We start from the raw sequence: 123594 nt of genomic DNA, 5'->3' as shown, positions 1-123594 counted from the left end.
GTCTTTTTGTAAATAAACCCACCTCCCATTATCCTGTTTCCTGCTGAGACTATAATAACTACCAATGAGCCTTTAGAAATCAGAAAACTTAATTAACCTCTTTCAATTTATTTCTTCATCCATAAAATAGTGTTGAATTAAATTAAATTGAAAATCCTTTAAAGCCTTAATGTGCTTCGTTTAAGAATTCAGTAGTGATACCTGTTCTTATGCTGAATTGAAATGTGTAAAGAATCAAAGTACTACTGGGTAACCAAACAGTGGATGAAGGTATGTTATCTTTATAGAAATATTTCAGCTAATACATATAAAGAGTCTGAGATAGTTAGAATGTCACCATTTTGCAACGCAGTGAATTTGGATCCAGGTGTGGATAATCAATAGTTACTAACGTCACTAAAGGAGAGACAACCGGATCTGTCATATGCCTCCTGATAGGAAAACAGACCACCACTTATGAGGTGGTCATACCAAAAACAGTAGGCGTGAATCTCATCAAAGCCCTGGAATCCAAAGCTGAGGTCCAACAACTAATTCCAGGAAATACAAAGAACAAAAAAACAGGTTAAAATACTCCGGAGATGCAATGAGTAAAATCTAGATGGGAAATTCTGCAAGCAAAGGACCCGTTTTAATTTTTGCACAAGTAAGTTACTACCACTGTAAATGATGCTAAGTTCATTTTCTAGTAATAACATGATCAAATGTGTCTGAGAGCCATTTCCATCTGAAAAAAATACAAGTGCCCATCACCATGCTAACTGCTTTCTATGCATATCTCACATCTCCCATCTTTATAATGAGAAATCCAGGAACCCAGGGGAAAAAGGTTACCCGATATCAGGCAAGGAGTTAGTAACAAGACCAGGGTTCCAATCCCGAGCTTGTGCTGCTTGTTATAATGGGAGGATAAGACCATTGCATCTGAAAATATCAAACAACCTGCTTTTTTCATTGTGGTGTGAGGACATACAACCAGTTCATTTAAAGCTGCATGAAGTTTAAAAGAAGGGTGATGAGAAGTTAAGACAGAGTCTATCTGCCAAATTTGGAATTGAAATATCATGTCCAAAGACTATTCTTTCTTCTTATCCTGGAAGCTGGGTACAGTAGCTGTGTTTCTAAAGTCCACAAGGGTGAATGTGGTTTGTGTTTGTTTGATGCTTCTGTTTTGTCTTGAAGTTTGCCATTTATTTCATAATTAATGCTAATTTGTTTTAATACAAAATCATGTTTTGGATTTCTTAATTCTCCGAGAAAAACCTGTGCTCGTGGAAGATGAACCAGGTTCCTTAGCTTCTAATTCTCCCTCCACCTGCTTCAGCAAACTCCTGGAGCAATGGTACTTAGCCATGGGCGCAGATCAGATTCACCTGAGGAATTTTACACACATAGAGACCCTCCCCCCAACTCCTAACCCCAGAGATATGATTTAAATAAGTTTAAGAACAAGAGGCTTTCAATATACCTATAGGATTTGATAAAGCAATTTTGTTATCTAGAGATCTTACTCTTGGGATTCTTTTCATCTTTTTTTTTTAGATCAGTAAAAATTTATTTATATCTTTTCATCTTTAAGTGACTCAATAAATGCTTAAAAATGGACAGAATTGTCACACAGAGTGAAGTAAGTCAGAAAGAGAAAAACAAATACCGTATGCTAACACATATATATGGAATCTTAAAAAAAAAAAATGGTCATGAAGAACCTAGGGGCAAGATGGGAATAAAGACTCAGACCTACTAGAGAATGGAGTCTAGGACACGGGGAGGGGGAAGGGTAAGCTGGGACAAAGTGAGAGAGTGGTATGGACATATATACACTACCAAATGTAAAACAGATAGCTAGTGGGAAGCAGCCGCATAGCACAGGGAGATCAGCTCGGTGCTTTGTGACCACCTAGAGGGGTGGGATAAGGAGGGTGGGAGGGAGGGAGACGTAAGAAGGAAGAGATATGGGGATATATGTACATGTATAACTGATTCACTTTGTTATACAGCAGAAACTAACACACCATTGTAAAGCAATTATACTCCAATAAAGATGTTAAAAAAAAAAGAAAGAAAGAGATTTGCCATAATACTTAAAAGGATTTGTACTCATTCATTTAGCACTACATTAAGCTTTAAGTATTAAACAATAAAGTATGATCTCAACTGAGTTCACTCCTATCTGGAGAGACAGATGTGTAAAGAGATTGAGCTGCGATAGAATAGGTACAGAAAGAGTAGGAGGAGGAGATATATCAGTCCAGCTGAATGGGAAGAAATTGTGGCCTATGCGAAAGCATGCAAAAATGTACTGACACGGGCTTCCCTGGTGGTGCAGTGGTTGAGAGTCCGCCTGACGATGCAGGCGACACGGGTTCGTGCCCCGGTCCGGGAAGATCCCACATGCCGCGGAGTGGATGGGCCCGTGAGCCATGGCCGCTGAGCCTGCGCGTCCGGAGCCTGTGGTCCGCAACGGGAGAGGCCGCAACACTGAGAGGCCCGCGTACCGCAAATAAAAAAAGTACAGACACGAATTGGTATGTTGAATTATAGAAAACTGCAAGCATTTCAAGTACTAATACGTGTAAAAGAGTCATAGTAGTAATAGCTTCATAGACATTATGGTCTTACCGTCCGCCACTACTAGCTATTGCTACTCATTTTCAGACAGGCTGGGACCTGGGACCTGAGACCCTTTGCTGCAGTGCTTGCACCTGGACAAACATCTCCTTGAGCAACAGAATACAAAGACACTGTAAGGGTCTAAAAATAATTGTATGCGCGTCCAGCATGCGCAGTTGGGGCATATTATGAACAACAGCATACAAAAAGACCAAACCCAGCTGACACTTCTGAGGTGCCGGAAGCAAAAGCAGTGTACTGCGTGTGATGCCTGCACACGGCCCCGCCAAGGGGGCGGGCAGCCCACCTAAGCCACCGCTCGGCCTAACCCGCCGCTCCTCCCCTCACCTGGCCTCTTATCAATTGCTAAAGAGTCCAAGAACCCAGGTCAGTCACAATTATTTCTACAAAACTACTACTACAACTGCTCTATTGTTGTGCTACTACTATTACTAGGATGCATGTCTGATACGGTAGTTGTTAAGAAAGTACGGAAACCAAGGCTGAGGCCGGATTTTGAAGCATCTTCATGAAAGTCAAGTTTAATTTCATCCTATAAGGAAAAGAGATATTCAAGGATTTTAAGGAGAGGAGTAATATGACCCCATCTATATTTTAGAAAGAAAACTATGGCTTGCTGTAGAAGTTTAGGCCTGTAGCTAAACCCAGAAGGAAGTTAAGATGCTTCTGTAAGATTCCAAGCCTGGCCTCGGGAAGGAGCAGTGATCTTGTTGCCTCTCAGGTCTCCTCAAGCTGGAATTATTTTTGATGTTTTTTTTTTTTTTTTTTTTTTTGCTGTACGCAGGCCTCTCGCTGTTGTGGCCTCTCCCACTGCGGAGCACAGGCTCCGGACATGCAGGCTCAGTGGCAATGGCTCACAGGCCCAGCCGCTCCACAGCATGTGGGATCCTCCCGGACCGGGGCACGAACCCGTGTCCCCTGCAACGGCAGGCGGACTCTCAACAACTGCGCCACCAGGGAAGCCCTGATGTAATCTTTGATATGCTTCTTTTAAAAGTATAGTTGCCAACATTTTCATTTCTATTTCTGTCCTAATAAGTTAAAGCAATTTTAATGCAGAGAAATGGTTCTCTTCACTTTTTGTGAAAGGAAGACCAAGGCCCTATCTATTTAGTATTGTTCTATGTCCCACGCACACTCACCATTTCCCAGACTGTCAACGTGTCCCCTTCTTCCTCCCTCACTTCGACTAACGTTCTTACTGTTAAAGGCATCCCTTTAATTTAGATAAACAAATCATGGCAAATACGTAGATAGAGCCACAGTAAGAGCTTCTGTGTAAGAAATGGAAACCAACTCTGACTACCAAAACCAAAACATGAATTTTTTATGAGGATATTGGGGCTCACGCATCAATGCAAGGTTGGCGTCCAGGCTCAGAAAAGGCAGAAACCAAAAGCCTTCAAAGGCCAGGAGCTATAGCTAAGGTCGCTCCACAGGAACAATATCTGTGACTTTTTCTTTGTCACAGAAAATAACTGTGAATTACAGTTGTTAAAGACATACGACTTCTAAAATTAATAGTGCTACTTCATGAATAAATAGACAAATCAATCAGACAGAATAGAAAATCCAGAAATACATCAAGTTACATAGGAAAATTTAGTATAAGATAAAAACAACCTTTTAGAGTATTGGAAAAAAAGGACTTTCAAAAAAGTGGTGTTGGAATAACTGCAAAGCCATATAGAAAAGTTAAAATTGGATTCATTTCCCACACCATACACCAAGAAAAATTCCATATGGATATGAGATCTAATTATAAAAAATGAAACAATATGAGTACTCAATAAATATATGGGTATATTCTTTTCAGCTTAGGAGCGAGAAAAACTTTCAGGACTATGACTCAAAATTCAAAAACAAAAGGAAAAATAGATAAACCTGATAGCATAAAAATAAAAAGTCTTTATATGGCAAAAGATGTCACAAACTAGAAAGACAAATAGCAAACTGGGAATAAATATCTGCAGCTGATAGCACAGCTCATAAAATGAGTTTCTAAAAATAGAGACTAAAAATCCTATAGAAAAATGAGCTATAGAAAGCTACAGGCAATTCATAAACATGGAAAAACAGGTGTCCTTTACCCATATAAAAAATGCTCAACCTCATTCATAATGAGATAAATGCAACTTCGCATTCCATCTTTCAGTTACTAAGTTGCCAAAAATCCAAAACTTCGACAACACGCTCTATTGGTGAGACTGTAAGAAAGTAGGCACTCATTCATATCTGGTGGAATAAAACAATGATAAAATACCTGCAGAGGGAAATTTGGCAATATCTAACAAAAGTATGTACTCACTGATCCCTGGCCAATCAATCCTACTTCTAAAAATGTATCCTGAGGTTACACTGGTGAAATTATGAAAGACATTTTTAAAGACTGTTCATTTTAGTACTATTTACAATAGCAAAAGATTGAAAATCACCCAAGTGTTCATAAGTCAGGAACTGGTTTAATAAACTATGATATAGTCACTCAATGGAGTACTATGCAGCTATAAAAAGGAATGTTGACTATCTTTACCATAACCATTTTTTCTAGTTTTCTGGTTATTTTCACTAGGATGATAATCCCAGGTGAATTCAAGAAATAATTTTTTTAAGTAATGTGTTATATTGCTACTGAATTTTGTAATATAAACTCATACATACATGTATTTGTCTCATTTTCTTAATAAAATGGTAACACATGATATACAATTGCCTACTGCTTATGGTTTCAGGTATTAGACAACAGGCAGTACAGGACTGGGAACCCTGAAATAAGGGAAATGAATGAGGTGACTTCTGTCAGAAGGCATTTTCTGTACAGTGCTGTAAGGAAGGAGAACTCATACATACACGTATATCTCTCATTTCCATTAGGATGATCAAAGATTATCTTGATATCTTGGAATACTATATGAATAGCAAAGATGGATACATGTAAATATAGGCTGCCCTTGAGATAATCTGAAATCCTCTTTCAATGTATGGGCCAAAATATCATATATATTTCTACTATGTTTATCTTAATTACAGATCTCTAGTATAGAGTTCCAATTTATGAGATCTTTGAATAAATACAAATATTTATTGTCTTAATGATTTGTGAACTAAAACTTACAAAAGCCAACCAAGAAAAATTTGTTTAAATAACATTTTATTTAGATAATAACATTTAATTAAATTGATCATTGTGATGATTAATTTTATGTTTCAACTTGACTAGGCTATAGTGCCCAGTTGTTTGAGCAAACCCTAGCCTAGACGTTGCTATGACAGTATTGTGTAGAATGGTTAAAACATACAACAGCTGACTTTAAGTGGATTACCATCTGTAACTCATCCAATCAGTTGAAGACCTTTAGAGCAAAGATTGAGGTTTCCTGGAAAAAGAATTCTGCCCCAAGACAGAAACATAGAAATCCTGCCCTAATTTCTAACCTGCACTATGTATATTAAAAAAATATGTCAAATGCTAAACATTTAAACTTTACCCACAATTTCAAAACAGAAAATTTTCTGTAGATTCAAGAAGTTATCAATTTTCCTAACTTGTGTTAGAACTAATTCACAAAATGTACAAGTGTTTATATACTTCAAGCACAATACATTTCATTTGAAGCCTCATGTTTTTCATTACATAAATTTAACTATTTAATTTTAGTACATGATTCTGAATTTGTGCATGCCATCAAACATATCATATCCCAATTCCCAATTTGGTATTTTTTAGTAACTGTGCTTGTCATTACTGAGAAAACCAATAAAACTATATTTCTTTAAAAATTAAGGTAAAAATTTAAATCTTCCAGACTCATTGTAGAATATTTTGTATCTTTAGGTATTTAAAATATGTTTAATATAAAATACCCAAATTTGGAGTGTTAAAAAAAAATCCTGAAATTCATAAATCATTTTTCTACCCAAAGGGATGGGAGGGTTGGTTTAATCCCTATCTTTGTAAAACCAGAGATTTTATTTAAAACTAGATAAAATTTAAAACTGTCATTTTTTTCTCCTTTATTTCTTTGAAGTTCTTTGTCTATTTCCTATCTTTGAAGTCCCTTTGAAGTTCCTATTCTTCTCCTGTGGCCTATGACATTTCTTTTTTACTTTTTTGAGCTTACCTCTGATTTCAGAAAAAAAATATTATTTTTAAAAGTTTATTTCACACCACTTTTAGCTTCATACAAATACATTCACAGTCCTACCCCCTTTCTGGATAAAAGCAATTTCAAGTACAATACTCAACCTCCAGTTCATTTTATTTCATATATTTTACCAATTAAAGCTTCCTAATTTCAATTAAATCATGTTTGGAATACACAAGTCTTAGATAATCATTCTTGAGCCCTGAGATCTCTGAATGCCATTTCCAGTTCAACAGACTTCTACTATGTTTGTATGATTCACAGCACTCCAAGCTCTTTTTGGATAGAATAGAAAATTTTGTCTGTATAACAGATTACCCCACACTGTAAAACAGAGTCTTAACATTTAGAAATATTTAAAATTCATCAACAGGGGACTTCCCTGGTGGCGCAGTGGTTAAGAATCTGCATTCCAATGCAGGGTACGTGCGTTCAATCCCTGGTCAGGGAAAAGATCCCACATGCATGCCTCGACTAAGAGTTTGCATGCCACAACTAAGGAGCGCACTGGACGCAACTAAGACCCAGTGCAACCAAAATTTTTTTTTTAAATAAAAAAATAAAGTTCATCAACAGCTCACTTACTGCCTCTGTTTCACTGGGATTCTTTATTTCAAACATGGACAGTTCTTTACTCTTTGTAGTCTAGGCTTATTCTGATTTTTAGTTTCTGAAATACTAAGCTTTAGACTATGAGGAAGTTAATTTCAGTACATCTGACCTCTTCTGGGGAGATGTCTTTAGTCCATTTAAGGTAGTTGGGGCAAACTCCACTGGAGCACAGCACTTTAATAAGGCCCATACCCTGGTAATTCTATTTCCATTATTTATAGGATATTCACTAGGATATTGCCTTTCTCAAATTGGAAGGCTGTTAGAAAAAAAGCGTCAGGGAATAACTAGTATGGCTAGGGTCATGTGTAGCTCCAGAATGAGACTATATCTAGATCAGAGGACTAGGAAAGGCTTGGCCTTGGTTTTAAACCTAGGCCTGTGGAGTGAGGGGTAGAGAGAGCAGACATCAGCTATTACAAGAGAGGGAGCAAGGAGTGTGTTGAGTAGATAGGATTAATAGCCATGGCAGAGACTTTAAAGTCTCTACCTGTAGACTGAAAGGAATTACCCAGTCTAACCTGTTTTTGTGTGAATTCCATCACATTATTCCCATCAGCATTTCCTGGGACCTGAGCTCTGTAACACTGATACTTTGTTCAGTACTCAAGTGTCATAGTCACACAAGGGAGACTTTTTACCAATAGTCCTGCCACCCAGCATGAAAGGGATTAGATAAGAGATAGTTGGTCGCAATAATTGGAAAATGAAAGCATTCCATGTTTATTCCCAAATAAGCCGAGATATCTTTATCACACCACTAATGGTCCTTTATAACCAAATGCAGAAATGATAGTTTTGTCAAACGTGTGTGTGAACCTGATGCTGACTGCCTCACTTCCGAGTATAGGGGTTGCTCTGTTGAACAGAGTCCATATTGAGTCAAAGCATGCAGTTTCAGTGGAGAAGAGCCCTGAAAGTAACATACTTTGTATCATGTTGCTCACTTCTAGTCCTTCTGGTTACTACAAATTTCTAGGGGAAAAAAGAGAAACTCTGAAATGTGGTTTTCCTCTCTTACAAATGTTCTCTTCTGTGCCCTCTGCAAATCCACCTTTGCTGTGCTGCTAGTGTAAAGGGAAGGGTTTCAGATTTTTTTTTTTTTTTGCCTTTTTAGGAAGAAGTTGGTGTTTTCTTTTTACATGAACATTTAGTCAAACTTGCAGAGGAAACGTTTTTATTAACTGTCCCCAAAAGTTTGTTGGATACTCTAAATCCCTATTAATTTTACTTGGGCTGTCTATCATTCATCAATCATTTCTCTGCTCATTTATTATCCTTCCTATGTACCTTTAAATTTAGATTGGTTTAATGGGAATATGATATGAATTTCCCTAAAAAGAAGGCACTTACTATCATCAATGAACATTACTAGCTCCTCATTTACTAGTGGCCCTGACTCATTCTAAGCTTATGTCATACTCAAGAAAGGGGAAATGAACAAACGAAAAAAAACCCCAAAAAACCCCATTGTATTAAGCAATGCATTTCCAATGGCATTTTACTTTTTGTATTCAATAGTTATTTATCAAATTTAATTACAAGTTCATATAGCTTTGATCAACAATACTAGTCATCATACTAGTACTGACAATAAATGAATGATAACTAGTCTTAGAAAAAGACAATCCCCCAAACCATATGGTTATAGGATATTTTTTTAATTAAAAATTTAATTTACATGCATATTTTTCTTATGGTGATATATGATAAGGAAATCAATAAAATAATTCCAAGCATAAAAATATATTACATTAGAATAAGATTCAGAGGAGAATAATAGAATGGAATTATGAGTTCAAGGAGAAAAAGAAATGATAAAATTTCTAACAATTAAAGATGAATCTTCAAGCATTTTTAAAAATTGATAATAGTGATAGGCAGGCTCTATAAAATGGCCCCCAGTGATCCCTGCCTGCTGGGGTTTTTTTTTTTTTTTTTTGGCTGTACTACTCGTGGGATGTTAGTTCCCCGACCAGAGATTGAACCTGGGCCCTCAGCAGTGAGATCACAGAGTCCTAACCACTGGGCCACCAGGGAATTCCCTGCCTGCTAGTATTTATACCCTTGTGTAATCCCATCCCTTTGAGAATGAATTGACCTAATGACTTACTTCTAACAAAGAGAATATACAGCAAAAGTGATGGGATGCAGCTTCCAACATTAGAAAAAGACTGTGGTGACCAAAAGACTGTGATTTCTCTTCCAAAAGAGGATCTTGCTCATCCTCTTTTGTTCCCTCTCTCCCTCTCTCACCTGTTCTGAGGGAAGCCAGTTGTCATGTTGTGAACTGCCTTATGGAGAGCCCCATGTGGCAAGGAACTGAGGGAGGATTCCAGCCACTGGCCAACAAGGAACCAGGTCCTTAGTCCAACAGCCCACAGGGAACTGAATCCTGCCAACAATTATGTGAGTGAACTTGGAAGCAGATCCTCCTTAGTCAAGTCTTTAGATGAGACTGGAGCCCTGGCTGACCCCTTGATTGCAGTCCTATGAGAGATCTTGAGTGATCTGACCCAGAGAATCTGTGAGAAAATAAATGGTTTCTTTAAACTGCTTAGTTTAGGGACAATTTGTTACATAGCACTAGGTAACTAATATAATAATTGTGAATCAAATGGATATTGTTTTTAGAATCTGTTGGACACATTTAGGAATGAGAAAATATTTTGAATTTTAAAATGACATTTTTCAATAAGCTTGAAATGATATCATTTGCAGCTATTTAAACTTATGAGAAAACATTTTAGAAGGCAACTTAAAACCTGTGTGGGGTTCATAATTTTTCTAAATTCTTTTAGGGAGTAGAGAAGTGAAAAATTAGCCAAGACCTAACAGCATTGGGAAACCCCATTCCTTGGTGATAGTGAAAAAGGTTAAGGGAGAGAATTAAATCTTAAATGGAATTAAAGAGTTCAGTTATCTGCCTTGAGAAAGTAACGTTAGTAATTGAGCCAAGCTAGATGGTGCACAACTAAAATAATAACCTCTACCAAATGAGGACTTAACAGTTACACATTTTACCTCATTTAATCATTACAACAACGCTTTGAGGGAGATTTTATCTTTATGGAGATTTGAGGAGGCCAGTTTTTCACACCCAAATTATTATGTTGAGTTGAGCCTACAGAAGGGGTACTCATTTATCCAGCCATTTCTCCATGTGATCCAATATCCGTTTTGGGGATAAATCCACCCATTTATCCCATTTATCCTATGACTAATCAAGGGACTGTCATTACATGTGCAGCTCACCTAAAGTGTTATACTGCCCCAGAGCTGAAAGTGGATAAAAAGATGTCAGACTCTCCTCGTTATACAAGTTAAAAAACACAAGGCCTGGGTTCAGTCCTAAGTCCCTGATTCTGAAGGCCTGTGCTCTTAACAGCTCTGTCTTTCCAGTAGATATGAAAAATGGTTAAATGCATTTTCTACTGTGTTCAGATTATGTCAATCATACAGATTTTTGCCTCTCTTTCTACATAAAGGTTCAGTAAATACTAACACTCTGGTTAAGATGCTAAAACTTTTTTATTGTAGTAAAATATACATATCATAAAACTCACCATTGTAACCATTTTAAGTGTACAGTTCAGTGGCATTAAGTACATTCATATCGTTGGGCAACCACCGCTGCCACCCATATCCCAAACTTTTTCATCTTCCCAAATGGAAACTGCATTCCCATTAAGCAATAACTCCCTATTGCCCCCTCCTCTTACCCCTGGCAACCACCATTCTATTTTCTGTCCCTATGAATTTGACTGCTCGATGTACCTCATATAAATGAAATCATATAGTATTTGTTCTTTTGGGGCTGGCTTATTTCACTTAGCATAATGTTCTCAAGGTTCATCTATGTTGTAACATGTGTCAGAAGTCCCTTCCTTTTTTTAAATTTTATTTTCTTTCTTTTAATTTTTTTTGGCTGCGTTGGGTCTTAGTTGCAGCACATGGGATCTTCACTGAGGTATGCGGGATCTTTCGTTGGGGCGAGTGGGCTCTTCCTTGTGGTGCGCGGGCTTCTCTCTAGTTGTGGCGGGTGGGTTTTCTCTTCTCTAGTTGTGGCATACAGGCTTCAGGGCGCGTGGGCTCTGTAGTTGTGGTGCGCGGATTCCACAGTGCATGGGCTCTGTGGTTCTGCTGCACGCAGGCTCTAGTTGAGGCGCGAGAACTCAGTAGTTGTGGCTCACAGGCTAAGTTGCCCTGCGGCATGTGGGATCTTAGTTCCTGACCAGGGATCGAACCCATGTCCCCTGCATTGGAAGGCGGATTCTTTACCACTGGGCCACCAGGGAAGTCCCAAGAAGTCCCTTCCTTTTTAAGGCTGAATTGTATGTATGTATATACCGCCTTTTGTTTATTCATTCTTCTGTCTGTGAACACTTGAGTTGCTTCCACCTTTTGGCTATTGTGAATAATGCTGCTATGAACATGGGTGTATGAATACTTGTTTGTCAGTTCTTTTGAGTATATATCCAGGATTGGAATTGCTGGATTATATGGTAATTCTATGTTTAATTTTTTGAGGAACTGCTATACTGTTATGCACATTGACTGTATCATATTGCATTCCTACAAGATTTCAAGTCGTTAGTGATGAACAATGAGTAATAAAGACGATTAGCCCAAAATTATGGACTCTCGGAGCTCGAAGACGCTTTACAGTACATTAGTCCAAATATCCTTCATATTCGAAGATAATGCTTAAAGTGTTTGGATGATGATTATGTTACCCTCTAGCAAACATTGATTAAAGGCTTCCTACGTGCCCAGCACAATGCTGCACAGAACTAAAAGGGAAAAAGAAATTACCCATCCTTTTCTGGAATTCTTTCCTATAACTACCATATGCAGCCTTAAACATAGCAACCTGTTCATTTACCTTGGATAATCGGATTCACCTGGGTGGAAAGACCATGCATTTCAATTATTTTACTTCCTGTCTATCTCCATGGGAAAGATAAACGAGTTTCAATAAAGATGTGGGTTGGTAAATATTTGCAACTAGAGTCTTTATGAGGTCACCATAGCAGTTATAAAAGCAAAACAATTTAAATATAATTGTAGATCCTTACATAAACCTGACATCTAGCCATGTCTACCTACATTATTTTACTCTTCCACAGCATTGGCCAAGTTTAGAAGTTACACAATTCTGATGTTTAATGAATGTTTAGATGAAAACAGTTTCTATCTCAGTTGTGAAAAACCAAATACCCTGAAATGATAATGAGGATAGGTAGTAGACAAGCATATTATAATAATAAAGGGAGCTCTGTATAAGTGCTGCTAATGCTCTAAGTGTTCTAAGTGCTGGAAATGGTCTCTCTGCTGGACCTTGAATGACCTGGTATCTTACCTCCTCTTCAAGACTTCTGTTAAATGTCACAATAAGTGAATACTATTCAGTTTTGAAGAAGAAAGCAAGCCTGTGATTTGGGACACTATGCTAAGTGAAATAAACCAGACTCAGAAGGACAAATACTACATAATCCTGCTTATATGTGGAATCTAAAATAGTTGAATACATAGAAGCACAGAGTATAATGGTGGTCGCCAGGGGCTGGGGTGGGGGAAATGAGAAAATGTTGGTCAAAGGACACAAAGTTTCAGTTATGCAAGATGAATAGTTCTGGAGATCTCATGTACAGCATGGTGACTATAGTTAACAATACTGGATCATATACTTGAAATTTGCTAAGAGGGTAGATCTTAAGTATTCTCAACACACACACACACGCACACACACACACGACTATGTGAGGTGATGGATATGTTAACTAGTTTGATTGTGGAGATCATTTCAAAATGATAGCGAAACATGTATAAATATATACAATTTCTATTTACACCTCAATAAAGCTTAAAGAAGAGTACCAATTACACCTCAATAAAGCTTAAAGAAGAGTACCAATAAGGTGTGCATGGCAGACAGCAAGTCTATGCCTTAGTTTTCTTGGCTGTGCAGAATCTTAGAAATCAACCTGTTTAATACCTATAAACCTTTTCAAAGTTTTTTCCTCCATGAGCTCCAGAAATGTCATGGTTTCATAAGCGGTTAATCAGAAGTTAATATCAACATCAGAGGATGAATGTAACCACCCTGCATTCATATAACCTCAGTCTAAAAACAAAGAAAATTAGAATTTTGTCTGGCCTTTGCTGCAGAACTATAAACGTGCAATTCCTATTTAACTTTTGAAATATTTAGATTAGTTTAATCTTGTTGTAGTCTTTGAAGACCTCCTAGCTAGAAATTATTGATCCAGTTGAAACTTTTCCATTTTACAGAGGAAGAAATAAAAATCTAGGGAAAGTATGGAATTGAGAATTAAAGGGCAAATTGAGATTAAAACGCAGTATTCTTTGTCCCATAGCTTACTTGCATTTAAAAGAGGAATCTTTAATTAATTTAAAAAGTCACAGGGAATAAATTCCTTTTTTAAAAAATAAATAAATACATAAATTTATTTATTTATTTTTGGCTGCGTTGGGTCTTCGTTGCTGCATGCAGGCTTTCTCTAGTTGCGGCGAGCGGGGGCTATGCTTTGTTGCAGTGCGCGGGCTTCTCATTGTGGCGGCTTCTCTTGTTGCAGAGTACAGGCTCTAGGTGCGCAGGCTTCAGTAGTTGTGGCGCACAGGCTTAGTTGCTCTGCAGCATGTGGGATCTTCCCGGACCAGGGGTCGAACCCGTGTCCCCTGCATTGGTAGGCAGATTCTCAACCACTGCGCCACCAGGGAAGCCCGGGAATATGTTTCTAGTACTGGAGTTTCAGGCAGTCTTTGACTCTACTTCCATCCATATGCCTAGCAAAGCTGGACTCCAGTTGGAGAGTACAGGTGCGGGGAGAGGTGTGAAGAGAGGGAAAGGGAGAGATAGGAGAAGATAACAAATATTTCATGTCTCTCTTATTCCTTAATTTTCCAATTCAACTCAAGTTGTCAAACATTTATGGAAGGCTTACTGTACATTGAGCATTCTTTAAGATTCTGGAGATTCAAACAAATTAGACCTGGACTTGACTTCAAGTGCCTAAAATCCAGTATAGGAGTGGGTTTATTTATGTATATGTTTGTTTTTATTCTAGAAAACCTAGCCTGTGGGATGAACTACAGTATTCTACAATGCTGTAGTCACGTATTACTAGGGAAGGAGTGGCTAATATCTCAGAGTCCCTCAGAATTTTTTCCATGGTCAGGATTATCATAAACAATTTATCCCAGTTGGAACCAGCCTTTGTCCTTTCCAGAGAGACCACACTATTTTTAGCTTAGACTGGAAATTTTCCTGTACCACTCTTGGCCAAGGTTCCAGCTGTTTTGTGTTTGCTCACTTCAATATTTTCTTAACTTCTCTTTAGCATTGCGAAAAACTCCAGAGATTTCCTAATTTACTCTTTGCACTATTACAAAAAATACAGTGAGGGTTTAGGCTTGTATTACGCTGCAATCACTCAATAATAATATTTCCTGAATGCCTATCTCAGGTCCCTTGGATACACCATTGAACATAACAGGCAAAGATTCCTGCCCGCGTGGAACATATACTCATTACTACATATAATAGAAATCTGAAATAATTAAGGCTCAAAATATAATTTTTTCTCTCATATAAAATAAGTCCAGATTTAGTCAGTCCAAGGCTCCACTGGTGGCTCCACACTCACGAAGGATCTTGACTCCTTCACTATTCGTTCTCTCAGCCTTGTCTCATAGCTTTCATCCTCAGGATCACCTCATACTCAGAAAATGGCTGATGTAGTCCAGTCATCATGTCTATATTCCAGGCAGCAGGAAGGAGGGGAGTGCAGGCAAAAGACCATGACTTCATGCTAATCAGTTCTTTTAAAACAGCTTTCTTAGAAGCCTCGCCCAATTATATCCACGTAGAAAAGGGATATCTGCTAGGGAGCCTGGAAACTGTAGCTTTAAACATGGCAAGTATATGCAGCCAACAATTTGGAGGTTTTGTTACCAGGAAAGAAGGAGAGAATGGATGTTGGATAAGCAATAGCCTTTGTCACATATATCTTAATCTTCAATATAATGCGTGTGCACGTGTATGTATGTATCTATAAATAGAGAGATGATAGGTAGATAGACAGGTGGATAGACAGATGTACAAGGAGAAAATTTAGAGCATCATAAAGGGGACTCATCATATATATGTAGTACTTTGGGGGCTGTTTTTACCCTTGTAAAAAATAATATATATAAAACCTAACTTTAAATATTAGACTTCTACCCATCTTTAAATTTTTACAGTGATTATCCCACCTAGACAGTTATTGTTTAAGGAGTGTGGGGTATGGGCTGTCACTCATTTCACTGAGTGAAATCCACTATCCTTAGTTCTCAAAATAATCTGCCGATTCCTTACTGTATTTATAATCTGAGTCAAAAAGGTCTCCCTGATTTCGTAAATAAGAGAAAAAAAAAGGACTCCTCTGAGAGGTCCTGTATTTGGTTCAGGTAAAAGACTGTGTGTCCTTAAACCTTTCGGTCACATTGGGGGTTGGGGCTTGAACATATAAACTGGGGGTGGGGGGAGGGGGAACACAGTTCAGACCACCACAAACAGTAACACAGAGAGCCGTGCTCTACCATCATTTCTTGATAACTGTGGCAACGCAGTAGATGAAATACATAATACCTCTTAATGATGTAAGCGGGAGGTGAGAGTGCAGTCAGCTTCTCCCTTCCTCTCCTCTTTAACATGCCCTGTAGCCCCAGGAATGGAAGACACCTGTGGCTCTAAAGTAGTGGGTGTAATGGTAAGAGCTCTGTGCACCTGGAGTACGCTCAGTTCTGGCTCAGTTGTGGAAGAGCCGACTTCCTTTCTTTTGGCCTGAGTTTCCTAATTTGTAAAATGACAGTGATTAAGTTCAATTACTGTCACAGCATTTTATTTAACTGCTAGAGTAACAGTAAATAACTTCTTGAAAGATTCTGAATTTGTACTATATCTCTGGTTTGTTTTTGTTTTTGTCTTAGAAACACTTTTGATTGAAAGATTGACATATATATCAACAAAAGCAACAGCATATTTTCCAGATGTCTTGACAGGGGGGGAAATTCCTTCAGGAGTATATTAGTCTACACAGGATGCCGTAACAAAACACCACTGATTGGGTGGCTTAAACAATAGCTATTCATTTTCTCACAGTTCTGGAGACTAGAAGTCCATGATCAAGGTGCTGGCAAATTTAGTTTCTGGTGAGGGGTCTCTTCCCGGCTTGTAAATGGCCACCCTCTTGCTTTACCCTCACACAGCTATCCCGCTGTGTACGCGCAGAGAGAAAAGAACTCTCATGTCTTTTCCTCTTCTTATAAGGACTCCAATCCTTTTGGATTAGGGCCCCACCCTTATGACTTCGTTTAACCTTAATCACCTCCATAAAGGCTCTATCTTCAAATGTGGTCACATTGGGGGTTGGGGCTTGAACATATAAACTGGGGGTGGGGGGAGGGGGAACACAGTTCAGACCACCACAAACAGTAACACAGAGAGCCGTGCTCCACCATCATTTCTTGATAACTGTGGCAACGCAGTAGATGATATACATAAGCTATATGTTAGTTTAATGTCTCAAATTGCTTCTTCATTTTGGGCCTAAATTATTCAAATTGGATAGCTTAACTGACTATAAGACTGGATAATTGCTCCATGCGCTCTCATTTCCCTGATTTAACTACCTGAAAAATAAAAAAAACAAGCTTCCTTTCAAAGGGTACATGGTCTTAGATCCCATTTAATTTAACACTTACTCTTCAGAATTTATTTCTTCAGAGCAGAAGTCTACTACGAACACAAAGACAGAAATAGTTAATAACAACAATAACAACATACTTTTGTCTTTCTATTTCAGGCATTTAACTAACTTTTTCAAATGACTAAAAAGCCAAGAGAGAAAGAAATCTAAACTTCACTGAGCGCTTACTATGTACCTGGCATAATACTAGGCCCTTTGCATAAACTGACCACTAAATCCTTACAACAGCCCTAGAGGCTATTATTATATCCATTTACAGAGAAGAACTGCCCACAGTTGAACTGAGAGGGTGGAACCCGGATTTCAAACCAGATCTGCTTAGTTCCAAAGCCTGTTCTCAGCAATATTATTTGGGGTAAAACTGAATATACATAATGTCAAGTAGATTAAGATACTTCTATGTTGTTAAAAAGCATGGGATTAAGACTGTGTGTGGTTATGGAATGGTCTCCAAGATATATTGTGGGAATTTTTAACTGATAGTTGCATATGGTTTAAAATTAAAAGATTAAAAAAAAAATATCCAGTGACTAGCAAGTCTTGATTCCATCTTATCTCCTAGTGTCTCCATTACTGCTTCCCAGTGGCAACCACTATTACCAGTTTCCTTGTGTTTCTTTTGAGATATTCTGTCAATTGAATAACAGGACATCTACACACATACACACATTTTGAAAACACAAATGGTGGCATATTAAAGCCCTGTTCTGCACTTTATTTTTTTTAGTAAACACTATATTGCTCTCTGACCAGGGGCACTGAAAAGTTAGAGTGAGAAGGACACTGCTTCTCACTATATACTCTTGAATAATTTTTTTAACCACGTGCATGTATTATTTTTCTCAGTTGTAAAATGTACATACAAGAAAACGTCTGCATATTTTTAATATTTGGATAAAGATCTTAAAAACAAATAGTAAGATTTTAAAGAAAACTAACTCAAGGCCATTTTATGTCTCTTTTAATTTTGTGGCACAATTTCTTCTTCTTGAGGAGTACGATTTTCAGCAATATTTACTTTCTGAATTAAGCTTTGGGTTGTGATGCTACCTAAAATCAACTCACCTCTAACAGGAAATGTTACTCTGTTGTCTATGAAATATAGAATCCAAGTTTTGGAATAAAGTATGGCTACAGCCTGGTGGTCTTACTTTGAATTAAAAAAACCTTCATTTACAATCACTTTTCTTTAAGACAAATCTTGGAGTCATGATATTAAGAGATAAAAAGAGTCAGAATCTATCACACTTATTTTACACCTGAGAGAGAGTACCAAAATGTAAAGCAATGTGTCCCAAAACATAAAACAAAGATTCCTAACATTCAGCCCACTGCTGTTTCCATTAAAAAAAAAAAAAACCTTAATAATCATTATCCTTATAAATATTTTATTCATTAAACTTGTCATAAAAAGGATATGACCTGCACAACCCCCCCCAAGAAAAAGAGAAAATAAGAAAAGCAATTACAATTCTTAAAAATGATATTAGATGAATGTTCTTTTCATATTCAGAAGTTAAGTTCTAGAGATGAATTAGAACTTCTGGAAGTATTCAACCTCGAGGGAGAATATGAAAGAGGACAGAGAGCTTGTGGGATAACAAAGCAAAGACTTTTCCTGCGTAGGGGGTAGCATTAAAGAACACCCAGAAAAGTTAGTGGGTGTAGGGAACAAAAGAATCTTTCAGAAGAAATCTGTAGGCAATCTGTGTTAGTGAGGTGGGGGAGGGGAGATTTTATTTTCTTTTTTAGCTTTTTGAAAGTTTTCTCTCTGAAGAGTGGTAGAGAATAAAATTAAATTATAAAACTTTTCAATTTACTTAGGAACATTAAAGTTTGTTTTTAATGCACCAGACTTTCTGTAAAATTAAGACTATTTTTTAGAGCTGTTTTAGGTTCACAGCAAAACTGAGGGGAAGGTACAGAGATTTCCTATACATTCCCTGACCCCGCACATGTGTTGCCTCTCCTACTATGAACATGTCCCACCAGAGTGGTACATTTGTTAAAACTGATGACCCTACATTGACACATCATAATCACTCAAAGTCCATAGTTTACATCAGGGTTCAGTCTTGGTGTTGTACATTCTGTGGGTTTGGACAAATGTATAATGACATGTATCCATCATTATGGAATCATACAGAATATTTTCACTGCCCTAAAAATCCTCTGTACTCTGCCTATTCATCTTTTCCAACCCCCTCAATCTCCAGCCCCTGGCATCCACTGATCTTTTTACTGTCTCCATAATTTTGCTTTCTCCAGAATGCCATAGTTGGAATCATACAGTAAGATTGGCTTCTCTCACTAAGTATTATGTATGTATAGTCCCTCCATATCTTTTCATGACTTGATAGCTCATTTATTTTTAGTGCTGAATAATATTCCATTGTCTGGATACACCACAGCTTATTTATCCATTCACCTATGGAAAGACATCTTGGTTGCTTCCAAGTTTTGGCAATTATAAATAAAGCTGCTATAAACAACCATGTGCAGGTTTTTCTGTGGATATAAGTTTTCAGCTCCTGTGGGTAAATACCAAGGGGCACAACTGCTGGGTTGTATTATAAGAGTATGTTTAGTTTTGTAAGAAACCACCAAACTGTCTTCCAAAGTATCTGTACCATTTTGCACTCCACCAGCAATGGATGAGAGTTCCTGCTGCTCCACATCCTCACCAACATTTGATGTTGTCAGTGTTCTGGATTTTGGTCATTCTTATACGTGTGTAGTGGTATCCCAGTACTCTTAACAATTCTCTAAGTCATATGGCTTCCAGATCCTTCACTGCTCTGCTTGCCCTTCTCAGAAGCTCTATATTATGAAAAACTGAGGCTCGAAGAGATAAGTTATTTGCTCAGAATCATACCGTCAACCACATCTGAGCTAAAATTTGTATTCATCATTATTTGCAATGGATTGACACACAATGCAGCCACTTTTTTTTTTTTTTTTTTTTTTTACTGTGAATAATGCTGTACCGCAAATCATCACGCAGTCTGGGGACTATGAGAAGAATGCCAGACAACTTCTAAGATTTCTCTTTCACATGAAAGCATGCCTGCCTTTTTGCACAGGTTTGAAGGAAATCAGTGCTGTTTCTACTTCTTAGTTAATGAAAATGATAGCTTTTGAAGAATATGCTATTTTCCAGAGCTAAGAAATCCAAGGCAGGTAATGAACATACTAGGTTTTTAATGTCTGATACTCACTTTAAGATGACCATGTATGTTCCTTTTGTACTTGGTAAGTTGTTTCTCTATCTGAACTTATCTTTCTTAAGAATATATAAACACATACACAGTCCTGAGAAATAGCTTCGTACTATTGTGCATATTTGTCTGAGAGAATGAAATATATATAGTGACCTAGGTTTGTGTTCATTGTAAATGGTAAGATTTATGAATTGTCGAGTCAACCTTACAAAGAATCCTGGAAATGAGTGATCCTGATCTGACTGTGATTCCTCCTGAGGTCAGCTCTAGGACACCATATTCTGAGTCTTTATGCCACTTAGTAATGATGGGAATTATAGTTGACCTGGATTTCCCCATTGACATTTCCACTTGATTAGCTGTGTTTCATTCTAGACTTAAGTAGGAGGAAACTTCTGTTTTTCTTCTCAGACATATGCTCTCAAATCTATAGAAGTCAGAAGTCCTAGCGGAATCACACAACAGACATTTCTGGTATGTGATTCACCCATAGGGACTATGTGGGCATCAGTACAGGGCCTCCAGGTGTTACTTAACAAATTAGAGCCATTTCTTACTAACTCAAACTAATTGGACAAAGAAAAGTCTGAATTAGTAAAATCTTTAATCATATACTTAAGAAAACCTTTTAATTGTAATAATTTCAAACTTACAGAAAATTTATAAGAATAATACTTGAAGTGCCCATATATGTTTTACCCAGATTACTAAATTTTTAACATTTTAAACCACACTTGTTTTTATCTTTCTCTCTACTGTGCCTGTTTGTATTATTTATTTTTTCTGCACCATTTGAAGAGTTATCCTTTTATAATTCCCTTTACCTCGTATTACTTCCTAAGTATTTCCTAAGAATAAGGGCATTCTCTTATGTAGCTACAGTACAGTCATCAAATTTGGGACACAAATGGATACAATAGTTTTTATCTAACTACCATTCATAGTTTTCAATTATCCCAATAAGGTGTGCATGACAGGCAGCAACTACATTCCTCAATCCTCTTGGCTGCACAGAACCTTAGAGATCAACCTGTTCAATATCTATAAACCTTTTCAAAGTTTTTTCCTTCGTGAGCTCCAGAAACATTACGATTTCATAAGCAATCAATCAGAAGTTAATATCAACATTAGAGAATGAGTGTAACCACACTGCATTCACATAATCTCAGCCTAAAAACAAAGAAAAGTACAATTTCAGGCTGGCCTTTGATGCAGAATTATAAATGTGCAATTCCTGTTTGGCTTTTGAAATATTTAGATTAGTTTATCTAATCCTGTTATAGTTTTAAAGACCTCCTGGCTAGAAACGATTGATTCAGTTGAAACCTTTCCCTTTTACATAGGAAGAAACAAGAATCTAGGGAAAGTGTATTACTGAAAAGTAAAGGGCAAATTGAGATTGAACCTCAGTATTCTTTGTCCTATAGCCTACTTGCCTTTAAAAGAGGAGTCTTCAAGTAATCAATCAAAAAACTCACGGGAAGGGCTTCCCTGGTGGCACAGTGGTTGGGGGTCTGCCTGCCAATGCAGGGGACACGGGTTCAATACCTGGTCTGGGAAGATCCCGCATGCTGCGGAGCAACTGAGCCCCATGCGCCACAGCTGCTGAGCCTGCGCTCTGGAGCCCGCGTGCCACAGCTGCTGATCCTGAGTGACGCAACTGCTGAGGCCTGTGCGCCTGGAGCCTGTGCCCTGCAACGGGAGGGGCCGCTGCGGTGAGCGGCCCGTGCACCGCGGCGAGGAGTGGCCCCCGCTCGCCGCAACTGGAGAGAGCCCGCACGCAGCAGCGAAGACCCAACACAGACAAAATTTAAATAAATAAATAAATAAATAAATAAATAAAAACAACAACAAAGTACATTTCTAGTACTGGAATTTCAGGCAGTCCTTAACAGGAAAAAACAGGTCACTGGTGGATCAGGGGGTAGGCGTGGGTTTGATTGAAAACGGGCACAAGGGAACTTTCAGGTTAGTTAGGCTCTGAAAATATACTACTAGGTTAGGCTCTCGTTAACTAGTTTTCCCTGAGACCAGGCCTTGTTAAGAAGAACCGAATGCGCTGGCTTATTTCAAAATGGTTCCTTTTCTCTTCCCCCTGCAGGAAGCACAAAGTGGTTTTTTCCCGATATTTACTGTGAGAAACTGGCTGGCCTCCTAGGCGTAAATCTCACAATACTGTAGAGCATGACTCTTTTCACCCCCATTACCATAATCTTTGTTTAAATTCTTATCTTTTGCTTGAACTATTGCTAAAGTCTTAACTGGCCTCCCATTTCCAATCTGTTTTCCAGTTTGTGTTGCCAGAAGATCTTTTAAAATGAAAACTTGGTCATCTAATTTCTCACATTAGAAAACTTTGATGGTTCCCCATTGTTTACGTTACAGTAGAAGTCAAATTCCCTTGGTATTGCACACAAGACTCTTCATGAACCAATACAATATTCTAGTCTCTCCGTCCAATACTCTTCACCATACCCCTTTCATCTGGGCAGGCTGATACCTGGCAGCCACAATCTCCTATGGGTCATGCTGTTTTAGGTCTCCTGTTATTCCTGCTCCTATAATGACCTCCACCTCCTTGTCTATTTAAAGAAAACCTTATCATCATTTACACAAACATTACTTGTTTTCTGAAGGTTTTTCTCCCATCCCCCATCTTCCAGCACTGACAATTCCTTTTAAAAATAGCCCCTATATATTTCTCATAGCATCTACAGTTTTTTGATTACACTTAACTGATGACACAAACTATATCTTATTGCATTTGAATCCCCAGTGCCTAGCACCGTCCTTTGTGTATAAAGTGGCCATATGACTAGGTTTGTACCTGTTGACCTGGCTTAATTATTAACTGCACTCTCTTTTATTCTCAGAAGGGTCTTGTTTAGCAGATAAGCAATATATGGCCACCCTCTACATGGTATATGCCTGGTAAATATTTGAATGGATGAAGGAGCCTTCGTTTTCATCTCTGGCATCTGAGCACTTACTACTATACAATAAATATAGGAAGAATTTTTTAAAAATTTTAAGTTAGTTTCTTACGATGTTTTTTTGCCTTAGCTTGACTACCGCTGATTTAACTTTGCTTTAATTTACCTCGGGCAACACGGCGCTCAATTGCCTTCTGGACTCGCAGCACGGTTTCAGACTTTGCTGTAACTTGTCTCATTTTGTAATCATCAGCCACATTTCCTGATGCCAGTCTTTCAAAAGGTCAATAAATTAATAAAAACCAGATAGCCCGCAGTGGAGGCTGATATGTAAAAACAGAAGGTGTCAGAATCACCACCTAACTCTCAGAAATACTGCCCTCACGTCTACTTCGTCACAGCGGGCGCCAAGCATCTGTTTTGCCCAAGACAAAAATGGCCTCCGTCAGAGTCAATTCCCTTTCCTTTGCGGACCAATCGAAACCTAGCATTCAGGGCACCCAGTGTCCTCACTTCCGTCTCAGCTTCTAGGATCTCTAATTCTCTTAGCGAGTCCGGACCGGTCGCCTCCAACTCGGAAGGGCTTCGGCGGTTGGGGCGGCCAGGCACGCAGGCGGCGGGCGGGATGAGCGCGGCGCGTGGCGGAGCTGTGCGGACGCTGCGGGTGACCGGCCGCCACGGCTATGCAGCCGAGTTTTCCCCGTACTTGCCGGGCCGCCTGGCCTGCGCCACCGCGCAGCACTACGGCATCGCGGGTGAGGCCGGGCCGCGCTGAGCCGCCGGGGCGGGGGCGGGTTCCAGCTGAGCGCCAGCGCCCTCTGGTGGTCCAAAAGCACTTCCGACAGTAGACGGCGCCAGAAAAGAACACCAGGGGAAGCAGAGGAGGAACGCCTGGCTCCCTGACCGCCTTTGTCCAGGGTGGGGAGTTGGTTTAGAGTCGAGTCCATCATCTTTTCCAGTTACAGTGCGGAAGTAGCGTGTGGAAGATGCCTAGTGCCCCTAGTTCTTATGCCTTAGAGCGCACCGACACCATCGCCCCTAGTGACACACACCCCTCCAGGTACACGTGGCCCTGCGGAGAGCGGGCTGAACCTGTAGGGCCCCTTCTACCGGTCCGACGGGACCAACAGCTCTTGGAAGACGGTCTGCAGGGTCACCCCAGTACCCACTAATTGGACCACATTCCCCACAGGCTGCATTCCGGCTGTGCGTCTTAAGGATGCTTCCGAGCAGACGCCAGGAGTTTCCCCGCAAGTGCCAACACGACATTGTTCACGTTCTTTTCTCGCTTTTTCTTGTCTCCGGAGGAATACAAACATTTGCAGGCAGTTAAGAGGTTCAGGTTAATGATCTCTGGTCCTGGACTAGGTTGAAAGGCGGGGTTCTATTCTTGACTTACGGGCTTTCTTTTAATTCATCTCGTAGCTGTTGTATACGCACTGAAGGTCTATGAAAAAATTCATTGCATAATGTCAGCTCTCGACAGGATTTTTTGTTGGGTCCTACAGTGATTTAGTGATTTCTGAAACTGAGAGGGAGAGAAATATTTGCCTTAATATTTTCACCATTAGCTTTTAGTGGTTGCAAATTCAGGTTTACAATACTTGCCTACCATTTAGGTTGAAGACTCGTGAGTTTGTAATGATATTTTAAATTAGATCCTTAAAAAAACGCCTTAACGTTTTTTTAAGTCAGTCATATTTAATAGTTTTCTTTCCTTCAACCCCAAAACAAATATAACTTTTAAAATATGCTGATCCTTTAGTAAAATAATTCCTCTTTGGTAGATAATGATATGTTGTGTTCAGCATTTTACCACCAAGTACGTGGTGAGTTCCAGTAGGCATTTTGTTTTAAAATTCCATGCTGAATTTATTTTATTTTTTAAAGTATGGAACCAGTACTCTTTATTTATTTTATTTATTTTTTAAAAAATAAATTTATTTATTTATTTTTGGCTGCGTTGGGTCTTCGTTGCTGTGCGCGGGCTTTCTTTAGTTGCACCAAGAGGGGGCTACTCTTTGTTGCAGTGCACAGGCTTCTCATTGCGGTGGCTTCTCTTGTGGAGCGTGGGCTCTAGGTGCACGGGCTGGGTAGTTGTGGCTTGCCGGCTCTAGAGCACAGGCTCAGTAGTTGTGGTGCACGGGCTTAGTTGTTCCCGTGGCATGTGGGATCTTCCTGGACCAGGGATTGAACCAATGTCCCCTGCATTGGCAGGGAGATTCTTAACCAGTGTGCCACCAGGGAAGTCCCAGAAGGTATTGTAGATTTATTGTGAAGGCAGTGTGATGTAGAAGATACACAATCCCTGGGGTCTTTTAGCCTGAGGTTTCTCACCTGTAAATAGGGATGATAACACCTGTTTGGAAGGCTTGTGTGCCTGTCATCCTGCCTGGCCATAGAGTATGCACTTAAATATCTCTCCCCTGTTAGAGCTGTGTCTGGATTCCAAGCATAGGTGAGATGGTAAGCTTAATATTTAATTAAGCACAATGTAGAGAGAGAGACAGAAATGGAGAGCACGGTCCTGATCATTTTGTATACATGGCCTCAAGTAACTTGAAATTTGTGACTGTAAAATTAGGTACTCAGTACTTGATACCTCTTTGCCTTGACATGGTCCCCCAGCGGGTTCAACAGCATGACCTCAGCATTTTTCTCCTTAGGCTGTGGAACCCTGCTAATACTGGATCAAAATGAATCTGGGCTTAGGCTTTTTAGAAGGTAAGATGACTCTAACTATTAAACTTATATGTGTTCTCTGTTGCTTTTAAGACCTTAATAGAATTAGTTTTGAATCTTTGTGATCAATAAGATGTTTTAATTTGCCGTATAAAAGAACCTTCAGGATTTGCATAGTATAGAGCTTATTTTTGCCATGAACTTGTGATTATGTCACTTTTCTTCTAAAGCTCTTGTCTCTTAGTATTCACTTATACATTGTAAAACTTAAACATAAAAAAATGTGAGCTAGTTGGTATACTGTTTGACATTCCTATCTTTGCTTTCTTCTTAATGTACTTTAGCTTTACTCATTCAGGAGCTAATTATCCATTTTGTGGATTATCGCTTCTTTCCCTTTCTTCTTTCCATGCCTGTCTTGTCTGTGTGACTGTTAGACTCATTAACGTCTCCATCAGAGTTAGTCAAGGGTAGAGAAAGGAAAGGAAATTTCATCAGAAAATAACTACCTGCTGATAGCTCAGGTGAAAGATTTATGGGAAACACTGAAATTATTGATCTAAATTAGTACTTTCAAGTGCTTGTTCTTCCCTCCTATGAAACACAGAAAGCAGTGAGCACCCAGGTGTGGCAGCATGTCCTCATGTAAATGGTGCCGTATTTCTAGTTGGGAGCCCTGATTTTAACCTAGCTGTGCAGTTTTCTGGCTGTGTGACTGGGCTGTTCTTTTAAGCTCTCTGAAGTTGTTTCTGAATCTGGCAAGTGGCTGCTCTACGAATCTCCCATATTTGTGAAGCCCATGTGAGATAATGTGAGTTAAAATAGGTGATAAACTGTAAAAAAAAAAAAAAAAAAAGCAATGATTGTTATTTTATGTTCAGCTGCCTATGTAACTAGATTTTTTTGTTTTAATTTTCCTGGTGTAGCTTTGACTGGAACGATGGTTTGTTTGACGTGACCTGGAGTGAGAATAATGAGCATATCCTGGTCACCTGTAGTGGTGATGGCTCGTTACAGCTCTGGGACACTGCCAGAGCCACAGGGCCACTGCAGGTCTACAAGGAACACACTCAGGAGGTAGGAAGGGAATCTTTCTGGGCTGATTGTTTTTCTTTGGTTGAAATCCATTTGGGGGTGGAAACATGGGGAGATGTCTTCAGGGGACAAGAAGTTTAAGCTTTAGTGTTTCTTGTACATGTGTACATGTTAGATGTCACTTGTTATTTGATTATTCAAACATAAAGTACCTTTTAGCCTAAGGAGCTGGAAAAGAAGAAAAGGTCAGGCTTCTCATTAGTCAGTAAAAACGCCTCCGGCAGGAAGTATACCGTGGCGCCGGTTCCTCCAGAGGCGCATTGCTTTCTTTACGCTGTAAGGAAGGATATGCCTCCATACGCTGCCTTAAGATAGAGGTAGGTGGACTTTTCACAGAGACATCGTAAGATTGCCTTTAGGACTTCACTATGATTCCTAAGGATTTTCAGAATATATGGAAGCAAGAGCTTGAAATACTGACTATAAGGCAGAGCTTACCGAAGAAGTTTAAAAACTAAATCTCTTACATGTGCTAGATATCGTGTGTGTGTATGGGTAGCATAGAGAATAGTTTGGCCTTCAGTCATATTAAAATACATATATACTTTTCATGAACATGATGGTAAAGACATTCTCTTTTGGTGTTTTACCTTAAATGTTTTAAGAATTTTCTCAAGGTAGCAATAGATGCTTCAAATGAAAACTTGCAAATTTACTTTCAAATTTGTGCCTGGCTCATGGAAAGACCTCAGTAAATGCTTATTAGGTGCAAGAATGTTAGTCTTTTGTAATAATAGACACATAATAGGTTATGTGAGGATTGTAGACATCATTTTTATAGTTCTAGCTATTAAAAATGAATATCTCTAAGATCTGACTGAAAATAATAGAAAATTTTAGTTCCTCCATTTCATTGTAAAGGAGGCTCTTTGAATAAATGTAGTTATAAATGATCGTGTTTTCATAGAACCACTGAATACCAAGACAACTTTGGTAAAGGAGGAACTTTAGTTTCAGCATGTTCAGTGCAAAAATCCCCACAAAGCAGCATGTCCAAAATTCAGACATTTTGGTACCTTCATGATTTTTGCCATTTTCTTATACCACTTAGATTATGATTAACTTAATGTTTTTCTTTCTTTTTTTTTTCTCTTTTCTTTTTTTCTTTCTTTTTTAAAAATATTTTTCCTCTCAAAAGTTTTCTTTCTTTTTCTTAAATCTTTGGGCCTTGTATTGCTTATCTATATAAATTCTAGGGCTGTAGCTAACAAATCGTGAAATAATATATCCAGTTTTATTAAATGGTAGATACTGATTTAATGTTTTCCTTTAAATGAACTTTACATAGTTATTTCACTTATTCTAAAGCAGCACATATTCATGAAACCATGGAATTGATAGCTTAGTATGTACATTTATTTCGTGTATGGTAAAATAAATTTATAACGAATAAAATAAAATGTATGTACCAGTTAAAATCATCTCTCGTACAACCAATGGTGTTTGTACTGCTACTACTCTGGAAAATACTGTTCGAGAATGTTCCGTGTGATGGTCACGCAGTCTTTACTTCAGCTCAGTGAAAGTGAATTTCACTATCTCATGTGATAATTTATTTGACTTTTTGATTGCTCTATTGGTTAGATAATTGCTCTCTTAGGCCTAAATCTACCTTCAATATCAACGAACCGTTGCTTCAAATTCCCTTCTCTGACATGGCGAGACCAAGTGCAGTCCCTCTTTTCCAGGAGACTCCTTGAAAATCGCTGTCATGCCCCCGTAAGTCTTCCCTCTTCCAGACTGTACATTTGTAGTTCTTTCGACCTGTCCTCAGGTTACACGGTCTCTATATCTTTCACCCTCCTGGTAAACTCCTTTGGGTGATCTCTTGTTTTACAGTGTTGCTCTTAATGTTGTAAAACCTGATTTATTCCAGAAATGTGTTTATTAGTGCTGAGCTTTATATGACTTCGCCACCATGATCTTGAGCCTCTGTTTCTGATGATATTACCTAACATGGCTGTGCATTTTCCTTAGCCACGTTGTAGTGCTGGGTTACTTTCAGTCCACTTGTAAAGATCTTTGTACTATTGTTAAACCAGTGGTTTACATCATTCTATAATTATGTAGCTGGTTTTTTGAACTGAAGACTTATTTATTGTTTGTTTTTTCAGACTGTTGTTCTAGGTTGTCCTTCCTCATTTTCTTGTCAAATGCAAATTTTTTTTTTTTTTTTTTTTTTTTGCGGTATGTGGGCCTCTCACTGTTGTGGCCTCTCCCGTCGCGGAGCACAGGCTCTGGACACGCAGGCTCAACGGCCATGGCTCACGGACCCAGCCGCTCTGCGGCATGTGGGATCTTCCCGGACCGGGACACGAACCTGTGTCCCCTGCATCGGCAGGCGGACTCTCAACCACTGCGCCACCAGGGAAGCCCTCAAATGCAATTTTAGATAAGCATTTTGTATCAGTTAGATGCCTTGGCTGTTACCATAAGAGAAAACCAAACTAAAAGTGCTTTCAACGATCCGAGTTTTTTTATTTCACATAACCAAGGATATGGAGCTGGGAATGGGTCCAGGTTTGTTTAATTTAGGCTTGGCAATGTCATCAGATACCCGGGTTTCTCCTGCCTTTCCGCTCTGCTCTCCTCGGTGGGTTTCTTTCTTCTAATGCTCCACAGAATTCCAGTTATCATCTCATCACATGCCCAGTCGTAACTCTGTCACTTGTGAGGGAAACAAGTCACCACTCATACTTTCATCTAAGTAAGATTCACCCCTGGGATGAGGAAAGGACAGAGCTTTTCCTGAAGGGCAAAACTGGGGTTCTGTGAGCAAGGAGAAAGGGAGATTGGTGGTTGGGGAGTCCCCATCACTATGTGCCACAATATTACTTCTTGTCTTTCTCACGATTGTTAGTAAAAGTTGAACCACACCAAGGCGGATGACGAGCAGAGAACTGTAGGACCCTCAGAAAGGTTGTCCTCCATGAGATTGTTAAAGAATTTCTGGTGATCAATCTAAAGCTCAGTAGTATTATACCAAATATTTGGCATTTTTCATTAAAGAGAAATACAGCATTTATTTAAAGTTTGTCTCTTATACCAAATATGCAGAAACACTTAAAAGGATTGATTTAAGGTCAAATAGAGTTTTGAGGAGCTAATAAATATTTGTTGAATATTCAACAAATAGTGTTGAATGAAGTCCAACAGTCAGTTTTCAGATAGTCAGACAAGTACTTACTGAAGCAAAAAGGAAAATTCCAAGACCTAGATATATTTTAGGCCTTAAGGCATAAAGGTCCTGGTGAAATGAAAGAAAGAAAAACATGGAAGGTTTCCCTTTGCATGGCTTCTAAACTTAGCATCAAAGCAGGAATCGGATTCTTCTCTGTATTATTTAACTGCAGAGGCCATTATGTCTTTTGAGCCCCATAAAATGCCTTCAGCTTAGGCTGCTGCTGAATATATAATAAGAATGGAAGAATAAGAAAATTTTAAAAAGTTCAGCAAGAAGGAGAAAAAAGAGAGTAATTGAGAATTTTGTTTCTGACTTCATGGCTTATAGCACTGTGCTGTTGAGAGTGAGTTAAAAGTGACTTTAAAGATGACAGACTCAGTTTAATATTCATTTCAGCATCTAATTCTCAGTGTTGTTATTACAGTTTTTTAAAATAGTTAAAATTTGTCTTCATTGTCAAATAGTGAGGCTTATCAGTTTGCTGAAAAATTTTAAAAGATATTTGATCCATTTAAAGTTTTTGATCATGAATTTATAAATAAAGGTAAAGAATCAAGGCATTTATCCTGCTTTTCCTGTATGAATTTCACTGTGGGGTAATCAAATCGTTGGTGCAGAAATTTTCTTGTAATAGAATTCTACCTAGTAAATGTAGAAGGGATAATAGAATTAGAAAATCACCATTTAGTAGCCCCTAATGAAATAATGACCCTAGGCAAGGGTTATCTGTGGATGCTAAAACCATTAATTTAAAAGTGACCCATCTTATGAACAATCTTAGGATCACCAGAAGTGGATCAACCAGAAATTACACACCTCCTAATACAATAGAAAGCTAAAAAAAAGATTGAACTGAATCAATCAAACCTCTAGATCTAACTTCCAATTTAAAGAAAATAGGAAGGGTAGAGGAAAAAGTTGAACACCACCATGAGGAAACAATTAGCCAAATCCAGAATGTATTTAGAACATTCCATAGGACCAATAACTTTGTTTCTTCAACAAGTAAATGTCATTGGTGGGGTAGGGGGACCTGAACCAAGGTGGGAAAGGGAACTTTCCTAGATTAGAAATAACTTAAGAGACATAACAGCTAAGTATAAAATATGGATTTTGTTTGGATCCTATTCAGATAAACCAACTATAAAAGGACGTTTCTGAGACAATCAGGGAACTATGAATATGGACTGAGTATTAGACGATGTTAGGAACTGTTGTTAATCTAAGATGTGAAAATGGCCTTGTGCTCATGTAAAAGGTGAAGACATTCTTTCTCCTGAAGTATTTGTGAGTGAAATGGTCTGATGTTAAAATACTCCAGTAAGTAATGGAACAGATGAAACAGGATGGGTAAAATATTGATAATTATGGAAGGTATGTGATGGATACCTGGGGATTTATTATGCTATTCTCTCTACTCTTATGTGCATTTTAAAATATCTATAATGAAAAAAAATTTAAGTTTCACATTAAAAGAAATATGTAGCCCTTTCTTTTTTTTTCTTTTTTTTTTTTTGTGGTACACGGGCCTCTCACTGTTGCGGCCTCTCCCGTTGCAGAGCACAGGCTCCAGACGCACAGGCCCAACGGCCATGGCCCACGGGCCCAGCCGCTCCGCGGCATGTGGGATCCTCCCGGACCGGGGCACGAACCCGCATCCTCTGCATCGGCAGGCGGACTCCCAACCACTGCTCCACCAGGGAAGCCCTGTAGCCCTTTCTAATCGCTCAGTAATTAAAAGTCAGTGTCCCTTTCCTTTGTTTTGATACAGATAAGTATGAACATTCTGGACACAGTTTTTATTTGATGATTTTTAATTAAATAGACCAACTTAAAAAGGGCAACACTGTACAGTAGATTAAAAATGAGCTCTTTGGGAATTGGATTCAGTAATAAAATTTGTCCTCCTCAAACTGTGGTTCTGATGAAGTTCAGATTTCATAAAGCAGCACAAAATATTCTTCAGTGTTTTTCGTTTTTCTTTGTGTAGTTTCCCAATTAATTTTCTTCAATTTTCTTTCTACCAAGAGTAATTTCATTAAGATAGGCCTTTAGAGGACCCTGCTTTTAACGCATAGCTGCATATCTCTCTTCTTTTTATATTTCCCGTGTCCACTATTTGAGTGGGAGTGGAGGGGGGAATTGGGAATAGGGAAAATATGTAAGAGTAGACTAATGTGAGATGTGCTTTCTAGTCTCCCGCCCTTGTTATTATTTTCTAGTCTTCTTACTTTACATTATTTCTCTTAGTAGTTTTTAAAAAATCACAACCTGAAATTGTGTATTTATACTTACAGCCTATCTTCCCTTGCTAAAGTATAAGACCCATGAAGGCTGGGGCTTTTATCTGTCTTGTCTAACACTATACTCTCCCTCCCACATGCCTTGTTCATAGTAAGTGCTTAATAAATATGTATTGAATAGTTATGTGACTTGAGGTTGGGATAATGGAATCTAGTCATCCTTTTTCAGCTGCCTCCCAAACATCTCTCTGGTTGTAAACTTTTTTTCAGGGCTTGAGGTTAATGCCCAAACCCTGTTCTTCCTAGACTTTTCCACTTGACTGTCAGGCTGTCACCGCAAACTCACTGTGTCTAAAATTACACATTATCTCCCTTCCTCCAGTCGTCCAGCTTTGTTAATGCCACCGTCACTGACAGTTCTGAGGCACAAAACCTTGGTGTTATCTTGCAGTCGTTCACTAGTCCTATAATCCCTAGGGTGCTTTATGTCCCCGTTTATGTCTTTGGGGGAGTTTCTGGTCACTATTTTCACCTCTGCTTTCTGCTGTTGACATTTTAGCCAGCCCTCAGGGCCCTGCTAGGATACCTCTCTTCTGGGCATCAAGCTGAATTTTCCATCCCTCCAGCTTTTGTATTTATGGTCTACAGTTTTCGTTTTTGTGTTTTAAACACAATATCCTGGCTTATACTGTTAGTTTCTTTCCCATGTCCTAGTATATTAAACACAGTAAAACAAACAAACAAAAAGTATATGTTGATTGAGTCACCTTTATTTCCTTCTTTTTTATCCCATTTTTAACCTCACCATGTATGTCGTATGCTTGATTTTGTCCTAGACCCTGGTGCTTGCCACTTTGTTATGAATCACATAGAAGAGCTGGCAGCAGCCCTGGTATCAGCATAGTTTTCTTACGTCGTGTCTCTTGTTCTCACTGGGGCTGGGTTCTCTCTGAGCCCGCGGAGGCTCTTGCAGTTTTAAAAGGTGAGAAGTTGTCAGGTTTCAAGTCCTCTGTCATGTTGGAAATGTGTAGAGGCAGAGGAGTCTGAGCTAATGATGTTATCTTTTAATTGTATTTGTTCAGTTATCCTCTAAAATGAAAACAGTAGCTCTTCATAACTACTTAGCAACAGCACAGGTTGTGGAGATAAATTTGGTTGGTTAAATCATTTTAACTCAGTTTCTTGAGTGCCTGTTAGATTGCAATGAGCATGAACAAGATGGTTCTGTTTATGATGGTTCCTCCAGAATATAGCGGGTGCGGCAGTTATTTAACTCTGAATTCAGTGACGCATGGTGCATGCTGAACTAGGAGTAGGTGTAAGATGCTGTGGAGTGCACAGAAGGCAGCATCTGACGCCTCGATGCCTGAGGGCTTCATCAGGGAGGCTTACTTCACAGAAGATTTAAAGGGGCTGAGTCTTGACAGATGAGCGGGGGTTCACCAAGTAGATAGGTAGGTAGGGGCTTTAACATGGGTATGGATAATTCATGAAAACAAAATGCAATCAGTCTGGGCCCAAATGGAGCTCCAGTGAAGGGTGATACCAACAAGGGCAGGGTTTTATTTCCTTAATATCACAGTGCAAGGTCACTGAAAAGTTCCATTTTAAAGCGCCGTCATGCAACATATTGTAGAGATAGCCTAGCATCATGATTAAGGTGGACTCTGCGATTAGGCTGCCCAGGTTCAGACTTCAGCTCTGCAGCTTACCAGCTGTGGGAATTTGGACAAGTTACTTAACCTCTTTGGGCCTTGGCACGGTATCTACTGCACAGAAGTGAAGATGAAATGAGATAAAATATGTAAAGTGCTTATGACAACATCTGGCAAACAGTAGGTGCTCAATAAAGATTTCCTATTGTGGTTATTTTTGACTGTTCACATCAGCTTGGAGCAGGGGTTGGCCAGTTAGTACTCGTGGGCCAAAGCCAAATCCAGCCCACTCTCTGATTTGTAAAGTTTTATTGGAACACAGCCATGCCCATTTATTAAGTATCATCTGTGGCTACTTGGTGCTCTACAAGGCTGAGTTTAGTAGTTGTGACAGAGACCAAATGGCCCATAGTATATTTATTATGAATAGAATAAATATATTAATATAGTTATTATATAAATATTTAAGGCCTAAAATATTTATATGGCCCTTTACAGAAGAAACTTGCTGAGCCCTGGCCTAGAGGGTAAAATCAACCTCTTTAGGTCTCAAGCTCTTCCCTGATTGCTTCCGAGCCTGCCTTTTTCCATCCATAACTGACAGATGGCTGCAGCAGCACTTTGGATTTTGCTGACCTTTCTATATACTTTATGAGCTACTCTCTGTTGCTGGATCATGATTTCTTTAGTGTTCCAGCTGCTTTTCTCTCTTGTGCAAGAATATGGGCCGCAGCAGGGCCAGAACTGGGTGGTGAAACACTCACCTTAGCACATAATTTAAGTACATAATTTAAGGGGGCCCCAAAAGCTCAGTAGTCAAGATAAATAATCTCTTAATGCAGTATTTAAAAAATCAAAATTAATGTAAGAAAAATCTACGATGAACAAAATATCAAAGTTTTAAGTAAGGACATAATCGGTATTACCAATTATTTTTTGTTTTAAACTCAGGTTCCAACATGGCTAGGCATAGCACTAGGCAGCAGAGAACAGGGAATCCATACTTAAGCCACAACAAACCCCAGACAGTCATGCTTTCTGCATAAATATGGTAGAGTTTTTAGATTCAAAATAACCTGCTGGCTGATCACATTTAATGGCATACTCAGGTCCATGGCAGGACTACTTTTGTAAAGTTTAATTATACACATATTTGGTTGAACTTAGCTTCCAGTAGTGATCTGTATATAATCCGTTGTATCAAATAACAGAATTAAAAGTATTTCCATAAGTTTTCATATAATTCATTTGAAGTGGTTTACTGAGAGCAGCATTGGATAACTAAAGCTGTTTACCAAGAGATCTGAAAGTATCACGTCATTCCGATAAGCTTTTTCAAAGAAAGACCAGAAAGGGATATTAATTGAATTTTAATGCTTTCTGATAAACATTGACCTGGCAAGCTTTTTTAGATGACTAACTTTCTAATCTGCTCTGACATTTCTTCAGGGTGCTGCAAACAGGGATTTGTTGGTAGGTTTAAAAATATGTATAATTTGTTTTAGTGAAGAAGGTTTTGGAAATATTCTGTAGGATCCTGCTAAAGTAGAATGGAGTCTTATCTGTTAGGGGTAAGGCTGGAGGAACGGACAAGATGACCTTTCCCTTTCTCAGACACCATATTGAGATTTGCAGGACTTTATTTGATGTTTCAACGAAGTGAATTAGTTGTTCTAACTGGCTGTCACTGTTACAAACAGATAAATGTAATATTGAACTTGATGCTCTTTTGCATTCTAAATGACACTTTAAAATGTTTTTAGGTGTACAGTGTTGATTGGAGTCAAACCAGATGTGAACAGCTTGTGGTGTCTGGCTCGTGGGATCAAACTATCAAACTGGTATGTCCACATTACTGTATTTAAAACCAAATATTCCCTTCCTCAAAGCTTCCACTGAAGTTTTTTCTTTTCTGGAACATACTTCTATTGCTTTTCAGTTAGGCAGTTAATTTTCTTTTCAAAAAATACACTAAAGCATTTATTAGAATTTAAAATTTTCTAATCTTCTAGCTATAAACTGATAATTAGCTCAGTGTTGATTATTTTGGCCCCTTAAATATCATCTTGCTTTATATAAAAATAGACTTTTGGGCTTCCCTGGTGGCGCAGTGGTTGAGAGTCCGCCTGCCAATGCAGGGGACACGGGTTCGTGCCCCGGTCCGGGAGGATCCCATATGCCGCGGAGCGGCTGGGCCCGTGAGCCATGGCCACTGAGCCTGCGCATCGGAGCCTGTGCTCCGCAACAGGAGAGGCCACAACAGTGAGAGGCCCGCGTACCGCAAAAAAAAAAAAAAAAAAAAAAAAAAAAAGACTTTAAAGAAATCCTTGAGATATATATGTATACTGTGTGTGTATGTAGATACATATATATGGTAATATAAAGCATGATGAATTTGCCTCTGTTAGGTAACTGATCTGTTCATTTGTTTGTAGTGGGACCCAACTGTTGGAAAGTCTCTGTGCACCTTTAGAGGCCATGAAAGTGTCATTTATAGCACGATCTGGTCGCCCCACATCCCTGGTTGCTTTGCTTCAGCCTCAGGTAAAGAATTCATTTACCAAAAGCGTTATTTGTAGGGAATGGTGGCCTCACTTTCCCCAGTAGGTGGCACTGTGTACCTTAGATTTGGAGAAGAAAAGGGACTGCATTCCTATTTGAACTCTTGAGACTCTTTCATTCTTTCTCAGTCTCTAGGTAAGAATTAGCCTGGGCTGCTTCTAAACCTTTGACTTAACGTGTGCCTTTTTGGTGAGGTGAGAGGTAAGGGACAAAGTGAGGGCTTTGGCATCAGACTTGATTGAATTTGGAAACTCTCTTCAGTGGCCGATTGTGGGGCGTCAGGGTGATGCGATGGGTTTTCGCATCAGTAATATGGGGCTAAGAATGTCTAACTTATGGGGTTGTTGTCAGCATGAAATAAGGAAACATGTAAAATGTCTAGCACACAGTCAACCTCCTTTGCTTGATATTTACCCTCTTTTTAGGGATAGTCTCTTTAATTCATTGCCACTAAGCCATAGCAAGAATATGTTTGGTATGATCTTTTTTCCTAACTGTTTACTTTTGATTCATGTCAGCAATTCTAAGATAAAGCAGATACTTACATTTATATGTCTCTATGTTTTTTGTAGAGAAAAGTCATTTTATAGAAATTTAAAATTACACTTTGTACTGTTTGCATAAGGATTTACAAATTTGGTTTGTTGGCCGATTCCTAAATCATGTATAATCTGAACAATCTACTTTATATATAATTTGAAGAGAAACATTGCACAGTTTCTCTGCAGTGCCATTTAAAACAGCTTGGTCCACCTGCCAAATGGTCATTTAAATAGCTGTCCTCATCTTCACTCGCCCCTGGCTGCTCTGGAGTGGGTCTCCCCTGGCCATTGACCTTCTCACACCCTGTAACCCTGCCGTCACAGCTCTTGAACTTTCCTCCTCTTACCTTTTCTTTCTGCCAGTCTATCCTGTCACCCTTCTGTTGTCCTGACTTTACATGAGCAAGTTCAGTGGAAGGGTCCTTCCGTAAGGTGATGGGGAGTAGAAGCTGAGATAACAAGAATAACACTCCCTTCTTCCCATGGTTAGAAGGTAGAATCATTCCCAGTGGGGAAACAGTATGTTGGAAGGCATTTAGAGGTTATATTCATGTGGTTAAGGATATGGAATATTAATTCTCAGTGATATTATAATATCTGCCACAGTATGACTTTTCATACTGTGAATTTTATAAGCACAACTATTAATGAATAAGTATGGTTAATTAATGATTAATTAATGATTAATGGTCTGTCTTAGGCAGATCATAACCAGTTATAAATCTTTCAAAGTTGGGAACCAGTCTAGCTCCTTTTATTAGCTACTGAACTGCTTTGCTTAGATGGCTTTATTTTTGGTTGCTTTATCAGAACAAAGGTTGAGTAACAGTTATAAGAATGTGTTAATTAATCATAAATATTTGTGGTGATTGACAAGATAATATCAGCTCTTTATTTCTTGCTTCTTTTATAACTTTCAAAAAATAAATTTATGAAGAGAAAACAGAAATGGTATCTCGATAATTCCTGTTTGAGCATATACGTAGTAAAGAAATGCAGACAAAACAGAAACATGCCAAGTAAAAGTAAGTGCTCATTCCCCTCCTCCTATAGAACTACTGTTAACATTTGCTTGTATTCCTCCATAAAAATTCTTATGCTCATTCCAGAATATATGTTCAAAAAATTAAAAATATTAATGGGGAATATTCTTCAGGAAAAAGTCAGATATCTTTAAAGGCTGAATTTGCTTAGTGATGTTAGGTTTTACATGCTTATAGGTATAAAACTTTTGTTGTTGTTGAAATTGTACAGGAAAATAATTTTGCAATTTTGAGTCAGAAAATCTCCTGTCCCAAATTCATTTTCCCCACTGAAAACATTGTTATTATAAAACAATTTTTGATTGTGGAGATTTCTTAGTAATTACAGCTGAATTGAGTGAATCATACCACCATTCAGAAAGAGTTCTTAGACTATAGGTTTAAATACACTTGATGGAAGAGAACATCTCCCAATTATATATTATGAATTATACATATGCATTTATATTATATATTTAAGTTTATAAAATTAAAACAAATCTAAAGTAGAAAAAGAGGTACAACAGGTTTCTTTTATTTGATATACCACCAATAAACATTTGTCTAAAGAAAGATTTCTGATACTATTTCCTTCCTAAAAGCTCTGATACCTTAAAATATATTGCTTCACTTTTCTTTTAGATAATTTGTATAATGTATTGAGGGCCATTAAAGCTGTAAAAAGCGTAGAAACAAAACAAAGGTGAGCAATTTAATTGGTGTAAGCAAGGGCAGAGTTTCTTTTCTAAGGCTGCCTTTTTGAGTCACTTTCATTTGCCTCAGAAGACACATACTGGGAAGGAGAAACTGGTATCTGCTCAGGGTATTCCAATGTAAGGAATGATTCAGTTAGACCGTTTGGGAAAATGTATGCATAAATATAATCTATATGACACTTGTTATTTTCCAATGTGTTTATTTCAGGGCAGCAACACCTTATAGATTAGACAAAACAATAACAACTTTCCCGGTCTAGATGATGTCAGTTTATTCTGACAATGAGAATGCTGATAGTGTCAAGGCAACAGTTATTTTAAGGTTTGGACCTTGAAATGGTGAATGGATGTGTCTCCTCCATCTGTTAGAGGTTTGCCAATTCCATGAATGAAAAATTACAACTAATTGTTGTTTTGATTTGTGTATTTGATTACTAGGACTAGTGAACACATTCAGTATGTCAACTGGCTGCAGTAGTTGTTCTTTTGTGAGTCACCTATTCATGTCTTTGGCCTGTTTTGCTACTGAGAGCTGTTTGTTGTTGTTTTTCTGTATTGATGTATGAGCTCTTTTTTTTTTTTGCGATACGCGGGCCCCTCACTGTTGTGGCCTCTCCCGTTGAGGAGCACAGGCTCCGGACGCGCAGGTTCAGCAACCATGGCTCATGGGCCCAGCCGCTCCGCGGCATGTGGGATCTTCCTGGACTGGGGCACGAACCCATGTCTCCCCTGCATCGGCAGACGGACTCTCAACAACTGCACCACCAGGGAAGCCCTGAGCTCTTTTTATATTTAGGAATTAGTTCTCTGTATCTTACGTCTGTTACAAATATTTTCCCAATTTTTTTCTGTCCTTTAACCTATTTATTATATTTTAATTTTTACTGTATAAGCATTGAAACTTTTTGGTAGTCAAAACTATCAATTTTTTGCTTGATAGGTTTCTGACTTTCATTTAGGATGAATAAGGAGTTGGCTCAGTGAAAAGTGGGAGGCCTTAGATGGCATAGCAAGAGAGAACATTCCAAGCAGAGTAGTATATTCAAAATTAAGAACTTGATGTGTTTGAGAAATTGAAAGAGGGCCAGAGGCACTGTTGCCTAAGAGGAAAAGGGGTAGCAAAAATGAGGTCAGGATCACAGGCAAGGGCCCAGATCATGCCTTGTGGGCTGGATTCAAGACTCTGGATTTTATCCTATGGACAGTGGGAAGACATTGAAGAGGTTTAAGCCTGGGAGTGATATGATTAGGCTTGCATTTTTAAAAACCCATTTTGGCTGTTGTGTAGAGAATAGTTTGGAGGTGAGCCAGAGTGGTTGCAGAGAAACAATTAAGAGAGAGATGAAGGCATGGATAAGGATAGTGGCAGAAGGGATGGAATAAAGTAGGCTGATTTGAGTGGTATTTCGAGATGATTTTATAAGATGTGGAAGAGGTGGGAGAGGGATGAATAAAGCATAAGTCCTAGATTCTTGGCAAGGACAAATTCATGGATGGTAATGTCATAACTGAGATAAGAAATACATTTGCAAACGAAGATCTTGAGTTAGTTTTAGAGCACGTTGAGCCTGTGGGATACACATGTGGGGTTGTCAATAGCACGTGGAGTTTGGAGCTGAGAAATCAGGCCTTATGAATAAAAATTGTGTCGTTGGCTCATAAATGGGATCTAAAGCCATTGCAGTACATCAGAGCACCCAGGAAAGACTAAATAGAAGAAAGCTTAGAATAGAGCACAAGTTGGCAAACTATTGCCCTCAAATCAAATGACCCACTGACAGTTTGGGTAAAGTTTTATTGGAACACGGTCATGCCCATTCATTTATATATTGTCTGTCTATGTCTGTTTTCATGCTATAGTGGCAGAGTTGAGTAGTTATGACAGAGACTGAATGACCCTCAAAGCCAAAAATACTTACAGTTGGGCTCGTTACAGAAAATGTTTGCTGACCCAGGTATAAGTCTCATTTGAGGGGAGATAAAGGGATGGAAGGTCTTTTGCACAGTGTGGTTATTTAGGGGAGGAGAGAAGGCACAGTAGCAGGGGAGGGGAAGAGTACTTCCTGTATTGTCTCCTTGTTTCATTATCTAGCATCTGAAGATAGGCAATTGGTAGGATAATTGCTCCTTTCTTGCTAATAAGCTAAATCAATGCCCTGAGATGTTGAATCATGTTGAGTGGGTTCCACAGGAAATATAATATCACAGAAATCCTTTCTATTTGTTATGTTTTTTAATTCTAAAACTTAAAAATGACCAAATGTCCCTGAATTCTGAAGTATGACTAGGTTGGAGAACCTCAGAAGTGGAAACCTCCAGGTAAATTGTGAACAGACAAATATGTCCCATTTAGATTAAGCAATTTTTTTAGATCCTAAGATAATAGTGAATTATAATAACTTCTGTGTGTAGAGGTTCAGTTAACTCAGAAAATGTTTTGTTTGCTGATTAAAATTAATAGTATTTTCTAGAATGAAGAAAGGTACACTGATAAAATTATTCCTACTATTTTTAAAATTTCTAAGTTGTAGTTTCTCAGTCCATAATTTGAACCAAATCTTTTCTGAAATATCAAGTCTTTGGGGATGGGACCAGTAATATACTTTTCCTTGTCACATTTCCTTTTCCAAGCCTAAATTTCTTCTTTGAGTTTTTTCAGTCTTTCTGTGGCACAACTAGCCATAAGGCTGGGTGTGTATTAAGTAAATGATAGCAATATTAACACACTTGTTTGAATTAACTAACCCTTTAGCCTGCATATATAACTTGAGTTAGTCATTTTTATGCTTTTAATGGAAATGCTAATGAGTTTCATGTTGATAGTGAATCAGATCTGCAAGATGACTGCAGTTAAGCATAATGGTTATAATTTGACCATTTTATAATTTTACTATTGGTGAAAAGCCCTAATACAGAGACTGTTAGTACAAGTTCAATTAAAATTCTTGTAAGGATGTGAATTAGTTTGACATTAACATCATATTCTTAGTGTAGGGATGCCCTTTGGTCTTATATTCTACAGTTTCAAAGTATTCGCCTCAAACTCTGGAAGGAATTAGTGGTGTAGAATAGATCCATCTTCAGAATGAACTGAAACATACTTCTCTTCTAGTGAAGCAGAGAAGGCATGTCTGCTAGGAGCTCTAATTGGTAGCATTTGTAATAAACTAGAATTAATAATGAGTATAATTTAGAAAAGTATTAATAAATAAAACCGTAAATTACTGATACATTTTAAAAAATTCCTTTACCTTACTATTGCATGTAATTTTATTAATTTGTATTATTATTTAAGGCCCCCAAATTATCTTTGTTTTTAATTGTTCTTTTACTGACCATGACCAAAGGTAAAATCTGATAGCGACAAAGTCAGGCAGGGGGAACCTACAAGATGGCGGAGGAGTAAGACGTGGAGATCACCTTCCTCCCCACAAATACATCAAAAATACATCTACATGTGGAACAGCTCCTACAGAATACCTACTGAATGCTGGCAGAAGACCTCAGACTCCCCAAAAGATGCCTGAGGGCAACCTACATGCAGAGGCGGGGCCAAAACCAAAGTTGAACCCCAGGAGCTGTGCGAACAAAGAAGAGAAAGGGAAATTTCTCTGGGCAACCACAGGAGCAGCGAGTTAAATCCCCACAATCAACTTGATGTACCCAGCATCTGTGGAATGCCTGAATAGACAACAAATCATCCCAAAATTGAGGCAGTGGATTTTGGGAGCAACTGTAGACTTGGGGTTTGCTGTCTGTGACTGATTTGTTTTTGATTTTTATGTTTATCTTAGTATAGTTTTTAGCACTTGTTATCATTGGTGGATTTGTTTATTGGTTTGGTTGCTCTCTTTTTTTTCATTATTTTTATTTTAATAATTATTTTTTAATTTTTTTTTCTTTCTTTCTTTCTTTTTTCTCCCTTTTCTTCTTTTTAAAAAATATTTATTTGTTTTTGGCTGCATTGGGTCTTCATTATTGAGTCTTTGTTGCTGCACGCAGGCCTTCTCTAGTTGAGGTGAGCAGGGGCTACTGTTCGTTGCAGTGCATGAACTTCTCATTGTGTGAACCTGCAACCTGTGAAAAGGAGACCACAGACACAGTAAGTTAAACAAAATGAGAAGACAGAGAAATATGCAGCAGATGAAGGGGCAAGGTAAAAACCCACCAGACCAAACAAATGAAGAGGAAATAGGCAGTCTACCTGAAAAAGAATTCAAAGTAATGAGAGTAAAGATGATCCAAAATCTTGGAAATAGAATGGAGAAAATACAGGAAACTTTTAACAAGGACCTAGAAGAACAAAAGAGCAAACAAACAATGATGAACAACACAGAAAACAAAATTAAATATTCTCTAGAAGGAATCAATAGCAGAAGAACTGAGGCAGAAGAACGGATAAGTGACCTGGAAGGTAAAATAGTGGAAATAACTACTGTAGAGCAGAATAAAGAGAAAGGAATGAAAAGAATTGACGACAGTCTCAGAGACTTCTGGGACAACATTAAGTGCATCAACATTTGAATTATAGGGGTCCCGGAAGAATAAGAGAAAAAGAAAGGAACTGAGAAAATATTTGAAGAGATTATAGTTGAAAACTTCCCTAATATGAGAAAGGAAATATTCAGTCAAGTCCAGCAAGCACAGAGAGTCCCATACAGAATAAATCCAAGGAGAAACATGCCATGACACATATTAACCAAAGTATCAAAAAACAAATACAAAGAAAAAATATTAAAAGCAGCAAAGGAAAAGCAACAAATAACATACAAGGGAATCCCCATAAGCTTAACAGCTGATCTTTCAGCAGAAACTCTGCAAGCCAGAAGGGAGTGGCAGGACATATTTAAAGTGGTGAAAGGGAAAAACCTACAATCAAGATTACTCTACCCAGCAAGGATGTCATTCAGATTCAACGGAGAAATTAAAACCTTTACAGACAAGCAAAAGCTAAGAGAATTCAGCACCACCAAACCAGCTTTACAACAAATGCTAAAGGAACTTCTCTAGGCAGGAAACACATGAGAAGGAAAGATCTACAAAAACAAACCCAAAACAATTAAGAAAATGGTCATAGGGACATATATATTGATAATTACCTTAAATGTAAATGGATTAAATGCTCCAACTAAAAGACATAGGCTGGCTGAATGGATACACAAACAAGATCCATATATATGCTGTCTACAAGAGATCCACTTCAGACCTAGGGACACAGACAGACTAAAAGTGAGGGGATGGAAATAGATATTCCATGCAAATGGAAATCAAAAGAAAGCTGGAATAGCAATTCTCATATCAGACAAAATAGACTTTAAAATAAAGACTGTTACAAGAGACAAAGAAAGACACTACATAATGATCAAGGGATCAATCCAAGAAGAAGAGATAACAATTGTAAATATTTATGCACCCAGCATAGGAGCACCTCAACACATAAGGCAAATACTAACATCCATAAAAGGGGAAACTGACAGTAACACAATAAAAGTAGGGGAGTTTAACACCCCACTTTCACCAATGGACAGATCATCCAAAATGAAAATAAATAAGGAAACAGAAACATTAAATGACACATCAAACAAGGTGGACTTAATTGATATTTATTTATGAGAAAACAACAGAATACACATTTTTCTCAAGTGCTCAGGGAACATTCTCCAGGATAGATCATATCTTGGGTTACAAATCAAGCCTTGGAAAATTTAAGAAAATTGAAATCGTATCAAGTATATTTTCCAACCACAACACTTTAAGACTAGATACCAATTACAGAAAGAAACTGTAAAAAATACAAACACATGGAGGCGAAACAATATGCTACTAAATAACCAAGAGATCACTGAAGAAATCAGAGGAAATCAAAAAATACCTAGAAACAAATGACAAAGAAAACACAATGACCCAAACCTATGGGATGCAGCAAAAGCTGTTCTAAGAGGGAAGTTTATAGCAATGCAATCCTACCTCAAGAAACAAGAAAAATCTCAAATAAACAACCTAACGTTACACCAAAAGCAATTAGAGAAAGGAGAACAAAAAAACCCCAAAGTTAGCAGAACGAAAGAAATCATAAAGATCAGAGTAGAAATAAATGAAAAAGGAATGAAGGGAACAGTTTCAAAGATCAATAAAACTAAAAGCTGATTCTTTGAGAAGATAAACATAATTGATAAACCATTAGCCAGACTCATCAAGAAGAAAAGGGAGAAGACTCAGATCAACAGAATTAGAAATGTAAAAGGAGAAGTAACAACTGACACTGCAGAAATACAAAGGGTCTTGAGAGATTACTACAAGCAACTATATGCTAATAAAGTGGACAACCTGGAAGAAATGGACAAATTCTTAGAAAAGCACAACCTTCTGAGGCTGAATCAGGAAGAACTAGAAAATATAAACAGACCAATCACAAACACTGAAATTGAAACTGTGATTAAAAATCTTCCAACAAACAAAAGCCCAGGAACAGATGGCTTCAGAGGCGAATTCTATCAAACATTTAGAGAAGTGCTGACACCTATCCTTCTCAAACTCTTCCAAAATATAGCAGAGGGAGGAACGCTCCCAAACTCATTCTACGAGGCCACATCACACTGATGCCAAATCCAGACAAAGATGTCACAAAAAAAGAAAACCACAGGCCAGTATCACTGATGAACATAGATGCAAAAATCCTCAACAAAATACTAGCAAACAGAATCCAACAGCACATTAAAAGGATCATACACCACGATCAAGTGGGGTTTATCCCAGGAATGCAAGGATTCTTCAATATACGCAAATCAATCAATTTGATACACCATATTAACAAATTGAAGGATAAAAACCATGTAATCATCTCAATAGATGCAGAAGAAACTTTTGACAAAATTCAACACCAATTTATGATAAAAACTCTCCAGAAAGTAGGCATAGAGGGAACCTACCTCAACATAATAGAGCCCATATATGACAGACCCACAGCCAACATCATTCTCAATGGTGAAAAACTGAAACCATTTCCTCTAAGATCAGGAACAAGACAAAGTTGCCCACTGTCACCGCAATTATTCAACACAGTTTTGGAAGTTTTAGCCACAGCAATCAAAGAAGAAATAGAAATAAAAAGAACCGAATTGGAAAAGAAGTAAAACTGTCACTGTTTGCAGATGACATGATACTGTACATAGAGAATCCTGAAGATGCTACCAGAAAACTACTAGAGCTAATCAATGAATTTGGTAAAGTAGCAGGATACAAAATTAATGCACAGAAATCTCTTGCATTCCTATACACTGATGATGCAAAATCTGAAAGAGAAATTAAGGAAACACTCCCATTTACCATTGCAACAAAAAGAATAAAACACCTAGGAATAAACCTTCCTAAGGAGACAAAAGATCTGTATGCAGAAAACTATAAGACACTGATGAAGGAAACTAAAGGTGATACAAACGGATGGAGAGATATACCATGTTCTTGGATTGGAAGAATCAACATCGTGAAAATGACTCTACTACCCAAAGCAATCTACAGTTTCAATGCAATCCCTATCAAACTACTAATGGCATTTTTCACAGAACTAGAACAAAAAATTTCACAGTTTGTATGGAAACACAAAAGACCCCGAACTGCCAAAGTCATCTTGAGAAAGAAAAGCAGAGCTAGAGGAATCAGGCTCCCTGACTTCAGACTATACTACAAAGCTACAGTAATCAAGACAGTATGGTACTGGCACAAAAACAGAAATATAGATCAATGGAACAGGATAGAAATACCAGAGATAAACCCCCACACATATGGTCACCGTATCTTTGATAAAGGAGGCACAAATATACAATAGAGAAAAGACAGCCTCTTCAATAAGAGGTGCTGGGAAAACTGAACAGCCACATGTCAAAGAATGAAATTAGTACACTCCCTAACACCATATACGAAAATAAACTCAAAATGGATTAAAGACCTAAATGTAAGGCCAGACACTATAAAACTTAGAGGAAAACATAGGCAGAACACTCTATGACGTAAATCACAGCAAGGTCCTTTTTGACCCACCTCCTAGAGAAATGGAAATAAAAACAAAAGTAAAAAAATGGGACCTAATGAAACTTAAAAGCTTTTGCACAGCAAAGGAAACCATAAATAAGGCAAAAAGACAGCCCTCAGAATGGGAGAAAATATTTGCAAATGAAGCAACTGACAAAGGATTAATCTGCAAAACATACAAGCAGCTCATGCAGCTCAATATCACAAAAACAAACAACCCAATCCAAAAATGGGCAGAATACCTAAATAGACATTTCTCCAAAGGAGATATACAGGTTGCCAGCAAACACATGAAAGGATGCACAGCATCACTAATCATTAGAGAAATGCAACTCAAAACTACAATGAGGTATCACCTCACACCAGGCAGAATGGCCATCATCAAAAAATCTACAAACAATAAATGCTGGAGAGGGTGTGGAGAAAAGGGAACCCTCTTGTACTGTTGGTGGGAATGTAAAGTGATACAGCCACTATTTAGAACAGTATGGAGGTTCCTTAAAAATTTGAAAACAGAACTACCATAAGACCCAGCAGTCCTACTACTGGGCATATACCCTGAGAAAACCATGATTCAAAAAGAGTCATGTACCACAGTATTCATTGCGGCACTATTTACAATAGCCAGGACATGGAAGCAACCTAAGTGTCCATCGACAGATGAATGGATGAAGAAGCTGTGGCACATATATACAATGGAATATTGCTCAGCCATAAAAAGAAACAAAATTGAGTTATTTGTAGTGAGGTGGATGGACCTAGAGTCTGTCATACAGAGTGAAGTAAGTCAGAAGGAAAAATACTGTATGCTAACACATATATATGGAATCTAAAAAAAAAAAAAAAAGGTTCTGATGAACCTAGGGGCAGGACAGGAGTAAAGACACAGACATAGAGAATGGACTTATGGACATGGGAAGGGGGATGGGTAAGCTGGGACGAAGTGAGAGAGTGGCATTGACATATATACACTACCAAATGTAAAATAGCTAATGGGAAGCAGCTGCATCGCACAGGGAGCTCAGCTCGGTGCTGTGTTACTAGCTCGAGGGGTGGGATAGGTAGGGTGGGAGGGAGACACAAGAGGGAGAGGATATGGTGATATATATATACATATAGCTGATTCACTTTGTTACACAGCAGATACTAACACAACATTGTAAAGCAATTATACTCCAATAAAGACGTTAAAAATAAATAAGGCGGGCAGAATTGTATATATTAGCCCTTTATTCAGGCTGAGTCACACACACTTCTTTGTATTACATTGGCCTTTTGTGTAGCATATTATACATAATATTGACTCTGGATGTTATATATAGAGTATTCAGTGTGTGAGAGTGAATAGCAGAAAAAGACTGTGTGTAGAGTGTTAGCAGTATAATTACAAAACTTAAGTATCTCTACTTTGTAAATAGATAGTATATAAAAAGAGTCTTTTATCAACAGAATGTCCATTTGCTTTAACAGAAAAAAGAGACAGTTTAATGACATTACTTTCATGTGTTATATTAGAAATGAATGTAAATTGTGGTCATACCAGCCAGCACGTCTTTGGTTGAAAGTGAAAGACATTCTGACCCAAACTGCCTTAAGGTAGAAGGTAATTTGTTTGCTCACATAGTTGAAATGTCCAGAATTACACCTGGCTGTGTACACACAGCTGGATGTAGGGCTCAAAGACTGTTCTTCCTATCTCTTTTGTTCTGTGTTCTGTTAAGTTGGTTTCAGTATCTGGTACCACATGATAGCAAGATGGCAGTAGCTCTAGCCCCTGCATCCTTTCTTGTTTCTGTGCAGTAGGAGAAAGTGGGAGATTCCTTTTCAGACATCTAAAAATGTTTCATTTTCTCTCATGGGCTCTGATGGCCTGTGTGGATGTTCCTAAACTAATCACTGTGCCTGGGAGAGGAGGCTGTAATGTGTTGATTGGCTTGGCCTGGCTCAGCTCCTGCAGTTGAGAATGGGAAATGGGAGAGAGGTGGTACCCAGCTACATACACTGAGAATGGCAAGAGTGAATCCTGGTTAGGTGAAGAAGATGGATAGGGGGTCAATATGAACTAAATTGGCTGCACATCCAAGGCTTGGAATAAATCAGAAGGGATTTGACAAAAACCTAATACTGGACCTGTGAGCTGTAACCTATGTTCCTTAAAAAAAACTGAATATAGTAAAGCCATTTTTCTGCCAGATTTTATGATTTTGGAAACTCATTGGAAGGTTTATTTATCAACCATTTGACATTTCCCTGAAATATTTCTTCATGATGACTTTTCCAATATTTGCCTACTCAATAAAGTTGAAAAGACTTAAAGTTTTTCTTCCACTCTACAAAAGGAGGGTTTGTGGCATAGTAAAAGTTGGGGTAAGCTCTAAAGCTCTCATTGTGCCTTTGCCATTTCAAGAGAGAGAAGAAAATTTGCTTACCAGGCTGTGTGCAGTGCACTTCTTTGCATGTTTTCTTTGCTTGACTTGTGTTTGTATATTTCCTATAGGGCATGTATATTCTTTGACATAGCTGAGCACCTTACACAAGCAAACACCAAAGTTTTTTGATTATTATTATATAATATATGGGAATAACCATCTTACCAGAATTTTTAAAACATACTTAAGGTTAAATTTGATTATTGACAGGGACATTGTCAGTGAGTCAGTCAGATATTTAGTGAATGTCCACCTGTGTCTGGGCACTGAAGATACAGTGAGTGTATAGTCCAGTGGGAAAGAGAGATGCTAAGAAAAAGCCTAGCAACCATAACGGTAAGGAGCATGAAGCTCTTTGAGGACGAGGGCACAGCACAGTGGTTAGGGACATGGACTCTGCAGCCAGCCTCCCTGGCTGCTTTCACCACTGTTACGTGACTTTGGTCATGCTACTTAACTTCTGTCTCTTCAGTCCTCATTTAAAAAATAAGGGTGATAATAATACCCATGTCATGGAGTTTTGATGAGGATTAAGTGAATTAGTATGAGCAAAAGGCTTAGGACAGTGCCTGGCACAGAGTAAGGGTTCTCTGAGTGGTGACTCCTATGATTAACCTGTGTGCTCCGAATTCTGTGGAAACGTAACAAAGGATTCTTGAGCTTGTCAAAGTTGGCTGGTCAGAGAAGCTTCTCTGAGGAAATAGTGTTTAAACTGCTACCTTATGAACAAGTAAGAGTTAGGAGATGAGAAGCGGGAAGCAGAGGGAGGGGATGTGGAGAGAGCAGGGCATATTTGAGGAAGATCTGAATGGCCTTTGCATACGTATGTGCTGTAAGGATTAAGAGTCTGCTTATCTAGAAACTAAAACTCTGAGAACGGAGTTTTAGAGTAACTTGCTCCAGGTAGAATCTGGAATGCATGCTTGTGTAATAACATACTAGTCCAGTGATCCTGAAACCTGGCCCACCAACAGAGTCATTGGGAAGCTTGAAAAAAACAACAGAATTCTAGCCTTCATCTTAGTCCTACTGAATCAGATACCTCTGAGAAGTGTATGTATGTATGTATTTATTTATTTTTGGCTGCGTTGGGTCTTCCTCGCTGTGCGCGGGCTTTCTTTAGTTGCAGCGAGCAGGGGCTGCTCTTCATTGTGGTGCACAGGCTTCTCATTGCGGTGGCTTCTCTTGTTGCAGAGCACGGGCTCTAGGTGCGTGGGCTTCAGTAGTTGTGGCTCGCAGACTCAGTAGTCGTGGCGCACGGGCTTAGTTGTTCCACAGCATGTGGGATCTTCCCGGACCAGGGCTTGAACCCGTGTCCCCTGCATTGGCAGGTGGATTCTTAACCACTGCACCACCAGGGAAGCCCCAGAAGTATATTTTTTAATCACCCCAGCTGAGTCTAGTGATCAGCCTAATTTGGAAAGCACTGTACTAGTCTGTGGTGTCACTCTGTTTAAGATGCCTAAATAAATAGCTTATTTCTGTTGATGTAATGGAAATTGCATGTTTGTTTTAATAGAAATATACTCATCTCTTTAAAAAAAAACCCGACAGAATGGTTTCAGTGCTGAATTCAGAGAGGAAGTGGTTTCCTTAGATTGAGAACTCTTTAGTTTTTTTTCCTCAGTTTTGTCAGTTATAGTTTGAGTTATATTATGGTCTTTATCAATTAATTCTCTTACTTTGTCTTCTTGCTTACAGACAAGAGCTTGCTATAAAACATAGTATAATCTTTGCATAAAAATAGTTTCAACTGCAGAATTCATCGTTGAGAAACCCAGTATTGTAAAATATTTGTCTTCACAGATATTACGAATGGTAGAAGCTTATATGATAGGCAGTCAAGACATAGTTTTATGTTGAATCCTGTGGCGCACGTATAGCTAATTATGTCTTTCAACTGCTTATAACAGTTTATAGTTTAAGATAGTATATGCGAATATAGCATTTGAGTTTTTCCAAGAATCTGGTCACCTTCAAAGTTGTATGGTATTTGCAAATCTAGACCTAAATATATCATTAGCTAAGTTAAGACAGACCAAAAGGGAGGAGTATATAGAGATTTAGATCTTCCTTAGCAGAGTTCTCTAAGGACATTGGTTTTGTTTAGTTCATGAAAGTTGTATTAGTACAGAAGTCATATTTCTAAATTATATGAGATGAAAGGGAAGAATATTTGAGCTCTTTACATAAAGAGGATTAATATGAAGTAAACTTTCTTTTGAACAATGAAAACTAAATTACTGCTATTACAGACTCCATATAATTGCATAAATCATAGCCATGCCTGAATATGTGGAGTCCAGTAGTTAAAAAAAAAATCATTCTACTCTAAGAAAAAAGTCACATTACATCTGATAGGCATCTGGCATTTCAAATAAATTATTTGGGCCCAATATGCATCCTTTTTCTACTCATTTCACTTCACAGTTTCAGATTCACTGTTTACACTTATTCTCCTTACCCAATTACTTAATGCTGCAACTTGAATTAGACATAATAGTAGCCAGCACATCCTATACCATATTCTGCACTTAAATTCACTGGTTCTGCTGCCAGTGGCAAGTCTGCAACTGATAGGAGAAGCTGGTAATTCAGGTGGTTCTGTGGCACTATCACATCTGGCTGACAATGAAAAGCCAGTTGTCTGGAAAATGTAATTTGAAAAATATATAAATATAGATGTCCTGGTGGCTAAAAGAGTTGAATGAGTCCTGGTACCAGTGGGCCAGAAGGTCCCTCTCCTACCTGGAAAACAAAGTGGTGAGGAGGAAGTGACGAATGTGTGCAGCAGAAGTGGAATTCTCAGCTCATTCAGAGCAGTTCTCACTTTTTTGTGCCCTTTAAATTAACGGCAAGAGGGGACAACCTAAGCCATGGTGTTTTTAAAAAGCATTGCTTGAATATGATGGTGAAGAACCAAAATATTGTCCCAGAGTAACTTGAAATACACATATATAATGTATATAATATACATAATATAACAATACATTATATAATACACATACAGAACAGTGCATAATCTTAAGCATGTGATGAATTTTCACAATGAACACATCTGTGTACCAGCACCCAGATCAAGAAACAGAGCATCCCAGAGGCCTCCCTCACATCCTTCCAGTCATCACCCGACCCCCCCCACTCGAGGGTGACTACTGAACTGCCTTGTAATAGCATAGGTTAATGTTACCTGTTTTTATGTTTTCATGTCTAGTTTCTTTTGCTCAACATTATGTTTTGTGAGATTCATCCATATTGTTGCTAGAATTACTAGTTGTTTCTTAATTTCCTAGTCCACGTTTATTGTAATATTTTGGTACTTTAAAGCATTCACGTACACCCATAAAATGTAATTATTAGGAATGTAATTATTAGGATGAACACAAGCTCATTGAACTTTAAACAAAGCTTAGTCATGGTTATAGCAGACTTTATGATTTCAGACCTGATATTACATATAAATTTTTGAAAGCTAGTATACATCATTTAGGCATTTCCTATGTTTTAGTGTAAGGCTTGTGCCAAATTGAATCTTTTTCTGTGGGGCTAGGCTTTATAGAGTTTGAAGCTTCAGGTGAATTCCATTCACTGCTTCCATGATGATAAGGACTCACCTTGCCTATAGGTGATAGAACTTGAGCAATCTTAGGTCTTTGTAGAATTTATTGAAAAGCAACCCCAAAGGGGGAAGGGATGCTTAAATGACCCCCGGACACATTCTCTGTCTCTAACCTGGACTTTTCTCTGCTTGTTGACTTGACTCTGCAGGCCAGCTTTCTCCATACAGTGAAACACAGGGCCACCAGCAGCTTCTCAGTTTTATAACCTGTAAATTCTACTGTGAGAGAGGGACTGACATTATTTTTTCAGTTATACTTCAGAAAAATCCCAAGTAGATACTTCTGACCTGTCAGCTGTGGCAGGGGCAGAAAATGAGATAGTATGACTGGTCTTGCTTAGACCTGTCCTTGGCCAGTCGATTGTGTTGAGCCATAGGTCTTTCTAGAGTCACATGGTGAAAAGAGGGTGCTGTTCCTGGAAGGGTGTTGCTGGGCAGACCAAATCTGGACATCTACACCACCCTGCTGTAAACTCTGAAGGTTAGGGAAAGTCATGAAAGATCATTTAATCAAAGCTACTTAGACTTCTGAAAGAAATTCTACTGACTGGTGGCTAGACCACAGACAGTGATTATAATTAGGACCCCTGAAATTTTGGGAGCTCTAGTCTATACCAATTCTGAACCATTTCCGTTTGGTACTTTCAAACTCATCATTCCATCTCATCCCCACTGTCCTTAGCTAGATTCAAAAACGTTAGTCACTCTCTTCTATCAGAGTGGTTTTCAACCTTTTGTAAAGTAGGAGGATGATGATTTTTAAATATAAAAAAAATTTAATCTCACACACAAACAATAGTACATATTTATGAATACATAAAAATGTTGTAGAAGTATTACCAAAACACAAACTACAGGGATGCACACCGAATTCAGGATTGTGGTAGGCTTGGGCAAGGAGGATGGGGAATGGGGTTGGAAATACAGTAGAGGTTTCAACACTATCTGTTGTGTTTTGTTACTTTTACTTCTAAAATAATTGTGGGGCAAATATGACAGAATGTTATGTGTGTGTGTGTGTGTGTCTATTAAAATTTTCCCCAATTTATAAAATAATTAACGTATAAATTAAAAGAATAAATTGCTCAAGGTTTCGCCAACATTGATCACGTGGCACTTCTCCTCCGACAACATTAGGGGGCAACGTTGTGTAGTTATAGTTCACACAGGCTAGGAAGCCAGGCAGCCTGGGTTCTGATTCTAGGCTCTGATTCCATTGTTTCCTCTCTGCTGACTTACTTCAGCTCCATGTGCTTCAGTTTCCTCATTTGTAAATTACTACAAAAATTACTTTTTATGTTATCAAAATTTTTACCTCACTTGTTGTGATGTTTTTAAAGTTAGTATGTTCATCTGTTGGTATCTGTTGGCGATTGGCTCCAGGACCCTCCCAGGATATCAAAATCCCTAGATGCTCAAGTCCCTTGTATAAACTGTCATCATATTTGCATATAATCTATGCATATCCTCCTGTATACTTTAAATCATCCCCAAATTATTTAAAATACCTAATACAATGTAAATGCTGTGTAAATAGTTGCCAGCACAGCAAATTCAAGTTTTGTTTTTTGGAACTTTCTGGAATTTTTTTTTCCTGAATAGTTTTGGCCCATGGTTGGTTGAATTCACAGATTTGGAACCCACGAATATGGAGGACTGACTGTACACGTAAAATGCTGACCAGCATTTGGCATATAGTAAGCACTCAATAAATATTAGTTATTATTTATTCATGTTATTAATAGGGACAGGAATGACTTCTAATCATGGTTATGTTTTGTTATTTTATTTTTAAAACTTTATCTCATTTCAACTTTATAAGGCAGATTTGTTTTTGTTGTTTTTTTTTGAAGTATAGTTGAGGTACAATGTTATATAAGTTGCAGGTGTACAATATAGTGATTCACGATTTTTAAAGGTTATACACCATTTATAATTATTATAAAATATTGGCTATATTCCCTGTGTTGTACAGTATATCCTTGTAGCTTATTTTATGCCTAATAGCTTGTACCTCTTAATCCCCTACCCCTATATTGCCCCTCTGCCCTTCTCTCACCCCACTGGTAACCACTAATTTGTCCTTCACGTCTGTGGGTCTGTATAAGACAGATATTTTATCATAGGTGAGGAAGGTAAGAATCCAGGATGTTAAGTAACTTGACTAAACGTCAACAGCTACCAAATGATTGAGCTGGATTAGAACCAAGCTCTGGAGCTCCAAAGCCCCCATGCTTAACTCCTACATTTCATTACCACCAGCAATTTCATTCTTATCTTTCTTAAACAACTTGCAAAGAAATCAGAAAAAAATGGTCTAAAACTCTTGAACTTAGGTAAATGACGTATGATTTAGAATTGGGATGATAGGAAATTGTATGTAGGTAACCAAAGGAAATTTTTAAAATTTAGCATTTTTATATACCACATATTAGCGTATCTACTGTATTCTAGAGACCATGCTAACGATTTACAGAAACTTTGTTACACTAAATTCTTATACCATCCTGCATGTAGTCATTCTGTTTCTTTTTTAGAAATGAGGAATCAGTCTCAGAGATATTATATAACTTCTGCAGGGTCAAACAACTACTAAATGGAATCAAGACTATGCCTGCCATCATATTGGTGTTTTTTTTTTCATTAAGCTGAACTAGCTTTCTCACATGATCAGTTACTGTTTGTAATTTAATTTTGATGTAGATATACGTATATTCAGGGTTTTTCATCTGGTCATTGTTATTTCCTCATAGTTTACAAAATTGAAGGCAAACAGCATGTAAAACATTTAATCAGGGTTGACTTTGTTCAGCTATGTGATATAAATCATTTTTGTAGTAATTCAGAGTATTATCTGTAGTAATCAGAGTAATTCAGAGTATAATAATTCAGAGTATAATCATTTTTGTAGTAATTCAGAGTATAATGACAAATTTTCTCAACTTGGTTTTTCCAAGGTGAAAAATATACCTTTGGATGGCCCTTTAAAATATAATAAATGTAAAAGCTAAGATTTGAAAATTATCCATTTCAACTTGGTAGATTTTGCACACTTTTAACAGTAAAACTATTACCATTTTGTTTCTTAGAGAATATGCTGGTATAGGGTGCTAACTTTATTTACAAGAAACAAAGATTTTCAGGGCCTTTTCCTATCCTGAAGAAAAATGCATTGGGTGTGTGTTTAATCACTGCTATGTTTGTCTTAGTGTGAGATTTAGATTTTCCTGCTTTGAGTAGATCTAAAAACATTATCATGGTGCCTTTTTTTTTATAGTTCATCACTTTTAGTAGGTCTTATGCATTATTATAGAACAAAAACAATGTATATGTGTATATGATATATAGGTGGCAGTATCCTGATAGTGAAAGTGGTGTGTTTTCCCCTGACTTGTTGTCATGGGTACCGAGTATCCAAGTGGTGTGATGGAAAGTGATCAAGTCTTCCTCTTTCACCAGGTGATCAGACTTTGAGAATTTGGGATGTGAAGACAACAGGAGTCAGAACTGTGGTTCCAGCACATCAGGCAGAAATTCTGAGTTGTGACTGGTGTAAATACAATGAGGTACCTTGTCTGGTTCTATCCTGAGCTGCTGAGCCCTTCCTAATGTTGAAATGTTTTAGATTTTATTTTATCTTTGTTTATGTGGACTTTGATAGTGTTTATGGACCATTAAGTTAAATTCAGTCCCTTTCTTTTCTAATTGATGATTGTGAGTGACCTGCATTAGCATTAATTGGATTTAAGTGCACATAAAACAGGCTGAATAAGAAACAGAAACTCTCAAAAGTTCAATAGTGCAGCCTTACTTGTTTATTTGGGAAACTGCTTTACAACTTACGTAATTTTTTACTTTATTGCTCTTAACCCTGCCAGTTTGTATCATCTTTTGCTTTCATTTCTTGTTCATTTTGCTAGTGAGGCTGATGAACTATTTGTAACTTGATTTTTAATTTGACAGTCCATCAGTTTTTAGAATTTTCTGTTTTATCTTCCCTTATAAGCCTAACCAAGCTTCATGTTTCTGTAAGATAGCAGTGTCCATTTGTAACTTTTTGCAGAGCTTCAGCTAACTATATGAGCATATGAATTAGAAATAGAAATGGATTAAATATGTGTTGATATGCTGTTTAAATATATTTATGTACCTGAAGTAGTCTGTTAACTATGACAAATAAGTATAACATATGTCTTACTTTTCGCATTTTTAAAGTAATCAGTGAAGGTTAAGAGAACATTGTATCAGCTGAGTTCTTTAAATAGAAAGAAATAAAATAGATTTAAAAAATATAGAACATACTCAAAATAATACTTGATTTTAATAAAATTTTCAGTGCTGATGACTACAAATCTCTCTCGTGAATTTTCCAAATAGGAAAATGAAATTGTGGACTGTGTGTTATACTTTTAGGAATTCTAAAAAAGTTGCTGATATATACTTGAGAGTAGTTTAAAAATTTTTTTTTAAATCATTGCAGCTTTTTTTCAGATGAGCTTATATTGAAGCCGAAAATGTTCAGACAATGGATTACTGCCCTGGTTGATGTGGAATGGGGCTGAGTGTGGAAGCAGCTCTTGGCCTCTTGAGCCATGAACTCTGGGTTCACCTAGGGTTCTAGATAGCAGAATTTAAAAAACCTGACTAGATAGGAGACTTACCACTTTCTGCATAAATTCTCAGATAGTGTTACATATTATATTAAGACATGGCCCATGAGAGTTGAGAGCAGTGATTGATTTAGAATTAGAAAAACAAAAAAATTTAATTTATACTTTGCACTTTCAAATATTTGTAAATTAGCAGGCCTCTTGCCTTTTAATGCTTGGTAGAAACCTCAGAGGATGCTGAAAAGAAGGGTGGGCTCATTTGTCAGGTATAATTTTTAAAATCTTATGTTCTTATTAATAGTCCTAAAAGTAGATTGGGAAATCTACAATGCTGTTTGAGACTATGCCTTTTTCTGTTGTGTATAGTGTTCCATCATATGCCTAAAGCATACTGAGTTCCTTTTCTCTCAAGTCCTACTAATTTTTGCTTTTTGATGTATATTTTGACTCCTTTCTATAATGCTATATAACTTTTCAAGAATGACTCCTGGGGTCAGATTAAATAAATACCAGAAAATAGACACTGTTTCTAGTAGGAAAGCTTGGGTACTGCTTAATTGCAAAGATGTCACACTTTACTTTTCTCTGAATTGTTTTCAGAATTTGCTGGTGACAGGGGCAGTTGATTGTAGTTTGAGAGGCTGGGACTTGAGGAATGTACGACAACCAGTATTTGAACTTCTTGGTCACACCTATGCTATTAGGAGAGTGAAAGTAAGTTTTTATCTTTTCTTTTTATACATAGAACAAAAATATAAATATATTTAATGAAGTATATATAAAAGGTGTTTAGGGGATGGGTTATTGATTCTTTTTTATGCATGTTTTTGTTATCCAATGAATGATAATGAATATTGAAAGCTAAAATTGGGTAAAATACTGGAATAATTATTGAATGAATTGTAATATGTAGTCAAGCAGTACTTAGGATTAAATAAAAATGTTTTTCTCATTCTGTCATTCCCATTCTACTATTCCTTTTAATATTTTTTAACTCTAGTAATTTACTTTGAGTATTATATTCTTTACAATTTTTCATTCAGTGGGAAGATTTCTTTATTTTGTTGAAACTTGCACAGAGAGAGAGTTAATTCTTTATTTTCCCTAACATGATTGTATATATGAATGTTCTCAGAAGTTTAGGGTAGAGACAGTTTTCCACTTTCTAAACAGCAGAGGATGAGGTAACATTTTTCTGCTGATCCCCTCAAATTTGTCAGGTATAAGGTGACTTAAGTTAGTTTCCCAGCTTTTATTTAGGTAAATTTTGCTAAGTCACTGTGGAAAACATCTTATTAAAGGACATTTCCCAATTTCATTCTTTGTTTTTTTACATTAAGGATAAAAAGGTACCTTTTTGATCTTTTCATTAAGATAATTATGTTATTCCTATTTTAAAAATTCTAAATTGTAGTTAATATTTTAAATTTTACTGGTTACAACTCAACATATGAGACACAGTGCCCTGATTTTTTTTCATGGCACACAGGTTTTAGTAGTTAAAAAATATTTTCTATATATATTTCACAGTGCTTCTGAGAATGAAATAGGGTAATGTAGTGAAAGTATTTTGCAAACTATGAAGAGCATTCACATGTAATTATATTATGTGTATATAACTATTAAAGTACTGGTAAGAAAAACATGGAAGAAATAAAATTGCAATGGGCAGCCTGGTAAAACATGTTTATTACTAAATACTACTTGTCTTTAAATTTGCAGTTTTTGACCTTGATATCATTTTCATTAGATGTGATATACAAAGAACATAAAAATTATTTTAAAACTTTTAACATTTAAATGTTTATTTGATACTTGTGCTAATAGCAATCATAATATGTATTCACAAAATTGGTTAAGTTAGATGAACTTTATTATAATGTTCATGGGAATGACCTTACGAAGTAGCATGTTATAATTACAGTTAACCTCAAAAAGGGTTTTTTGTGGTTTTTTTGTAGTTTTCACCATTTCATGCTTCCGTGTTGGCCTCTTGCTCCTATGATTTTACTGTAAGGTACAGTGGCTTTTGATATGTTTCATTGTGAAATACCAAGTACCATTTGCCTCTTTGCAGCTTTTCCGAAGGGTAATAAGTTATCTTACTAATATAAAAATAATCTGAGCTGAGCACATAAGAATATTTGCCACTGAGATTAATATTATTTTTTTCTGTTTTTATGATCTGGCCACATATATGAGTAAATTCTTTAGTATTTAAAGGTTAGCTTGATTGCTCTGTTTAAAAGCCTTTTTTCCTGACAGTTGTTCCTCGTAATATCTTCCTATGCTATAAATTGAATAGCCAGTATCTTTTAAATTAAAATTTTAAAAATTACGAAATTTTATTTCTTCAGTCTAATTATGTGAATCTTAAGGCTAAGATTGTTATATATGAAAAAAATCAGCATGAGTGTATGTATGTTTGTGAATATATGACTTTGTATGTATGTGTATGCACATGTGTATCTATGTATTAATATGTGTATGTGTATCTCTAATCATACCCCCAGTTCTGATCCCACACCACACAGGGTTCATTCTACTTTTTCTCCTTTTCCAGATTTAAAACTCCTGATTTAAAACTCTCTTATTCACAATATATTTACCTATTTGCTACCCTAGAATTCTCGGAAAGTAGTTTAGAAATCACTGTATATCAGTTCATAGAGATCTTTTTCATTCTGTATAATACTTCATTATGTAGACGTACTATAGTTTATTCAACTAGTTTCCTACATATGGGCATTTAGCTCGTTACAAATATTTTATAAATAAACAGTGCCACAATGAATAATAACCTTGTAAGTACATACATTCACATCACTAGAGAATTAGCTTCAGAATATATTCCCAGATGTGCGATTGCTGGATTAAAAGGTAAACATATACATATATATATATATATGGTTTTGTTAGATATTACCAAATTCCCGTCCATAAGGAATATACCAGTTTCCATTCCAAGCAGCAGTGTTTGAGACTCCCTCTTTCTCTACCATCTAAAGATCGTTGATTCTTTTTTTAAAAAATTAATTAATTAATTAATTAATTTTATTTTTGGCTGTGTTGGGTCTTCGTTGCTGCGCGCGGGCTTTCTTTTAGTTGTGGCGAGCGGGGGCTACTCTTCGTTGTGGTGCATGGGCTTCTCATTGTGGTGGCTTCTCTTGTTGCGGAGCACGGGCTCTTGCCACGCAGACTTCAGTAGTTGTGGCACGTGGGCTCTAGAGCTCAGGCTCAGTAGTTTTGGTGCACGGGCTTAGTTGCTCTGAGGCATGTGGGATCTTCCCAAAGCAGGGCTCGAAGCCGTGACCCCTGCATTGGCAGGCAGATTCTTAACCGTTGTGCCACCAGAGAAGCCCCAAGATCATTGATTCTTTAGGGGTTTCCAAGTTTGTGATCATATCATCTATAAATATAGTTTTACATCTTCAATTCCAATTCTGATGCCCCTAATTGATTTATCTAATTGCATTGACAGATACCTTTATTACAGTGTTAAATAGTGTTATGGAGGATGTCTTAATTCTTGTATTAGTAAAAATGCCTCTAATGTTTCCTTGTTAAAAGTAAGATACTGACTTTAAGAAAAAGTGTATGTATTTATTTATCATGCTAAGAAAGTATGCATCAACTCCAGTTTTCTTGAGTGTGTTTTTTTTTTTAGAGTCAGGAATTGATCTTAAGTTTTGTTGAAGGCTTTTTCCGCATCTATGGAGATGATCATGATTTTTTTTTTGAGCTATTAATATAATGTATTATATTAACGGATTGAACCAACCTTGCATTCTTAGACTAAATCCCTCTTTTTCTTTGTGTATCGTTATCTTACTGTGGTGTTGGATTTTGTCTGCTAATATTTTATTTAGAGCTTTTACATCAATATTTGAAGGTGATATTGACCTATATGTGTATGTGTACCTCTAATCATACCCCTCATTCTGATCCCACACCACACAGGGTTCATATAGGGTTTTTTTTCTGTTTCTTGTTTTAAATTTTTGGTTTGTGTATCAATGTTTTAATTGCTTCATAAAAAAGAATTAAGAAGTTTTTCTACATTTTCTAAGCTCTGGAACAGTTTGTGCAACACGGAGGGTATTGGGTTTTTGAAGCATTGGTAGATTTTCCCTGTGAAACCATCCGGGCATGGCTCTTTTTGTGGAGTACTTCTTGATAACTTTCTTTATTTCTTCTATGGAAATTTGTCTGTTTAAACTTTCTATCTCTAATGGGAGTTTAGGAAATTATCCTTTGCTTATAGGTTTTCACATTTATTTATACGGATGTCTGTAGAGTCATGACTTTTTAATTTCTTCTGATTCAATGGTTATTTCACTATTGTCATTTCTGATTTTGTATATATGTGATTCCTACTTTAAGTTATCTAATGGCATGTTTATTTTGTTATTTTTTCTTCAGCATACAAGATTTTGATTTATGAATGAGAACTACTGTTTTTCTATTCAGTACCTCATTAATTACTGCTTTTATCTTTATTTCCTTCTTGATACTTTCTTTTGGCTTACTTTCTTTTTCCAACTTTTGATCTGGGAATTTACTTATTTTTATTTTTTCATTTTGTTAATAAAGTGTTTAAGGCTATGAATTTTCTTCTAGTTTTCATTTCAATTGTAACTCATACATCCTGATATATAATTTTTTTCATTATCATTAAAAAAATGTGTAACTTCTATTTGTATTTCATCTTTCTACCAAAAGTTGTTTAGTAGGAAGTTATTTAATTTCCATATGAAAGTGCCTTTTAATTTTTGAAAATTTGTTAATAATTTCTACTTTTATTGTGATCAGAGAACACTGTTATTAGTCATTCTGTTTTATGGAATATGTTGATTTTTTTGTGGAGGAGAACCTAGTAAATGATCAATTTTTGTGAATGTTACATATGCAATTGAGAAGAAGGTATATTGTCTATTATCACATTGTAAAGTTAAATATATAACCATAAGCTCTACTAATTGATAATGTCATTTGGATCATCTGTATCCTTTCTTATTTTTGGCCCACTTAATCCATCTTGTACTGAGAATGGAATGTTAAAATCTCCTATTATCAGTGTGTTTCTATCTATGTCTCCCTAAATCTCTTCTAGTTTTGAGTTCATAAAGCCATATGCTGTATTATTTGGTGCATAGATATTTTCAACATACATTAGTGAACTGAGACTTTTAGCATCAAAGAGACTCTTTCTTTGACACAGCTAATTGCTTTTTAGTTTTAATTATGCTTTATCTCTTACTAGTATCATTGCCTCTGCTTTCATACTATTCCCATCTTCCAGGTATACCTTTTTCCATACTTTTATTTTTAGTTTTTTTGAACCATGTTGTTTCTGGTATGTCTTTCATACAGAGCATATATTTGGGTTTTGCTTGGCAAGCTAAATCAAAAATCTTTTTATTATAATATGCAAGTTTAACCTATTCATATTTCTTGATAAAAATATGTTTGATAGCAAGTCTGTCATATTATTTTATGTTATGATTATTTTGTGTATTATGTTCTATTCATTGTGTGGTGTATTTTTTTGTTTTGCTTTGGGGTTTTTTTTTTTATCTTTTATCAAAAAATTTATATTTAGGTAAGTTTTTTTCTTTGTTTCATTGGTTTCCTTTGGTCTTATAAATTTTGTAATGCTTTTATTCCCTTTATTTTGTTTTATTTAAACTTAAAAAAAAACACCCCAAACAGTTCACCCACTTCTCCTTCTCCCCATCTGCTGCCTCTGGCAACCACCAATCTTCTGTTCTATCTGTGAACTTGTTTTCTGTTTTGTTTTGTTTTTGTTTTTTTCCATCCATGTTGTTGCAAATGGCACAATTTCATTCTTTCGTTATGACTGAATAATATTCCATTGTATACATATGCCACAATTTCTTTATCCATTCGTCTGTTGATGGACACTTTGTTTGTTTCCATATTTTGACTGTTGTAAATAGTGCTGCAAGGAACATGGGGATACATATATCTTTTTGTGTTAATGTTTTCTTCAGATAAATACCCAGAAGTGGAATTGTTGGATCATATGGTATTCTATTTTAAGATTTTTGAGGAACTTCTGTACTGTTTTCCATAGTGGCCTTACCAATTTGCATTCCCACCAACAGTGCACAAGGGTTCCCTTTTTCTCCACATCCTTTCCAACACTTACTATTTCTTGTCATTTTCTTTATCATTTTGATAACAGCCATTGTAGTTTTGATTTGCATTTCCCTAGATTCATGATGTTGAGCAACTTTTCATGTACCTGTTGGCCGTCTCTATGTCTTCTTTGGAAAAATGTCTGTTCTGATCTTCTGTCCATTATTAAAATTGGATAGTTTGGTTTTTTGCTATTGAGTTGTGTGAATTCTTTATATATTTTGGATATTAGCCCTTCATCAGATATATGATTTTTAAATATTTCCTCCCATTCAGTAAGTCACCTTTTCATTTTGTTGATGGTTTCCTTTACTGTGCAGAAGCTTTTCAGTTTGGTGTAGTCCTACCTGTTTCTTTTTATAATACCAGTACCATACTGTTTTAATTACCATAGCTTTGTAATATAGTTTGAAATCAGGGAGCATGATGCCTCCAGTTTTGTTCTTTCTCAAGATTACTTTGGCTATTCAGGGTCTTTTGTGGTTCCATACAAATTTTAGGATTGTTTGTTTTATTCTGTGAAAAATGCCATTGGAATGGCTATCAAACTCAATAGTAAAAAAGCTAAAAGTTTTTCCTCTAAAATCAGGAACAAGACAGAGGTGCCCACTCTTGCCACTTTTATTCAACATAATATTGGAAGTCCTAGTCAGAGCTATTAAACAAGAAAAAGAAATAAAAGGCACCCAGATTGGAAAGGAAGAAGTAAAATTGTCATTATTTGCAGATGACATGATATTGTATCTAGAAAACCCTAAAGACTCCATAAAGAATGTTAGAACTAATAAATTCAGTAAAGTTGCAGGATACAAAATCAGTACACAAAAGTCTGTTGTACTTCCATATACTAATAATGAACTATCAGAAAGAGAAATTAAGAAAATAACCCCACTTACAATTACATCAAAAAGAATTAAATACTTAGGAGTAAATTTAATATAGGAGGTGAAGTACCTGTTTATTGAAAACTACAAGAAATTAATGAAAGAATTTAAAGAAGACACAAAGAAATGGAGAGATATTCTGTGCTCCTGGATTGGAAGAATTACTATTGTTAAATTGTCCATACAACCCAAAGCAATATACAGATTTAATGCTATCCTTATCATTAGTCCCTTGTTTTTCAAAAAATTTAACCATTTATTATCTGGTTTGTTAGTTTTTAATGGTATTTATTTTAACTCCTACTTGCTGCATGTACAATAACTTATTTTATGAACTTATTTTACCTTCCTTTTTTTTTACCCTCCCTTTTGCATCAAATTTTAAGTTGTTTTATTTATATTTTGTTAGAACATACCACATATAACATGTAATACATACCATGTTATATATTATTCTTCCACTCTTGTTTCCAATTTTGTTTTCATCTTAGGTACATAACTAAATATATTAAATGCTCATCATCAATCTTTTTGCTAAAATTTCCTCATCATGTTTTAGTTTGATGAAGTTTATATTCTAGTAAATTCCTCAAGAAGGGCTCATGGGTACAGACTTCTCAGGAGCTCTCGCATATTTAAAATTATTTCTCTGTAGTCTCGATGCTTGAAGGATAACTTAGCTGAACATGAACTCCTTGATTTACATTTCTTTCCTATAGGGACTCCAATTAAACATAAATTGAATCTCTCTTACTTGTCTTCTATATCAGATGCTTTCTCTCTGATACGTTTTTAGTCTCATTTTCATTCCTTGGTTATTTTTCTCCTGTCTTTGATGTCCTTATATTTTTGTGTAAATTTATTCTTTGAGCACCATGTAATTTTGTCTTCATTTCTGATATGAATTTGCCTTTTTTCTTCTATTTCTTTCTTGTGTCCAGTTAGCTCTATTTCACTTTTTCCTGTTTTTGTCCACTTCTTTTCTTTGTTTTTGAATTCTTGATTGTAGGGGGAAAGCTCTATACTTCCGACACCAGATGTATGTGGAGTTTTCCCACACCAAGAAATTCTCTAATTCTCAGCAGACACCAATGGTGTGTCCTACAAAGTTAACTAAATTCTAATTCTATCTACCTGGAGATAACATCAGATCCCACAGATTAAGAACTCAGTTCCACTAGACTGCCCTGACTTCAGATGCAAATTGCAAGCCTAGATTGTCACCTGTACTTCTGACTGACTAGCTGTAAATTGGGGTTCCCAAGACCCCCTCCTCAGGTTTTATAATTTGCTAGAATAGCTCACAAAGCTCAGGGCAACGTTCACTATGTGTACTAGTTTATTGTAAAAGATATTATAAAGGATAAAAATGAACAGCCAGGAGAAGAGGTACAGAGGATGAGGTCTGGAAGAGCCCTGAGTGCAGGAGCTTCTGTCTGTATGGAATTGGAGTGCCCCACCCTGCCAGCACATGGGTAAGTTCACCAACCTTGAAGCTCATCAAACCTTGTTCAAGAGTTTTTATAGAGCTTAATTTCCAGCCCTCCCTCTTCTCTGGGAGTTCAGTGGATGGAGCTGAAAATTCCAGCTCTCTAAACACATGAGACTATGTAAGGACTCCATCCTAAGTCACCTCATTAGCATAAACTCAGGTGTGTTCCAAAGGGACTCCTTATGAATAACAGAAGACATTCCTATCATTCAGGAACTTCCAGGGGTTTTAGGAGCTCTGTGCCAGGAACTGTGGACCAAGATCAAATATATTTCTTATTATACTACACTGATCTAGGTCAATTATTTTTCCTTCCTGTCCCCAGATGCTTGTTTAGAGATATTAATTCAGTTTAGAATGTTATATTACAGTTTTTCTTACACTTTGCTATTTATTTTTTTGAGGTGGTCTTTTGTCAGGTGAAATGTTTGAGTTTATGGTATCCATTTTATTTTTATGTTTTTTAAAAAATAGATTAAGACTTTATGTGTTTCTGCATACCCATGTACAGGATTGATGGTTTGGGATTGGTACGTTTCCTTCCTTTTAATCCTCTTTTCCCTTTAAACTATTAACTTCCTAAAATAACTCCTTGTGTCCATATACTTTAAAACCTGTACTCTACTCTATGCTAGGCTTTTTTCACTATTTTCACTCATAGGAAGGTGGTGGCTCTAAATGAGTTTTAGACCTTATCCTAGCTCTTCTCGGTTCTATTCAGTTTTTCCTAAATTGCCCTTGCTGTCCAATAAAGCTTGGATCTGGAACATGGGAGAATGCACATTGGGATTCTGGGGGATTTTTTGTTTTGTTTTGTTTTTATACATGTAATTACAAGTTTGGATATGTTGAAGCCTGAGTTTTATGTAGTTTTATTTGTTCTTTTTGTTGTTCTGTATTGGTTTTTGTGAGGATACACTAAGAGGTTTGGATGTACATGGCCTCATTGCTTCAAACTACCCAGAATTCCTCTCCCCTTTACTTCTGAGTCAGTATTTGATATGGCAGAAGCTATGTAACTTTGTTAGTGTAGAATAACAATAAATTACAACAATGCCTTGGGAGAAATTACATGCTCTAACTTGGTTTTTTTGACTGATCCAATACAAGCAGGCAGACAAACTGGGAAGTATAATCACACTGTCTTCCAGCTCTCAATTAAAACGGTACCATAACAAGTTTTTTTCTTTAATAGTCTGTATAAAATAGTATGGAGTGATTATAGAATTTTTAGCATGGGAGCCAAAAAATGGCAACCTGGCAGACAGGAAGAAAACTTATCAGTTGTTCACCACCCACCCCAATCTTTTCCAAAGTGCATCTCTGGAGCTAGATCATTGGCTGGAGGTTAGCGCTGTAAATATGGCTTTGAAGACCATTAACTTACTGGTGGTTTGGTCCATAGGAATGCATCAATCAAAGGGCGATAAGTTTAGAGAAAGAAAAGCAAAAAAACAAAACAAAACAAAAAAACTATCTTCAGGAGGGAATTAATGTTGGAAGGAAGAAGGGAACAGCCCACCCAAAACAGGAGGAGACCCCAGAACATGCAGTATGTCAGAGAAACTGCTGGCAAGGATATCAACCAGATGTGGATGGCCAGTAATGTGAGATCCTCCAGGTAGGCTGAGCAAGATGAAGAGTGAACTTGGAATCTTCTCTCTTACATAGTGTCACCTGTGGGCTCAAAAGGGATTTCCGAGTATAGAATCTAGTTCTCGGATTTCAAAGTCTTTTCTGGTGTTTAAAGCTGTTTGCAAAAGTCTTGACAACTGAGGTGGGAGCATTAATCTTTTGACATCTTAAATCCATTTCACTGTTCTGTTTCTAATTAAAGGGGAAAACCTAGTGACTACTTATTCTTTCTTTTCAGGATTGTCATTATGATCTTAATCCTACTGACCACTCCCTGTTTTATGTATATACTTAAGTATCCTAAAACACCCAGTTGGGAAATGCCTTACCTTTGTTGATGTAGGTTTAACTCGGGAATATGTTAAAACTGGGCTTTTGAATACAAACTGCAGTACTCTAAAATCTTGTAGGTACCTAACTGTGCTCAGAAATCATTACAGTTTTTGGCTCAGCGTCTTAATATTCCCTCCACTTTTTATTGAAGTATAGTTGATTTATAATATTATATTAGTTTCAGGTGTACAACATAGTGATTCAGTATTTTTATAGATTTTTTCTCTCCACTTTTAAAAATTAGGCTTTGATTCTTTCCTGAATTCTGAGCAAGACTGGAGATTGGGGGATAGATGTTTAGTGCTTCTGGGGAGAGAGAGATGGCTTAGGTCATGGTTCTGTGACATACTACAAGATCAAAAACATCACAGCTAGATTTGTAAGCATTTGGAAAAATTGAGATTATAATTAGGTAATATGAGATCTTAAACATAGTTGAAAAAGACTTCAAATAGGCAATTTTTCTATATAACTTAGAGTTCAGGTTTCTTTACTATGTAAAATGGAATTAGTAATATCCTCATAAGCTTGCAAGGTGATTATAAGAACTGCATAAGAGAACATACTTGAAAATACTGTGCTAATTCTTTATCTCGGTTTCCAACCTTTGCTTCTCTTCTCAGGCCACCCGCCCCCCAACCCTATTCCCTGCACTTTCAGCAAACAACCTTATCTCTCTCTTTAAAAAAATAACTGTAGGATGCAAGCACAGATTATCTATTTTCACTGCAAGTCTGTAAACTTATTTAAATCTCTACCTATCTGTTCCTCCTCTGCTATTCAGAAGTCTTGCACGAGTGCTCTTAACCCCAAACACTTCTGTGTCCTTCAGCACTTTGTTCCATTAAATTACCTATTCTCTCTGTTATATCCTCAGTCTCCAACTCTCTACTGACTTTCTTCTCAGCCTGTAACTTCTTCCTTTATCCTGTATTTACCTTTAAGTTTTCTTTCCTTCTTAGCCAAGCTTTTAGTGTCGCCTTAAGCTCCATTCACCAAGGCCATAAAAGCTCTGCAGTCCTAGGGTGCTCTGCTTGGAGGTCTTACCCTATATCATTTGAATCTATAAAATGGATCCACATCGCTGATTAAACAGGGCTAATTATCTTGAAAAGCTTTTTAGACTTTGGCTTTTGAAGTCGTTTGGCAGTGAGTGGCTCACTTATGATTGATTATGACTTCTTGGCAATTATTATGCTTACTTAGGAATTTTTGTGAAGTGAAAAACTCTAACTTAAAAATTGTCTTCAAATGGAATGAAATGTTTAATACAAAACTTAGCAGTTAATAATGTTAATTTATATACACTTAATTAAAAACTGATTTTAATTTTCAGCTCTTAGACATTTTTGTGGACCCTTGAAAGCATATAGTCTTAGGCACTTATCGCTATATGTCCATTTACTCCTAAGCCCACAGCTGGCTTTAGCTACACTTCTTTACTGAAATTGTTCTGGCAAAAGCCATCATTGGCCTCAGTAATACCACATCCAGTCCACTTGTCAGGACCTGTCATACTGGACCTCGCTGCTGTATTTCAAATTGTTGATCACACCTTCCTTCTTGAAACTCCTTATCCCAGGGATTCCATGTTCTTCTTTTTTTTTTTTTTCTCATCCTCCCTGACCCTTCCTTTTTGTACTTCATCATGGAATCTTTCTCTCCCCCTTAAACTTGGCAGACTCTGGCTTAGTACTTTTTTACATGTCCATTCTAAGTGATAATGCCCACCCCCCTTTTCCAGCTCTGACCTCTGCTGAGAGCTTCAGGCCTGCTTATTCAGCTCTATGCTGGATTCAGCTACCTAGTGTCCAAACAAGCATCTCACTCTGAGCTCTTTATTTCTTCCCTTCCTTCCCTCTGCAAGGCTTGCTTATTTATCTACATTATTTGTCTCAGTTAATGAGAACAGTAGCTCTAGTCAAGTCTGAAACCTGTTCTCCTTTTCTCCTACAAAATTGGTAAACATTTTCCCAATATGAAGTGGAGTAAGAAAACTTAAACCAAATTGCTTCACTGGCAGTATATAGAAGCGACATCATTTTACTTCCAGAAACAGGATTTTAATTTTAACATACGTTATAGCTACTATTACTGTTCCACCTTAATACTAAATGTAACTGGGGCTACTAATCATATATTCCAATGTCGTATTATCAAAGACTTTCTTATGCAAAGGAAAATGAATAGAGAAAAGAAAACAAAATGATTTGAAAAACTTTAATTTTTGAATGTATGTGTATATGTATGCATATTTGTAACTCTCATCACTTGTTGAAAATACGACTTTTAATTGTACTAATGCCTTGTGTGAGTTTAGTCTCTCATTACTTTTGTGTGGTGACCACTCATTAGAAAGGTCAGAAAAGGTGCATTTTGGGTAGATTTTTACACCATGTGATATGAGTTAAATTTATCCTCTGAAGAATTTTAAATCTCAGTGGATTGATGATATTTTTAGTGGCAGAAAAATTATTTTAAAACAAAAATGATTTGAGACATAAGACCAACAGTAACCTGTTTAGTTTTTAGCACTGATAATTATACAGATATCATTCTAGATTCTGTATGGCTAGTTTTTGTAACGTAAACTCTTCAAATATAAGTTTTCATTTACTTGCTAATTTATATTTTGTTTATTTTTTTAAGCTTTTAAAATAGTTTATATGGTGGGCATTATATCAAAACCGACACTATGATGGATATTTTAGTTTTATAAATTGCAAGTTCCATATTTTTTACATGGATCTATGATCATATCTAATAGGGAAAATCTTTAAGTCCTTCACCTGTATAGTAGTTCATTATGCTTCATCAAGTAAGTAATAAAGATCTAGAAAGTAATGTATAAAACAGATTTGAAATTATTTTGTATAGTTTAGGTTAAATAAAAATTCCAACCTTTTGGAAAAAATATCAGAACTCTCTTCAGTTGATGGGCAATATACTCTGTAAAAATAGGCATTGGTTCTTTCTAAACTTCACTGAAGATAGTACTAAATTGAAAATATTTCAGAGTGGATTATTTCCATTCTTTTATGAATGTTATCATCATAGGTTTTACCATATTATCTTTCTTCCGATGTACTTTCCATTAGGTTACTGCTTCTTCTGTCAAGCCGTGTTTGCTGTACCAGCCACACCTAAGTATGGTTTGAGTTCTAAATGCTAGTGTTTGGTTTTATACTAAGTAGATCGTTTCATAAACACAGGCAGAAATCAACAAACCAGGTATATATGACAGCCAAACAAAAATAAAAGCTATAATTATGTTTCTTCATTAGGAAGAACATTTTGTCTCTTCTATGTTGTAGCAAATATTTCTCAGATAAAGATATAGCTTTCGTAAATTGCTAAGGCTAAAACGATGAGTTTAGCCTCAAACAGAGCAACACTATTCTGTTTCATGATACCTTTATAAATATTCTAACCTTTAAAACATTTTAAAATCAGTGGTCTTTGGTAATAATAAACCAAATAGCAGGGTTTTTTTTAGACTTACAGATTTTTTTTTGGCAAGAAAAATATGAAGTGAATTTTAATTCCAGTGTTTTCAAACTGTACTCATCTACAGCTTGTATGATGTGAAATTCTTTGCCCATACCAGCAATTTTAATGTTTCCAACTCAACTGTTAAGCTCCTTTTTGGATATAAAATGATACAGCTGTACTCTGCTTTAAAATTCAGGCATATTTTACAGAATGGCTGTTATCTGTCAGCCATTGTGGTAGACAGTTTGGAATATCTTGCTGAGGAAATGATGAAAGCAAAGGCTTAAAGAGAAATAGAAGCACACAAAGGAACCCCGAGCATGTCGGTTGTGTTGGCGTAGTGGGAGATATGTAGTCACAAAAATAGATGTGGGGTAGTGAAAGATACATGTTGAAGGGACTAACTGTGGGGGTTGGCACATTCCCGGGTAACACAGGAGTTAGGGCCACAGACTATGAAGCCAGACTGCCTTTAACTCTCTGTATAAGCTTGAACAAGTTATTTTAAAACTGTGTGGCTCAATGTCCTCATCTGTAAAATGGAGATAGCGATAGTACCTACTGCATTAAGATTACTGTGAGGATTAGGTGAGTTAATATACACAAATTCTGGCACATAATAAATGCTATATAAGTGTTTGCTACTATAGTCATTATTATTATCGCCAGAATGGATGGTGACAGAAGAGCATCTCTGTGGGGTTGAGGCCCATTTCAGCTCTAGTCTTCAAGAGTAAGATAATTTTTATTTTACGACAACAAAACAGGCAGCCTCAACCTGGCCTTTTGTTGGCCCCTGCCTCCTTGGAGTTCAGTTTCTTAGTGACAGTGTGAAACTTTTTGTCAACATGTTCTCCAATACATAGCTTTTACATTCATAGTTCTAGCTCTGAGTTCTAAAAATATAAATACAAGGTAAGAGTATTTTATCAATGCTTCTCTTGTGTGTAGACCTGATAATGACACCATTTGAGTTTACTAACAATTTATTATTCAACATAAAACACAGTGAGGGCTGACCAGTGGTGTGCTGATAGATATTTAACAACCAGCTCTTTAGGTGGGTGGGGGGAGCCTGATGTGTAGTGTTTGAGATAGGAGTTCAGTGGTGTCAATACCCCCACCAGGGCAGTATCAAGCTACCTGTGTGATATGATGTCAGTAAGCATGGGGTCGGGAAGAGATGTGCGCATCCAGCTCTCACAAGCCAGTATGAGCTGGCTCCAGCACTCTGCTGGGACTGGCCCTAGACCTAGATGCTTGCTATCTTAATAATTATTGATTTTTTAAAAACTTCTATAATTATATGTGCATATATCTACATTTTCATTGAAAAATGTCTAGAAAGGAAAGGTATACACCACGTAGACTTTACTTAAGCATTCTCTATCTCCTCTCCTTTCAGGGGCTTTCTGCCCCCTTGGCAGAATGTTTTTTCCCTTCAGTGCATCTTAGATTTCTAGAACTTTCACATTGTCTCCATGGGCTTCTAGAAGAACATTCTTACCCATTTATTTATATGGAGGTAAAAGGGCTTAAGGCTTAACGTGTATGTTTTCCTAGTTACACTTACACTTTAAGTTACACCTTCAGTAATTCTTAGTGGGGGCATATTTGATTTTGTGGCAATGGTGGAAGACAATACTGGCATTTGGTGGGCAGGGACCGGGCATAAGGTCCTGCAATGGCAATGACAGTCCCTACAGTTAGGAATTGGCTCCCCTTCCTCCAGTGTCAGAAGTGCCCCGATTGGATTGGATTTCAGGCAGTCGGAACACTGAGTGGGATAGGGCCAAGAGAAGATGAGTCTTTATTATGCCGAAAATCCTTCCACATCAATATCTGTTCTTATATTTAACTTCTTAGTTTTGGTTATCTGGGTCTAACTTATATTTTCACACAACACTGCTGTGGGGCGTGTGCTCATTTTATCCAGAAGACAGTTGACTCAGAGAGAGAGAAAGACTGGCTGATGTCACATAGAGCCAACTTGAACCTAGATCTTCTATTTCCAGTCTTTTTATGTTACTTGATACCTGAAAACATCTTGTAAGCCTAGGACTCTTATGTTTCTGATCGAAATTGCTGAAAACAAGCAGAATCACTAAAAGACTCAAGTCATGTCTGTAGTTTATTTTTAGATAGCTCAGCAGATAGTATTTTATATACGTATGTGTAGAGAGAGAAAGATAAAGCAAATGTGGCAAAATTTTAACAACTGGTAAATCTAGATGAAGGGTATATGGATGTTCAGTATATTATTCTTTGGATTTTTCTGTGGGTTGGTAATTAAAAATAAAAACATTTGAGAGAAAAATAAGCTGTATTTGCTCATGTAAAATAAGATGCTGAAAATGTTTCTTACTATCAGTACCTTTAAGTTAATTATTAAATGTGATATTTAATTATAATGTTTAATTGTAAAATAAGATAAATAGCTTTATTATGTTGCATAAGTGTGAAAATGGCCTTTAGGTGGATTGTGGTGAATTTAGAAGCCTAACAAAGCAGCAGACACAGAAATACCTTTTATCTTTGTCACATTTACTCTCGTGGGACTTGCCTTTATACAGTAAGTGTCTTTACTTTGGTGTGCATGATGGGCTTTTTTTGATCCTTATGATTATTAGCACAGAGATTTCCACTAGCAGATACTTCTTTTTCTTCCCCTTCCCCATAAAAAAAGGTCAGCCAAAGTAAACAGATAGTATAGCTGAATATGTACTCTGTCTCACAAACCTTTCATTTCAACTTTACCTAGTCCCCCTTACTCACAAAAAAAGGTCAGTTAAAGTAAATAGATAAGAAGTGTGGCTGAATGTGAGCTCCTGTGCAGGCTTCAAATGATCATTTTACTTCATCTTTTAAGACAGTTGCTTTTAATTCCTCTACATTTGTTCTTCAAACCACAAGAAATTGTGTGGCTAATGGTATGATACTAACTGTTAATATTTGTAGGAACTACGACTGTATTCTTAAAATGATCCAAGAGTTGTTTAATGTTCCATACCTTTCAGACATCTTAGATACAAATGTCTTTGTAACTCTATCACATTTTTTGCTTTGTAGCAAAGGTTCACTAAACTTCATCACTGATATTAAGAAAGCATCTTAATGTAGTTGTCTTTGGTTTCCTTTTTAATAGTGTGAATATTTGCATTCACACCTTTGTTTAATTCTTGCAAGGATATTTTAGTACCAAATATATTTTATGTTAATAAAGCATGTTGCCTGATTACAGGGTAGGACTTATCTGTTTCCTTGTTTTGTCCCTGGCATCCGGGGCATGGATGCACTAAATAATTGTTTATAAATATAAGTGAATTTAAATTATATGAAAATATATGATATCCTTTGGTCACTCTGATCTTAAAAGCCTGCAAAAGATTGTATTTAAATGAGGTTTTCACTTTATGTTTGAAGTAGTAATTAATAAAACCAAATTTAAAACAGAAAGTCCTATTGAGATAAGAAAATGATATTTTTCAAGGAGAAAACTTGCTGTTCTCTTGTATTTAACTCAGTAATGGCTAGATTGCAAAATTTTACTGTTAAACAAAACTTGGAATCTTTTATTGGTATCCTGATTGTTAACTAAAGTTACAGAAAGATGTTTTATTTTTTTCTACAGTCAATTGTAATATGCACTTTACTGTTAAATCTCTTTAAGCTTTATATTCGTAATGCTTAAGATATTTGTAGGTATGAACCAGTAACTCTCAAGTTCATTGATATGTCCCCAAAGATTTTTTCCATTTGACTTGTTTAAATTAGAAAATTCTTAAGGTAATTATTCTCATACTGGAAATATCTTTTGATGAAGCGAAACTTAACTTTGCTAGTTAAATGCCAGGTGAAAAATGAAAATAATTTCCTATAAAATGAAACAATACACACTAATTAGAAAAAATGTGTAAGACTTTGGATTTTAAATACCTTGATTGATAACTGCAGAACGTTTCTCAGAATTATTTAGTACTAACATTTTTCTTTAAGAATCACATCAAATCCATGTCTAATTCAAAACCTAATGCAAGCACATGAAGAAATAGATCTAAAAGGAGTGAGGACGCTGGTCAGAATGGCCATCATCAAAGAATCTACAAACAATAAATGCTGGAGAGGATGTGGAGAAAAGGGAACCCTCTTGCACTGTTAGTGGGAATGTAAATTGATATAGCCACTATGGAGAACAGTATGGAGGTTCCTTAAAAAATTGAAAACAGAACTACCATAGGACCCAGCAGTCCCACTACTGGGCATATACCCTGAGAAAACCATGATTCAAAAAGAGTCATGTACCACAATATTCATTGTGGCACTATTTACAATAGCCAGGACATGGAAGCAACCTAAGTGTCCATCGACAGATGAATGGATAAAGAAGATGTGGCACATATATACAATGGAATATTGCTCAGCCATAAAAAGAAATGAAACGGAGTTATTTGTAGTGAGGTGGATGGACCTAGAGTCTGTCATACAGAGTGAAGTAAGTCAGAAAGAGAAAAACAAATACCGTATGCTAACACACATATATGGAATCTAAAAAAAAAAATGGTTCTGAAGAACCTAGGGGCAGGATAGCAATAAAGATGCAGTTGTAGAGAATGGACTTGAGGACACGGGGAGGGGGAAGGGTAAGCTGGGACGAAGTGAGAGAGTAGCACCGACATATATACACTATCAAACGTAAAATAGATAGCTAGTAGGAAGCAGCTGCATGGCACAGGGAGAGCAGCTTGGTGCTTTGTGACCACCTAGAGGGGTGGGATAGGGAGGGTGGGAGGGAGACGCAGGGGGGAGGGTATATGGGGATATATGTATACATATAGCCGATTCACTTTGTTATACAGCAGAAACTAACACAACATTGTAAAGCAATTATACTCCAATAAAGATGTTTAAAAAAGGCCACTCTGGGAAACTGTAAAAATAAATAAATAAATAAATAAATAAATAAATAAATAAATAAAGGAGTGAGGAATGTTAAGCCTTAGCTTAATGCAGTAGAAGTCACCGCTTTGAACTCTGAATTGTGCTGATTAGTTCCAACAGAAATTTTATGGATTTTGTCAGTTAATTTGCATTATAATTTTAAAAGTCTGTTGTGCAGTGTCGAAAGGCAACTGAGTAGATTTTGTTGTATATATTTGTACAACATCTAATGTAAGTGTTGCTTTGCCTCATCTTCCATAGCAGGAAGTCAGAAGATAAAATCTGAAAATGAAAATAATCAGTGAATTCTGTGTGTGTATTATTTAGAAAATATGGACTAAAATATCAGAAGAAACAGTTAAACGAATTGAAAGTGATTGCCTCTGAGGTGAACTGCTCTTTGTCATGAACCTTGTAGAAGTAATGGACTCTAATCTGTGCAATTATGGTTTTTAAGAAAAAAGTTATAGAGCAGGGACCCTCAGTGTTTTCCTCTCTTAGTGACTTGCATGCATAGTCAATCTCTTTATTTAGATCAGTGGGGTACTACCTGTCAGCTGTTAGTCATTTACTCTGTCCCCTGAGAACTCAGGGATAAATAATTCACCCTTGAGGGCTGTCCTGAAACCCCAGTGTAGAATGTGGGAATACTAAATGTTCTAAAACTGAATTCTTAGAGATTTGACCTAATAGAATGAACTATATGGAGAATAAAAAACAATTATTAATCTGTTTTCATCTTAAACAAAATTCAGCATCGTCCCTTTTCTTTCTTCAGTATTAGATCGTGTGTGTGTGTGTGTGCGCGCATGTGTGTGTAAAACAGTAACCATCTTGAACTAGCTTCAATAGAAAAGGGGAATATTTCTCAAAATATGGGATCCCTCAGAGTCCAAGGCTAGGAGTGTAGCAGAACCTAAGGAAACTACTGAAACTGCTTTACTCCAAATGCCTGCTTCATCATTCCTCTTTTTTTCCCTTAAGCTTTCATGTCCAATCACTGGAAAAGAAACAGAATTACTTGGTCTGCTCTGTCTCTGTTTTTCTCTGTCCCACCCTTATTCACGTCTGTCTTCTTCCCCTCACTCCCTTCACTGTATCCATCCTCCTCTGAGGAGAGAGTTGTTCAACAAAGGAGATCCTTGTAATCTGTGCAGACATTTCCCGGCCTGATAAACCCGAGTGGGTTTATTCACAAATGCTTAGCTGCTGAGGTGAAGACACTAAGTATTTCATGGTTATAGAGCTAATCAATGACCAGAGCACAGGCAGGCGGCTGCTGTGAGTTTAATGTTCTTCAGCACTGAGGTGTGGAGTGAGGTTCCACTGCAGCCTCATCTGATCGTGTTAATCACGTTATCGTCTGTACTTCTGTGAAATGCTCTTCTGCTCCAGGTACTCACATGTTGGCACCAGGTACAGTTGAGATGTACATAGACTATTCTTATCCCTGAGATACTGATAACTACTTCATGAGTAGATAGCGTTCTTACCATTTCTTTTTTAGTTTCTTTTTTAGTCAGATATTTGTTTGGAACTTTACTGCGAAATTATTTCATGGTTCTTCAATTTGTACCAGTAAGCAGTAAACAAACCCAGTGTGAGTTTTTCTTTTTTCCTTTATCTCCTCTTGTTGAGGTGTGGCATTCTTCAGAAAGTCATCTGCATCCCTATGGATCGCAGCCATAAATACTTTCAGAACGAGCCTTCCTTTAATGGTTTTCTTTAATTTGTCAAAGTACTCTAGGCCTTGTGGTGTATGGTTCCTGGGCTTAATGTTTATTGTGATGAAGTAGAGTCAGCCCATCTAAAATACTGATCTAATTAAAATCTTAATTGAAATATTATTATTAATTCATTTAGATAAAGAAGCTTAAGTCTAGAATTTTATCATATTTAACCCTGAAAGTTTGTAAATATGGTATGGTTTCCGGATGTCTGTAATTCAGTGTTCTAAAAGTCATCTGTGAAAATTGTTAAGTAATTCTTCAAAAGTAATCATATATTCTTCATTTAGCAGGCAATTAATATTTTTCTGTTTTAAACTTTATTTTTGTTATTACCGGTTCCAAAAACAAAAAAAAACACAAATAACTCTCCAGTCTAATCATTTAAATGAGCATTAGCACTCAATAAGCATTTTTGAATTAATTAATGAAAGTTTACCTCTTTAAAAAATTGTTTCGATAGTCTACAATTTCTATTTGTTTAATCCCCTCCAAAAGTGATACAGATGATAAAATAATAAGGCCATGATTTCATGTGTTCTACTCAGGGGCTTGTGACTTCAAAAGGATGGGAATCTCTGAGGTTACAAAAAGAGCTGATCAGTTCTCGACTGATACCCAGGTTAGGAAGGGACAGCAAGGTAGATGAGAGGATGCAGTAAGTGCACATACAAAAATATTAGAAGGGAGAAAGGAAAATTCCTATGCTTCTTGCCATGGGAAATGCAGATTTATTCTAATTCATGAATTCCTTGGGGTATTGGTTTTGAATGTAAATTGGCAAGCTAATGGAGTCTTGGTGTGGGCTTTGGTTTATGAAATTTTCTATGGAGTTTGAGGAGTTTGGGGGAAGCCTGACTTGGTCCAGTTCATTTGAATTTTCAGGACGTTAATCAAAACCACCTGAAGAGTCCCAGATCCTTCCCAGCTATATGCCAGATTCCCTGGCATGGCCCAGGCCTAGAGAAAAAGGGAATGGGAGCATCTTTCAGTAGAATGTACTGGACTTGAAGCCACTAGTGTCTCGTGCCTTGGGGCTGCCGTTAATTAGCTATGTCACCATGAATTGCTTAATTTCTTTGACCATATTCTCCTCATCTCTGAAGTGAGAATAATTATACCCTGTATATCTACCTTGAAAAGTTTTTGTGCTGATCAAAAGCAGTACAAGAGAATGAGAAAGCACTGTGTAAACTGTGTCAGTCTTTGTTGCTGAGGATGGATTGGGTAAAGTGAAGGAGTCAGTTTTGGATCATCTTTGTTCTTTATATTGGTAAGCTGGAACTAACAGCTGTTAATACACTAACAGGTTATTAATAAATTCTTCCCAGTAATTTGTTACCACCAGTGATCAGTGATTCTCAAAGTGTGGGCTTAAGACCAGCAATATCAGCTTCACCTGGGAACTTGTTTCGGAAGCAGATTCTCAAGCCACACTCCAGAACTTCTGAATCTGGTTTTAACAAGCCCTCCAGGTGACTCTAATGCAAACTTAAGTTTGAGAGCCACTGGTCTAGATCAGTGATTCCCAGTTAATGGGTAATGTGCCCCACGGAGGTCAGACTCTCAACCTGGGCTGCACATTACAATCACCTGGAGAATGTTTGCACCTCCCAAAGTACCCCAGGCCAATTAAATCAGGATTTCTAGGAATAGTGCTCACAGGTCAGTATTTTTTTAAAGTTTCTCGGTTGATTCCAGTATAGTCAAGGTTGAGAACCACTGCCCTAGTGGCCTCACCTTCTGCCTGAAATCACTACTGTTTCTCATGGGAATTTATCAGATCTGTATCTTGAAATAATTTAAGTTTGAGAAGTACTGCTTTGGATGGTGATTCCCATCCTAGCTGGTTGAGCATCAACATTTCCTGTGAAAAGCTTTCTGGATTCCTTTCAGACCCAGTCAACTGGAATTTCCAGGAAAAAATTCCTCAGCAAGGCTGGGGCATGTGTATTTACTGAATGTCTGGTATAAGGAGTTTTTGGTCCATCATTTGGGAACCACATCAAAAGGTGATTTAAAAGTTACCTTATTTGTGAGGTTGGCCTTAGTTATCTATCTTGTCCTTAATATCCTCACTTAATTTTTTTATTCATCCTTTCATGAAATATTCTTTGGGTGTCCATGTGTCAGACAGATACTTTTATACATGTAAGAGATACAAATAGGGTACTGTCCTTGAATTCAAGGAGCTTGGTGCCCATTAGAGGAAAATAGATCTATAAATAAATAAATGCATGGAAGCATTGTAAGTATTATGATAGAAGACAGAAACATGGGAATCATTCTTGATTTCTTCTGTCCTGTTAATTCTTCTGCCTAAATTTATCTCCAATCCAGGAACCTTTCTTAATCTTCACTGTTACCGCCTTAAATCCAAGCTGCTTTCTCTGCTTTCCACCTGGCTAACTCCTCAACCTTCAGATTTCAGCTCAGTGTCACTTCCTTGGGAGTTCATTCTTACATCCCTCTGCATTGTCTTTTGGGGCATTTGTCAATTGCAATTACATTTGTGTTTTTGTGATTAAAAAAAAAAGTGTCAGTCTACCCCACTGGACTGTGAGCTGTGGAAGGGCTGAGGCCAGGTCTCTCTTGCTTCTGGTGCTTATACCTCACACGTTCTAGGGCTTATAAATTGTTGAATGAATAAGTAATTAAATAATGAGAAAAGAAGTTGTTACATTTTTGCTCATCACTCTAGAGAGTGCTGGACCCAAATAGTGCAAACAGAGGGAATTACAATGGTGCAATTTGCTTAAAATTTCAAAAGCACTAGATGACTATGAGTTACTAATAAAGGACCTAAAATGCCTTCTGGTCCCTAAAAAATTAAATTATGAGCAGTGTGAAAACAAAAACCTCACAACTACTATCTGATTACTAATTAATAACTAACTTAAATTAATGTACATGCAAGGCATTGAAAAGTTGCCAAAACATTTCCCCATCTTTTTCTTGTAGTTAGGAAAGACTCACAAAGAGTTAATAACTAACTCAAGTTGAAAACAGGAAAGAAAAAGGAAGAACTTTGAAAAATATTTTAAGCCCTCTGTTGAATTCACCTGTAGGCTTAATTTCAAAAGCATTGGTATAGAGACTTCAAATTACATTTTAATCAAGTAAAAAGTAATTTCAGCTTAATTTTTGAAATAATTTTGGTGTTTTATTTGACGCAGTGCTACATGCTTGCTTTGTTCAAGAATTGTGCATTCAGAAGGCAAAAAGGAACTCAACCAAGACATTGTACTGTGATGAATTTTTCTCTTTCCATCTCCAATTTAAATGAAAAATGTCCCTACAGTTCTGTAATATTTTTAATCATTGGAGGCCTGTCCAGTATATTTACTTCCCATGAGAGAGCTTAAATAGTCAGTGATTTCATCAGCAAAGAGACAAAAAGGCACCAAGCAGTATATGTGCTGGACCAAAACAAACATTTCACTTAAAAGTAATGTGCCTTATTTGACCACTTAATGATATATGTAGCCTGACTTCTCCCATATTAAAAGGAGCCCATTTTACTTGTGTGATAGGTGCATGAAGGCTCTCGGATATATAGAACTTTCGGGGCCCTGGAGTCCAGGGGAAGATTGCACGGAGAGACCTTGCCCACTCCCTTAATTGCAGTCGTGAGAAAACCTGGAGAAAAGCTCGCCTCCTCCTTACAGTTCACCCCTTCCTGTTGGCACTTGAACGGAGATAGATAAAAAAATTCTGGCAGTGTACATGTCAAACTGTTAACAGTGGTTGCCCTTGGAGGGTGGGAATGAGGAAGGAAAGACATACATTTCTTTTGTTATTTATTGAAAAGGCCATTTATGATGAAAAAACAAGTTACAGTTTATAGTCATAGTGCTCAGCTTTTGGTTTTCTCAGCGTATTTAGCTTATGCAATTTACTGTATTCAACTTGATATTTTTTGATAAGACATTTTAATTTACTGAAAATTATTCATATTAATATTGCTTTTTCTGGTTTTCCTGGCTCCTCCCTTTGAGGTTAAGAAAATTGAAGCTCAGGTTCTACCTATTTCACACACCCTCTAAGGCAAAAGCTGGTTTCCAGTTCCACGTCCTCCTCTGGGTTTCAGTGTTTCCATAGTTTTTACCTGAGTGTTCCTCACTGATGCTTTTGTGAAGTTTTTGTGGTGTTTGTTTTTCTGTATTATGTAGGATTTTGGTTTTTTTCAGTAAGAGTGTTGGTCTAGGCACCTAGTCAGCTATTCTGCTGGGAATGAACCTCCCATCATCTTTGCAGCATAATGTACACTTTGTATATTACATGGTTTCTATCAGAGCTATGAAATGGTATCATAACCAATGGCACCTTTATGGCATTCACTAGACTAGCCCTCCCTTCACCAAATACTAACCTTAGAGTTTTAGCATGCGTTTTGTTTGATGAGTTTTTTTTTGCAAAATGCAGATAAATACTTGATAGTTTTTCCTATGTTAAAATTAGGGTGGTATGAATCTGTGGTGTGGAACTGGGTGGGGCTGTGACTGCCCATCAAGTTATGTATTAGCACAAATTCAAATTGACTTTTTGAGTAGAATTTCAGCCCTCCTGCATGTGTGACTTTCCCTATCACACTTATTCAAGCTAAAGTTGGATGGTTTCACACATGTGTCCTTATTAGGTAACCTAATTTTCATAAGGCCCACCTCTCCTGTCCTCAGTGTAGCCTTATCCTTTAACTGGCTTAAAATACCAATAAAAACTGTTTTCTAGGAACTTGTCAGGAGGGTATAAATGAATCCTTGTTGCTTTTTATTATCCCTAAAAAATTCTAAAAGAAACCAATCTTTATGGTTTGTCTAAAGAGTAACCCATTCTACTGAAATAAAATCTAAATCCCAAATGAAGTCAGAGAGCTGATACCTGGATTAAATTGACTTTCCCATAGAAGGGACTGCTAAACTACCCTTTGGGGTGATGCCATTGACTCATGAGTAACAGCCCGTGAAACAACATCTCTGTGGTTCCTTAAGAGATGTTGAGGATGCTCTTCATTACCTAAGCATAGGGTTTCTTCTCTGTGAACTCCCAAGGATGAATTCCCTTCTGAGATTTCCAAGAGCAATTTGGATGTAGACACTATGAATTCAGGGCCTGATCGTGTCTCCCTTTCTTCTTTGGCTGATGGAAAGCTTAGCGTCTCAAGGTCCTCCCTGTCAAGTATATACAACTTCGTGAATATATTTTTGTTTACCAGTCTCATTGCAGGTTTGAATTTACTTTACTATCCTTACTTTTCATTTAAATTATATATTTTTGCCATATTAAATGCATATTTTAAAACCATTTTGAATATTTTTTGGAACAAAGTGGGTATATACAAAATCATTTGATTATTGTTTCAAATAATGCAAATCAGTGAATAACCATGTTTCAGGAATGAAATTACACAATTACATATTTACTTTTGGTCATTCAAAATCTGGAACATTAGATTTCAGTACAATTTCTGTCTCTAGACCCAAAGGAACAAATATGCATAGACAGTGGAGACCACTATTATGATTTCTGAGAGAGACTGCAGCCTGTTCCCTCATTTGTTTGGACAGGAAAATTTTCAAAAGTAAAATCACTCTCTTTAAATATTGTGTAGATTTCAGTAATCTGATAAATGAGCTATTTATTCATTGTCTCTCTGGTACCCAACAGTGGATTATCCATAGCAACAATCCTTTTCAAACTTAATGAGACCGACTCTGTATTTATTAGGGAAATAATACCACCAGGTTAAACAAACTGACTGTTGGTTCTGTGTATTTACTCTCTTTCAAAGAGATCTGCTAAACCTTCAGTGTGTTCCATGTCGTAGATCATTAGGGAAGCTGAATTGGATATGACTCTATGATTCTGAATATGCCATTTTTGTGGTGTGTTTAGAGTCAAATAATAAAGATGATGAGCAAATAAAGCTTTAGACATAAAGTACTATTTTGTGCATTGAAAATAGGGCCAAATTCTTCTCCGTACAGTAGAAATCAGAGATATATTATGATAACTATTACCACTCCCAGTCTATAGAGGATAAATAGAATACTTAATACTGGCCCAGGAAAACATATTTCAGTTTTTCTTTATGCTAGAAATTACATTGACGTGGACTCTATAAGAAAGGTCGTGCCTTAGAAAAAAAGTAGTTTCAGAATTGCAGAGATTTTCATAAGAGAACAGATTCTTTTTAAAGACTTTGAATTGCTGTTGAAATGTAAATTAAACCTGCAGTCTTTTCATGTCAGTTGTTGAGAAATGAAGTAGTATTTAAAAACACAAAATGTTAGAGTTCATGTAATCCAATATCCTTATTTTATAGCCATGAATGCTTTTAGAAATTGCTAAAAAACTCTAGTGTCTCTCATCTCAAATGTCCTTGTACTATATAAAAAAACAAACTAAATGTGTTAAGCTTCCATCCTACAGAGTATGCTAATGGGAATATAATAAACTTTTGCAAGGGTAGATTGAGTAATAATTCCATTTGGTTTTTGTCTTTTTATATACAGTAGAAAAGAGCACATTTTTTTCCTTATTAGATTTTTAAATGTACATTAGTAGTGGGGCTCTGCATTTATGTATTGATTGAACCTGTTTTGATGAAATCTGCTATGTTAAATATCTATTTTTTCTTAGATAAAATTTTTTGTAGTTTTAATATTTAAATTATTTCTTTTTCTTTATGTTCACAGATTCTGGAACTTTTCAAAACCTGACCCTCTTCTTGAAACAGTGGAACATCATACAGAATTTACTTGTGGTTTAGATTTAAGTCTTCAGAGTCCTACTCAGGTAATGGATCAATCTCCGCATGTTTTTTCTACCCATACAGTTTACAAATAGCTCTACATGTGGCATGTGTTGCTTTTATGAACAAGAGTCTTGCCTTTAGGGCAGGGCAAAGTACATTTACTTAGTAAACCTGATCTTTTTTGCTGTATAAACTTGAGCATTTGAAATACTAGGGAAGAAGAGGTATCCAGAAACTTGGCATACCTCTCTCCTTTTGAGAGATTGACTTGTCTGAGAGGAAAAGGAAACTTCCCCAAAAGTATTGTGCTTAACATTGTAGACCTCTTCCAATGGGTAACAAGAGAAGAATGGAATGAGGAAGGATTGTCCCCAGAGGTTGGTGGAAGTCAAGAGTGTGTGGTCCTGGATTCAGCTGTCCTGCTAAGCATTTGAGATGATGGGCAGGTCATTTCCCTGTCAGGACTGTCACCCTCATCTCCACACCCCACGTTGGGAGAGAGGCTTTACGTGAAGAACAAAGTAGAGGAGAGTGGCAACTGTTTTAATTACTAAAGTTCATATTTCCGCCCTTTTTTTCTCTTGAGAACTTCAGAGTCAATATTTTAGATTTTAAATATTCTTCAAGTTTTTTAAAAAAGCAGTTTCAGTTTTGAAAATTGTAAACTCAGGTCAGAAACACTGGACTATGTTGAGTGATAAGATGCTTTATAATACAGACTATGTGAAAACAACATATCAATGGAACAAAGTAATACGTGAAAATTCTACAATATGACTAAGAAGTTACGCATTTATGATAAATTTTAGAAGTTAGACAAAAAGCAAATTACATTTCTCGATACTGTATTCTTAAGTTTAAGTGAATACATGGGTTTCTTTTTTTTTTTTTAATTTATTTATTTATTTTTGCTGTGTTGGGTCTTCGTTTCTGTGTGTGGGCTTTCTCTAGTTGTGGCAAGTGGGGGCCACTTCTCATCGCGGTGCGCGGCCCTCTCACTATCGCGACCTCTCTTGTTGCGGAGCACAGGCTCCAGACGCGCAGGCTCAGTAATTGTGGCTCATGGGGCTAGTTGCTCCACGGCATGTGGGATCTTCCCAGACCAGGGCTCGAACCCGTGTCCCCTGCATTGGCAGGCAGATTCTCAACCACTGCGCCACCAGGGAAGCCCATGGGTTTCTTTTTATTTTAGGAGTTCAAGACAATTCTGAGTTTAAAATGTTTTCATTAGACATTAGAATATTCTCATTAACATTAGAATAATTGTTTGAAAATGACTTAACAGCATCTAAGAAGAGAACAAATTGAAATAGTGAGGGGTGAAATGGCATTATCTTTAATGTGTATACAATGTGCTTTAAATGTACTAGTTCTTTTTCTGAGAAAAACATTTATTATAGATGATTTTTTAATAAAATAATTATACCTGTTTGCTAGCCCAGTTTAAAAAAGTTGTAACGTACCTATTGAAATATGGCAATACCCAAAAAATGACCCTAAATAGATATCTTCCTTCTCGTATATTTCTATTAACCCATCTCTATGATCCCCAGACTGTGGCCTGAGGCAACACATGTGCCTCCGTGACACATGGCAGTTCCTCACCCAGGTCTTGGAGACAGCCAAATGTTGAATTAGTGTTTTCACTTTCTTCAGATAAGTACATTGAAGTGTAATTACTGGATCATATAGTAGTTCTATTTTTAATTTTCTGAGGAATCTCCAATATTTTTTTCCATAGTGGCTACACCAATTTGCATTCCCACCAACAGTGTATAAAGGTTCCCTTTTCTCCACATCCTCACTAACGCTTATAATTATTATTTGGCTGCATTGGGTCTTCGTTGCTGTGGCCGGGCTTTCTCCAGTTGTGGTGAACGGGGGCTGCACTTTGTTGCGGTGCATGGGCTTCTCTTTGCAGTGGCTTCTCTTGTTGCAGAGCACGGCTCTAGGCGCACAGGCTTCAGTATTGCGGCACACAGACCCTAGAGCATGCAGGCTTCAGTAGTTGTGCCACATGGGCTCAGTAGTTGTGACCCGTGGGCTCTAGAGTACAAGCTCAATAGTTGTGGCGCACGGGCTTAGTTGCTCCGTGGCATGTGGAATCTTCCCTGACCAGAGATCGAACCCGAGTACCCTGCATTGGCAGGCAGATTCTTAACCACTGTACCACCAGGGAAGTCCTAGAGTTAATTTTTGTGTATGGTGTAAGATAGTGGTCCAGTTGCATTCTTTTGCACGTGGCTGTCCAGTAATTTGTGTTTTTAAAGATCATTCTGGCTGTTGTGGAAAAATAGACCATAGGTATGATTGGAAGCGGGGAGGTCATATTGGAGTATCTTGGAGTAATCAGGGAAAAGACAATGGTGACTTAAAATCTAAGAGATGTAGAGATGGAAAGATTCAGAATAAATTGCTGGATGTTTCGTGTGGTTCAACTTAATAGTTTGGAGATAGTGATTGTAGGATTTGCTGCTGGATTGGAAATAGGCTATGAGCAAAACAGAAGAACCAATTTGGATTTGGATCTGGAAAACAAGGTGAGATAGGGGAAGAGGAAGGAACTTCAAATAGGAACAATCAAGAGTTGTGTTTCAGATGTCTTCTGTTAGACATTCAAATGGAGATAGGCAGTTTGATAGAGGCTGTCCACCTCAGGGAAGAGTTTAGGGCTAGAGACACAAATATGGGAATTTTTAGCATATAAATGGCTTCACAAGTTTGGGGGCAGAGTGAAATTATCTGGAGAGAATATGTGGAAGAAGAGGCTCAGAAAAAACTAGAAGCCTGAAAGAAGAGAATTCCAGCAAAGGGGATTGAGAAGGAATGACTAGTGAGGTAGAAGAAAAACTATAAAAGTATGGTATCTTTGAAGTTCAAAGAAAATAGTAGTTCAAGGAGGAGAAAATCACACATGCTGCTGGTGGGAATATAAAATGTTGCCATCACTTTGGAAAAGTTTGACAGTTTCTTAAAAAGTTAAATGTAAATTTACCATACACCTCAGCAATTACACTCTTAGATATATACTCAAAAGAAATGAAAATATATGTCCACATAAAGACTTGTATGTGAATGTTCGTAGCCAGAAAGTAGAAGTAATCCAAACGTCCATCAACTTGGTGAATGAATAAACGAAATGTGGTATACCAATTCTACAACATGGATGAATCTCCAAAGTATTATGCTAAGTGAAAGAAGCCAGATACAAAAGACTACATATTGTATAATTTTGTTTATATAAAATGTCCAGAAAATGCAAATCTATAAAGATAGAAAGGAGATTAGTGGTTACTTGGGGAAGGAGCTAAGAATGGGAATTATCTGCAGATGAACACAAAGGGTCTTTAGGGAGTGATGGAAATGTTCTAAAACTGGATTGTGGTAATAGTTATACAGCTATGTAATGATACTAAAAATCATTGAATTGTACACTTAAAATGGGTGAATTTTATGGTATTTAATTTATATTGGGTTGGCCAAAAAGTTCATTTGGGTTTTTCCATAAGATGTTTCTGAAATACCTGAATGAACTTTTTGGCCAGCCCAATACCTTGGTGAAGCTGTTTAAAAAAAGAGAGATAGAATGGAAGAAGTTCTGATTTTTCCTAAGATGTAAAAAGATGAAAATCTTTTCACTGTAAAAATAAGAAAAAAGGCAGATAAACTATAAAATCAGAACTTTGTGAACCCATCAGAGAGCTGAGGTGGCAGGGAAAAAAGAAGCCTGAAATCCGAAGAGAGACTGACCCCTTCCTCTAAGGAGAGATGGGACACTAGGACTATTTTACCTGTGACAAAGCACAGGAAGAAGACACAGCTGCTATACAAAAGGGATATAATGGAAAAAGTGAACAACATGTGTGAACAAATGAGGGATTTCAGCAGAGAGATGAAAATATAAGAAAGAGTCAAATGAAAATAGGAAAAAATTTAGAAGTACAGTACAAGGGATACAGTCCTTCAATATACTCATCAGTAAATTTAGAGATAGGTCACTAGAAACTACCCAAGCTGAAACAATAGGAGAAAACAAGAATGAGGGAAGTAAAAGAGAATAGAACATCCAGGAACTATGGGACAATGTCAGATTGGAGTCCAGAAGGAAGGAGAGAATAGGGAAGAAGTATTTAAAGAAAATTTTCCAGGGAATTCCCTGGCGGTCCAGTGGTTAGGACTCAGTGATTTCACTACTGTGACCCAGGTTCAATCCCTGGTTGGGGAAGATCCTGCAAGCTGCATGTCATGGCCAAGAAAAAGAAAAAAGAAAAATTTCCAAAATAGTAGAAGTTGTCAAACCACAGATCCAAGAAGTCCAGAGAAACCCAAGCAGGATTTAAACAAAGAATCAAAACATCAAGGCATACCCATATTCAAACTGCTAAAAAACAAAGATAAGGAGAAAATTTTAAAGGCAGACAGAGGAAAAAAGAAACATATCCAGAAGACTAAAGATAAGAATTACAACAGACTTCTTGTCATAAATCATATAGACCAGAAGATGATGAAATGTCTTTTTAAAGTACTGAATGAAAAAACTGTGAACCCATAATGCTATACCCAGTGAAATATACCCAGTGAAATCTTTGAATATAAAGAGAAAATAAGGAAATTTTCAGACAAAGGAAAGCTGAGAGCACATCTCTGCTGTAAGAAATGTTAAAGGAAATTCTGTGCAAAGAAATAAGCCCAGACCAAAACATGAAACTATGGAAAGAGAGAAAAGGAGGGAGGGAGGGAGGAAGGAAGGAAGGAAGGAAGGAAGGAAGGAAAGGAGGAAGGGAGGGAGGGAGGAAGGAAGGGAGGAGGGAAGGGAGGGGAGGAAGGAGAGAAAAGGAAGAAGAAGAAAGGAAGGGAAGGAAGGGAGGGAAAGAAGGAGAGAGAAAAAAAAAACTCTGGAAATGGCAAAAATGAAGTAAATATACAAGTCACTGTTTAAGTTAATTTTATCACTCTGAAAAATAATTAACTGCCTAAAGCAAAAGTAGTATTGTATTCAATACATTTGTGTACAATATATTGTAAGGTTTTTAATATATGCAAAAGTAAAATGTAGGACAATAATAGAACAAGGGAAGAGAGGCAGGAGTTAGAAGTATACTATTGTAAAGGCATTACTACATGTGAAGTGCTATAATACGATTTGAAGGTAGATTGTGATAAATTCAAGATGTATATTGTAAGCCCTATGGTAACCTCTAAGAATTTTTTTTTTTTTTTTTTTTTTTGTGGTACGCGGGCCTCTCACTGTTGTGGCCTCCCCCGTTGCGGAGCACAGGCTCCAGATGCGCAGACTCAGGGGCCATGGCTCATGGGCCCAGCCGCTCCGTGGCATGTGGGATCTTCCCGGACTGGTGCGTGAACCCATGTCCCCTGCATCGGCAGGTGGACTCTGAACCACTGCACCACCAGGGAAGCCCTCTAAGAAATTTTTTAAAAAGAGCTATCATTAATAAGCCAATGGTGGAAATGATTATTTTAAAAATCAATTACTTCAACATAATAAAAGCCACATAGAAAAATGACACTTAGCCAACATCATACTCATTGGTGAAAGACTGAAAGCGTTTTCTTTAAGATCAGGGATAAGACAAGGATGTTCACTTCTACCAGTTCTATTCAACATAATATTGGAAGTCCTAGCCAGAGCAATTAGTCAAGGAAAAGAAATAAAAGGCGTCTAAATTGGAAAGAAAGAAGTAAAATTATATCTGTTCTCAGATAACATGATCTTATATGTGGAAACCTTTGAATCCAACCATTTCAACAATTATATTAAATGTAAATGGTCTAAACACCGAAATTAAAAGACATTAAAAGTGATAGATATGTGAGGGACTTTGAGAAGACTAGGTCAAGATTTAGTGACCTGTCAGATTTAGGGTTTGAAGAAGAGGTTTTCTGACTCCAAGTTCTAGGATTTGGTTACTTTCTATATAACATTTTCAGTGATTAGTTTATCCTGTTCTTCTCCATTTTATTTATACTGTGTCTTGGACTTTAAACTTTCCTTTCAAACTAAGATCATGATCCCAACCAGTATGTTTTTTTAAAAAAACATATCTAACATTAACACATTTTAACCCAAACATTTATTTTTATTATTAATGTATAGTTTTACCAAGTAGCATTAAACTCCTTTCTAGGGGAAGTAAGAATCAAGTTCTTAGTGCATCTCCCTATTTTTTTCTCACTTATTTTATCTCAGTTATCTATTTCTATATAACAAACTCCCCCACAACTTACTGGCTTAAACAACAATTTTCTTTGCTCACAGTTCTGTGAGTCAACAATTTGGGCTGAGCTCAGCCAAGCAGTTCCTCTCTTGGTGTCTCATGTGGCTCTGGTCATCTGGTGGCTTAACCAGGACTGGGTGGTCTAAGATGGCCTCACATAGATGTGTAGGTGTAGCACTGGTTGTCTTCTGATCCATGTGTCTCTAGATAAGTTCAGGTTTCTTCACCTAGCATTGTAGCTTTCCAGGAGGACGAGAGCAAAAGCTGCAAGGTGTCTTCAGGACTAGACTTTGAAGTCACACGGCATTCCTTCTGTGGCAAAGCAAGTTACAAGGCCAGCTCAGATTCAGAGAGTGACAGAGAGACTCCACGTCTTGTTGGGAGTAGCTGCAAAGAATTTGTAGCCATTTAAAATCTACCACATTAATCTTTTGTTGGTATAGTTGATAGTTTAAGTTATTTTTGACATATAATATTTATTCTTTATTCTCACAAATATGTATTCAAGTTTACTTGTTGCATGTTAATTTAATTTCACTCTTTGTTCATAGCTTATTCTCTTAGAAAGTATCTTTCTCTCACCTCTTAGAAAGTACCTTTCCATCTGCTTTCAAAAATGTGTCACCTCTGTGGTGATCTTAACAGCTGTGAGACTTTGCTGATGTTACTTTTGGGCTCCCATGTCTTAATATATTCCCTGTCTTAAAAGAGATTTTTCTTGTATTTATAATTTTATATTTTTCTTTTTAGCTTCTCCATTCTTAGAGATCTGAAAAATGAGATCCAAAGACATTCTTGTATTATAACCTTCTTTCTTTTTGACAGAGTGTAAGATCTTGTCTTTAAAGGTTTAAAACTTGACAAATAAGTGTCTGGGGTCATTCTTTAAGGGTAATTGCTGAGAAATACTCTGTGCCCTCTTGTTAACCAGGCTGAAATCATCTTTCACTTCAGAAAAATTTTCTTTGAATTTTTTCCCTCTGATCTGGCATTTTCTCTTTTCTTTCTTATCATTATCTCTACATTGGAAACCTTTTTTTCTGTTTTTAGGCTTATGATTCTAGACCTGTAATATGTCCATTTGTATAATTGGGATTTTCTGTATTAATGTATTTTTAGAATCCCTGACTTTGTGCTCTGCAGTATCAACTCTGCTCTTTTGAACGTTCATGGATATTTAGTTTAGTATTTATAAGCTGGGTACAGGTTTATATATCATTACACATTCCTTTTGGAATATAGTTATTTCTCTTTTAAATCCCCTTTAAAGTAGGCATTATTAGTTCATTCCAAGACATCTCATCTATGTGTTTAATAAATTTATCTTTTTTCCCCATGATGAAATTGGAAAATTATGTTTAGAAGAAAGAAAAAAGATTACCCATGGTTTTGCCACTCTAGAAGCAATCTCAATTATACTATATTAACTTGTTTCTTTTCAGCCCTTTTTTAGGAATTTTTATTTGAAGTGTAACACCCATATTGGAAAAGGCACATATTTTAAGTGTGCAACTCAGTTAAGTTATCAAGAAGTAACTATACCTGAGTAACTACCATTTAGGTTAAGTATGGAACACACTACCAGCATCCCAAGAAGCCCACTCATGTTTCCTCCCAAATCTTATACCCCTTTCTCCTTCCCAAAGATAAGTACTCTCCTTTTCATTTTGTTTCAGTGGAAGATGCTTAGATTTGGTTCTGATTTAAACTAGTTCTGTAGGTGTAGTTTTTTTGGGTTTTTTTGTTTTGTTTTTTTTGTGGTACGTTGTGGCCTCTCCGGTTGTGGAGCACAGGCTCCGGATGCACAGGCTCAGTGGCCATGGCTCACGGGCCCAGCCGCTCCGCGGCATGTGTGATCCTCCCGGACCAGGGCACAAACCCACGTACCCTGCATCGGCAGGCGGACTCTTAACTGCTGCGCCACCAGGGAAGCCCTGTAGGTGTGTTTTTTAATGTATATTTGACTTTACTGATGTTTTAGTAAAAAATATTAGCAGGGCTTCCCTGGTGGCGCAGTGGTTGAGAGTCTGCCTGCCGATTCAGGGGACACGGGTTCGTGCCCCGGTCTGGGAGGATCCCACGTGCCGCGGAGCGGCTGGGCACGTGAGCCATGGCCGCTGAGCCTGCGCGTCCGGAGCCTGTGCTCCGCAGTGGGAGGGGCCACAGCGGTGAGAGGCCCGCGTACCGCAAAAAAAAAAAAAAAAAAAAAAAAAAATATTAGCAATATGTGTGTGTGTGTGTGTGTGTGTGTATATATATATATACACACACACACACATAGAATCATTATGCTGTATACCTGGAACTGATAAAATATGGCAGTTCTATCTCAATTAAAATAAAATAATAAAGAAACAACAGCAAAAATATTAGGGTATCATTTAAAAATTCAGCTTATGTTTTGATTCAAATCCCTATTCCACAATCTTAGATATCACGTTTACAGGTTGACCGTGGATAAAATATTTTAAAATTCTCAGTATGAGGTTGGAAAATCAGATTTTGAAGATGGCTAGCATTACTGGTAGTTAGGATATATGTGTCCTGTTCACCTTTAATCTGAGGTGATATTTTCTGCATCTGTCACAGACTAGCTTTAGAGTTGAAAAGAACACGTGCCAGAAGCACCCAGTGTCCTCAGGCATTAGTCTCTGTTGTTTCCTCTTTGTTGCTTTCATAATTGTGTAATTTTTAGCTTAAAACTGTATAACAAATGATTGTTTTCCCCCAGCCATAAAACCTTCCCCAGGCCCAGCTCCGTAGGATCTTGGTGTAACCCTGTGTCTACTGCCCCCTGTACTGCATGAGCTGCCCTTGCAGTAAGAGCTTCTCAAATTTTTGATGCCTTAGCCTCTGCTGCCTCTGGGCTCCCATTCCTGAATCAGTCATTTACTCTCGTATTCATTTTTCTTTTTCTAGACTATAGAGCATTGCTTAAAAAACAGCAGACTTGACACACAACAAGTTACTTTTCAAAAAAACTTCATTTGGGCTCTTGGTCCTACTCAACTTACCTCTGAAGTCTTTTTGATTTTGTAACCCATTCTCCACAATATCGTTTCTCAACCTTCTGCAGTATCATTAACACTCCGGACATTTGTCCTTACCTCCTATCTTATTGTTAAAATAGACAAGAATGAATATCTTCTTCCAGTTCTATCACCTCAAAATATTTATGTTCCGTCTCTCTTTTTCCCCTTTCCATTAGGTTCCTAATTTTCTCATTGGCTTCTTCGTCCAGGTCAATAATCCACTGGTTTTTGTTTTGTTTTTAGACCATCAGTCAGTTCTTTTCTCTATTTTCAAAACTCACTTGATCCCACTGTCTTACCTCCCTACCAGTAAATTCAGTTTCTCATCTATTATTAGACATTAAGAATTAGTAGTTTACCTGTTGCTTTTAGTTTCTCAAAGTCAACACTCTCTTTTAAGCCCCTGCATCTGTCTTCCTTTCATCATTCAATTAAGCCCCAAAAGGTCACTAGTAAAAGCTCCTGAAAACCAAGTTAGCCTTTTCTCAGACTTTTTTTAGCTATATAATGTTAATTTTTTTAAAAGAAAAATCTTCCCCTCCTATTGCTTTAATGCTAACCATGCTAAGCAGTTTTCCTTACCTGTTTGCTAAATATCTCCATCTCTTAGGCCAGTTTCTTCCTTACCATCCTTCCAAAAGCAGATATTCTCCAATATACAAGTCTTAGTCCTCTAACTTTTATGCATCTTCTTCTTGCAGTTGGCGTTTAATTATATGTTAGTGATGCTTGACCCGTTTATCCAATTGCCTTTACTGTGTGATCTCAGTAGATGTTATTATATACTTATCCTTCAGTATTCCTAACGTGGTCAATTGATTGCATGATGGGGCCAGACTAGAGACCTGGGAAAGCATCCTAGTTTTCTTGTTTCTCTTTGCATCCCTAAATTCAAATGGGCATCAAGCTTATGAATTTTTCCTCACCAATATCTCTGAAATATGGACCATACTATTCTAGCTCCACTGCCTTAGATAAGCATTTATTAGTATCTCTGCCATGGATGACTGCAGTAATCTCCTAACTGGTCTCTAAGCTCTTTCCGTCATTCCACTGATTTCTCAGCACTGCTTATGAGGAGAGCTCTCCATAATGCAAGTATGATTTTGTTAGTCCTTGACCTGAAATATATCAATGGCCCCATTAAAGGCAGCAACAAGATGAGGTTTGCCACCCTTATTACTGTTAATCAACATGGTTCTAAAAATTGTAGCCAATTAGTAATAGGAGAAAACAAAATGGAATATAAATATTTTTAAAAGGTAGAAAATTTTATCATTATTTGTACTTCATACTATTGTCAAATGTTATAATCCAAGAACATCAACTTTAAACCTATTAAAAATAATAAGTGTTCAATAAGGTCATTAAAGATATACAAAAATGAATACCATGTGGATACCAGTAATCATCAGTTAGAAAATAAAATGGCAAAAATTACTTTTACATGGCAAAAACTATGTGTGTGTATGTATGATACATAGAAGAATAAAAATTTTTAAATGTGCAGGACTTTAGATAAAGAAAATTATATACCTTCACTAAGGGACTTTTTAAAAAGACTAGAATAAATGAACAGACATATCATGTTCTTGCAACAGAACACGTTTTTTTTTTCTTACGGCTGTCATTTTTTTAGGCCTTTTTCATGTTATAAAGATATTACGTTTGCCTCCTAACAGGCCTTTCTCTTTTTGGAACGCGTGGTCAGTCACTCCTGTGATTGCTCTTTAACTAGTCTGGCCATGAACTTTCTGCCATACTAGTTATATACCAGTTTTAATTTACAAATCAACATAGATAAATTGTCATCCTCATCATGTCCTCTCAGAAAACTTTCAAGAGGCAGCTTATTACCTCCATAGTAGAGTCTGAACTGTTAATCTTACTTTCAAGACTCAATATTATCTATGTTGCTTTCTAATTTTATTTCTCAACCATCCTATGTAATCTCCCTATTTCATACCAATTATATTTTAATATTTGTGATCTCCATGTGTTTGCCACTTTTTCCCTCACTGTCCTCCACTTCTGCCTGGGCAAAGTATTTCTGCCATTCCAAGTCCTGGACAAGGTCTTCTATTCCTTCTCTCCTTCCTCTTTTTTTATTTCAGTACATATTCGAGTGCCAGCCATGTGTCAGGAGTTACATAGTGAATTTATGCAAACTCCCTGATATGTATGTACTAAATAAATGTTGAATGAATGAATGAATGAATGAATGAAAAGACCTTTTTATAGTATATTAGTCAGCACTTTCCTTACTTTTACTTAAACTCCATACTGATTAACATAATAAACCACGTTCTTCTCTGTAGTCACTTCCTTCCGGAAGCTGGTTGAGTAAATAAGACGTATTTTCTTTAGCCTGTTATTTAATACATTGCAACATAATGTCTGGGCTGCTTTTTCAAAATTTAGAGTTGACTGTGATTTCTTTCATTCTCTTTACATCTCTCTGCTTATTTTTCTTGTTCATTTTTGCTAAAGAGGTCATATGTCATACAGATAATTATAGTAGTTTGAACAAGTTTCCCAAGGGCAAAAGCAATTGTCCACAAAATTGAGAGAAAGGAGTATAATGATAAATAGGAAATGGAAAACTTGTCAATAAAGTAAATCTCTTAATGGGTCTGTAGGGCTTCTTTGTTATATTAACAGCCATATTAAATCATTTGAAGTGTTACCTTATCAGTGGCATGTGTAAACATTTTAATAAAATGGAGAAAATTGATAAATTAAGGAATATAAATTCATTCTCTAAATTATACATGTATTTAAAGTCTGATATTTTCATTATAATGTTTCCTTTTCCAAAATTTGCATTTATAGGATCATTATTATTGAGGATGTTTTATGACAAGTCTCATTTGATCCATCAGTGATAAATTTTTATTATAAACTCCTTATTGACTGGATTTGTTTCTTTAATACCCTTGGGTCTACTGTAGAACTTAGCCCAATACTTTGCACATAGGAAATGGTAAAATATTTGTTTAATACAGTTGCTCTCAAGCATTCCATGTATAACAATGTCATGATGTATACACTATAGCTGTATTCAGAAATTAATGGGCTATAGTGATAGATAATAAGTTTCTATTCAGTTTTTCAAGAATGTTTCATTATATGTTTTAAAGAAATTGACATATTAGGGTAGTAGCAAGAAATTCATATTTCTAATTAGTGTGCTTATTCTTAAAACTTAGAAATACCTATTGTGCTGTTCAAAGTAAAATTGAAATAACTAAAAATAGAAGTTATATGGACTCTTACCCTATTAATTATTTTCCACTACCCTAGGAAATAGCAGCTTTTAAAAATAATAATGAAAAAGGCTGATCCTGTCTTCAAACTTTACACTAAACAAAGAAGTATAAAACTTTTTGACAAACTGTTTTTCCTGTAATGTCGATAATTTTCATTTTGAGTTTTATTGAAAAGGTTTGTGTTTTGATCTCAGATTAAAGGAAACTTAGGGGAGATAGGGATGAAATGTACTGCAGTGGGGGCTTGCAGGTTAAGAAATAAGTTTTCTACTTGAATATCCTTGCCGAAGATGTAGGGACTGGAGGCTCCTACCCTGTGGTGTCCACATGCACAGCACCGCAAGGGGCGAGGGTCACACAAGATAGGCCTTGGCAGCCAGCCTTCAAGAAACCCTAGACGGGAGTCAGACAGGAGCCAGAAAAAAGCCTCTCTCAAAAGATTAAGAATTTCATCAGAGGACTTATAATGCAATTTAGTTACCTTTAAGCTAGAACTTTTAGTTTTTCATTTATTCTTTTTTTGTTGTTGAAGTATAGTTGATTTACAATATTGTGTTAGTTTCAGGTGTATAGCATAGTGGTTCAGTAGTTTGGCAGATTATATTCCATTACAGGTTATTATAAGATAATGGGTATAATTCCCTGTGCTGTACAGTATGTCCTTGTTGTTTATCCGTTTGATATGTAGTAGCTTGTATCTGTTAATTGCATGCTCCAAATTTGTCCCTCCTCTCTTCCTTCTTCCCTTTGGTAACCATAAGTTTGTTTTCTATATCTGTGAGTCTGTTTCTATTTTGCATGTATACCCATTTGTAGTATTTTTTAGTTCCCACATGTAAGTGATATCCTATGGTATTTTCTTTCTCTGGACTTCATTTATTCTTATTTATTCCACTGCCTAGAACACTTTCCTTCTCTCCATTGTATCCCTGCCCCACAAACAGAGGCTCTCTGGCTTAACCATACTTCTTTAAGCCACAGCTTAGATAATATGTCCTCCTGGAAGCATCCACTTTCCTCACGTTTGGTTATAGTGACCCTTTTCCTATTTCTACTAGACCCTGTCATTCCTCTATCATTGTTCACATCACTCTGCACTGTAGGTATCTATTTACTTATTAATCTCTTTGCTGGACTCCAGATCTGTGGGGGACAGAGACGAGGACCATCTTGTTTACTGTAATATCTCCAGCATACTTCTGACACAGAAGAGGTGCTCAGCAAATATTTGTTGAATAAATGGATGAATATAAGTATATATGTATTATATTTTAGATAGCTTCGTAGTGCAGAGGAGTATTTTACTAACAGCTCCTGGGACATAAAAGAAAGCTCCCTATGAAACCTCTAATTAATACAGGCAGACCTCGGAGATATTGCAGGTACGGTTCCAGACCACCACAATAAAGCAAATATCTCAATAAAGTGAGTCACACAAATTTTTTGGTTTCCTGGTGCATATAAAAGTTATGTTTACCCTCTATTGTAGTCTGTTAAGTGTGCAATAGCACTAGGTCTAAAAAAAAAATACATACATTAATTTTAAAAATACTGTATTGCTCAAAAATGCTAACCATCATCTGTGCCTTCAGTGGGTTGTAATCTTTTTGCTGGTGGAGGGTCTTATCTCAATGGTGACGGCTGCTGAAGGCTGGGGTGGCCGTGACAACTTTGTAAATAAGATAGCAGTGAAATTTGCCGTATTGATTGACTCTTCCTTTTGCAAACAACTTCTTATACTATGTAATGCTGTTGGATAGCATTTTTACCCACAGTAGAACTTCTTTCAAAATTGGAGTCAGTCCTTTTAAACCCTGCTGCTGCTTTGTCAACTAAGTTTATATAATATTCTAAATCCTTTTTTGTCATTTCAACAGTCTTCACAGCATCTTCAACCAGGAATAGATTCCATCTCAAGAAATCACTTTCTTTGCTTATCCATAAGAAGCAGCTCCTCATCTGTTAAAGTTTTATCATGAAATTGCAGCAGTTCATTGAATTGAATCACAATTCAATCAGGCTCCACTTCTAATTCTAGCTCTGTTGCTGTTTCCACCACCTCTGCAGTTACTTCCTCCACTGAAGTCTTCAACTCCTCAAAGTCATCCATGAGGGTTGGAATCAGCTTTTTCCACATTCCTGTTCTTGTTGATAGTTTGACCTTTCCCCATGAGGCATGGATGTTCTTAATGGCATCTGGAATGGTGAATCCTTTCCAGAATGTTTTCAGTTGACTTTGCCCAGATCTATCAGAAGAGTCACTATCTATGGTAGCCTTATGAAATGTTTTTCTTAAATAATAAGACTTAGAAGTCAAAATTACTCTTTGGTCCATGAGCTGCAGAATGGATGTTGTGTTAGCAGGCATGAAAACAACATTAATCTAATTGTACATCTCCATCAAAGCTCTTGGGTGGCCAAAGTGCATTGCCAATGAGCAGTAATATTTTGAAAGGAATCTTTTTTCTGAGTAGTAGTTTTCAACAGTGGGCTTAAAATATTCAGCAGACCATTTTGTAAGCAGAGGTGCTGTCATCCAGGCTTTGTTGTTCCATTTCTGGAGAACAGGCAGAGTCAATTTAACATAATTCTTAAGGGCCCTAGGATTTTCAGTATGGTAAATGAACATTGGCTTCAACTTAGAGTCACCAGCTACATTAGCCCCTGATGAGAGAGTCAGTCTGTCCTTTGAAGCTTTGAAGCCAGGTATTGACTTCTCTTCTTGAGCTGTAAGAGTCCAAGATGGCATCTTCTTCCAAAAGTAGCCTGTTTAGTAGTCTGAACGTTGGGAGTGTGTTGTTTAGTGCAGCCAGCTCATTGTCTTGGTTTGATCTTCTGGATTAACTTGCTGTAGCTTCTGTATCAGCACCCTCTGCTTCAACTTCTATGTTATGGAGAGGGCTTCTTCCCCTAAACCTCATAAACCAACCTTTGCTCCTCCAAATTTTTCTTCTGCAACTTCCTCACCTCTTTCATTTCTTCATAGAATTGAAGAGAGTTAGGACCTTGCTCTGGATTAGGCTTTGGCTTAAGGGAATGTTGTGACTGGTTTGATCTTCTATCCAGACCACTAAAACTTTCTCCATGTCAGCAATAAAGCTGTTTCACTTCCTTATCATTCGTGTGCTCACTGGAGTAGCACTTTTAATTTCCTTCAAGAACTCTTTTTTTTGCATTCACAGCTTGGCTAACTGGTGAAAAAGGCCTGGTTTTGGGCCTGTCTTGGCTTTTTTGTTTTGTTTTGTTTTGTTTTTTGCGGTACACGGGCGTCTCACTGTTGTGGCCTCTCCCATTGCGGAGCACAGGCTCCGGACGCGCAGGCTCAGCGGCCATGGCTCACGGGCCCAGCTGCTCTGCGGCATGTGGATCCTCCCGGACCGGGGCACGAACCCGTGTCCCCTGCATCGGCAGGCGGACTCTCAACCACTGCACCACCAGGGAAGCCCTGTCTTGGCTTTTGACACGCCTTCCTCACTAAGCTTAATCATTTCTAGCTTTTGGTTTAAAGTTAGAGACATGCGACTTTTCCTTTCACTTGGACACTTAGAGGCCATTGTAGGGTTGTTAATTGACCTGTCTTGGGGAGTAGAGAGGCCTGAGGAGAGGGAGCGAGATGGGGCAGATGGCCAGCTGGTGGAGCAGTCAGAGCACAAACAACATTTATTGATGAAGTTTGTTGTCTCGTATGGGCACAGCCGTGGCACCCCAAAACAATTACAATAGGAATGTGAAAGATCACTGATCACAGATGACCATAACAAATATAGTAATAATGAAAACACTTGAAATATTGCAAGAATTACCAAAATGTGACACAGACACAAAGTGAGCAAATGTTAGAAAAATGGTGTCAGTAGACTTGCTTGATGCAGGGTTGCCACCTTCAATTTATAAAAAACCACAGTATCTTCAAAGTACAATAAAGCGAATCACGATAAGACGAGGTATACCTGTATTCATGGTGCTCAGAAATTCCATTTATCCCCCAAATCCTATAAAACTTTTTGCCTTTACCCAGATCTCTGACCTCACACCTGATTAGGTGCTCGTTACCACATTTGAGGCTCTACTCAAGAAAATCTTTGGAGGAGGAAAATCACTGCGCATACATGGATTCATTCATTCATTTATTCAACAAGCATTTATTAAAGGTTTATTATATACAAAACACAAGGAGTACAGATTTGCTCAAGACATGTAATCAGTGACTCTAAAAAGATCCTGTTTAGGTTTAGTTGTACAAAAGTGTTTACATCCATATGTGAATGTTGTTAGAAAACAGAAGCTATATTGCCCAGAGGACTGTCACTTTCTTCTTAGTTGTCATAAAGCATAGAGCCTAATTTATTGTGCAAGTGTGGTAATGTGCTCAGCTCTGATGCCTGAAAGATTTTGCTCCATTTGTTCCCTTTAGAACAGATTTTTTTAAATCTGTATTTCCTTAATTTGGCCCTGTGGGTTTTAGCCCATTTAGAACTCACCAGGGTACAAATCTCAAATAAAATGAGTAAAATAAAAATATTGTTATTAACCATAGTTTAAATGGGTAATAAAATTTTCTAATGCGTTTAAGTAAATTCTGGATACTTGCTTACGTATCAATAGAATAAGATCCGGAAGCTATGTAAACTTTTGGTTAAGAAGGCTTCAGGTAGGACTAGTGTTTTTCTTTAAAGATAGTTCAGTCATGTTTCTTCTTTCTTAGTCCTCCTCCCAATTCACGGTCTTCCTACCACATATCAACCTACCAGATTTGAAGCTTAGATTCTAAATAAAAATGTGAAAACATGGCACAAGGTGTTTTCCATTGTATTAGTGGCAAATTAACCTCTTCTTTCTCCTCAAGAAAGGAAGAGAAATTTTCCTTTAGAAGATTATTTGAATAATGCTAAATCTCTTTTTAGTCAACAACAAAAAATTCCTGCACATAAAGTACTCCCAAAGAAGTCCAGGTTAGTGCACAGGACAAAAGTCCTGTTAATTGATATACAGTCAGCCTTCTGTACCCACAGGTTCCCCATCCACACATTTAACCAACTGCAGATTGAATATTAGGGGAAAAAAATTCCAGAAAGTTCCAAAGAACAAAACTTGATTTGCCACACACTGTCAACTATTTCTGTAGCGTTTACATTGTATTTACAACTATATACATGGCATTTACATTGTATTAGACATTATAAGTAATCTAGAGGTGATTTAAAAGTATATGGAAGAATGTATGTAGGTTACATGCAAATACTACAGCATTTTGTATAAGGGGCTATAGCATCCGTGGATTTTGGTGTGTGTTGGGGTCCTGGAACCAGTCCCCTGCAGATACTAAGGGAGGACTGTATAGCGGGGGTTCTATATTAGAGGCTCTCATTTCTGGCTGCATATTAGACTCTTCCCTACGTATTTATAATACTCAGCTGGTGAATGCTCTGGATTAACTTTTGGGGGGCCAGGGGTTGAGACTCTGAAGGAAATTATTGCTTTTCTCTCCCCTCCCCTCAAAATGTATATACCCACAAAATACTGCATTGTGGACTTTCTGAAGCCCATCTGTGGACCTTGGTTTAAAGACCCCCCAGCTGGGGCTTCCCTGGTGGCGCAGTGGTTGAGAGTCCGCCTGCCGATGCAAGGGACACGGGTTCGTGCCCCGGTCCGGGAAGATCCCATGTGCCGCGGAGCGGCTGGGCCCGTGAGCCATGGCCACTAAGCCTGCGCGTCCAGAGCCTGTGTTCCGCAACAGGAGAGGCCACAACAGAGAGAGGCCCACGTACCGCAAAAAAAAAAAAAAAAAAAAGACCCCCAGCTGTAGATCAGCCCTAGGTGATACCAATGAAGCTGCTCCCAGGACCACACCTTGAGGACCAGTGCTGTGAGGATGGCAGTCATCTGTCTTACCAAGCCTTCCAGGTGATGCTAATGCATGCCAAAGCTTGAGAACTACTGCCCAATAGAAATGCCTCTAGGAAACTACAGTTTAATAGTATGCTTTTGTCTCAATTGAGGGTTGAGATGTTTATTTTAAAAACAGCCATATGAAGAATGACTTGTATCTCTTGTAAATCCACTCTTTTGGTATTGAATGCTTTTTGTAGTGGAGGTATATTATTATATATTTCTCTTATAGTCAAGTTCTAGAAAAAACTTTATCTCCTCTGATGAACTGGTAAATTTATTATGCTATTTGCTTATCTTACATTACTGTTTGCATTTGTCAGCTTTGCTGTCAGAAGGTGGAGATAGAGCTCAATTTCATACCCCATTTTAGCAGTTATTCTTAGCCTCTTTTTCCTAGTATAATTATCGGCCCCTATCCCCATTTCATGTGTGTTCTTTTAATGAAATGGCTTTTCTGTGGCCATGTTAAAGGATAATTTTCAAAATGGCAGTCATGGCTCTCATACAAATATAGCATGAACATGTGTCAAAGACCTTATGTAACTTGTGAAGGATTTTACAACTAGCTCAAAGGAGCCGAAGAAAAAACACATATAGGCAATTGCTGAATGTGAAAATGAATTTACTAATAGGTGCAGAACCGGTCAGTATCTATAAGGCAGTAACATTTAATGATTAGAATCATCTCTTGGGAGACAGGATGAGGCATCAGTTGCATCTCCACAGGACAACCTTCATTTGCAATTTTAATGGCTGAGAATCATTTGATTACTATCAGTTTTCTATAACTTTAGAGTTGTAAAATAATCCAGTCAAAGACATTGGAAGGCATAGACCCCTATAGAATCAGATAACCCTGTGGGGCTCTAGGACAATGCCAGCATTCTGCTGAAAGAACACCTAGCAATCTTTTTGCTGATTGCAATCTTTCACAGTTTTTCCTGACAGCAAGGTAAGGAGCAAAGAAATGAGTCCTCATATAGGAGACTGAAACGGAGAAAGAGGATCTTCGGTAGATGAGGAAGGAGATATCCTGTTATCGTCTTCTCATTCTCTATGCTGACTCTGGCCTTGAAGGAGTCTTCATGGCAGGAGTGCATTCCCAGGGATGGGAGGGAAAGATGGCTTGTTGTGGAGAAGCAGGATGAGACCTGGGAAAGATTCCTTGCTGTGTTTGACAAGCTAAAGCAATGAGTAGATCTCATCCAGTAAAGCAGATTTTTTATTATCATGTCATCTGTTTGTTTATTTTTTGGTCTTTTTGTTAACCCTTATTTTTAGCAGTCTTTTTTTTTTTTTTTTTTTAAATGTCTTTTAGGCTGGCCTCAGATAGGTAGTTTGGGAAATTAAGAAAAAGCCCCAGGGGCTTCCCTGGTGGCGCAGTGGTTGAGAATCTGCCTGCCAATGCAGGGGACACGGGTTCGAGCCCTGGTCTGGGAAGATCCCACATGCCGTGGAGCGGCTGGGCCCGTGAGGCACAACTACTGAGCCTGCGCGTCTGGAGCTTGTGCTCCGCAACAAGAGACACCGCGACAGTGAGAGGCCTGTGCACCGCGATGAAGAGTGGCCCCTGCTCGCCACAACTAGAGAAAGCCCACGCACAGAAACGAAGACCCAACACAGCCAAAAATAAATAAATAAATAAAATTAAAAAAGAAAAAGCCCCATGTTTACCCTAAGTTATAGAATGCCTTTAAGGCCATTGGGGTGGTGATGGTAATTAATGAGTGCCCCCTAACCCGAGACCCACAGCGACCACACCGTCACCTTTCTTTACCAGGAAGTCTCTACAGTGCCTTCCTTAGAGAATCTGGAGCTGCATTGTTAGTTTACTAAAGTGCTTCTTACCTTATTATTTTTTTAATTGTTAGCTTTTTAAAACTTATAGCACTAGATGGGGTTTAATTAATTAGTTAATGGAGAAATAGTGTTTGCATTAATTTGAGTCAATCTGTTCATAATTCTGTATCATTGCAGTTTTAAGTCTTTCTCATATTACCAATTAATGTAGTACAGAATTATGAACATTTGCTGATTCAGTGGCCTTGACATCTGTTTATAAGCTCTAAGTAATTAAGAAGCTGGATTGAAGGGTGCTAAATAGGGATTCAGAAAGGTAATTTACGGATACCTTATATTAGAAGCTTACGTCTCATTTCTCTGATCCTTTTCTCCATAGTAGTTGACACTTAACATACAGAAAGGCCCAGCACTTGGAAAAAAATATACATAGGTGAGACGGATAAATTTGTATAATGATCTTTATATTCCGTGGTATAAAAATTTACAGTTGCGGGCTTCCCTGGTGGCGCAGTGGTTGAGAGTCCGCCTGCCGATGCAAGGGACATGGGTTCGTGCCCCTGTCCGGGAAGATCCCACATGCAGAGCGGCTGGGCCCGTGAGTCATGGCGGCTGAGCCTGCGCGTCCGGAGCCTGTGCTCCGCAGCGGGAGAGGCCACAACAGTGAGAGGCCTGCGCCCCGCAAAAAAAAAAAAAAAAAAAAAATTTACAGTTGCAGGATTAGGCAGGTGATGAGTGTCAGTTGGCCTTTTGTGAGGCACTATTTTCAGTGGACAGACTCAACAGATTTAGGTTCTGGTTCCAACTCCGCTGCTCTAGTGTGGTTATGAGAAAAAATTAATCTCTGCAATCTTAATCTATAAAATACATTCTTTGAGCTAATCTTCATTGTGTCATTGTTACGACATGGAACATGACATGGTCCATGCCCTCAAAGAGCTGAAGACACATGTGTCAATAAATAAGCACAGCTGATTATTATAGGTACAGTGAATGACTTCACAGAGGAGGTAATGCTTAAATGGATTCTTCCCAAAAGAGGTGTCATCTCCAGGCAAAACAAGGTGAGGGGCAGAGGGAAAGGGAAGGAGAAAGAGGTTATTCAGGGGAGGGGATCAGTGAGAGGATAAGAGCACAGAGGCATGAACAAGATGCCAGGATTTGAGTGTGTGAGCCTGGTGCAGTGAGAATAAAAGAAGTGGGTAGCAACCAAATCTTGAAGAGTCTGGTTTTTAATGCTTAAATGAAAAAAGTTTGACTGAAAGGTCTCTAATGCTTTCTCTAGCTTGGATTCTGATCTGAGATATTGTTAATGAATGATAAGGAGTTAATATGTTCTGATTAATCTGAGCAGTTCCTGTATTCTATAGTGACAGCCAGGTAATTAGATTGACCAGGACTGTGAGTTCCCTTATATAACTTTCAGCCTTTGCAACCATTAAAGGATGGGAAATACAGTGCAAATAACTTTGGTCAATTCCCTCTCCTGCTACTTCATCCTTCATGTTACTATCTACATTTTTTCATTTCTTCTTCTTATTTTATTGTGGAAAATTTCAAATGTATAAAAAGCAAACAATAGGATAATGCACTTCCATTATCCAGCTTCAGCAATTATCAATCAACATTCTTGTTTTGTTTATTCCTCTACTCATGTCCCACTCCTCATTCATTATTATTATTGCTATTATTGTTGTTGTCATTATTATTCTTACTATTTTTAGGTATCATCTACATACACTGAAATGTACAAATCTTAGATATAGGTTTTTGACAGATACACTTGTGTAATCTACATCCCATCTCAATACAAAACATTTGCATCTTCCTCCAAAATTCCCTTGTACCCCTTTCCAGACTTTCCCTAGCCCCATCCCTCCCTCCAGCTGAAAAGACAAAACAAACCAAAGCCCTAGTTTTTTTTTTCATCTTAGATTAGTTTTGCCTGTTTTAGAACTTACATGACGGAATCTCCTGAATGTACTCTTTTGTTTCTGGCTTCTTTCCCTCCACTTATTATCTGTGGGATTCATCCATGTTCTCGTGCCCATCAGTAGTTCCCTCCATTGTTTTGCTTAGCAACATTCTGTTGCACGAATTTACTACAATTTGTTACCCATTCTTTTGTCTGTCTTTTGGTTGTTTCCAGTTATGCGGTATTGTGAATGAAGTTGCTGTGTACGTCCTTGCATACATTGCTTTGTGAAGATGTTTTCATTTCTGTTGGAAACCCCTCTAGGAATGGAATCACTAGGTATATGTTTAACTTTATAAGGAATGGGCAGTTTTCCAAAGAGTGGTTATACCAGCAAGGTATGAGAGTTAGAGCTGCTCTACATCCCTGCTAACATATGATATTGTCTAGCTAAAATTAAAATTTTAGCCCTTCTTATGAGTAAGTAGTGGAATCTCATGGTGGGTTTTATTTGCATTTCCTTGCTGCCTAATGATGGTGAATATTTTTATGTGCTTATTGGTCATTCATATATCTTTTTTTATCTGTTAATAAAATTTTTTTTTATTTGTGTTGTCTTTTTATTATTGAGTTATAGTTGTTCTTTATATATTGTGGATACAAGTTCTTTGCCAGATATATGTTTTGTGAACATTTTCTCCCATTCTGTGTTTTGCTTATTCGGTTTCTTAGCAGTGTCTTTTGATGAGCAAAAGTTTTATTTTTGATTGAGTCTAAGTTATCTAATTTTTATGGTTATTGCTTCCTGTTTAAGAAATCTTTACTCACCTTTAGATTGAGACTATATTCTCCTGTGTTTTCTTCTAAAAGCTTAATACCATTAGCTTTTATATTTCAGTCTGTGGGCCATCCATCTCAAATGAACTTTTGTTTATGGTGTGAAGTTGGGGTTGAGTTCATTTTTTTCCATATGGACATCCAGTTCTAGCATCATTTGTTGAAAAGACTCTTCTTTCCCTGTTGGATTGTTTTGGTACATTTGTTGAAAAGCAGCTGTCCGAGTGTGGGGTCTATTCCTGAGTATGTTCTGTTCCTTTGACCTACTTGTATATCCTTATTCCAGTATTGCATTGTCTTGATTACTGTAGTTTTATGATAAGTCTTGAGTCAGACAGTGTAAGTAGTATAACTTCGTTGTTCTTTGCCAAGATTTTTGTGGTTATTTTAGGTCCTCTGCCTTTCTACTTCAACTTTAAAAGTCACTTTCTCCATTTCTATTAAAAAGCCTGCTGGGATTATGAATTATTTATAAATTATTTGGGGGGAGAATTAACTTCTTAAATACTGAACCCATGAACGTGGTATATTTTCCATTTATTTGGGCCTTCTTTAATTTCTCTCAGCTGTGTTTTAGTGTGGACATTTTGCATATCTGTTGTTAAATGTGTTGCTAAGTATTTTGTTATTTGATGCTATTGTAAATTAATTTTTTGACTGTAATTTAAAAATTTTTTCTTGCTAGTATACAGAAATATGATTGATTTTATATAGTAATCTTATACCCTGAGACATTGCTACACTTACCAAATTTTTAACACACAGTTCCTGAGCACCATGAACTATCTTCCCTTCATGTTTTTATGTGACTTTTTGGACTCGAATGTCCATATCTCCCATGTCTGCCCCTAAAGAGGGCCAGTGTGAATGCCACGGCATTTGTGAAATCTTCTGACACTGCCCCAGTTGGATTCAAAGAGTTCCTCCCCTGAGACTCTCTATTAGAGCACTTTCCACTTTTGGTTTTGAATGAGCCATTCTTTGAAGGCAAGAGCTATACTTCACCTCCTTTTTTATCCCCACAATAGCTAGTATGATGCCTTGGTTCACAGTTTAGGAATGTATCTTTTCAACATTTATCTCAGGACCTATAGGGAATTATGTAGCTCTGCCAGGAAATCCTTACAGGCAACTTCAATCATTTGGAACCAGTCCCCAAAGTGTATCTTAAAAAGGGAAAATAGACCTTTTTTCAAAAACGTGTCCCTGTGTACTTCCTATTTAAAGAGATGTTCCCTGCTGGATGATCTACTTACACTCTAAAAGACTTAGGCTTTTCTGCCAGTTTTGAACATTTGTAGATTATGTTTCCTTTTTGTTTTCAGGTGGCTGACTGTGCTTGGGATGAAACAATAAAGATATATGATCCTATTTGTCTTACCATGCCTGCTTGAGATAAACTACTCAGAAACAAAGGATATGACTGAAGAACTGCTTAGCAGGAAATAAATGATTGATAACATAGAGTTTATGTTTTTATATACTATTCAGATTGAAAATTGAAAAATGTATTCTGGAATCAGTTTTGAGGAAGCTGATAAAGACTTTGGCTCACTATTTAAGCTTCTGGTACATGAGCCATATTTCTTAAAATCCTAAGGAATATTGAAGTTATGATATATCTTATAGTATCTATTAAAATATAACCTTTCTAGTATAAAATGGATTAAAATATGAGAGATCTATAGATTATATTGATATATTTCATTTTTAATTTGCCATTTTTGATGAAAATATCACTGCTGTTGATAAAAATCTCAATAAACTGCATCCCTTGATCATTTATGATTTTATGACACCCCCAACAAGGTTACTTTTTCTAATATAGTGTATATATATATATATATATATATAACACTATATAATATAGATATACCTATGGTTCAGTAACAGGGCTCTAATAATCACTGATTTATTCAGCAGTTATTTATTGAGCGTCTACTGTGTGCTTGATACATGGAATGAATGAGATTCTTTCAAGGACTGGTGTCTGTCATGCTTTAAGAACATGGATGCAGAGAGTTAAGAGCTTACATGTATTTTACATTTATTCAAATATTTTTAGATATTATACCCATGACCCTATGTCTCTCTTCCTATTTCTCTACAATCAGATTTTTAAAAAACTGGTCACTGGGCAAAAAGTCTTAGGTCCCACCAAGGTTTCAAGCAATTACCCTTGAAACTAAGTAATGAAAGCCCTAAGTAATGCTGTAAACCCTCCTTACTACCTCCCTAAGTCTTGAAAAACCTTTAGGTGTGACGACCTATAAAGAATTAGGTTAAAAGGGAAAAATTAGTGGAATAGACAACTTTGCATAACACTTATGTTTTTATATAATGTTAAAATAAAACGTTATAAATGGCGAAGATTGTCATTAAATTTTTAACAAGTTTTTGAGATTTTTTTAAAGAGCAAAATATACTTGTAGTAATCAGAACAAAGATAAATGTAAATGTATGTATATTGTCTAATTTACATATTTCCCTGTTTACTTGTTACAGAAAAAAAAGTAAGCTTACAAAACACAAAAACAAGCCCACAGGAACAAAAGGAGACATAAAGTGGAGCCAGGAGTGGGCTTGAAAATATATGCCTTAAAGTCCCAGAAAGTTGCCACTGGCAGCATAAATGGGAAGTCTGGTCAAGTACACAATGCTGCCCAAGGCCTGAGGGCAAGGACTTCGTCCTAGTCCCTGGCTTGGCCCTAGCACCATGCCTGGCACGTAGAAAGTGCTCAATGCATATTTGTCAAATGAATGAATGGTCTCACAGAAAGTATAACTCTTTTCAGTTCTTAGACCAATCAGTGCTAATTGTTTTTGAGAGGCCCCCATAGAGAGGACACTGCTTCACATGAATGTCTTGTAAGGAACAAGGTGCTCAAACACATCCTTCGATGGGTCACGATTATTAGGTTGGTTCGTAGAGCTGCTCTGTGTTGCATGCAGTTCAATAAAAGTGGGTTCACAGTGAATGTTCTCTGTATCGGCAGAATTTATAATAGACCTTTTTAAATACCTAACCCAGATCATATTTACAGTGAAATGAAATTACTTATTTTTCTTTTAGAATGCAAGAGATTTTATTAAAATAATCTACCATGTATCATTTGAAACAAATACTTGTGATTTAAAAACTAATATCTCTCTTGATTTATTTCCCCTCTATTTCAGGGAGGTTAGAGATGTTTAGAACCCTAACTTCATAATACTTAACTCAGGTGCTTGGAGTCTCTCAATCTGAAGGAGGGTGGGTGAACATTTCTTCAGTGAGTTCCCTGAGCTAGGATTGGCAAACTAGAGGAAAAGGAGCTGGATTGTGTCCTGAAAGGGAATGCACATGATTTTGGAATTCTTGGTAATTCACAAGCCGAGCAGCCTCTGGATTTTAGAGGACAACCAGTCATTCTTCTAGTTGGGAAAATTAGAATTTGTCTCCTGGCAACTGAGTTCTTGGGTTTCATCCTGCCTGCCTCCCCAAGTTCCTCCTGCACCTGCAGTGACAGCACAGCACTGAGGAGTGGATGCAGGAAAGGGGAACTCAGGTCACTGAGCATCTTCTGTGATCTGGGCATTACATGAGATGCTTTCTGTATCTAATCCCCTTTAATCTTTATAACGTCCCTGCAAGGAAGCCCTCCCATTTTCCAGACAAGGAAACGAAGGCTCTCGGGAGTCATAGCGGAAATGTGGAGCTGGAATTTGAAATCTGCTATGACTGGGTCTGGTCCTGCCATGTGGCCACCTTTTCCTAGGAATAACAGAAGTTGGCCCACTGAGAAATAGTAAAGCTGTGGGACACGCTGGTGACTAGATCCTGATCATTCCTGAGAAAACTGGCAAAATTGTGTTTCCAAGTCTAAAGCGCTAAGAAGCTGACCCTGGGTCTGGGGTGACCCTAAAGTATATCAACCCCAGGGAGACCCAGGCTGAGAGCCAGCCATCCCTTCTGCCTTTGGCAGTGAGTGTTCTCTGCATATCTTAGCTATAATTTGACTCTTCCAGCAATGAACTCATTAATTTCTTACTTAACTGGCCTCTTCTTGAAAGAGATAATCCACTTACGTGTTTTTGACTTCCATACTGACTACTCCCAAATCTCCTGCCTTCCCCACTTGGGTCTCCCTCAGCCTTTGCACTCATTTTCTTTCAACCAAATTCATCTTGCTCACCAAATGGGCTCCTCCTGCACATGCTTTTTTCATTTGTTATCAATACTGTCTACCCAGGCTCTCAAGCTAAAGACCTAGATGCCATCCTTGTTCCTTTCCTTATTCCCACCTCTCCAGTCGAAGGCACATCAAATAGGTCACTAAGTCCTATCCCTCTCACACCCTAAATACTTCTCCATTCTGTCTCTTCCCCTCAATCCAAACACCACTGCCCTAGTTCAAGCCGTCATTAGCTTTTCTCTGGATGATCACAACAGCTTCCTAAATGATGTGTCTGTTTCAAGTTCTGTACACTTGGAGTCATCCTCTTCAACACAGCTGCCGGAGGCTGATCTGAAGTGCAATCTGACTACGTCAATTTCAGTGTAAACCTTTTCTCTGCTTATAAGATTGTCTACGGGAAAAAGTTCAAGCTTACTAACCAGGCGGCCAAAGTCCTCTGGGGCTAGCCCTTGCCACTCTCTGCAGCGTGGCTTCTCTCCACATTGTCACGAACTTTGTGCTCCAGCAGCACCAGTGTGCTCACTAACTCCCTGTGTAAATAATGCAGGTTTTCATTTCTATCTTAGCTTAAGGTAGTCCAGGTGCCTGCATTACCCTGCTCTTGGCTTGGCAAATTCTTACCCATCATTTATTTGAAAGTCATGTGAAATGACTAAAGAAAAAGTTTGACAACACACAAAAATTAAAATAGCAAAACACACTCTTAGCAAAGCTAAAAGAAGACATATTGGAAGGATATATTTGCAACATATGTAACAAATGATTTAATATCCAGAATTTATAAAGAGCTCTTAAAAATCACTAAGAAGACAACCAAACATAAAAGCAACAAAGGATATCAATAGGAAAACAAGTGTTTAATATACTGCAAAAGGATACTTAGTTGAACTTTGTCTCATTGATGACAAAGACTTCTTTTGCTTATTAGTTTGGCAGACATTTAAAATATTGATACTATCCAATATCGGTTAAAGCGAAAGTACCGTTATACACCTTCTTGGAAGGCAGTTTGGCAACGAAGGTTTTAAATTAGCCATTGACCCAGCAGTTTCAGGTCTAGGATTCCCTGCCTGTACCCACCAAATCCTTACAGAAGTATCTAAGAACAAATTTCCAAGGGTAATCATTACATCAGTGTTTGGTAAAACCTAGACGCCTGTCTGGAGAAGAAAGATTGTATGACAGAACAGTCATTTAAAGAATAAGGTAGAACTGTGTGTGCTGACATGGAAAAACAGATTGTTATTGATATGTGTGTTATCTGTTTCTGTGTAACAAATCACCCCAAAACTTAGCAGCTTAAAGCAACAAACATTTATTTATCTTACAGTTTCTAGAGGTTTGGAATCCAGGAGTAGTTTAGCTGCATTGTTTTCGTTTAGGCTTAGGTTTTCTCATGACATTGCAGTTAAGCCCGTCACCTAGGTCTGCAGACATCTGAAGCTCAACTGGGGCTGAAGGGTCAGCTTCCAAAGTCACTTACGTGATTGTTAGCTGGCCTCAGATGCTCACTGTAGAACCCTGCACTGGCTGGCTGAGTGTCCCTACGACATGGCATCTGGCTTTCCTCCAGACTGGATGATACAAGAGAAAGAGAAAATTCAAGATGGAAGCCTCGGTCTTCTGCACACTAATCTCAGGAGTAATGCCATCACCTCTGCTGCATTCTACTGGGCACTCAGACTGACTGTTGTACAATGTGGGCGGGGTTAACAGGAGTGCGAATATGAGGAAGCCAGCCATCTCTGGGGGCTGTCTTGGAGGCTGGTTACCACAATATGCTTTTATAGACAAATGTGTGTGATATCCTAATTTTGTTTTTTTTAAAGGGAGAATTACGTATGTATACATATGTGCACAAGAAAAACTGAAAGGTTCATGCCAAACTCTCAACAGTAGCCAGCTCCATGTAGTGGGACTGGGGGTGGGGAATACTGAAGACAGCATGTTCACTTATTACTTACAAAGTTTGTTTTCCTTTTATGTACTATAATGAGCATGTATTACTTTTACAATTAAAATAATGAAATAAGACCGTATTTCCTTCTCCAGGAAGCCTTCTAGGACACACTTCTCAAGCCGATGCTATTGCCCTCCTCAGCACTCTCCTTTCTGCCACAGGCCCCCACTGTTGCATGAGTGTCATTGTGTTGCCTCACCTCCCTCTGTGTATCCCTGAGGACTAAGATGAGTGCTCATCTTTGAATCCTCTGTGGCTAACAGACTGCCTGGTACAAAATACTAGCTCTGTATATGTTTGTTGAATGAATGAGCTAAAGGATTTATTTAATGCCATCAGAATTTATTGTGTAGCTCCAAAGGTAATGGAGGTTGAGTCTTGACCCTTGATACCAGTAGGTCAAATAGCTTTTTGACCTTCAGATCTACATTCATGTTCAATTAACCTTGCTAAACATAGTATTCTTTTTTTTTCTTTTTGTTATATTTGGTTCTCTATATCAGATTTGTTATCAATTGTTTGGTTAATGTAATCTGATATCTATTTATATATGCTTATATATTTTGAAGGCCTGAAAAACTGTCATAGTCCCATGAAATTAAAGAAAATAGTTACTGAATGAAACCCTCTCCTCATTTTCTCCCAAATACAAGCCTGTAGTGGACAATTAATACTTTTTTAAAAATATTTTTAAGCCATTTAGAGTTGGGTTTTTTTTTTTTTTAACACACATAGTATTCTTACTTTTCCCATTTTTCCTTAGAAGATTTCCCATTTTTCTTTTAGGAGATTATCTAGTAACTGGTGTGGGAGATGGTATTAAATTTTTTTTAAATGAAAGCCCTAATGGAAAAAATTATATGCAGTAAAATGGAGAAAATGTACTGTTTCATGCCAATGTAGGTTTCAAACATTAAGCTAAATATTCTTGCCTAAATGAGAAGGGTAAGAGAGCTGAATCAGCCCCAAATCTTTTACCTAATGTTAGTATCACAAATGGAAGCAATTATAATTGCTGGCAGAAATGAATCATTCCAAAACTAGGTCTGTGCAGACAATTCTTTATATTCACTTAATATGGCTTAAAACAACCATCCTTTAATTGGAATAGTCCCCAGAAGTGGAAATGTGTTATTAGCTGATGCTGTCTTTAAAAAATTAATTTTCAAAGTTTTTATCTGAGTGTACTATGAATATATGCTTATACCACCACACATATAAACATAAATTTCAACTGTTGCTTCAAACCTCATTATTTTCTAAAGGAAGAACATCAACACTTGAAAAACAGAGTCTCTGAAATAGCCAATAGTGTGTAACCATAGCTTGTAGCTACAAAACCCAAGAATTCGCCAGGGAACCGGAAGCACAGTTTTCAGTATAATGCTTTCCGGTTGCCACAGGGGGCCATTCCGCAAGCATTTTATTGAGTGCCCACTTCTGGGGGCCTACTAGGCCCTGGGCATACCAGCAGGAGGACTGGTCGAGACCAAGCGCTCTCCCACCAAAGGGAGCTCCCAGCACACACAAAGCTGCCGCAGATGAAGGACTGCAGTGATGCTACCAGTCCCTGATGTAAACTGTTATTTTGCTGCTGCGGCAATAATAATCGCGGCTTCAACATCTGGGCTGGAAGCGTTACGTTTAGCACAGAAGTGGAAATATGGAGGAGAAAACAAAAGAATTAGTAGGGAAATGTGCCGTGTGTATTAGGGCAATGTGGTGGTTAGAAGGTTGGGATCCCAGTGGGGGTGGGTGGGTAATAGAAGTGAAGGAAAAGAGAGGTAGGGCGCCGCGATCTCGCGCGCTCTTCCTCGCTCCGGAATCCTGGCCAAGCCGGTAATTTTTAGGCAGCGCGAAAACTAAACTGTGCTCTTAGTGGTGACCTCTGCTGAGCGAACCCGCTATTGCTACCGAGTTTACGGTCCGGACATTACTTTCCAGGGAACGAAATTCAGATCGTAGGGACACAGAAGTCTTGCACCTGCAGAAAATAAGAATTTCATTCTTTTTACTCTTAGCCAAGTAAGAAGTAAACAGTTCACAAGTCCTGTGGGAGACAGACATGCCCTGGGCCGGGGAGGCAGGAGGTAGGGGTTGTCCTCCCCAAAGCGGCCCGTGACGGTTCCGCAGGTGGCGGTCGGTTCCAGGGCATCCAGAGAAAGCTCGGCTCTACGTCCGCGTTCTGCCCCTGGGACCACGCCCTCCCTCCCCTGCTTCCACCCACACCCCATTCCCCAGAGCGGCCAGTCTCTCCCCGCTCACCCCTGGGAACCGTTGCCCCGGCGATCCTCCGGAACTAGTAGAGGCTACTTGGACTTAGTTTCTGCTGTTTTGCCTATTTCACATCTTTGCCTCACTTGGAATAGGCGTCCCTGTCCCCGGCCCCAGGCTCGGCTGCCCAGCGAGGCCACGGCGCCCCCGGGAACCTCCCCCCGCCCCTAGCCGCGAGCGTAATTCCAGGTCCCTCCTCGGAAGGCGCACAGGCAGAAGAGCGTGTCGCCCGGGACTGGGAGGGACCAGCTTCCCGCTCTAAATAAAGCACGTCCCGGCGGCGGCCCGGGGCCCTGGGCTCCTTCGATATTGGGGCGTTGGCGCGCGAGAATCCGTGAGCCCCGCAGCCCGCTGGCACCGACCTTTTCCCCTTCCCTGGCCGGCAGCTGAACAGGGTCCCGCGGCTGCGCCGGGAGGAACCGTGGGTGGGAAAGCCGCTGCAGCTCAGGGGGAAGGGGGCCGAGGGAGCTGTCACTTGTTGCGGCTAATGAACGGTGCCCGACCGTGGAACGCAGCTGTTTCTAAAGTCTTTAGCTGTGCCCGCGATCCCCCAGCCTGCGCCCCTCAGCTCGGAGCCGGGAAGCAAGGGCAAGCGGGAGCAGCTGGCCATGCGGGAGAACAGAGGACCGCGCCCCGAGAGCCCGCCTGGCTGGGTGCTAGGTGCCCGAGGGGCGCAGGTCCGGTCCCGCTTGCGGCCGCTGCCGGGGCTTCCAACCGCAGAGCGTCCTCCCTGACGGGGAAACCGCACGGGACACAACCCAACGCAGCTCGTCACCTACTTACAAATCGCTGTCGCTAGGATTCCCGCCACTCCTCTCAGACCAGCCCCCCACCCCTGCCACTTTTCGGAGTCCCCCGCCCCCGTCACTGCCTCCCCGGAGCTGCGGGGCAGTCGGACGCGGAGCCGCAGAGCCGCGAGGACGCCCGGCTGGAGCTGCCCTTTTGCAGCCGAGCCGGCGCCCCCTGCCCTTCACCGTGGTGTTGGGCGGGCTCCCCTGCCGCCCTCGCTCCGCTCCTCTCGGCTCTCTTCCCCGCTCTCCTTCCGCAGGTCTCGGAGCTCCACCACCGCCGGGTGCGGCGGGGCAGGCGCGATGCGGCAGCTGTGCCGGGGCCGCGTGCTGGGCATCTCGGTGGCCATCGCGCACGGGGTCTTCTCGGGCTCCCTCAACATCCTGCTCAAGTTCCTCATCAGCCGCTACCAGTTCACCTTCCTGACCCTGGTGCAGTGCCTGACCAGCTCCACCGCGGCGCTGAGCCTGGAGCTGCTGCGGCGCCTCGGGTTCATCGCTGTGCCCCCGTTTGGCCTGAGCCTGGCTCGCTCCTTCGCGGGGGTCACCGTGCTCTCCACGCTGCAGTCCAGCCTCACGCTCTGGTCCCTGCGCGGCCTCAGCCTGCCTATGTACGTGGTCTTCAAGCGCTGCCTGCCCCTGGTCACCATGCTCATCGGCGTCCTGGTGCTCAAGAACGGCGCGCCCTCGCCGGGGGTGCTCGCGGCCGTGCTCATCACCACTTGCGGCGCGGCGCTGGCAGGTGAGCGGGACCCGCGCGGACCCCCGGTACACCCCACCCCACCAGTCAGAGACCGCGGAGATCACTTAGGGCAAAGCCCTCACTTCCAGATGGGGAGACTGAGGCAGAGAGAGGCGGAAAGCTTTGAACGTGGTCGCTCGGCTCGAAAACGGTACTTCTGAGACCCAGCAGAGCCTTCCCCAGGGTTCCGGCCTCCCCCTTTCAGAGCCCCCTCCCCCGCCCCCCGTCCTGGCTTCCGACCCCCGCCCGTCTCACTCCGTATCGCCCTTCCGTTCTCGCCCTCACCCTTCCGTCTTCCCCCTTTATTCGTTCCTTCCTCCGGGAGGGGTGGGAGAGCAGCCTGAGCCTGGGAGCTAGAGTCCCCAGACCAAGACGGATGGAGGAGGCCGTGAACTTCCCTGGGTCACTCGGGGCCGGAGTAGGGAGGGACGACGGGAGCCAAGCTGGAGCCACGGGGCTCGTTTGGGATATCCGGCGCCGCGCGGGGGCCTGCGGGCGCGAGGCAGAGGCAACTGGATTGAGACCCGTGCGGGCCGGGCTTGGAGGACTGAGCGAGATGGGAGCTGGCGAAGCGGGGTGCCTTCATTCGAGGGTCGAGGGGAGGGTGTTCTTCGCCCGGTTCCCAGCCCGCCGGCGGTTAGAAGCCACTAGCCGGGGCCCGCTCGCTCCTCCGGTGCCCCCCGGAGGCGACAGGCGTACCACGTGCCTGGGTGACATCCGTGCCAGCTCGGGAAGCCACAGCGCCTACCCCGAGGGCATCTGCGCTGTCCTGGGCCTCTGTCTTGGATAGAGGTAGACGGGAGACCCCCGGGGATAAGGAAGGGAAGGAGCGCCTCTCCTGCCTCGAACTGGGCATTGGCTGAACTTGGCTCTTCCTTTCGATAAGCGTGGGTAGAGCTGGGCGCGAACCCTGTCTACTTTCCAACAGACGCCTTTGCCCCAGTGGGTACCCACCCTTGCCAACCCGGTGTCTCCTCTTTTTCCTTCCTGCCCTGGCTCCTCCGGCCTCTTGATGCGCTCCAGGAGCCGGCGACCTGACCGGCGACCCCATCGGGTACGTGACGGGCGTGCTGGCGGTGCTGGTGCACGCCGCCTACCTGGTGCTCATCCAGAAGGCGAGCGCCGACACGGAGCACGGGCCGCTCACCGCGCAGTACGTCATCGCTGTCTCCGCCACCCCGCTGCTGGTCATCTTCTCCTTCGCCAGCAGCGACTCTATCCACGCCTGGACCTTCCCCGGCTGGAAGGACCCGGCCATGGTGTGCATCTTCGTGGCCTGCATCCTGATCGGCTGTGCCATGAACTTCACTACGCTGCACTGCACCTACATCAACTCAGCAGTGACCACCAGCTTCGTGGGGGTGGTGAAGAGCATCGCCACCATCACGGTGGGTATGGTGGCCTTCAGCGATGTGGAGCCCACCTCTCTATTCATTGCCGGAGTCGTGGTGAACACCCTGGGCTCCATTATTTACTGCGTGGCCAAATTTTTGGAAACCAGAAAGCAAAGCAATTACGAGGACTTGGAGACGCAGCCTGGGGGAGAGGAGGCGCAGCCAAGTGGAGACCAGCTGCCGTTCGGCTTGGAGGAGCTGCCCGCGGAGGGTGGAAGTGGCGGGTCGGAAGGTGGGACGGCAGCAGGTGGCTCCACTCAGCAGGGTGGGCAAGAGGCGAGGGGCGGCCCCAGAGGAGTCCCGCTGGTGGCCGGGAGCTCGCAGATCTCACACAGTCCTGCAGAAGTGAGCAAGAGGTCATTAAAGGATACTTACCTGGAAGTGTGGAGGTTAGTTAGGGGAACCAAGTACATGAAGAAGGATTATTTGATAGAAAATGAAGAGTTACCCAGTCCTTGAAAAGGAAATGCATATATGTATATATGTACATACACTTATTTTCTATGTTAGAGATGACATATTTTAATGAGGAGCCGCCCAATATTTTGCTTTGAGGAGTGGGGAAGGGAAGCAAAGAAAGAAGCTGAAACGCCTGACAGCAACAAAATTAGCAACGGCGTGTGAATAATTTAGCGCGAGTTTAGCCGAGCATCACAGAGACAAAAGAATGTGAAGGTGACTAACAAATTAAGGCAGGGTTTCCGGCTGCAGACTCCTGGCAAATTTTTTTCATTATGACCATAACCACGTATCTGCATGTACCAAGAGTCCTTCAACCACCCCCTACAAAGATGGAGTGTAGAAATGATGGCAGCGCTTAGTAACCTCAAAGATTACATGCAGGGGCACCTTTTTGATGATAGTTAGATCTATAGTTTTTATGGCCAACTGGGAAGAGTATATTATTGAAATGACATTTTTAAATACACTGATGTTTACTGTTTATAGTCATCTGAAATATGTTTCCTCTAATATTTCCTCACTTTTAAAAAATATATAAGTGCTCTACTATTCTATTATATATTGGTAGAAAATGTTAAAGCTATTTTGAAACTGAATCCTTAGCTTTCATCATGAAGTTTAAAGTTGGCTTTTAGTAATTATAAAAACAATTGGAGAGGTTGTTTTGGTTCATTGCTTTATAATATTTATTACTGAATGCCATAACCTTTTTAAAAAACAGTTTGACTGTGTCCAGTATTCTCTCAAGGAAATGCAACGGCTGACGTATAATTCAGTATTAACTGAAACCGAAACAGAAATGAGACCGTTCTGTTAAGCTAGGCCTTTCAAGTTGCACTGCACATCCAAACCGTGTTACAAAAAGAGCAACTGCTATATTCACTTTATGATATTTTTCTATCTTAAATTTGTCAAAATAAAGTATGAGTCTCTCTGCTAAAAGGGATAATGTTAGAAATTTGTTCTAGACACATCTGTGTCCTCTTGCTGTTGTGTGGCGTGTGTTTGCCTTCCATGGTGGTGTTTTAGTCTCTGGGATGCAGGGCCCATCCCATCAGGAGCTTCCTAAATTAGCATGGCAGTTTGGTTTCAAACAACAACAGCATCAAAACACTCTCATTTTCCAGTCAAGGAAAAGTAAAGTAAAATAAAGTCCTGCCTCATGCTGCAGTGTGAAAGCCATCCACAGCTGACTTCAGTTAACATAGAGTTTGAGACATAATAGTAGCGGGCAGCCAGGGGGAAGTCTTCCTGTCAGCCCTCTCCTGGAGAGGTACTTGGAGGGTGAAGACACTCATTATTTGCCAGCATATTTCTGAGAGTCTCAGATGGTGGCGTCCTTTATTTTTCTTTATTTTTCCAAAAATCAAAACAGAGCAAAAAGCAGAGGCGTCAGTTTGTCTCCACAAGTTGGTTAAGTGACATTGTAATGGTTTGTAATGGTTTGTGACTGGGTCTGGTTGACTTGTTCTCACGGCAGTTGATTGTTTCCATAGGTACCTCTACAAGCCATTTAAGATGTAGGAGCTCTCACTTGGCTGCAGTTAGGAATGGTTGGCTAGAGTTATACTGGCTTCTTTCAAATTAAGTGCTAGTTGTAATGCCGGCATGCCAGAAGGCAACATCCTGCTGCAACTCTGTGAAGCTGAGAATTAGTGAAAAGCAGCGAAGTTGAATGAAGTATATATATTTTTGTTAAGTCCACTATCAGGCAAATGGATAAAATGATTGTTTTTCACTGAAAAAAGAATTCCTTTTGGTTAAAACTGTTGGTTTGCATTTATTACAAAAAGATTAACTCTTTTCTGTCAATAAACTTGTGGAGACACTGTATCAGTTAGAATTCTCCAGAGAAACAGAACCAAGAAGGTGTGTGTGTGTGTGTGCATGTGCGTGTGTGTGTGTGTGTATACTGAACCTAGAAGATCTATCTATCTACTTTAAGGAATTGGCAACTGTGGGAGTTGGCAAATCTAAAATCTGTAAGACAGGCCAGCAAGTGGGAAACTCAGGTGGGGCTTTTATGTTGCAGTCTTGAGGCAAAATTCCTTCTTCTGCAAACCTCAGTCTTTGCTCTTAAGGCATTCAACTGATTGGATGAGGCCCACCCACATTATGGAGGGTAATCTCCTTTACTCAAAGTTTACTGAGTATAAATACTAGTTATATCTTAAAAAGTGTCTCCACAGCAACATTTAGACTACTATTGGACCAAACAACTGGGCACCACAGCCTAGACAGTTGTCATAGAAAAGTAACCATCACAGACACCTATGGTAGGAGGGGTGAGAGGGGTATGATAGGATAGAAAAAAACCAGGAAGATCAAAAGTGTCACATGCATTGGTTTGGGCAAAGATTGGGAGTCTGTCCGTGGAGCAAGCAAGTCACAGGGCAGGGCAGCATAGGAGTTAGTGCTGGAGCTCAGCCACAGGTGGGCATGATTAGGTGGCAGCCATGGCCTGGTTTGCAAATCCTTCCTCCATGGTCAGTAGCACTTGAGTCCATCCACAGACTCAGGTCCACCCTGACCTTTGGGCTCTGTCAAGGCATTGAGTCAGGCACGAAGGAGGCTTCTGACATTCTCCAGAGTATCACCATGGGAGGGACTCAGCTGGAAGTCACAACTGTCGCGTGAGTGACCCTGTCTTTGTGCCCATTTCTGACAACTTGGATTCTCCCTTTTTCTGAGAATAGGCCCCCACCTTGTATGCCTTTTGGTGTCTGGTCCCAACTGACAATCTGTTCCTCTATCAATTCTTCAGGATGGAGGCCCTGCCTCACACTCACTTGCCACTTCTCAGCTGGAATCTGTCTGTGGAACACAGCATGATGTCAGGCCTTCTCAATGCTGGCCCTGAGCTGGACCCCTACCCAGATTCTGTCTAGCCCTCTATTGTTAACTGAGTTATAGATCAATCAGAAGCTCTGGGGTAAAAGATTTCCCAGAACTGTGCAGGTGAGAGGGTGTGTACATGCTACTGTGGGTTGCTGAACAGAGCTGAAGCAGTGACCTAAACTTCTATCAGACTAGCCATCCTGAAAAGTGGTGTCAGAGGGCCTACTAGTCTGTATGATTAATAGCAATAGTTCACCAAGACAAAGCTGGGTGAAACTCACAAGTCCTTACCTGACTGAAGATTTTTTTTTTTTTTTTTTGCCTTTTAGTTTGAGAAGTTTCTATTAACCTATCTTCAAGCTCACTGATTCTGTTTTGACCATGCCCAGTCTGTTGATGAGCCCATCAAGGTCATTCTTCATTTCTGTCAGTGTTTCGGTTTTTTTAAAAAACTTGTAGCATTTCCTTTGAATTCTTTCTTAGAGTTTCCATCTCCCTGCTTACATTGCCCATCTGCTCTAGCATGTTGTCTACTTATTCCATTAGATCCATTAGCATATTAATTATAGTTATTTTAAATTCCCTGTCTGGTAATTCCAGAACCTGTGTCAAATCTGAGTCTGTTCCTGATGCTTGCTTTGTCTATTCAGACATGTTTCATCCTTGTTACTTAACATGCCTTATAACTTTGTTGTTGTTCTTGAAAGCTAGGTGATGTATGGGATAATAGAAACTGGGGTAAATATGCTTCTAGTGTGAGATTTCATGGTAATATTGACTTTGTTTAATGTTTATTGCAACTGTTGTCTTTGGGCTTCTCTAAGAGCTCCTCCTTAAATAGAGTTTGAC

The 123594-nt window shown here is 38.3% G+C and overlaps 2 protein-coding genes across 2 annotated transcripts; both read left to right on the top strand.

Annotated features, from left to right (window-relative positions):
* Window positions 1-23855: 23855 nt before the first annotated feature.
* Window positions 23856-115107, top strand: PEX7 (peroxisomal biogenesis factor 7). Its single transcript, XM_060029909.1, has 10 exons — window positions 23856-24076; window positions 25988-26045; window positions 26930-27080; window positions 35944-36021; window positions 36616-36724; window positions 56558-56664; window positions 58309-58422; window positions 59670-59725; window positions 85070-85169; window positions 109435-115107. Exons 1-10 carry the CDS (start codon window positions 23947-23949, stop codon window positions 109501-109503), a joined length of 972 nt encoding a protein of 323 aa, XP_059885892.1. The 5' UTR covers window positions 23856-23946; the 3' UTR covers window positions 109504-115107.
* Window positions 115108-117612: 2505 nt separating this feature from the next.
* SLC35D3 (solute carrier family 35 member D3) lies at window positions 117613-120848 on the top strand. Its single transcript, XM_060030516.1, has 2 exons — window positions 117613-118051; window positions 119075-120848. Exons 1-2 carry the CDS (start codon window positions 117613-117615, stop codon window positions 119902-119904), a joined length of 1269 nt encoding a protein of 422 aa, XP_059886499.1. The 3' UTR covers window positions 119905-120848.
* Window positions 120849-123594: the final 2746 nt, after the last annotated feature.

This window comes from Delphinus delphis, chromosome 14 (assembly GCF_949987515.2).
Source record: "Delphinus delphis chromosome 14, mDelDel1.2, whole genome shotgun sequence".
NCBI classification, from domain to species: Eukaryota; Metazoa; Chordata; class Mammalia; order Artiodactyla; family Delphinidae; genus Delphinus; species Delphinus delphis.
Note: the sequence above shows the minus strand (reverse complement) of the source record. Positions and strands in the feature narration are given on the sequence as shown.

Coding starts and splice junctions, on each gene's coding strand:
- PEX7 (XM_060029909.1), top strand. CDS start 23,947: ATGAGCGCGGCGCGTGGCGGAGCTGTGCGGACGCTGCGGGTGACCGGC. Junction 27,081..35,943: donor ACAAGGAACACACTCAGGAG/GTAGGAAGGGAA, acceptor AAATGTTTTTAG/GTGTACAGTGTTGATTGGAG. Junction 85,170..109,434: donor GTCTTCAGAGTCCTACTCAG/GTAATGGATCAA, acceptor TTTTGTTTTCAG/GTGGCTGACTGTGCTTGGGA.
- SLC35D3 (XM_060030516.1), top strand. CDS start 117,613: ATGCGGCAGCTGTGCCGGGGCCGCGTGCTGGGCATCTCGGTGGCCATC. Junction 118,052..119,074: donor TTGCGGCGCGGCGCTGGCAG/GTGAGCGGGACC, acceptor GATGCGCTCCAG/GAGCCGGCGACCTGACCGGC.